Source organism: Tamandua tetradactyla, chromosome 11 (genome assembly GCF_023851605.1).
Source record: "Tamandua tetradactyla isolate mTamTet1 chromosome 11, mTamTet1.pri, whole genome shotgun sequence".
NCBI lineage: Eukaryota > Metazoa > Chordata > Mammalia > Pilosa > Myrmecophagidae > Tamandua > Tamandua tetradactyla.
Genome location: NC_135337.1, coordinates 81,796,611 through 81,915,445, shown reverse-complemented (window position 1 = coordinate 81,915,445; position 118,835 = coordinate 81,796,611). Strand labels below are relative to the sequence as shown.

Here is a 118,835-nt window from a genome sequence, read left to right as displayed (position 1 = left end):
TGTCTCACGTGACCGTAGGAATGCAGAGTCCAAAATCCACAGGGCAGGCTGCGAAGCCGATGACTCCAATGGATGGCCTGGATGAACTCCACAGGAGAGGCTCACCAGCCAAAGCAGGAATGGAACCTGTCTCCTCTGAGTCCTCCTTAAAAGGCTTCCCATGATTGCATTTAGCATCACTAATTGCAGAAGACACTCCCCTTTGGCTGATTACAAATGGAATCAGCTGTGGATGTAGCTGACGTGATAATGACCTAATCCTATGAAATGTCCTCATTGCAACAGACAGGCCGGCGCTTGCCCAATCAGATGAACAGGTACCACAACTTGGCCAAGTTGACACCTGTCCCTAACCATGACAAAGGGTCTTGACAAACTCTACCTGAGGAACTTGCTGGCTGAAAAAGCAGTGAAAAAGGCTCTCTTCCTTAACAGTCTTCAATGAATTGGATCATCTCATTTGTGGGAAACACACCCTTAGTTGATTGCAGATGTAATCAGCCACAGCTGCAATCAACTAATGAGTTAATACACCAGCTTTCCAATTTATCAACCAGCCACAAAATATCCTCACAGCAAAGGTCAGGCCAGTCCTTGCCTGATCATAAACTGGGCACATCGCCTGGCCAAGCTGACATCAGAACTTAACTGTCACACTATATATACAATAAAGGGTAATATCAAGAATATATAAGAATATCAATATCAAAAATATGTGTTGTACGATTCTTATACTATCTATAAAGTGCTATAATATTATTTTACAGTAAACTGGTATAAAAATAAAGCTGTATTTTGTAAACCATTGAGCAAATGCTAAAAAAAAAATCATAAATATGTATGCTAATAAGTTAAAAAATGGAGAGAAAATGGAACCCTAAAAAATACTCAATCCAAAAGAAAGTGGGAAAAGCAGCGTGGGGTAAGTGACTAAGAAACACAAAGGAGAAACAGAAGAAGAAAAAACTGAAATGGATGAGTTAAACTCAACCATGTCAATATTTACATTAAATGTAAAGAATTGGGTGGGCCATGGTGGCTCAGCAGGTGGAGTTCTCACCTGCCATGCTGGAGACTCGGGTTCGATTCCTGGTGCCTGCCCATGCAAAAAAAAAAAAAAAAAAACATGTAAAGAATCTAAACCTGGGTCAGTAGACTGTGGTGCAGGAGCTAAATCCTACCCACTAATTTTTTCCTTTTGTAAATAAAGTTTCATTAGAACATAACCATACCCACAGAGTTGAGCAGTTGCAAAAGTGACTATATAGTCACAAAAGCCTAAAATATTTACTATCTGGCCCTTTACAGAAAAAGTTTATTGGCGCCCGGTCTAAACACTCCGTTTAAGGCAGTGATAATAAAATTGGGTTTAAAAGAAAAAAGAAAAAAAAAAAGACTATATAGGGCACACCTACAACTTAACTAAAAGGCAAGCAACCCAATTAAAAAATGGGCCTAGGATCTGAATAGACATTTCTCCAAAGATGATATTCAAATGCCCAATAAGCGAAAGAAGGAAAGTCAGATATGATATATATAATACAAAAGGCAAAATGGTAGAGGAAAATATTATCCAAATAGTAATAACACTAAATGTTAATGGACTGAATTCCCCAATCAAAAGACATAGACTGGCAGAATGGATTAAAAAACAGGATCCTTCTATATGCTGTCTACAGGAAACACATCTTAGACCCAAAGATAAACATAGGTTGAAAGTAAAAGGTTGGGAAAAGATATTTCATGCAAATAACAACCAGATAAGAGCAGGAGTGGCTATACTAATATCCAACAAATTAGACTTCAAATGTAAAACAGTTAAAAGAGACAAAGAAGGACACTATATACTAATAAAAGGAACAATTAAACAAGAAGACATAACAATCATAAATATTTACGCACCGAACCAGAATGCCCCAAAATACGTGAGGAATACACTGCAAACACTGAAAAGGGAAATAGACACATATACCATAATAGTTGGAGACTTAAATTCCCCACTCTCATCAATGGACAGAACATCTAGACAGAAGATCAATAAAGAAATAGAGAATCTGAATATTACTATAAATGAGGTAGACTTAACAGACATTTATAGGACATTACATCCCACAACAGCAGGATACACCTTTTTCTCAAGTGCTCATGGATCATTCTCAAAGATAGACCATATGCTGGGTCACAAAGCAAGTCTTAACAAATTTAAAAAGATTGAAATCATACACAACACTTTCTCGGATCATAAAGGAATGAAGTTGGAAATCAATAATAGGTGGAGTGCCAGAAAATTCACAAATACGTGGAGGCTCAACAACACACTCTTAAACAACAAGTGGGTCAAAGAAGAAATTGCAAGAGAAATTAGTAAATACCTCGAGGCGAATGAAAATGAAAACACAACATATCAAAACTTATGGGACGCAGCAAAGGAAGTGCTAAGAGGGAAATTTATTGCCCTAAATGCCTATATCAGAAAAGAAGAAAAGGCAAAAATGCAGAAATTAACTGTCCACTTGGAAGAACTGGAGAAAGAAAAGCAAACTAATCCCAAAGCAAGCAAAAGGAAAGAAATAACAAAGATTAGAGCAGAAATAAATGAAATTGAAAACATGAAAACAATAGAGAAAACCAATAAGACCAGAAGTTGGTTCTGTGAGAAAATCAATAAGATTGATGGGCCCTTAGCAAGATTGACAAAAAGAAGAAGAGAGAGGATGCAAATAAATAAGATCAGAAATGGAAGAGGAGACATAACTACTGACCTCACAGAAATAAAGGAGGCAATAACAGGATACTATGAACAACTTTATGCTAATAAATACAACAATTTAGATGAAATGGACGGGTTCCTGGAAAGACATGAACAATCAACTTTGACTCAAGAAGAAATAGATGACCTCAACAAACCAATCACAAGTAAAGAAATTGAATTAGGCATTCAAAAGCTTCCTAAAAAGAAAAGTCCAGGACCAGACGGCTTCACATGTGAATTCTATCAAACATTCCAGAAAGAATTAGTACCAACTCTTCTCAAACTCTTCAAAAAAATCGAAGTGGAGGGAAAACTACCTAATTCATTCTATGAAGCCAACATCACCCTCATACCAAAACCAGGCAAAGATATTACAAAAAAAGAAAACTACAGAGAAAAGCAACTAAAGAAACAGAAACAATACGAAACAGCTCCCGGAGTCACGACAGAGACCAAAAAGACAGCGTACCCCATTCTGGAACAGCTGAACGGGCAGGGAGAATCTGCTGCGGTGAGCTACCCGAGGGGCGCGCGTTTTCCCGGCCGGGGCGGCTGGCGACTGGGGTCCCCTCCACGCACGTGGCTCCCCGGTCTGACTGGGAACGTTGGATAGCGGGGCCCTCCCGTCACGCTTGGCGTTTCGGGCCAGCTGGGCAATTAGGACCGGCACTCCCCCAAGCCAGGGCGGCTGGCGACACCCCCCGCCCTCCACGCGCGGTTTCCCGGGCCGACTGCCGTGCAGACAGACGAGCGCCACGAGCGCCACCTACTGGGCAGGAAAAGAAAAACAGAGCCCAGAGATTTCACAGAAAAAGCTTTCAACCAGCTGGGTCCCACACCCAGGGAAATCTGATCAAATGCCCAGACACCAGCAGAAAATAATGGATGACGCTCGGAAAATTGAAGATATGGCCCAGTCAAAGGAACAAACCAATAGTTCAAATGAGATACAGGAGCTGAGACAACTAATGCTGAATATACGAACAGAAATGGAAAAATTCTTCAAAAACCAAATCAATAAATTGAAGGAGGACATGAAGAAGACATGGGCTGAACAAAAAGAAGAAATAGAAAATCTGAAAAAACAAATCACAGAACGTATGGGAGTGAAGGACAAAGAAGAAAAAATGGAACAAACAATGGATACCTACAATGGTAGATCTAAAGAGACAGAAGCTACAATTAGTGAACTGGAGGATGGAACATCTGAATTCCAAAAAGAAACAGAAACTACAGGGAAAAGAATGGAAAAACTTGAGCAGGGGATCAGGGAACTGAATGACAATATGAAGCGCACAAATATACGTGTTATGGGTGTCCCAGAAGGAGAAGAGAAGGGAAAAGGAGGAGAAAAACTAATGGAAGAAATTATCACTGAAAATTTCCCAACTCTTATGAAAGACCTAAATTTACAGATCCAAGAAGTGCAGCGCACCCCAAAGAGAATAGACCCAAATAGGCGTTCTCCAAGACACTTACTAGTTAGAATGTCAGAGGTCAAAGAGAAAGAGAGGATCTTGAAAGCAGCAAGAGAAAAACAATCTGTCACATACAAGGGAAACCCAATAAGACTATGTGTAGATTTCTCAGCAGAAACCATGGAAGCTAGAAGACAGTGGGATGATATATTTAAATTACTAAAAGAGAAAAACTGCCAACCAAGACTCCTATATCCAGCAAAATTGTCCTTCAAAAATGAAGGCAAAATTAAAACATTTATAGACAAAAAGTCACTGAGAGAATTTGTGACCAAGAGACCAGCTCTGCAAGAAATACTAAAGGGAGCATTAGAGTCAGATACGAAAAGACAGAAGAGAGAGGTATGGAGTAAAGTGTAGAAAGAAGGAAAATCAGATATGATATATATAATACAAAAGCCAAAATGGTAGAGGAAAATATTATCCAAACAGTAATAATACTAAAAGTTAATGGACTGAATTTCCCAATCAAAAGACATAGAATGGCAGAATGGATTACGACCCAGCAATACCACTGCTAGGTATCTACTCAAGGGACTTAAGGGCAAAGACACAGACGGACATTTGCACACCAGTGTTTATAGCAGCATTATCTACAATTGCAAAGAGATGGAAACAGCCAAAATGTTCATCAACAGACGAGTGGCTAAACAAACTGTGGCATATACCTACGATGGAATATTATGCAGCTTTAAGACAGACTAAACTTATGAAGCATGTAATAACATGGATGGACCTAGAGAACATTATGCTGAGTGAGTCTAGCCCAAAACTAAAGGACAAATACTGTAAGGTCCCACTGATGTGAACCGACATTTGAGAATCAGCTTGGAATATATCATTGGTAACAGAGACCAGCAGGAGTTAGAAACAGGGTAAGATAATGGGTAATTGGAGCTGAAGGGATACAGACTGTGCAACAGGACTAGATACAAAAACTCAAAAATGGACAGCACAATAATACCTAAGTGTAATGTAACTATGTTGGAACACTGAATGAAGCTGCACCTGAAATATGGTTTTTTGTTTGTTTGTTTGTGTGTTTGTATCTTTTGTTTTTGTTTTTTTCTTTTTCCTTTATATATATATATATATATATATATATATATATATATTAGTAGTATTATTATTTTAATTCTCTTCTCTATATTAACATTCTATATTTTTTTCTGCTGTTTTGCTAGTTCTTTTCCTAAATCGATGCAAATGTACTAAGAAATGATGATCATACATCTATGTGATGATACTAAGAATTACTGAGTGCATTTGTAGAATGGAATGATTTCTAAATGTTGTGTTAATTTCTTTTCTTTTTTTTGATTAATAAAAAAATTAAAAAAAAAAAAAAGAAAACTACAATCTCTCTAATGAATATAGATGCAAAAATCCTCAATAAAATTCTAGCAAATCGTATCCAACAACACATTAAAAGAATTATACATCATGACCAAGTAGGATTCATCCCAGGTATGCAAGGATGGTTCAACATAAGAAAATCAATTAATGTAATACACCACATCAACAAATCAAAGCAGAAAAATCACATGATCATCTCAATTGATGCAGAGAAGGCATTTGACAAGATTCAACATCCTTTCCTGTTGAAAACACTTCAAAAGATAGGAATACAAGGGAACTTCCTTAAAATGATAGAGGGAATATATGAAAAACCCACAGCTAATATCATCCTCAATGGGGAAAAATTGAAAACTTTCCCCCTAAGATCAGGAACAAGACAAGGATGTCCACTATCACCACTATTATTCAACATTGTGTTGGAGGTTCTAGCCAGAGCAATTAGACAAGAAAAAGAAATACAAGGCATCAAAATTGGAAAGGAAAAAGTAAAACTATCACTGTTTGCAGATGATATGATACTATACGTCGAAAACCCAGAAAAATCCACAACAAAACTACTAGAGCTAATAAATGAGTACAGCAAAGTAGCAGGTTACAAGATCAACATTCAAAAATCTGTAGCATTTCTATACACTAGTAATAAATAAGCTGAGGGGGAAATCAAGAAACGAATCCCATTTACAATCGCAACTAAAAGAATAAAATACCTAGGAATAAATTTAATTAAAGAGACAAAAAATCTATATAAAGAAAACTATAAAAAACTGCTAAAAGAAATCACAGAAGACCTAAATAGATGGAAGGGCATACCGTGTTCATGGATTGGAAGACTAAATACAATTAAGATGTCAATCCTACCTAAATTGATCTACAGATTCAATGCAATACCAATCAAAATACCAACAACTTATTTTTCAGAAATAGAAAAATCAATAAGCAAATTTATCTGGAAGGGCAGGGTGCCCCGAATTGCTAAAAACATCTTGAGGAAAAAAAAACGAAGCTGGAGGTCTCGCGCTGCCGGACTTTAAGGCATATTATGAAGCCACAGTGGTCAAAACAGCATGGTATTGGCATAAAGATAGATATATTGACCAATGGAATCGAATAGAGTGCTCAGATATAGACCCTCTCATCTATGGACATTTGATCTTTGATAAGGCAGTCAAGCCAACTCACCTGGGACAGAACAGTCTCTTCAATAAATGGTGCCTAGAGAACTGGATATCCATATGCAAAAGAATGAAAGAAGACCCATATCTCACACCTTATACAAAAGTTAACTCAAAATGGATCAAAGATCTAAACATTAGGTCTAAGACCATAAAACAGTTAGAGGAAAATGTAGGGAGATATCTTATGAAACTTACAATTGGAGGTGGTTTTATGGACCTTAAACCTAAAGCAAGAGCACTGAAGAAGGAAATAAATAAACGGGAGCTCCTCAAAATTAAACACTTTTGTGCATCAAAGAACTTCATCAAGAAAGTAGAAAGACAGCCTACACAATGGGAGATAATATTTGGAAATGACATATCAGATAAAGGTCTAGTATCCAGAATTTATAAAAAGATTGTTCAACTCAACAACAAAAAGACAGCCAACCCAATTACAAAATGGAAAAAAGATTTGAACAGACACCTACCAGAAGAGGAAATACAAATGGCCAAAAAGCACATGAAGAGATGCTCAATGTCCCTGGCCATTAGAGAAATGCAAATCAAAACCACAATGAGATATCATCTCACACCCACCAGAATGGCCATTATCAACAAAACAGAAAATGACAAGTGCTGGAGAGGATGCAGAGAAAGAGGCACACTTATCCACTGTTGGTGGGAATGTCAAAGGGTGCAACCACTGTGGAAGGCAGTTTGGCGGTTCCTCAAAAAGCTGAATATAGAATTGCCATACGACCCAGCAATACCATTGCTAGGTATCTACTCAAAGGACTTAAGGGCAAAGACACAAACGGACATTTGCACACCAATGTTTATAGTGGCGTTATTTACAATTGCAAAGAGATGGAAACAGCCAAAATGTCCATCAACAGAAGAATGGCTAAACAAACTGTGGTATATACATATGATGGAATATTATGCAGCTTTAAGACAGGATAAACTTATGAACCATGTAATAACATGGATGGACCTAGAGAACATTATGCTGAGTGAGTCTAGCCAAAAACTAAAGGACAAATACTGTATGGTCCCACTGATGTGAACGGACATTCGAGAATAAACTTGGAATATGTCATTGGTAACAGAGTCCGGCAGGAGTTAGAAACAGGGTAAGATAATGGGTAATTGGAGCTGAAGGGATACAGACTGTGCAACAGGACTAGATACAAAAACTCAAAAATGGACAGCACAATAATACCTAATTGTAAAGTAATCATGTTAAAACACTGAATGAAGCTGCATCTGAGCTATAGGTTTTTTTTTTGTTGTTTTGTTTGTTTGTTTGTTTGTTTTTACTATTATTATTACTTTTATTTCTTTTCTCTATATTAACATTCTATATCTTTTTCAGTTGTGTTCCTAGTTCTTCTAAACCGATGCAAATGTACTAAGAAACGATGATCATGCATCTATGTGATGATGTTAAGAATTACTGATTGCATATGTAGAATGGTATGATTTCTAAATTTTGGGTTAATTTCTTTTTTCCGTTAATTAATAAAAAAAAATGCCCAATAGGTGCATGAAACCATGTCCAATATCATTATCATTAGAGAAATGCACATTACAACTGAAGTGAGAAAGAACTTCACACCCAGTAGCATGGCTATTATTAAAAAACTGAAAATAACAAGTGTTGACAAGGATGCCAAGAAATAGGAATCCTCATACACTAGGAATGTAAAATGGTGCAGCCACTGTGGAAATCAGTCTGGCAGTTCCTCAGAAAGTTAAACCTAGAATGACCAAATGACCTGGCAATTTCACTCTTAGGTATAGACTCAAAAGGACTGAAAGCAGGGACTTGGACAGATATTTGCACATCATATTCATAGAGGCATTGTTCACAATAAGCAAAATGCAGAGCAACTCAAGTGTCCATCAATGGATGAACGAATAAGCAAATTGGGGCTCCTCCACACAGTGGAGTATTCCCCAGCCCTAAGAAGGAGGGAAGTTCTGATACATGCGACAATGTGGATGAACCCTGAAGACACCATGCTGAGCGAAGTAAGAAGACACAAGAGCACAAATACTGTACGAGCTCACTTATACAGATAAATACACACTATTTGATCTGTATAAATGCAGAGGGTGCAGAAAGAATGGAGAGCTGGTGCTTTGAGGGGTGAAGATTTCTGTCTGGTGCGATGGCAGAGTGCCGACAGCGGATGGCAGGGCAACACAGTGACTGATTCCACTGAATGGCAGCCTGGAAGATTTGGGGATGGGAAATGTTATATATGTTATCACAAAGATCACCTTTTAAAAACTCTTTTTTATTGTGTAATATAACATATATACAAAGCAAAGAAAGAAAAAAGCAATAGTTTTCAAAGCAGTCTTCGACAAGTAGGACAGATGTCAGAGTTTATCATGGGCTACCATACCATTATCTCAGATTTTCCCTTCTAGCTGCTCCAGAACATTGCAGGCTAGAAGGAAAAAAAAAAACAAACATATATATATATATCAGCACAATCAACCTTTTAAAAATCTTTTTTTGTGAAAAATAACATATATACAAAAAAAGCAATATATTTCAAAGTACATTGCAACAACTAGTTGTAGAACAAATTTCACAGTTTGGTATAGGTTATAATTCCACAATCTTAGATCTTTACTTCTAGCTGCTCTAAGATATTGGAGACTAAAAGAAATATCAATATAATGATTCAGCAGTCATACTCATTTGTTAAACCCTACTTTCTCTGTATAACTCCATCATCACCTTTGATCTTTCTCCCACTCTTTAGGGGGATTGGGGCTATGTCCATTCTAATTTTTTCATGTTGGAAGAGGCTTTCGATAATAAGGGGTAGGGGGATGAAATTAGCTGATGTTCTGGAGAGGCTGGGCCCTCTAGATTACAGGACTTAACTGGTCCAGGGACCCATCTGGAGGTTGTAGGTTTCTGGAAAGTTACCCTAGTGCATGAAACCTTTGTAGAGTGTCCTGGTTTGAAATGATGTATGTACCCTAGAAAAACCATGTTTTAATCCTAATCCCATTTTGTAAAGGCAGCCGTTTCTTCTAATCCCTATTCAGTATTGAATGTTTGAAACTGTAGTTAGATCATCTCCCTGGAGATGTGATTTGGTCGAGAGTGGTTGTTAAGAAAAACGAAGCTGGAGGTCTCACGCTGCCTGACTTTAAAGCATATTATGAAGCCACAGTGGTCAAAACAGCATGGTACTGGCATAAAGATAGATATATTGACCAATGGAATCGAATAGAGTGCTTAGATATAGACCCTCTCATCTATGGACAATTGATCTTTGATAAGGCAGTCAAGCCAACTCACCTGGGACAGAACAGTCTCTTCAATAAATGGTGCCTAGAGAACTGGATATCCATATGTAAAAGAATGAAAGAGGACCCATATCTCACACCCTACATAAAAGTTAACTCAAAATGGATCAAAGATCTAAATATTAGGTCTAAGACCATAAAACAGTTAGAGCAAAATGTAGGGAGATATCTTATAAATCTTATAATTGGAAGTGGTTTTATAGACTTCACACCTAAAGCAAGAGCACTGAAGAAAGAAAGAAAGAAATGGGAGCTCCTCAAAATTAAACACTTTTGTGTATCAAAGAACTTCATCAAGAAAGTAAAAAGACAGCCTACACAATGGGAGATAATATTTGGAAACGACATATCACATAAAGGTCAAGTATCCAGAACTTATAAAGAGATTGTTCAACTCAACAACAAAAAGACAGCCAATCCAATTACAAAATGGGAAAAAGACTTGAACAGACACTTCTCAGAAGAGGAAATACAAATGGCCAAAAGACACATGAAGAGATGATCAACGTCCCTGGCCATTAGAGAAATGTAAATCAAAACCACAATGAGATATCATCTCATACCCACCAGAATGGCCATTATCAACAAAACAGAAAATGACAAGTGCTGGAGAGGATGTGGAGAAAGAAGCACACTTATTCACTGTTGGTGGGAATGTCAAATGGTGCAACCGCTGTGGAAGGCAGTTTGGCGGGTCCTCAAAAAGCTGAATATAGAATTGCCATATGACCCAGCAATACCACTGCTAGGTACCTACTCAGAGGACATGAGGGCAAAGACAAAAACGGACACTTGCACACCAATGTTTATAGCAGCATTATTTATGATTGCAAAGAGATGGAAACAGCCAAAATGTTCATCAATAGACGAGTGGCTAAACAAACTGTGGCATATACATACGATGGAATATTATGCACCTTTAAGACAGAATAAACTTATGAAGTATGTAACAACATGGATGGACCTTGAGAACATTATGCTGAGTGAGACTAGCCAAAAACTAAAGGACAAATACTGTATGGTCTCACTGATATGAACTGACATTAGTGAATACACTTGGAATATGTTGTTGGTAACCGAGACCATCAGGAGATAGAAATAGGGTAAGATATTGGGTAATTGGAGCTGAAGGGATACCGACTGTGCAACAGGACTGGATACTAAAACTCATAATTATATTAAAATTATGTTTTTAATTTTTAATTATGTTTTTACCTAACATAATTTTAATATAATTATGTTAAAACACTGAATGAAGCTGCATGTGAGAATGATAGAGGGAGGAGGGCTGGAGACATAATGAAATCAGAAAGAAAGATAGATGTTAAAGATTGAGATGGTGTAATCTAGGAATGCCTAGAGTGTATAATAATAGTGAAATGTACAATGTACAAATTAAAAAATTTTTCTTGCATGAGGAAGAACAAAGGAATGTCATTATTGCAGGGTGCTGAAAATAGATGGTAATTAATATTTTAAAATGTCACCTTATGTGTGAGACTAAAGCAAAAAATGTTTGTTACAAAATTTAGATTTTGACTAGAGCATTTCCTAATATAACTCATGTAGATAGTTTGATAGAAAGTCATAAGTACTTGGAATCTCAGGCAGGACATGAGATTTTGTTGGTTTGTCCAGAGTGATGCTCCGATGAATCCCAGAGTGACTCGATCAGTGAGTAGAAAAGTATCTGCAAAGCCCCCTTCGGGGAGTGGTGAGAACAGGGAGAAATTCAACTTCCCCAAGTTGAATTCTTGATATTCTCACAAGCAGTGTGGACAACCAAAGCTATAGGCTGAGCCTCCAGTCTTGAGGTTTGTTCATATGAAACTTAACCCCACAAAGGATAGGTCAAGCCTACTTAAAATTTAGGCCTAAGAGTCACCCCCAAGAGAGCCTGTTCTGTTGCTCAGATGTGGCCTCTCCCTCCAGCCAACACGATGAGCAGCCTCACCACCCTTCCCCTCTCTATGTGGGACATGACTCCCAGGGGTGTGGACCTTCCTGGCAACGTGGGACAGAGATCCTGGAATGAGCTGCGACTCAGCATCAAGGGACGAGAAAAACCCTAGAATGAGCTGAGAATTAACATCAAGGGATTGAGAGAACCTTCTCGACCAAAAGGGGGAAGAGTGAAATGAGACTAAGTGTCAATGGCTGAGAGATTCCAAACAGAGTCAAGAGGTTATTCTTACGTGTTAAGTAGATACCACCTTGTTGTTCAAGATATAGTGGAGAGGCTGGAGGGAACTGCCTCAAAATATAGAGCTGTGTTCCAGTAGCCATGTTTCTTGATGATGATTGAACAATGATATAGCTTTCAAAATGTGACTCTGTGAATGTGAAAACCTTGTGTCTGATGCTCCTTTTATCTACCATATCAACAGAAGAGTAGAACATATGGAATAAAAATAAATAATAGGGGGAGCAAATGTTAAAATAAATTTAGTTTGAAATGCTAGTGGTAAATGAAAGTGAGGGGTAAGGGGTATGGTATGTATAATCTTTTTTTTCTCTGTTATCGTTTTATTTCTTTTTCTGTTGTCTTTTTTTTTCTAAATCGATGCAAATGTTCTAAGAAATGATGAATATGCAACTATGTGATGATATTAAGAATTATTGATTATGTATGTAGAATGGAATATCTTAATGTTTTGTTTGTTGTTAATTTTTTTTTAATTAATAAAAAAAAAAGAATGGTTGTTAAGTCGGATTAGCTGGAGACGTGTCTCCACCCATTTGGGTGCGTCTTGATTAGTTTCTGGAGTCCTATGAAATAGGAAACATTTTGGAGAAAGAATGAGATTCAGAGAGAGCAAAGCAGAACGACATAGCCATGAGAAGCAGCCTCCACCAACCAGCGACCTTTGCAGATGGAGAAGGAAAATGCCTCCCGGGGAGCTTCATGAAACAGGAAGCCAGGAGAAGAAGCTAGCAGATGATGCCGTGTTCGCCATGTGCCCTTCCAGATGAGAAGGGAACCCTGACAGTATTCACTTTGTGCCTTTCCAGATGAGACAGAAACTCTGTGTTCACCATGTGCCCTTCTACTTGTGAGAAAAAACCTGAACTTCATCATCCTTCTTGAACCAAGGTATCTTTTTCTGGATACCTTAGATTGGACATTTCTATAGACCTGTTTTAATTGGGACACTTCCTTGGCCCTAGAACTGTAACCTAGCAACTTATTAAATTCCCCTTTTTAAAAGCCGTTCTGTTTCTGGTATATTGCATTCTGGCAGCTAGCACACTAAAACATAGTCTTATATATTGCCCTAGGTGTTCTTTAGGATTGGCAATAATGGTTTGGGTCACAAAGATAATTTAAAAAAACAAATGTTTAAAAGTTTGTATTGGGCGGGCCACGGTGGCTCAGCAGGTAAGAGTGCTTGCCTGCCATGCCTGAGGACCCAGGTTCGATTCCCAGTGCCTGCCCATGTTAAAAAAAAAAATTTTGTATTATTATATATTAAAAAAAAGTATTATGATTTCATTTACGTGAAATTGCCAGCATAGGCAAACCCACAGAGACAGGAAGTAGATTCATGGTTCAGGAGGGAACAGTGAATGACTCCAAAGGGTCACAGGACTTCCTTTTCAGGTGAGGAGAATGTTCCAGAACTAGACAGCATTGACGGTTGCACATAAAAGTGAATGCATTAAATGTAACCTAAGTAACTGCACCCTTAAATTTATGGTTAACTACATGCTATGTGAATTTCACCCCAACAGAAAAAAAAAACCTCCCTAAAGGAGTTCCTGGAAGATGGCGGCTTAGTAAGACGCGCGGATCTTAGTTTCTTCTCCAGGACACCTACTAGGGGAGTAGAAACGATACAGAAAGCGCCCAAAGCCACAACAGAGATAAAAAAGACAGCGTACCCCATCCTGGAACGGCTGGCTGGCTGAGAGAAGCAGCTCGGGTGAGATCGCCGAGGCGCGCGGGCCTTACCGGGCGGGGTGGCAAGCGGCCGGAGTTACTCCCTTCCCCTTTCCCGGGCCGGCTGGGAGAATTGGAGAGGTGGTCCCCTGAAACCGCCGCGGCTGGCGCCCACACCACGCGCAGCCCCCGGACCAACTGAGAGAATTGGATCGGAAACCCCCAGGCCACGGAGAACGGTGATGGGTGGGGGAGGCCCCTTCCAAACCCGTGACTCCCGGGGAACGTGCACTCTCCCGGGCGGGCTGCTGCCGCTGGCGCCCTCCCGCCACGCTTGTTGCCCAGGGCCGACTAGGAAATTCGGACGGGCTCTTTCCCTGGCTGCGGCGACCAGCAACCCTCCCTGCGTTCGGACGCCGGCCGGCTCAAGCCGCTTCGGCTAGCGAACCCCCAGGACGGCGAGAGTTTTCCAAAGTTTAAGGTCCCACAGCACCTTTTACTGGTGGGACCCGCAGACAAACGTGTGCCACGAGCGCCACCTACTGGGCAGGATAAGAAAAACAGAACCCAGAGATTTCACAGAAAAATATTACAACCTTGCTGGGTCCAACACCAAGAGAAATCTGAATAAATGCCCAGACGCCAGCAGCAGAAGATAACTGTCCACGCTCAAAAGATTGAGAATATGGCTCAGTCAAAGGAACAAACCAATAGCTCAAATGAGACACAAGAGCTGAGACAACTAATGCTGAATATACGAACAGAAATGGAAAACCTCTTCAAAAATGAAATCGATAAATTGAGGGAGGACATGAAGAGGACATGGGCTGAACATAAAGAAGAAATAGAAAAACTGAAAAAACAAATCGCAGAACTTATGGAAGTGAAGGATAAAGTAGCAAACATAGAAAAAATAATGGATAGCTACAATGATAGATTTAAAGAGACAGAAGATAGAATTAGTGATTTGGAGGATGGAACATCTGAATTCCAAAAAGAAACAGAAACTATAGGGAAAAGAATGGAAAAATTTGAACAGGGTATCAGGGAACTCAAGGACAATATGAACCGCACAAATATACGTGTTGTGGGTGTCCCAGAAGGAGAAGAGAAGGGAAAAGGAGGAGAAAAACTAATGGAAGAAATTATCACTGAAAATTTCCCAACTCTTATTAAAGACCTAAAATTACAGATCCAAGAAGTGCAGCGCACCCCAAAGAGATTAGACCCAAATAGGCGTTCTCCAAGACACTTACTAGTTAGAATGTCAGAGGTCAAAGAGAAAGAGAAGATCTTGAAAGCAGCAAGAGAAAAACAATCCATTACATACAAGGGAAACCCAATAAGACTTTGTGTAGATTTCTCAGCAGAAACCATGGAAGCTAGAAGACAGTGGGATGATATATTTAAAATACTAAAAGAGAAAAACTGCCAACCAAGACTCCTATATCCAGCAAAATTATCCTTCAAAAATGAGGGAGAAATTAAAACATTCTCAGACAAAAAGTCACTGAAAGAATTTGTGACCAAGACACCAGCTCTGCAAGAAATACTAAAGGGAGCACTAGAGTCAGATACAAAAAGACAGAAGAGAGAGATATGGAAAAGAGTGTAGAAAGAAGGAAAATCAGATATGATATATATAATACAAAAGGCAAAATGTTAGAGGAAAATATTATCCAAACAGTAATAACACTAAATGTCAATGGACTGAATTCCCCAATCAAAAGACATAGATTGGCAGAATGGATTAAAAAACAGGATCCTTCTATATGCTGTCTACAGGAAACACATCTTAGACCCAAAGTGAAAGGTTGGGAAAAGATATTTCATGCAAATAACAACCAGAAAAGAGCAGGAGTGGCTATACTAATATCCAACAAATTAGACTTCAAATGTAAAACAGTTAAAAGAGACAAAGAAGGACATTATATACTAATAAAAGGAACAATTAAACAAGAAGACATAACAATCATAAATATTTACGCACCGAATCAGAATGCCCCAAAATACGTGAGGAATATACTGCAAACACTGAAAAGGGAAATAGACTCATATACCATAATAGTTGGAGACTTCAACTCACCACTCTCATCAAGGGACAGAACATCTAGACAGAGGATCAACAAAGAAATAGAGAATCTGAATATTACTATAAATGAACTAGACTTAATAGACATTTATAGGACATTACATCCCACAACAGCAGGATACACCTTTTTCTCAAGTGCTCATGGATCATTCTCAAAGATAGACCATATGCTGGGTCACAAAGCAAGTCTTAACAAATTTAAAAAGATTGAAATCTTACACAACACTTTCTCGGACCATAAAGGAATGATGTTGGAAATCAATAATAGGCAGAGTGCCAGAAAATTCACAAATACGTGGAGGCTCAACAACACACTCCTAAACAACGACTGGGTCAAAGAAGAAATTGCAAGAGAAATTAGCAAATACCTCGAGGCGAATGAAAATGAAAACACAACATATCAAAACTTATGGGACGCAGCAAAGGCAGTGCTAAGAGGGAAATTTATTGCTCTAAATGCCTATATCAGAAAAGAAGAAAAGGCAAAAATTCAGGAATTAACTATCCATTTGGAAGAACTGGAGAAAGAACAGCAAGCTAACCCCAAAGCAAGCAAAAGGAAAGAAATAACAAAGATTAGAGCACAAATAAATGAAATTGAAAACATGAAAACAATAGAGAAAATCAATAAGGCCAGAAGTTGGTTCTATGAGAAAATCAATAAGATTGATGGGCCCTTAGCAAGATTAACAAAAAGAAGAAGAGAGAGGATGCAAATAAATAAGATCAGAAATGGAAGAGGAGACATAACTACTGACCTCACAGAAATAAAGGAGGTAATAACAGGATACTATGAACAACTTTACGCTAATAAATACAACAATTTAGATGAAATGGACGGGTTCCTGGAAAGACATGAACAACCAACTTTGACTCAAGAAGACACAGATGACCTCAACAAACCAATCACAAGTAAAGAAATTGAATTAGTCATTCAAAAGCTTCCTAAAAAGAAAAGTCCAGGACCAGATGGCTTCACATGTGAATTCTACCAAACGTTCCAGAAAGAATTAGTACCAATTCTCTTCAAACTCTTCAAAAAAATCGAAGTGGAGGGAAAACTACCTAATTCATTCTATGAAGCCAACATCACCCTCATACCAAAACCAGGCAAAGATATTACAAAAAAAGAAAACTACAGACCAATCTCTCTAATGAATACAGATGCAAAAATCCTCAATAAAATTCTAGCAAATCGTATCCAACAACACATTAAAAGAATTATACATCATGACCAAGTAGGATTCATCCCAGGTATGCAAGGATGGTTCAACATAAGAAAATCAATTAATGTAATACACCATATCAACAAATCAAAGCAGAAAAATCACATGATCATCTCAATTGATGCAGAGAAGGCATTCGACAAGATTCAACATCCTTTCCTGTTGAAAACACTTCAAAAGATAGGAATACAAGGGAACTTCCTTAAAATGATAGAGGGAATATATGAAAAACCCACAGCTAATATCATCCTCAATGGGGAAAAATTGAAAACTTTCACCCTAAGATCAGGAACAAGACAAGGATGTCCACTATCACCACTATTATTCAACATTGTGTTGGAGGTTCTAGCCAGAGCAATTAGACAAGAAAAAGAAATACAAGGCATCAAAATTGGAAAGGAAGAAGTAAAACTATCACTGTTTGCAGATGATATGATACTATACGTCGAAAACCCGGAAAAATCCACAACAAAACTACTAGAGCTAATAAATGAGTACAGCAAAGTAGCAGGTTACAAGATCAACATTCAAAAATCTGTAGCATTTCTATACACTAGTAATGAACAAGCTGAGGGGGAAATCAAGAAACGAATCCCATTTACAATTGCAACTAAAAGAATAAAATACCTAGGAATAAATTTAACTAAAGAGACAAAAAACCTATATAAAGAAAACTACAAAAAACTACTAAAAGAAATCACAGAAGACCTAAATAGATGGAAGGGCATACCGTGTTCATGGATTGGAAGACTAAATATAGTTAAGATGTCAATCCTACCTAAATTGATTTACAGATTCAATGCAATACCAATCAAAATCCCAACAACTTATTTTTCAGAAATAGAAAAACCAATAAGCAAATTTATCTGGAAGGGCAGGGTGCCCCGAATTGCTAAAAACATCTTGAGGAAAAAAAACGAAGCTGGAGGTCTCGCGCTGCCTGACTTTAAGGCATATTATGAAGCCACAGTGGTCAAAACAGCATGGTATTGGCATAAAGATAGATATATCGACCAATGGAATCGAATAGAGTGCTCAGATACAGACCCTCTCATCTATGGACATTTGATCTTTGATAAGGCAGTCAAGCCAACTCACCTGGGACAGAGCAGTCTCTTCAATAAATGGTGCCTAGAGAACTGGATATCCATATGCAAAAGAATGAAAGAAGACCCATGTCTCACACCCTATACAAAAGTTAACTCAAAATGGATCAAAGATCTAAACATTAGGTCTAAGACCATAAAACAGTTAGAGGAAAATGTTGGGAGATATCTTATGGATCTTACAACTGGAGGCGGTTTTATGGACCTTAAACCTAAAGCAAGAGCACTGAAGAAGGAAATAAATAAATGGGAACTCCTCAAAATTAAACACTTTTGTGCATCAAAGAACTTCATCAAGAAAGTAGAAAGACAGCCTTCACAATGGGAGACAATATTTGGAAATGATATATCAGATAAAGGTCTAGTATCCAGAATTTATAAAGAGATTGTTCATCTCAACAACAAAAAGACAGCCAACCCAATTACAAAATGGGAAAAAGACTTGAACAGACACCTCTCAGAAGAGGAAATACGGATGGCCAAGAGGCACATGAAGAGATGCTCAATGTCCTTGGCCATTAGAGAAATGCAAATCAAAACCACAATGAGATATCATCTCACACCCACCAGAATGGCCATTATCAACAAAACAGAAAATGACAAGTGCTGGAGAGGATGCGGAGAAAGAGGCACACTTATCCACTGTTGGTGGGAATGTCAAAGGGTGCAACCACTGTGGAAGGCAGTTTGGCGGTTCCTCAAAAAGCTGAATATAGAATTGCCATACGACCCAGCAATACCATTGCTAGGTATCTACTCAAAGGACTTAAGGGCAAAGACACAAACGGACATTTGCACACCAATGTTTATAGCAGCATTATTTACAATTGCAAAGAGATGGAAACAGCCAAAATCTCCATCAACAGAAGAGTGGCTAAACAAACTGTGGTATATACATACGATGGAATATTATGCAGCTTTAAGACAAGATAAACTTATGAACCATGTAATAACATGGATGGACCTAGAGAATATTATGCTGAGTGAATCCAGCCAAAAACTAAAGGACAAATACTGTATGGTCCCACTGATGTGAACGGTCATTCGAGAATAAACTTGAAATATGTCATTGGTAACAGAGTTCAGCAGGAGTTAGAAACAGGGTAAGACAATGGGTAATTGAAGCTGAAGGGATACAGACTGTGCAACAGGACTAGATACAAAAACTCAAAAATGGACAGCACAATAATACCTAATTGTAAAGTAATCATGTTAAAACACTGAATGAAGCTGCATCTGAGCTATAGGTTTTTGTTTTGTTTTGTTTTGTTTTGTTTTGATTTTACTATTATTACTTTTATTTTTTTCTCTATATTAACATTCTATATCTTTTTCGGTTATGTTGCTAGTTCTTCTAAACCAATGCAAATGTACTAAGAAATGATGATCATGCATCTATGTGATGATGTTAAGAATTAATGATTGCATGTGTAGAATGGTATGATCTCTAAATGTTGGGTTAATTTCTTTTTTTCCGTTAATTAAAAAAAAAAAAGAAAAAAGAGAAGGGATAATTGGAGCTGAAGGGATACAGACTGTACAACGGGACTGGATATAAAAACTCAGAAATGGACAGCACAATACTACCCAATTGTAATGCAATTATGTTAAAACACTGAATGAAGCTGCATGTGAGGTATAGGTTTTTTGTTTTTGTTTTTTTTTCTTTCTATTATTGTTTTAATTCTTATTCTGTTGTCTTTTTATTTCTTTTTCTAAATCGATGCAAATGTACTAAGAAATGATGAATATGCAACTATGTGATGTTATTAAGAATTACTGATTGTACATGTAGATTGGAATGATTTCTAATTGTTTTGTTAATTCTTTTTTTAATTAATAAAAAAAAAAAAAACTTAAAAAAAAAAACCTCCCTAAAATGTCTGCAAAGCAAAAACATGCCACAACTGAACATTCTAAATCTGTAACAATCATATTTGACTTGTCACCAATTTATATTCAATAGCATACACTCACATTTTTCTACTATCACCCCACCTTTTTTTTTATATTTATTAAATCTGATGGCTGTGCATTGTACACCCTGAGCCGTAGATATACCTCACTTTTTACACATTTGCATTTTAGCTCCTATAAAAAGTGGATTTACATACCAGACAATACAACATGATGGTACTAGCATTTACACTTGCCTCTACTAGAGGTCTTCATTTCTTTATGCCACTCTGAACCGCTGCCTCACATCCTTCCCTTTCACTCTGAAGAACTCCCTCGGCTTTGATTCATCCGGGAATGTCTTAACCTCTTCCTCATTTTTTGAAACAGCCTTGCCAGATGAAAAATTCTTGGCTGGCAACTGTTTCCTTCCAGATCTTTAAATATTTGGTCCCACTCCCTTCCTACCTCCATGATTTGTGATGAGAAATTGGCACTTAATGTTATTGGGATTCCCTTGTATGTAAGTTGTTGCTTTGCTTCTGCAGCTCTGAGAACTCGCTCCTTGTCTTTTGTGTTGAACAACATGACCATGCTGTGTTTGGGGGTGGCTCTCTTAGAGTATATCCTGTTTGGGGTTCATTTGGCTTTTTGAATATGCAACTCATCCTTTCATTATATCTGGGAAGTTTTCCACCATTGTTTCCTTGAATATTTCTTCTGCCCCCTTCTCTTTTCTCCTTCTGAGACTCACACAATGCATGTATTGGTGTGCCTGATCATGTCCCACAGATCCCTCAGACGCTGTTCGTTGGTTCTTATTCTTTTTTCTTTCTGATACTCAGCTTGATTCATTTCAGTTGTCTTGTCTTTGAGTTCACTGATTCTTACTTCTGCCAGCTCCAATCTGTTGTCAAAACCCTCTAGGGAGATTTTCATTTTAGGTTGTATGTTTATCAACTCTAGTATTTCTATTGGCTTTTCATTTTCTTCCTTCATTATTTTCCTCATATCCTTTTAGTTCTTTCTGTTTTTCCTTTATCTCTTTGAGCATACTGACGAAAATTTAAAAAAAAAAATCTTTGAACATTTTTTCCAAAATCTGATCCTCTTCTTTGATGATTTCTGTATTTTTATCCTGTTTCTTTGGATAGGTCATCATTTATTATTATTTTTCTTTCTCTTGCTCTTGTAATCTTTTGTTGCACACTGTTGCAAAGCTTTTTTTAAATGTTAATATCTTAAAGTGTTCACTCTGCAATTTAGTCCCTAAGCTGCCTTTCCTTAAGCTTGTATCCAGCTACTGAAAAAAGATCATCATCTGACTCATTTTATGAAGCTAATATCACTTTAATACTAACAGATAGAGATATTACAAGAAAGGAAAACTACATATCAACTTCCCTAATTAACAGATGTATTAGTTAGGGTTCTCTAGAGAAACAGAATCAACAGGGAACACTCGCAAATATAAAATTTATAAAAGTGTCTCACGTGACCGCGGGAATGCAGAGTCCAAAATTCGCAGGCAGGCTGTGAAGCTGACGATTTCAATGGAGGATCTGGACGAACTCCACAGGAGAGGCTTGCCAGCCAAAGAAGGAAGAGCCTGTCTCTTCTGAATCTTCCTTAAAAGGCTTCCAGGGATCAGATTAAGCATCACTCATTGCAGAAGACACGCCCCTTTCACTGATTACAAATGGAATCAGCTGTGGATGCAGCTGACATGATCATGATCTAATTCTATGAAATGTGCTCATCACAACAGACAGGCCAGCACCTGCCCAACCAGACAAACAGATCCCACCACTTGGCCAAGTTGACACATGAACCTGACCATGACAGTCCACCCCTTGTCAACTTGGCAGCTATACATACAACCTTAAACCATACCTAATTTCTAAATAAAAAACAATAAAGCACATATTTTTTTTCTTTCATCTAATAATACTCAGCTATCCTGCATGTAACTGGAAACACATTAAATCTTTCCAGAATAGAGTGCAAATCCTTGGGTAATATTTTTTCTTAAACTTGATATCTTACAACTTAAATAGTATAACAGGAACAAAACAGCATCACAGTCCTCGTTTCTGTAACTGATCACGTGGTTGTAGTTCATATTTTTCACTACCTTCTTCCACTACCCATTCCACATTCCCTTTACCCTCAGCAAGCACTTCAGTTGGCTGTGGTTCTTTGCCTGGTGGGATGACCCAAACCTTCATTCCTGAAGTTTCTGAGCCATTGGTAGTCCTGTCTGGATTGGGTTGTTGCAGTTTTCCACTGATTTTAATCACAGGGCATGGTAGTATCAAAAGACGCCCTAGGGGATCTCCTATATTCCAAGAAAACTCTTCTTTACCTTCATTATGTAGTTGCAGTCCTACTTCCCCTTGATAGTCAGGGTCAATCACCCCAGACAATAATGTAATCCCCTTCTTGGCCTGTTGATCCATGGGCATGAGTAGCCCAAAGTGACCAGGTGGCAGTCTTAGATTCCAGTTCAATGGAATCATTGTTGTTTCTCCTGGAGGAAGCACTCCCCGTTTGGGAACTAAGACCTGTAGACCAGCAGAGCTCAGGGTTGCAGGGACAGGAATCAAAAGCTTTCCTAGTGGATCACTAGGGGGAATAGTGAATGGTACCACTCCCATTTCCACCCCTTGGTTCCTGGACCCATGGGAGAAAAAGCACCATACAGCGGATGCTGATTCAGGGCATATACAGCTTCCTGGAGAACATTACCCCAGACTTTCAAGGTACTGCCACCTAGCTGGTAGCGTAATTGAGTTTTCAAAAGGCCATTCCACCGTTGTATCAATCCAGCTCCTTCTGAATGATGGGAAACATGGTAAGACCAGAGAATTCCATGAGCATGTGCCCATTCCCGCACTTCATTTGCTGTGAAGTGTGTTCCTTGATCAGAAGCAATGCTATGTGAAATACCATGACGATGGATAAGGCATTCTGTAAGCCCACAGATGGTAGTTTTGGCAGAAGCATTGCGTGCTGGGAAAACAAACCCATATTCAGAGTATGTGTCTATTCAAGTTAGAACAAATCGCTGCCCCTTCCATGAAGGGAGTGGTCCAATGTAATCAACCTGCCACCATGTAGCTGGCTGTCACCTCGGGGAATGGTGCCATATCTGGGGCTGAGTGTGGGTGCTGCTGCTGGCAGACTGGGCACTCAGCAGTGGCTGTAGCCAAGTCAGCCTTGGTGAGTGGGAGTCCATGTGCTGAGCCCATGCATAACCTCCATCCCTACCACCATGACCACTTTGTTCATGAGCCCGTTGGGCAGTGACAGGAGCTGCTGGGGAAAGAGGCTGACTGATATCCACTGAACAGGTGATCTTATCCACTTGATTATTAAAACCTTCCTCTGCTGAAGTCATCCTCTAGTGCGCATTCACATGGGACACAAATATGCTCATGTTTTTAGCCCACTCAGAAAGGTCTATCCACATACTTCTTCCCCAGACCCCTTTGTCACCAATTTTCCAATTAGGGTCTTTCCAAGTCCCTGACCATCCAGCCAAACCATTAGCAACACCCCATGAGTCAGTATACAAACGCACCTCTGGCCAGTTCTCCTTCCAAGAAAAATGAACAACCAGGTGCACTGCTCGAAGTTCCACCCACTGGGAGGATTTCCCCTCACCACTGTCCTTCAAGGACACCCCAGAAAGGGGTTGTAATGCTGCAGCTGTCCACTTTCAGGTGGTACCTGCATATCATGCTGAACAATCTGTAAACCAGGCCCGAGTTTCCTCTTCCTCAGTCAACTCACTGTAAGGAACTCCCCAAGAGGCCATAGCTCTGGTCTGGGAAAGAGAAGGTAATGTGGCAGGAATGGAGACCATGGGCATTTGGGTCACTTCTTCATGTAACTTACTTGTGCCTTCAGGACCTGCCCTGGCCCTATTTTGTATATACCATTTCCATTGTACAACAGAGTGTTGCTGCATATGCCCAACTTTATGGCTTGGTGGGTCAGACAACACCCAGCACATGATAGGCAACTCAAGTCTCATGGTTAAGCGCTCAGTCTCTACTAAGGCCCAGTAGCAGGCCAAAAGCTGTTTCTCAAAAGGAGAGTAGTTATCTGCAGCAGATGGTAAGGCTTTGCTCCAAAATCCTAAGGGTCTGCGTTGTGAGTCTCCTATAGGGGCCTGCCAAAGGCTCCGGACAGCATCTCTATTTGCCAGACACTTCCAGCACCATTGGATCTGCTGGATCATATGGCACAAGTGGCAGAGCAGCTTGCACAGCAGCCTGGACCTGTCGCAGAGCCTCCTCTTGTTCAGGTTCCCACTCAAAATTAGCAGCTTTTCTGGTCCCTCGATAAATGGGCTGGAGTAGCACACCCAAATGAGGAATATGTTGTCGCCAAAATCCAAAGAGACCAACTAGGCATTGTGCGTCTTTTTTGGTCATAGGAGGAGCCAGATGCAGCAACTTATACTTCATCTTAGAAGGGATATCTCAACATGCCCCATACCACTGGACACCTAGAAATTTCACTGAGGTGAAAGGCCTCTATATTTTTGTTGGATTTATCTCCCATCCTCTTGACATGCAAATGCCATACCAGTAAGTCTAGAGTAGTTGCTACTTCTTGCTCACTAGGTCCAATCAACATGATATCATCAATATAATGGACCAGTGTGATGTCTTGTGGGAGGGAGAAACGATCAAGGTCCCTGCAGACAAGATTATGGCATAGGGCTGGCAATAGCATTTCTATGAGAAATGCTATTGAGAAAAAAGCATTTGCCAGATCAACAGCTACATACCAGGTACCACGGGATGTACTGATTTGCTCAAGCAATGATGCCACATCTGGAACAGCAGCTGCAATTGGAGTTACCACCTGGTTGAGCTTACGATAATTGTCATCCTCCAAGACCCATCTGTTTTCTGCACAGGCCAAATAGGAGAGTTGAATGGGGATGTGGTGGGAATCACCACCCTGGCATCCTTCAAGTCCTTAAGAGTGGCAGTAATCTCTGCAATCCCTCCAGGAATCCGGTATTGCTTCTGGTTTACTATTTTGCTAGGTGGAGCAGTTCTGGTGGCTTTCACTTGGCTTTTCCCATCATAATAGCCCTTATTACACTAGTTAGAGAGCCAATGTGGGGATTCTGCCAGTTGCTCAGTATATCTATACCAATTATACATTCTGGAACTGGGGAAATAATTACAAAATGGGTCCAGGGGCCCACTGGACCCACCGAGAGATGGACCTGAGCTAAAACTATATTGATTACCTGGCCTCCACAAGCCCCCACTCTGACTGGTGGACCAGAGTGACATTTTGGGTCCCCTGGAATTAATGTCACTTCTGAACCAGTGTCTAATAATCCCCCAAATATCTGATCATTTCCTTTTCCCCAGTGCACAGTTACCCTGGTAAAAGTCCGTCGGTCTCCTTGCGTAAGGCTTGGAGGAAGATTCACAGTATAAATTTGTGGCAGTGTAACAGGGTTCTCCCCCAAAGGGACCTGGCCTCCCCTTCATTCAAGGGGCTCTGGGTCTGTAAACTATTTGAAGTCTGGAAATTGATTCATGGGTCGTGACTGTGTTTTTGTAATTCAGGTTAGACTTCTGTTCACTTGACTTAGAACTCTTCTGTTTATACAGCTCAAACAAGAATTTAGTAGACTACCCTTCTATTGTATTCTAGGTACCCCATGATTTACTAGCCAATGCCACAAAACTCTGCGAGTCATATAATTTTGACGCTTGCTTTGAGTTTGCTGTCTTATAGTAGCCACGTCTACCCTGTCTTTGGCAATTAAGTGCTGCCACCTGGCTTCTTCCAACTCGGGATCCTGTCATCCCCATTGTGTTTAAGGATTCCAGCTCAGTGACAGCAGTTCCTACAGTAATATCTGACCTACAGAGAAGTGCAAACACAGAGCTCTTCAGGGATGATGGTGCTAGTCTCACAAATTTATTTCTCACTGTTCTGGTAAAAGGTGCATCCTCTGGACATTCCTGGGGTGTAAGAGCAGGCTTTGCATGATAAATGCACTCTAATATTCCAATCTCTCTAAGCCTCTGGATCCCTTCATCTACATTATACCAGGACAGTTCTGGCATTTCAAACTCAGATAATGTAGGCCACCTTTTGATCCATGTTTCAACCAACCATCCAAACAAACTGTTAAAACCTTTTCTAACCCCTCGAGCTATAACATTGAATGCAGAATCTCTGCTTAGTGGGCCCATATCAATAAATTCAGCCTGATCCAGTCTTATATTCCTCCCACCATTATCCCACACCCTTAAAATCCATTGCCACACATACTCCCCTGATTTCTGTCTATATACATTGGAAAACTCACACAGTTCTTTTGGAGTATAACCTACCTCCTCATGTGTGATACTTTGTACCTCACTTTTAGAGGCCTATTGGGACTTTAGTCTAGTTATAGGTTTGGAAGAAATGAGGGGTGGTGGGGGTGGGTTATGAAAAGAATTAGAAATGTCTTCCAGGCCATTTGCTTCAGGGCCTTCATTTGCAGTTTCATCTGGTGAAACAGGATAAATCACTCTAGGGCTAATCCCTTCAGGAGGAGGTTGGGTGGCCAACTCCTCAAAGGCAGGCTGGAGGTGGGGCGGCTATGTCCTCAGGGCAGACTATTACAGGGTTATCTAGAGAAGACTTAGCATGACCTAGGGTTTCAACCTCACCCCCGACATCATTATTAATCCATATGTCACCATCCCATTTTTCAGGGTCCCACTTCTTTCCAATTAATGCCCTCACTTTAATGGCAGACACTACGTAACACTGAGATTTCAGTTTATGTTGTAAAGTTGCTACTCTAACAATAAGATTCTGAGTCTGATTTTCAGAGATCTCAAGTCTACGGCTACAGGAAATAAGATTTTCCTTCAGGATCCTCATAGAAACGTCTACGTCTGTCAGACCACACTTAAGCTTCTCGTTTGAAGCCTTAAGCCCATCCCTTTCACTCCTTAATGTAGCCAGTGTACCTAACAACAACCAGCCCACATCTCTATACCTCTTATTTCCACAAAACTCTGTAAAGGTGTCAAAAACATTATCCCCCAGAGCCTGGCTTCGTACAAGCAAAGCATTAGGAGAATCGTATGGTGATATTTTGACTATCTTTTTTTTTTTAATTTTTTATTAATTAACAAAAAATTTCAAGAAACACAAACATTCCCAACACATACACTCAGCAATTCACAATATCATCACATAGTTGCATATTCATCATCATGATAATTTCCCAGAACATTTGCATCAATTCAGAAAAAGAAATAAAAAGACAACAGAAAAATAAAACAAAAACAGAAAAAAAAAAAAAGTGTATACCATACCCCCTACCCCTCCCTTTCATTGTTCACTAGCATTTCAAACTAAATTTATTTTAACATTTGTTCCACCTATTACTTGACTGTCTTTTTTGCCAACTTACTCCATGGATTGGGAGTGTCATTCTGTTTATGGGAATCAGAGTCCTTAGTGCCTTTGAATCCAGACAGAGTAGAAAACCATTTATAAAAACCCATTTCTAAGATTCTGTTTCTTAAGAACCACTCCTGGTACCAAGATGTATTAGCTAGGGTTCTCTGGAGAAACAAAATCAACTGGGAACACTCGCAAATATAAAATTTATAAAAGTGTCTCACGTGACTGCAGGAACGCAGAGTCCAAAACCCACAGGACAGGCTGTGAAGCTGATGATTCCAATGGAGGGTCTGGACAAACTCCACAGGAGAGGCTCACCAGCTGAAACAGGAAGGGCCTGTCTCTTCTGAATCCTCCTTAAAAGGCTTCCAGGGATCAGATTAAGCATTACTCATTGCAGAAGACATTCCCTTTTGGGTGATTACAAATGGAATCAGCTGTGGATGCAGCTGACACGGTCATGATTTAATTCTATGAAATGTCCTCATCGCAACAGACAGGCCAGCACTTGCCCAACTAGACAAACAGGTACCACCACCTGGCCAAGTTGATACATGAACCTGACCATGACAAGAGATGCAAAAATTCACAATTAAGTTCTAGCAAATTGAATCCGATGATACATTGAAAGAATGATACATCACGACTGTTCTAGTTTGCTAGCTGCCAGAATGCAATATATCAGAAATTGAATGGCTTTTAAAAGGGGAATTTAGTAAGTTGCTAATTTACAGTTCTAAGGCCAAGAAAATGTCCCAATTAAAACAAGTCTATAGAAATGTGCAATCTAAGGCATCCAGGGAAAGATACCTTGGTTCAAGAGGGCTGATGAAGTTCAGGGTTTCTCTCTCAAGTGAGAAGGCACATAGCGAACACAGAGTTTCTCTCTCGGCTGGAAAGGCACATGGCAAACACGGCATCATGTGCTAGCTTTCTCTCCTGGCTTCTGGTTTCACGAAGCTCCCCAGGTGTCTTCCTTCTTCATCTCTAAAGGTCGAAGCTCCCCAGGTGTCTTCCTTCTTCATCTCTAAAGGTCGCTAGCTCATGGACTCTCTGCTTCCTGGTGCTGCAGCATTCTCTGCTCTCTCTGAATCTCTTATTCTCCACAATGTTTCCTCTTTTATAGGACTCCAGTAAACCAATCAAGACCCACCCAAATGAGTGGAGACATGCCTCTACCTAATCTAGTTTAACAATCACATCTCCAGGGAGATGATCTAATTACAGTTTCAAACATACAGTGCTGAATAGGGATTAGAAGAAGTGGCTGCCTTTACAAAATGGGATTAGGATTAAAACACGGCTTTTCTAGGGTACATATATCATTTCAAACCAGCATGACAATCAAGTGAGATTTATACCAGGAATGCAAGAGTAGTTTAGCATAAGAAAATAATTTAATACAGCATATTAATAAATTAAATGGGAAAAATCATATGACCATATTGATTGATACTGAAAAAGCCATTAGACAAAATTCAATGTTTTCTGGTAAAAACACTACTAAAGGCAGGAATTGTAGGAAACATCCTCAACATCATAAAGGGCATATATGAAAAACCCACAGCCAGCATCATACTTAACGGTGAGAGACTGAAAGTTTTACCCCTAAGATAGGGAACAAGACAAGATGCCCACTGTCACCACTATTATTCAACATTGTATTAGAAGTCCTAGCTAGAGTGATTATGTAGCAGAAAGATATAAAAATCATCCAAATAGGTTCAGAGATGACATGATCCTATACCTTGAAAATCCTGAGAAATCCATGACAAAGCTACTTGAGTTAATAAAAAAATTTAATATAGTGACATGAGATTAATGTACAAAATCTGAAATATTTCTATATACAAATAACGGCCTAAATATAGAGGCAATTAAGGAAAAAATTTCGTTTGAAATAGCCACTAAAAGGATCAAGTATTTAAGAATAAGCTTAACCAGGGAAGTAAAGGACCTGTATGCAGAAAACTACAAAATATTGTTTAAAGACATTAAAGATCTAAACAGATGGGAAGATGGTCTGTGCTCGTGGACAGGAAGACTGAATGTTAAGATGTCAATCCTACTTAAATTGATCTATAGATTCTATGCAATACCAGTCAAAATTCCAACAACCTATTTTGAAGATTTGAAAAAGCTAGTTATCAAATTCATTTGGAAGGAAAAGAAACCTCAAATAGCTAAAGATATTTTTAAAAAGAGTGAAGTAGATTAACACTTCCTGACTTGAAAGCTTATTTTAAAGCCACAGTATTCAAAACAGCATGGTATTGGCATAAAGACAGAAGTACTGATCAGTGGAACCCAATTGAGAATGTGACCAATCACCAAATTTATGGTCAACTGACCTTCAAGAAGGCTCCCAAATCTACTGAATTGGAAGAGAATAGTCTTTTCAATAAATGGGCTTGAGAAAACTGGATATCAATAGTCAAAAGAATGAAAGAGGACCCATATCTTACACCTTATACAAAAATTAACTCAAAATGGATAAAAAACCTAAATATAAGAGCCAGTGCTATAAAACTCCTGAAGAACACAGAGGGAAACATCTTCAAGACCTAGCATTAGGAGCTAGTTTCCAGAACTTTAGACCCAAAGCACAAGCAATGAAAAAAGACAGACAGGTGGGAGCTACTAGAATCAAAAGATTCTGTGCTTCAAAGTATTTTTCAAAAGGTGAAAAGGCAGCTAACGCAATGGGAGAAAATATTTGGAAACCATATATCAGATAAAGGCTTGATATCCCATGTACATAAAGAAATCCTACAATTAACAGCTAAAGCACAAACCAGAGGCTGGAGGGAACTGCCTGAAAATGCAGAGCTGTGTTCCAGTAGCCATGTTTCTTGATGGTATAAAGATATAGCTTTCGCAATGTGACTATATGATTGTGAAAACCTTGTGTCTGATGATTCTTTTATTTACCCTATGGACAGATGAGTAAAACATAGGGATTAAAAATAAATAAACAATGGGGGAGGGGGAAGCATAAACCACCCAATTATAACTGGCGCAAAGATATAAACAGACATTTTTCTGACGAGCAAATACCAATGGCTAAAAAAGCACATGAAGAGTTACTCATCTTCTTTAGCTATAAGGGAAATGCAAACTAAAACTATAATGAGAAATTATCTTATACTTGTAAGAATGGCTGCCATTAAAAAAAAACAACAGGAAACTACAAATGTTGGAGAGGACGTGGAGAAACTGGAAAGTTTATTCACAGCTGGCGGAACTTTATGAAGGTGCAGCCACTAGGGAAGACAGTTTGACAATTCCTCAGAAAACTAAATATTGAGTTACTCTATGACCTGGCAATAGTCGTACTATTCACAATTGCCAGAAGATGGAAACTATCAAAGTGCCCATCAACAGATGAGTGGATAAACAAAATGTGGTGTGTGTATATATATATATATATATACACACAATGGACTATTACATAGCAGTAAGATGAAATGAGATCCTGAGGCATACAACCTTGAGAACATAACACTTCATGTAAAAAGGCAGACACAAGAGGATACTGTATAATCTCGATATTATGACTCTGGTAATGCTGACAATGTCAAGTCCCAGGCAAGCCGATTGAGTTGCTCCAAATAACAGGCCAAGAAGTGATTAGCTCCCAGGCGGAAAGTCAATGCAGTTTCCTCTGCCACTTTGCTGTAGTGTGACCAAATGGGACATATGGGGTTCTCCTGTCCACATTACCCTCCCTCGTTCCCTTGTCTTCTCCCTCCTCTCTTCCTTCTCCTTTCCTCTTTTTCTTTCTTTCTTTCCCCATTCCTTCCCTAAAAATTGAAGTTAAAAAAATATATATACTTCTCATAGAACTTTTGAATCCTTCCCCCCCCCAAAAATGGAGCAGTTCTATATCCAGTGACATGAAATGAACTCTAATACATTAATGATGTATTTGGTACATAAATCCCAGAGGAGGTGGGTGGGTGCTGGTGGGTGAATCCCAGGGTACAGGCAACCTCGGGGCCAAGGGCTCCAGCCCCACACCCCAGTCGGTCTCTCCTGAGGTACCCAGCACACACAGCTCAGGCTGAAATACCCTCCAACCAATCCCAAGGTCTCTTTTGGTACATAAATGTACCAAATTGTATGCCTAAAGTACCATCATTATTGAGAAACTCTTCAAATACATAACATTGAAAAAGATTTTGAATGCCAGCAGCTAATGTAAACAAACCAAAGCAAAAGGCACCCTTCTCTGCCTGCCACTGGCTCCTCTCTGGCTGGTGCTCCCCTTTAGAGCTTGGCCCATCCATCAAGATAAGCCAGAGGCCCTGGTGCCGTGCAGGACCCCTCTGCTTCAACCCAGCCTGCATGGAACATGGAATCTGCTGCTTTTCCTGGGCTGCGCTTGCCATGAAATAATTAGACAATGTAAATTCATAGAGTCATAAACTAGAATATAGGTTACCAGCTGCCAGGTTAGGGGTGGGAATGGGAAGTTAGCACTTTAAATTGCAGTTTCTCTTTGGATGGATGGAAAATTTTACTAACGGACGGTGGTAATGGCAGCACAACATCGTGAACATAACCAACAGCACTGGACTATGTAGTTGAATGTGGTTAAAAGAGGAAATTCTAAGTTGTATACGTGTCTAGAGTAAGAACTAAGACATCAACAAGCCCGCGTGACTGTAAGGCACAACCAGTGAGCACTAACATAAACGAGATCACGATCATTAGTAACATCACAAAAACGTGCTCTCACAAACTGTGACAAACATCCCAAACCAAGACGAGCGCTTAATAACAGTATACAGGACCTCTAAATTTCACACGTGCTTGTTCTGTAAACGTACAACTTCTCCAAACATAGTTAGAAGAAACAAAATCAGACACGCCACAAAGTCAAAGGAGAAGCTGAAAAAAGGGTGTGCCAGGCCTCTCACAGAGAAGGACCCACGTCCCAGGTCCTCACAACGGACCGAAAGAGCCCAAACCCCAACAGGAAATGGTACAGAGGTGGACACAGGCAGTGAGCTGAGCGGCAGAGCTCTGCGGCCTCTTCACTGCACTCACTGAATACGTGAGCACATGCCACTCAAGGTGCAGGGTCCCACCCGCCGGGAGGTAGAAGTCCTGCAGCCATGGGCTACGCTGAGGGGATAGGGGTGGCCTTGCTGCACCGGGAGGGGGGGTGGGGAGTGGTGTCAATAGTGGTGCTTTGGGACAAATGCTGGCATTACCTCTGACCCACGGAGCCCATGACTGGTGGTGGCTGTGCAGAAGCCCCACCCCTACCCCAAGGACACGTGAATGAGCACGTTTGGTGACAGTACCTTGGATCAGGCTCAGGCCAGACCCAGACAGGGTACAGTCCAAAAACTACAGGCAGCCCACCCTGACCTGCCAGAGGGCCAGAGGGGAGACCCATCACCAACAGGAGCAGACCCAGTGCCACACACACAGGCGTGACCATGGGGCAAGAATGCAGAGGAAGAGGGACAGAAATGTGTTCATGTCTACTGAGGTCTGCACATAATGTGGCAGACTGCAGGGCCCCAGGCACCTGAGCAGGGCAGGGGATGAGACACCCCATGCTGGAACGAGGCCGCGCACTCTAAGGCTTGTTATTCCACTTTGATTTTTAAAACAAGGAGATGTTTTTACTCAAAATATTTTTAATATTTAAATATACTCAGCATGCAATAACAACTCAAAAAATCAAGCCTGTTTCCACTTGTTGACACAGAAGTCACAGACGGATAGGAAGGCAGAGGACAGCTGGGCCTAGGGGAAGCACAGCTCAGACCTTGCAGCTGCTGGAGTCAGGACCGGTGGGTTCTGTGCTTAGTGGCAGCTGAGGTGGGAGGAGTGGGGGCACTGCTGGGCATGTGTCAGGGCTGTCGTGAGGCCAGCTGGGGGAAACCAGGCCCTGGGAAGTTGTGTCCGGAAAGGCAAGTGGGGTAGACGAAGACCCCAAGCTCCTGTCTGAAGCAGGGGCAGTGGTCCCACCAAGGGAAAGCTGGCAGGATCACAGCGCCCTGAAGAAGGGACAACAGTCTAAGGGAGCAGGACACACCACCTGATACCTGGGATGCCCCATGGGGAAGCCACATGCAGGGGCTGGGGGAAAGGTAGAAGGGCCTCACCACCAGCCCCAGAGAGAGGCCAGCAGTCCCAGGTCCTTGTCTGAGTGAGTCCTGAGCACCAAGGATGAGAAGGCACCCAGGGGAGACCCTGCAGGTAGGCCACAGACCCAGGTACGGGGACGTCCATCTTGGGATGCTGGCAGTCAAATCCGTCCATCTCCGGGAGGCTGGACAAAAGGACAGAGAGCATTTATGCACACCTGAGTGATTCCGGGGCTTGTGTGCAGGTGGACGCACAGATGTCCTCATGGCCAGCAGAGACGAGACAGCCCGGGGCTAACAGGACCCCCCAATGAACCTGTGGAGTGGGGGGGCTCCATGCGTGCAGGAGGAACACAGTGTTTTGGATGTGGCTCAGCCTGGAAGAAACTCAGCCCAACAACTGTCAGGCCGGGAAGAGGGACCTGGACATCTGGGCATCGGCTGGGGCAGCCCCTAGGGGCCTCAGGACAATGAGGTGAAATGCTGACGGGGCATGGGGGGCATCCCAGAGGAGGTGGGTGGGTGCTGGTGGGTGAATTCCAGGGTAGAGGCAACCTCGGGGCCAAGGGCTCCAGCCCCACACCCCAGTCGGTCTCTCCTGAGGTACCCAACACACACAGCTCAGGCTGAAATACCCTCCAACCAATCCCAAGGTCTCTGGCCAGGGGTCGATGCCCTCTCTAAAAGATTCCACGTGTCACACAGAAACAGGAGACTGTCCCTCCCCAGTGCCCTGGCCCCTCGTACCTGTTGGGCCACCAGCTACTGCACCAGCCTGTAGGTGATGTACCTGCCTGCCGTCTCGCTGGGCCGGATAATCTTCACCACCTGCTAAGGCATGAAAGCGGCTGCAAGAGTGTCTCGTGAGAAGGGAGGGCCGAAGCCCATGGCAGCTGGGAGGCTGCCTCTCTGCCTGGAGGAGGGGGATGCTTCTCACCTGCCCTCGCTTTATGCCAAAGTAGCGAGCCACAGGGTCTCCTGCTTGGATCCTGGGCAGCTGGTTCTCGCGGAGTTTACTGGGAAGTGCGGTCAGGGAAAACGTTGCTCTGGGCCACATGGGGGAAAGTCCAAGAGGCCAGAAGGAGGAGGAGGGGAGAGGGGAAGGGATAGGGAGAGGGGAGAGAGGGCGAGGGGAGAGGTGGCACAGAGGGTACCAAGAAGGATACTAGCGTGCCAGCAGCTCTGTCACCTCCTCCTTGGTCATGACCACGTGCTCTGGGACCAGCTGCCGAGAGGAGAGCCACAGTTGGCACACAGCTGGAAAGGGTTACACTTCCAGGGTGGCCTCTGCCCCAAGGGGAACAGAGGCGGGTGGACCTGGGCATCCTGGCACCTCACCCAGACCCCAATTCCACATAGGATGAGTGGGGTTGGGCTGGGGGCAAATCATCTAGTTCAGAGGCTGTGCCATGTGCTGGGCACCAGGCTCCCGGGACACGTGGATTTTGCAGGCCCGGGACAGCCTGGGCACCTAAATTTCTAATCAGTTTGCATGGAGCCCCACCTAGAGAACCATAGTTGTGCTCTCTTCTGTCCACCCACTCTGGGAACACCCAGCCCTCAAGGACCATGTCCACCTGGCCCTCCTTCCCAGCACCTCTGAAGGCTGTCTCTTGTCTAAAAAGATAGGCGGCACTGTGCAGGGAAGGCCAGGCAGGAAGCTGGAGCTGTGTTGCTGCTCTGGATGGGGGTGAGGTCCCCTGTCCCTGTCCACTCCCAACTCCCTACACCCTCGGCTGCTACAGCCCCCACCTCATGCTCTGTGATGTTGATGAGAAGCTCTTGCTGCAGGAACTGCTCCAGGACGTACTTGGGAGCCATGTCAACCAAAGACTGGAAGAGAGAAAGAGCTGCTTCATGCGAAGCCAAGGTGGGAGCCACCTGGAGCTGTTTATGCCCTCAGAGTAGCTGGGCATACCCTGACAGGGGTTTCACTTTATAAACCAATGCTGGGCCAGAACGCGTCTCTCTCATGCCCCACCACCACCACCTCAAGTAGTGGTGAGGTCTGGGCAGCATCTCCTCCCTGGTGTAGACATGCTTTTATGTGAGCGTGCATGAGACCACAGTCCCACTGGGCGGGAGGAAAACCCTCGGCCACCTGCTCACACAGCACATCAGTCTGCATTCAATTCTGCCCAACGAGCAGACAAGAAACTACAAGACCCCAGACAGGGACATTGCCAGGGCCACTGGGAAGATACCACAAGAGGGCCCACCCTGACTTCTCTCCCCAATATGGGGTCCTCTCTGTGACGCCTACCCCCTATTCAGTGGGAGGGTGCCTCTCAGGCGGTAGACCCAGGCCTGCCTGAGCCCACAACAGGATGTGAAATCTCACACCCACATTGGCTGTGTAGGGATGGTGCAGTGCTCACCTTCCCAGCTGTCCTCCCAGAAGCCAGGGGTGGGATAGGAACCAGCATGGCATGGGGGGCCCTGGGGAAGAAACGCCTGCCTTGCTAGGGGTTCAGGCAGCAGGAAGGGGAAGAGAGGAGCCTGTGCTTGGCAGCAGAACAGGAAGTGTTTGAGGCCGTCACAAACACCCTGCCCACTTCCTGGATAGGTAGTACAAGGCCCACCCCCGTCCCAGGCCCACGGGACGTGTGGTGCCCACCTGCTTGGCGGAGGGCGTCATCCCCTGCTGCACCACGATAAGAGCCCGCGTGATGTTCTCCTCCTGCATCCGCTGGCAGTACACCTTGATGGTTTTGATCCCGACCTTCGGCTCCTCTGTGGACAGAGGGTTTGCTGGCCTGACTGCTAGCCACCATCTGCCTCCCTCCCTCCCAGGGGCACCTGCCCCACAAATACCACCCCAGACTAGCCCCTTTCTCTCGGGGGCCTCTTCTTCCCCAAGTAGGAAGACAAACCAAGTGGCTGTTTAACCAACTTGGGGGAACACACAGGAGCCTGTGATCCACCTGGACCTGAGTATCCCTCTCTGGAGGTTAGGCTGGGGACATAGGGGTCCAGTCATAAGCCCCAAGTGGTTCCAGTGTTTGGGGACCACCAGGTCAAACGACTGGGTAGTTAACAGAACGCTGGAAGCCCATAAGCAGTGCAGCTGGGAGATGAGGGAAGTCACTGGCTGACCCCGAGTGCATGGTCCAGCAGCAGCGCCCCCCAACACACAAGGGATGCTGGTCCCGGGGCTTACAGTGGCACTCAGGGCACAGGGCCTGGTCAACTGAGATCTTCCAAACGTGATGGACCTGCAGAAGGTCAGTGACTGGGTGCCTGCCAGCCATGAGGCTCAGGGCAGATTCCAAGCTAGGCCACATATGTGCAGGGGCATCTGCTCAGTGACAGACAGTGTCTCTGCCGGACCCCGCCCACCAGCAGGGCAGGAACATCAGTCCCATTCTGTCAGGTGTGAGGGGAGTGGTGACTAGAAACAAGAGGCAGAGCCAAGACCCCTGCTTCCAAATCCAGGCAGAGTCTGGGGAGGCTGCAAACAGCACCAGGCACCCACCCTCTCCTGTAAACATGCTTCACACATAGAGCGGGGGGGTGCTGCCACCTGGTCTGTTCTTCTAACATTTACAGCCCACTCACAGAATTCGAGGTGCTGAACTGGACCCCCAAAGTTCTTACAACATAGCACAATCCCCCAACCTATGAAGGTGTTACAGACAAACTGGCAGAAGGAAACACACAGGCAGCATCAATGTAGCAAATGCTAAAACAGAGCAACTGGGGGGTCCAGGAATGCAGACAGGGCTCTGAAGGGTTCCTACAAGAGGAGGCACTTGAACTCAGTCTCCAGGGATGATGAATGTCAGCTGAGCAGGCAGAGCCAGGAGGAAAGGGTGTAGAGATGAGAAGTGGCAGGGTGTGGGAGGTAGATGCAGGAACCAACAAAGAGCTGGGGGGGGGTGTGTGTCAGAAACAATGAGCTAGTCTGCTCTGGGCAGGGCCTGCTCACCAGGCCCAGACTGGACAGTGAACCCCTGGGGGGCAGAGGTGGGGGTGGGGACAGGAGGAAAGAGCTGAATCTGAGGTCAAAGGATGGGGACAAGAGGAGAGGGAGGGAATGCAGTCTCTGTGATGATGCTGGCAAGAGCAAACAGTTGAGGAAAAGAAAAGACCTACAAAAGGAGAAACTGAGAGATGCCTACTTCTGGAAGCCACTGTCAGAAAGGTCAGGGATCAACACCATCACCCCTTTGGGGTGACCTTGAGTTGCCATGCTCCCACAGGGCCTCACCTGGGAAGAAGACGAACATCTGGTCAGTGGGGTCATCGTTGTGGGCCACCAGTACAGTGAGGTCTGTGCGCCGTGGTCGCCCTTCACTGGGCTTGTCCCCGAACTGTGCTTTGAACTCTTCCAATGTCTGGTCCAGCTCATCCTGGGTCACCAGGTAGCCCCGGTCGTGGCACAGCTGCCAAGAGAGGAAGCACTGTGACCCCGGATGGAAGCAACAGGAGCTCAAGCTGGGCAGATATGCCCTCTGGGCTGTGTCCCGATTCACTTGATGTAGTTACTCAGGCTGGTCAGGGAGATGGCACTGAGCAACAGCAGCAATGGCCGAACACTCTCTGTGGGCCACGGGATTTGAGCTGCTGTCACCCTATAAGCCCACAGCCACCCTATGGGAGGAGACTACTGGGACCCCCAGACGCTCAAGGAGGCAACGGGCCTTGTGGGACTCACATCAGGATTGAGCCAAAGCAGCTGAACCCAGCCTTCCACCCACTTTGTAAAACAAATCAAAGTCAAAAACCAAAACAGATGTGACACCGGCTGAGACTCACAGGACCTGAGAGAAAAGCAAGGAGGGAACTCAGAAGAGAAAACCAAGCTGCGGGGGGCTTCCCAGAGAAAGGGAGTCAGGAGAAGATACAGTTCTCACTTTCCCGTTCTCCATCTTGGTCCTTTCCTAGGCCTACCCACTCGGAGAACCCCGATTTCTGAGGCAGAGACACAGAACTACTGGCCTTGAGGCCTTCACCTGACTTCTAAACCAGGCCCAAGTCAGCCCAGCAATACTCAGCCATCCCATCTAGTCTGTCTCCTTCAATACAAGCTGGAGACCTCACCAGCCCATTCTCGGGTCCCATCTCAGCCACTACTCCCAACCACAACCCCATCTCTCGTGAGCCACAGGTGATACCGAACCCTCCCACTCACCTCAGACTCAGGATAAAATGACAAAATATATGGTGTGATGGCTGAGACAGGACAGAGTCTCTTTAGGGCACAACCCCATTCTTTGCCCCACGTGCCCTCTCTGTCTTCCCGGGCACGACGCACCAGGCCACAATCTACACCCACGCTTGAGACCCGCACCCAGGGCCTCCACTGGCCATGGCCCTCTCAGAGCCCCTCACCCGGGTTCTGCCCTCTCCGAGCTCGGTGGCAGGCCTGGAGCGGGGAAAGCTGCGCCCTGAGGCAGACTCAGCGCCGGAGAGCCGGGGTGGCCTCGGGGAGTCCCGTCTTCCCATGACTCCTCCGCTCCGGCCACACCGGGACCAGGAGGGAGACCACTTTGTTCCCGCCTCCGAACCTGGGCACCCGTCCTTCGCTCCCCGAGACGCTGAGTGATCGACTCCCCGGAAGCAGGGAGGCCGCCCTGACCGCGTCTGCTAAGCAGGAACGTCCTTCTCACCTGCATGATGGTCTTGCGGATCTTCCAGAGCCGGTAGGTTTCCTCCTCGTCGTCCATGGCCGCGTAGCCCCTCGCCGAGGCGAGGACTCACTCCAGTAAGCGCGTCAGAACTCGCGCAGACTGCGCCTGCGCCAAGCTCTCGTCAGGGCCCCTTTATCAAGCCCCGTGCGGGGCTGTGCTCGGCGAACGCCTGAATACCGCGGCCTCCAAGTCAAGCAGTGACACGAACAGCCGAAGTCTTCCGCGGACTACCGTTGGTTGCTCGAGAGGCTTCGCGGACGTTCCCGTCAGTTCTCGCGTGGCTTTGACCCCAAAGGCTCCCGGTAGTTGTAGTTTCCGCTGAACCTCAGCCTCTGGGCGGCGGTTTAGACTCCTGGACAGAGCCGAGATACAGGCGGGGAAGCTGAGTCCCGGGCGGGGTCGAGGGTCTGCCCAGGTCTCAGGACCTGGGTGGTGCTCCGTAAACACGTGTGCACCAGTGTAGCGGGCTGGTTCTCTCTGGACCTTGCCTCTGGCCTCATGGGTCTTTATTATGCCTATGAGCCTCAGTTTCCCCCTCTGTGCAATTGGAATGTGTCCTTATTTTAGATTTAAAGAGATCTTCGGACCTGGGAGGGGCTTGGCACCATGCCTATTGCTTATTAAGCGCTCCTACCTCTGCCTTCAGCTTGGTCCTCCCCCTGACCCCCAGCCCAGCCCTGGCCCGAGTATCCCATGGGCCCCCAGACTCGCTGTGTCTTTGCGAACCTCCCCGTCTCTCCGCTGAGTTGCTGACAAACAGTCGCCGGGCCCAGCATCTCCTGCTTATTCAGTCAATTCAGTATTTACCGGGTAACCACAAGGACAGCAAACTAAACAGAACAAGAGCCCTTTGCTTTGCAGAAGGGTACAGAATACAGAGTGTGACACATATGGCATCTCCTACCTGACCGAGGACTGACCTGGCCTCTGCTACCCTACTCCACTACAGGGGTGCAACCCCCACCCCCAACACCTGGGAAGCATGCCCAGGTTTGGCAGCCATAATCTTGACCAAGGCCCACCCTGAGCACATCAGATGTTTTCCCAAAACTTGCATGCAAGCCACTGGCACGTGCCTACCTTTGTGTCCCAGCCCTTTGTTATCTGAAGACTGGCTGCCACGGGTGCCAGCATCCTCCAGTGACCTTCTTGTGACCTTGTTGTCTGGGGCAAGGTCACGGTAGCTCTCTGTAAGTTCCCAAGTAAAGGTCTGAGGACTTATCACCTGGTGTGCAGTGCTTCTTTCTTCCAAATCTCAACAGGCTCCACTGTGGAGTGGCTGGAGCAGTCCCGGCCAGGTCTCCCCCATTTCTCCTTTCAGCAAAAGGTGACACAGAGCCATAAACATAAATGAATGTACAATAGAAAGTGATGAGGCTGCAGAAAGAGAAGCAAGGCAGGGTCAGGGAGACTTGAGGGGGCTGCGGAGTCAAGTGGGGACCTCAAGGAAGGCCCTGAAGAAAGGTTTAAGCAAGTCCCTGAAACAGGACTGGGTGGGAGCAGCTTGGGGTCTAGGGACAGGGTGTCGGGCCAAGGGTACAGGCCAGCGTACCCAAGGCCGGGCCTTGCCCGGTGTGTTGGCAGCAAGAGGTGGGGGGCCACAAGGAGGGACGGTCGGGGCTGAGGGGGGCAGAGCCAGGGAGGTCTGCGGTTTGGTTGTCAAGTGCAGGTTTTCTGTTCAGCCACTGCAATGTTTGGAGCTGCTGTTTTGGGGACAGCGCTGGGGGCTGGGTGATAGTGGGAAGGGGCCACCGGCCAGATGTGGGGATAGGGACTGGGGGAACTGTAAGCTGAGGGCGACCTGGTGTCTCCTGAAGGCAGAGCCCATGGTATTTGCAGATGGATGGAGCGTGGGGTCATGCCGGGGAGAATGGAGGTGGCCCCGATGGAGATGGGATAATGGGGGGGGGGTAGGTGGGGACAGGGGTCTTGGGCAGTGGAATTTGAGGCTCCGTGGGACTTTGAGGGGAGGTGGAAGGAGGGAGGAGGATCTGTGGAGTTCACGGTGAAGATCATGGTGGCAACTGTCCTGAAGAGGACCCCTAGGGATTTCTGGAGATATCTGTGGGTGTCACGACTGGGGAGGGGGTGCCCAGAGACCCTGATAAGCACCCCCAATGCCCAGGATGCCCCAACATTAGCTGTGCCTTTGGCGACAGATCCTGGCCTGGCACCGGGAGCGGGGGCGGCAGAAGGCAGAGGGGCTGGCCAGACCCTGGGGCAGCTGCCTGCGCTCCAGCCCTAGCTGTGTGACTTCTTAACCTCTCTAGTGCCTGGGTGCTCCCGCCAGACAAAATAGGGACTGGACCAACACCTGCTTCCTTGGAGAGCCGGCCAATAACTGCGCTCAGTGCCCAGGACGCAGGCATGGCCGAGAGCTTCCTAAGTAGGATAAAGGTGGAGGGGAAGGAGGAGGCTGCCAGGTGTCCCAGAAAGCAGGGGAGGAGGGGGCGGCCACCAAGTCGAGACTTGCTTTGTGTCTTTGACCAGGCAGCTGCAGGGAGGGGCTGGGGCAGGTGTGCAGGGGTGAAGGGACTGGAGCTGCAGACAGAGCTGCTGGCAATGGGAGAAAGGGCACTCAGGAATGAGGGTAAATGCAGGTGACAAAGGCTAAGCCCAAGAAGCAGTGGCCTTGGCTAGAGAGTGCATGTTCCAGGTGGCCTCGGGGTTCCTTGGGGAAGCCAGGGGAGGGAAGGGGTGGAGACGGAGGAGGGGGGGCAAGCGGGCTCCTCAGAGGGTTGCACCCTGTGAGGCCCAGCAATCCCCGAGATAAATTAAAACCCATGTCCACGCACAGACTCGTGTTCACAGCAGGATGTCATGGCGGAAAAAGTGGAAACAACCCAATATCCACCAGCAGATGGACAAAATATGACTGATCCCTACAATGGGCTATTATTCGGCCATAAAAAGGACAAGTATCACCTTTTGTTCCCACTTGGACTCTGAAGACATTCTGCAGAGTGAAAGAAGCAAAGAACAAAGCACAAAGCTCGTCTGATTCCAACTGATAAGGAACGTCCTGGCCAGGCAAACCCACACGGACAGAAAGGAGATTTGAGGTCACTGGGGTCTGGAGTGGGGCTGGGGAGTGGCAGCCGACAGGCATGGGGTCCCCTTTTTCGGGTGATGAGAATGATCTGGAGCCAGACAGTGGTGAAGGTTGCACAACATTGTGAATATACTAAAATCCACAGAACTGGACATGTTATACGTAGTTAAAATGGCGAATTTTATTTCAAAACGAGAGGATTACAAAAAAACTAGGTCATAGGACAGGCCCTGTAGACTGGTGGCAACTCAGGACAGACCTCGACCCTCTGGCCAGAGTACAGCTGGGCTCCAACCCCTCCCACCCCCACCCCACAGCTTCCACCTCGCCCAGGCCCCTTGGGGAGGTGATGGCCTGCGGCCAGGGCTGGGTGCAGCGGTCTTTCTATCTTTCCTCTCTCCGCCCCTGGCTCTAGGAGGGCGGCGCCCTGTGTTTTTGACAACACTGAAAAAAAAATCAGCCTTTCGGGGAAGGTGTTTACAGATCCAAGCAAAACTGAGAACATCTGAGCCTTAGGGCAAGCCCAGTGTGGTCAGGGCACTGGGCACTTCCGAGGGCGGCGAGGACTGGGTGGGAGTTCCTAGGAAGTGAGGGGGGCCCCACGGAGCCCACGGCCACCATGCCAAGAGACTCAGAGAAGCAGGCCCCTACTGACCCCGCGGAGGAGGGCTGTGTTGAGAAATGGACCTTATGAGGTTCCACATTAGCGGGTGACCTGGTGACCCTCCCTTCTTTGCCTCTGCCACCAGACGGCAGAAAGCAGAAACTCTCCCAAGGGCCAGTCCCGTGACGCGGGGAGGGGAGTTGGGGGTGCTGCATAACTCACGGGACCCAAAAGGTGGTGGGTCTGCCGTGCCCCTGTGGTCCAACGGCCGGGCCTTGTTTGGACGCGCTAAAAGGAAGTTGCCCCGTGTTGGAAATATACGCAAACCACGTGGGGGATGGGAAGTCACATGCCTGGAGAACTCCGGCGTGTTTTTTTCTGGGCGCACACCTGCGTGACCGTGAGAGTATTCCCGGGAATTTGGGCGCGCTTCCTGGCGGTTTGGACGACCTTTCCCACCCCCCACCCCGTGCCCTCGGGGAGAGTGGGAGGCATTCTCTCCCTCCCGCCGCTCGCACAACCGCCCGCAATCCCGACGCGCGGCGGCGTGAACTCAACCACCCACCCAGGAGAGCATGCGCAGTGGCTACCGACAACAGAGCCGCAGACCGCCCCCGCCCCACCATTGGTCACCAGTTGCACGCATCCATGGCCCGCCAATGAGGGCGTAGGTGGGCGTGGCCGAAGGCGGGAAGGTGCGGGGCGCCGGCGCGTGGCCATTGGTCGGTCGGTCAAAGGGAGGAGCCGCCGCGCTCCGCGCCCCCACCGCCGCGATGAGCCTTAGCCGCCTGTGCCGTCTGCTTAAACCCGCGCTGCTGTGCGGGGCGCTGGCAGTTCCCGGCCTGGCCGGCACCATGGTGAGCAGGCACGCAGGGCCGGAGCCGGGAGCCGTTGGGCCGCTCGCGGGAGCCCGGGAGCCGGGGGTGCGGCGTCCCCCCGGGGGGGGGCTCCTGTCCGTTTCTCCCCTCCCACCAGCCCCGGGCCGGGGGCGCAGCGGGGGACCGTACCCATTCACTTTGTACGCGGCCGCCGGGCCTGTCTGGGGCGTTGGGCAGGTAGCCAGTGCGGGATCGGGGGTGGGGGAGGCCGGCTGGGGATGGGAAGGCACGGGTGCGGTGGGAGGGTCAGGTTCGTTTCCCTGGGCTTCGGGGATGGGCTGTGGGCTGGACACAGTGTCCCAGGGCTGGGTGGGAGTGTTGGCGTCGGTGTCCGGAAGCCTGGGGGGGTGTAGGCGGCTAGCGGGATCGGCTGGGCGGCCAGTCCTCTGCGCACCCGGGCTTTGGCCTCGAGGGCGGGGCCATCGAGCAGGGAAACTCGGGTCACGCGCCGCGTCTCAGCGCCCCTCCCCCCGGGGCCCAGGGCGACAACGTCACAGAGCGCTGGCCCCGGGCGCCCTGGCTACGGGCCCTTTTCCCGCCCCCCGCACAGCGCGCTGGGGCACAGGCGGGCGGAGAGGGGCGGGCATGGGCCGCGCAGCTGCCCGCTCCCGGGGCCGCCGCGGGAAGCGGTGCAGCCGCCGGGGCAGGTCGTTGGGCAGAGGCCCCAGGCGACAGCCCCGCAGGCGGAAGGCCGGCAGGCGGAAGACCCGGGCCTGTCGGCGCCGGAGACCGCGCCCCCGGAGGAAGAGATCCCCCTGCGAGAGCCCGGGACCGGCGGCGCCTGCCGGGATCCCGGAGCCTTGCGTGATTCCGGAGCCTTGCAGGGTCACGGACCCTCTTGCGGCCCCAGTTAATTCTGTAAAATGGACCCCGCTCCGCGGGCGGGGAGGGGGCGTGGCCGTTGGGGGCGGCACTTTCCTCTAGTCCTGGGCCGTGGCTTCCTTGGGGCGCGAAGGGCCGTTCTCTGGAGGTGCGCGGTGGGGTAGCTGCCCCGCGCCTGGCCCCCAGCGTGTCTTTGCCTCGCAGTGCGCGTCCCGGGACGACTGGCGCTGTGCCCGCTCCATGCATGAGTTCTCCGCCAAGGACATCGATGGGCACATGGTGTGCTTGGACAAGTACCGGTGCGTGCTTGCCGGCCAGCCCAGGGAGGGAAACGGGGCACCCCGAAGGGTAGCACCAGCGCCCCCTGACCACGCTTCCCTCGTCTCCAGGGGCTGCGTGTGCATCGTCACCAATGTGGCCTCTCAATGAGGCAAGACAGACGTAAACTACACTCAGCTCGTCGACCTGCACGCCCGATATGCTGAGTGTGGTTTACGTATCCTGGCCTTCCCCTGCAACCAGTTTGGGAAGCAGGTGCGTGGTCCCTGAGGACAGGACAGGAGGGGGAGGGCAACTGGGAGTGGGTAGAAGGTTTGGGACCCAGGTGCGGGTCAGGACTCAGGACAGCAGGACGATGGTGTGGGAGGGGTGGGGCAGGCCCTTGCCCCACTCCCAGTGCCCTGGCTGTCTGCAGGAGCCAGGAAGCAATGCGGAGATCAAAGAGTTTGCAGCCGGCTACAACGTCAAGTTCGATATGTTCAGCAAGATCTGCGTGAACGGGGACGATGCCCACCCGCTATGGAAGTGGATGAAAATCCAGCCAAAGGGGAGGGGCATCCTGGGAAAGTAAGTGCTCCCCACCCAGCTGCGGGGGTGGGGGTGGGGGGCTGAACCCCTCTAGGGAGCCCTCCTGACCTTGGGCCTCTTTTCTGCAGCGCCATAAAATGGAACTTCACTAAGGTAAGGAGGTCACCAGCTGGAAGAGGAGACTCCCACTTCTGCCCTCTACTTTCCCTTCTAATCCCCCCAATCCAGCCCAACTCCCCTGGGCTATCAGCCACAGCCTTCGTGCCTCACCCCCACTGGCCCATGGCCCCACCTTGGCACAAATAGGACAGCAGGTAGTGAGGGGCCTCGCAGGCAGGAATCTGCATCCCTGACTACCCCTCACAGTTCCTCATTGACAAGAATGGCTGTGTGGTGAAGCGATATGGTCCCATGGAAGAGCCCCTGGTAGGTGCCGTTTGAGGGAGCCGGGGGTGGGTAGGAGTGCTCCATCAGCTGTCCTGATCTCCCTCTTCTCCCACAGGTGATAGAGAAGGACCTGCCCTGTTATCTCTAGTTCTACAAGTGTGTGCCATCTTCGTGTCCCCCACCCGTGCCCCTGCCTGCAGTCCTGGAGCCTTCCACCCAGCACCCATGATGGCCTGCCTGCAAACCAGCCCACTGGTGGGGCAGACCTGAGAACCTGGCGTGCAACCTCTGCTGGAGGAAGGACCCGGCTGCCGGCGTGGCAGGGTGCCCCCACCCCTGGCTGCCTTGTGGGAATAAAATTTACAAACAGGCCTGCTTGGACCTCCTGCATCCACAGGGGGAGCCCCATGGCCATTCCTGCTGGGGCAGCTCGAATTGGGATTTCTGCAGCTCAGTCCTGGGTTGACATCAGGGCATGGCCAGTTCCTGGAAATTCCTCCCAACGGGCTGCTTGTCCAGGCACGAGGCCTTAACCCATTAGATGGCCAAGCTGGTCTAGGCAGTGAGCCAGGCTGCTCTACTTGCCAATCTCGTGGTGTAGGCATTAGCCCAGGGTACCCATGCCTACCCTCTGGGCTCCATCTAGTCCCATCCAGGGGAAAGTGAACTGTTGTAAAGGTACAGCTATCTCTGGGTCCCTCTTAGGAGGGGTAGGGATGGCCTGGGACCTGAAGAGCTGGCAGTCATGTTGAGGATCTGCCCTTGGGGGCTGTACAGAGTCCCCAAGAGGTGGTCTGTGCCTAAAGGAGGAGCTAAGGAAGAGGGTCCCAGGCAGAACTCCCTAGCCTGGATGCTGCTGGGGCACAGTACCTGAAGCCAAGGTGAATGGGCCCTGACACAGGCTGGCCAGTAGCAGCTGCCTTAAGAACTGGTACCACAACCACAGTAAACAATGGTCCCTCAGGTAGGCGTGAGCCAGGGGGTGTGATGTAGGCCAGGTCAAGGTGGGCTGGTTTCACCCCTAGGGGAGCCCATAACTCTCAGCCGCATTTCTAGGTGGGCCTTGTTCTAGCTGTGCTGGTCCCTGTCTTGCTTTGGAGCAAATACAAACCAGCAGGCAGGACGAGCAGACTTTGGGAAGTAGTCAAAAGGCACATATATTTAAAAAAAAGATCTGTTTACATATATACACAAGTTATAAATACACGTAGAAACCAGAGGACTGCTCCCTGCTGCCCCAGGTGGACTCCCAGGGTCCTGGGGCAGTGGCCGAGCAATAATTTAGGGAGCAAGGGAAGGAAGATGGAGGGTTGCATATATTAATGGGGAGGGGGGCTGCCCCATGAGCCACGCCAAGGCTGGGGGGATGGCTCTGAGCACCTGGGGTTTCCTGAGTTTCCAGCTCTTGGGACCACCCAGTTTCACGAAATTTGAGGCAGGGACCTCCAAAGGTGGGAGGAGGAGCAGAGCTAGGGGCTCTTGATCCTAAAGCAGCCTGCTCAGACCCCCTGTCCGAGGCCTGGGAGGATGGAGAGGCCAGAGGCACAGAGGTTGTGGACCCCTCAGCCCCTGCACCCCAAGTCGTGAGCTGGGCAGTGTCCCTACCAGGTGAGGCCTTGAGGGGTACTCCCCCCTGCAGGACCAGCCAGCGTCTGGGGGGCTGCTCAGGCACTGGACCCTGAGAACCCGGAGGATCAGGGCTTCTGGGAAGGCACTGCAGTGGCCGGCTGCCGGGGGGCTGGATGAGGGCACCGGACCTTTCCATCAGCGGCAGGCAGGGGAACTTAGCCCTGCCCACCACCTACAGAGGTGAACCATGATCCCTAAAGAAGTCCTGCTTGCCTGGGGCCTAGGAGTTGGCAAAGGGGGGGCTAAACTGGATGACACTCTGCCGCCCTGCCACCCCCGCACCCCCTAGTGGCCCTCCACCACCCCCCAGTGGCCCCGGCTGGGCAGTGGGGGGTGCTGCATGCAGAGAGCGCAGCATGTCCTCCAGCACCTCCTTGAAGTTAATGTCGCAGCCTTGCTGCAGGAGGTCAGTGGGGTCGGCCCGCACAGCGGGGGCCAGGGCACTGGGGGCGCCAAGCAGCAGGGAGCCGGGGGCTGCGGGCTCCAGGCCCAGCGGCGGGAAGGTGAAGTGCGCAGCGGGCGCCAGGGCCTCGGCTGGCGGGCTGTAGGTCAGGTCCAGCACCTCGCCCGGGCCGCGGGCCAGGGCGGGAGGGCACGTGGCAGGGGCGCCCAGGGCGCGGGCGCGCTTGCGCTTCACGTCGGCGTCCATCAGCTGCAGCTCTTGCAGCACGCGCCGCACGCAAGCCTCGGGGATCTTGATACCTGTGGGAGGGAGCCATCAGGGCCGGCAGGAGCCCCTCTGCCACCCGCCCACCCACGTGCCCGCAGCCCCTGCCTCGGCTCACCGACTTGCTTCTTCTTATCCTTGGTCTTGAGGCGCACGATCTGCAGGTGGCTGCTACTGGTGACGTCAGCCATGACGGCGGCGATGCGGCTCCAGACGCGCAGCAGCGCCCCGCAGAGCATGTAGTGGTGGCGCAGCCGCAGCCCCTGCGTGCACTCCTTGCCCTCCAACGCCAGGCGGCAGTGTCGGTTCCTGAGCAAGGAGGGGGCGCTCGGAGGGGGCGCTCAGAGGGGGGCGGCCCCCATCCGAACCCGCCTCCCAATCCTGCGTATCCGGCTGAGCTCAGCAGCACCGCTGCCCTCCCCACTGGCACTGGTCTCTGCGGGGCCTTGTGGGTTGGCCGCCCCTTATACAGCTGTCTGGGGAGGGCGGGGTGAGGAGCCTCCGTGCTAGGCCTGTCCATCCCGTGTCCCCTCACCAAGCGGCGTGGCTGCAGTGCGTCAGCGAGAAGGCGTAGCTGCTTTCCCAGTGCTCCTTGGCCTCCTCTGCTGTGACCTGGGGACACATGGCCATGTGAGCCTCCGGGTGCCATAGACCCCCATGTCCAGGAGTTCTACTGCCCAACCAGGAAACTGAGACCCTAGAGACCTGGACCTCATGGCAGTCACATGTGCCACCTGAGGGACAAGGAGCAACAGTAGCCCAGTGGGGTGGGGTATGGAATAGAGAAGGGGATGTGGTCGGTGACTGGGGGACCTGGGAGCTTGGTGGCCTAGGGAGATGGAAGCCAAATCCCGCCCACCCTCCAGCGGTGCGTGTAGCCCATCTGCCAGCCTACCTGGTGGAAGCGGCGGCACAGGCTGTCCAGGGTCTCCAGCTGGCTCTGCTTGCCAATGTTGGGCTTGTACACGGTGAAGTGCTTGCCCCGGCTCTGCTCGGCCAGGAGGCAGCTCGGCTGGTTGCCACGGACCTGGGGGGATAGAGGATGGGGCGCGGTAGGGCCAAGCAGGGCCCCACAGGTGCCCGCCATGACCCAGGCCCTCCATGCTCCCGAGTCCGAGGGGCTGGGGCCTCGGTCCCATCGCATTTCTGCCAGTGCCCAGGGTGAGAACCCACCTTGTAGGAGAGGTAGAAGCCCTCGTGGACACCTGTCAGCTCCAGCGACCTGGTATAGGCTTCCTCCCACTTGAGGCCGCGGTCCACGCTGATCTGCCACAAGCACATGGGGGCATTATTGGTGGGTGGGTGCCATTGGGTGGGAAGGGGAGGGGCTCTCACTCACCTTGTAGAAGACGACCTGCCCATCCTGGGGGTGCCCGGGGGCCAGGAACACCTGCTGGCTCTCCTCATAGATCTCATCGATGCCAGGGGCCAGGTCTGAGGGGGGCAAGGCCACAAGGTGAGAGGATCCCGGCAGGAGCCATAGAACACCAGGAGCAAGGGGGGCCTGGAGCTCCTGTCTCAGTCTGGCCTGACACTGTCTGCCCATTCTAATTTAGCTCAGCTGGTTCTGAGTCTGGGTTTTGGGGAGCTGTCAGTTAAAGGCCTTATGGGCACCCCAGAAGTGACCCCAAGACAGTGCAGTGGAGGGCTGCCCTTCCAGCTCAGTACCATGGACAGGAGGCAGCTGGGGACCTGGTGGGCTGGGACCTGGATCCCACCCGGCTTCCTGTACCACATGGGGCCCAGGCAAATCCCCGAATGTAAAGGAAGCTGTGCAGGAGGGTGGTGAAGTCAAGGTCACAAGCTGGAATTGGTGTAAGTAAAGCTCTGCTCCCAGTTGTACCATCAACTGCATGTGGCAAATCCCTGCCACATGCAGTTGAGGAGTGAGGCCCAGACCACACTCCCTGGCCCTTCATGACAAGGGTTTGCCCCCAGCTGACCTGTGCCTGTGGGTGGACAGCTGGGTGTTTTGGGTCTGGGACTTGGTGGGACTCCCTTGAGGCCCAGATGAGGGGACTCGTGGGCATGAGGCGAGGGCAGCTGAGCCCTCCATGCCCTGTGACGCTTCTCCATGGCCCAGAAATGACAGCTCTGAGGCCATGGAAAGTTAGGGTTAGGGCCTGCTCTCCCTAGGACCCTCCCTCTGCTCTCCCCTCGCAGATGGTGCCTTCCTCTCCTGGACTTGGGGCCTGTGTGTCCCAAATGGTGACCCTTGGGCTCCGAGTTTGGTGGTGGGAGATAGAAGACTCAGGACTGGGAATCCTCTATGGTTCTGGGGGGGCTTCTGGCTTGACCTTAGCTCCTGGCCCACCCATGCTGGTTGGGGATGCCAAGGTGGGAGGGTATGCCTTGGCTTCCCTGCCCAACAGGAGGGGCTGCCCTGGGGCCTTGCTGGGACTTGGTCCCTGTCATCCCCTGCCCTCAGAACTCCCCTTCCTGAGAGCCTCAGGGTTCAGCCCTGAGGTGCTGCCTCCACGGATGCCCTGAGCACCCTGCCCCCAGCTACAACATGCTGCTCTTGTGCGCCTCCTATCTGTAGTCCCATTCCTTCTCAAGGGAGGGATGGGCGGGAGGCCCTGGGTCGACCCGTAGTGAGCACACAGAAATACCCGCCTCCGGGCCTCTTCCTAAACTGCTGTGATGTTCTCAGTTCCTAGCGGCACCCACATGCCGTCCTCATCTGACCCATCAGCCTGGCCCCAGACTGGCAGATAGGGCATGAACAGGCTGCCCTCTGACCCCACGGCTGGGGGCACTCACCCAAGATGCCCAGGTCATATTTGCCCTCCTTCTTGTCTGTCTCAACGAGGTGGTCGAACGTGGCGGAAAAGTACTGGAACAGGGCGTTCTGCTTGGGCACCTCGAGGCCCAGCATGCGATTCAGGAACTTGGTGATGGAGCAGTCTGTGCGGGGGAGGCAAGCTCAGGTCGTGGCGTGGCCCCCTCCCCAGCCCACCCCAGACGTGGGCCACTAGGTGGGGAGCAGGTGGCCTTACCCTTCTCCACGTCCAGGCAGCCAGATCTGGACTCCCGCCCCCCGATGCCAACCGACAGCAGGCCCTGCTTCATGTCTGCGGGGAGGGGGAATCAGAATAGGGGGCTCACACCTCTGTCCGTGGTCCCGCTCCCCCTTCCCTCCAGACCCTGGCTCTATCCTGTGCTGCAGAGGGAGGGGGCAAAGCACAGTTCTGTCCATGCCTGAGTTCCCCCAACCACAGAACAGGGTCCCAGGGAGGGGGCACTGGTCCCCCCAGCCCCAGCAGCGGGAACCTTTCCTAGCAGGGCAAGGGCACGTTCCTCAGGGGGAACCTGACTCCTGTTTTTTCCTTTATTCTGACTTGCAGGTGAGAGACAGGAACTTGTTCTCAGGGAACCAAGGCAGACCAGGTAGGAAGGTGGGGCACCTCTCAACCCCTCCAGTGAGCAGGTCATGGGGCCTGGGGGACACCTGCAGACCCCTGAGGGCTTCTCCCTTTCCCAACAACGTCCCTTACATTAAGCGTAGGAGGGCCTTTCAACATAAAACCAGTTTCCAAGATCCTAGCCCTTTTAGGGCTCTGAGCCCTGCTGCTCAGCTACCCGCACCCAAGTAGCCCAGCACGTACCCCGGAAGAAGGAGGTGGCCCCTCCGGGGTAGCCCTGGGGCAGGGGCACCTTGTTTTCAGTTTGGCTCAGGATGGTGGTAAGGACACAGTGCAGGGCCCGTGCGCCGTACTGAAGAGGGAGAGGGGAGAGGGGACTCTAGTCAGAGACGCCCCAGCCAGCCTGCCCCCACCCAGCAGGTGCAAAGTCACAGGTACCTTGTTCTCAAAGTTGTACTTGCTCAGATCCCGGGACTCGGTAGCGCGGCGGTCCCCGTGGGTCAGGGCTCCCTGCCGGGGAAGGTGAGGCCATCTGCACTGGTGTACACCTGCTGCCCCAACCCCAGCTCTGGCGAGCGGCGCCCAGCACCCTCTTCCAGGAAGCCCACCCTGACTGGACCCTGCCGCCCTTACCAGGCTCTCCAGGCGCTTGGCCACAATGGAGGCGAACCTCCGCTCCCCGGCTAGTTCCGAGATAAGGAAGACATACTCAGGCGCCGAGACCTGGTTTGACCGGTGGGTGCGGCCTGCAGCACAAGGGGGTCTCAGGGGCTGCATGACACAGGTGGGGAGGGGACAGCGGCGGGAAGCAGGAGTGGAGCAGATTGGGCATCTGGGTCAGGCAGAGCTAGCAGAGCTAGCAGAGCTAGGGTGGGGCTGAGGCATCCAGGCCAGGAGCTGCTAGCAGGTGGGTGTTGTGGTGTGGGGAAGCTAGGGGAGGGGCCCACCGAACTGCTGGATGGCGCGGTCCGCACTCCAGGGCAGCTCCAGTGTCATATGCACCCGTCGCTTCTGGTTGCGTACCCGGCGGTCGGCTTGGAGCGAGACGCCAGAGCTGGACGCCTCTGAGATGATGGCCACGAGCTGGGGGGCGAGAGCAGGTTCAGCTGGCGGGAGACTTGAAGCACAGGGATGGGGTGCCCCAGCTGGATGGCCCAGGGAAGGGAAGCCTTGGAAATGGAGAGTGGGGACGGTGGCCCAGCACAGGAAACATTCCCAGTGGCTCCAGTGACAACGACACTGAACAACCCAACTAACGATCCCGTCTTACTTAAAAACCCAAAACACCAGGCAAGACCTGCACGCTGGTAGGACTCCAGGTGTGTTTAAAATAAAAGTGCACCCAAGCCAATTCGAAGAGAGCACCAGGAATGGGCAGGGAGAGGTCGCTGGCAGGTGTCACCCGGCACCCTCCTCTGCAGCCCTGGCAGGTGGGGGCACAAGCAACATGGGCGCAGGTGCCGGACCCTGGGCAGACCTCTTGCAATCCTGCGGCAACTCCGTGGACCAGGGAACAGCAAGCTCTTCCTCCCAGCAGGGCACCAGGATGCCAGACCCAGGCCCAGAGCAGGGGCACAGGGTAGCTCCCAGCTACCCCAGCCCACCTCCCCAGGGCCCACCTCCCGGGGCCCCACAGTGCCCACCTTCTCCCCGCTCATGAAGCGCTCCTTCTCCCTGAGATTCACATGATCGATGGACAGACCCTGCTCCGCACGTGACTCAAAGGCCACCGTCCCATCAGGCCTGGACACCACACGGCCTTTCCTGCCTGTCATCTGGGGTTGGAGGGGAGCAAGGGGGGGCAGGCATTCAGCTGGGTTCACCGCCTAGAGACTTGGGGCCGCAGGTTCCCCACCTCCCTTGCTCTGCCAACACCAGATGGGTAGGCATCACATGGGCATGGCCAGGTGGGGGTCCTAGGCTCCTGGGTCTGGTGGGGAGCAGGCGGATTTGGCCTTCTTAGTGGGCCTTGGCACCTCCACCTAACAAACACCAAAAAGCCTTTAATCGTGACCCACCTGATGCCATAACACACCTGTGATAGTATTCAAAATATTCTCAAGGTATAAAGTAAGAGAGGGCAGCAGCCAGGACAGAGCAAGGAAGATGGGGAGTGTTTGGGGGTCCAGGCATTCACACCCTGGCTCTGAGAGGCTGCTGAGTGAGCAGGCAGTGCCCGGGTGGGGGGCTTTGCATGGAAGGGTGTGGGGGCTGTACCACCCAAGGCAGGCATGGAGGTGGGGGCGGGTCCGAGGAAAGGCCTGGGAGTTGTACACGCCCTCACCGGCACCCCAAACCACCCCAGAGAACAACATGGGCTGGGACGCAGGCAGCCAGCAGGGGGCACATAGGTAAGCCTGCAGCCTGCGGAATGGGGGAGCTGCTTGCTCACCTCGGCAACTCGCTCCGGCCCCCCCAGCTGGTCGATGAGCTCGTCCAGGGTGTTGGCTGGCAGCTCCCGGCCCAGGGCCCGCACCTTGCCCAGCAGGTCTTGCTTCAGCCCCTCTACCCGCTCCAGCAGGCCGGGGCCGTGTGGGTCTCGCTGGGAGGTGCTCAGGGGGCCTGGGGGAGGGTGGCGAGAGTCAGAGCTGGTGTAGGGCGCTGCACAGGTGGGGGTCAGGGTGGGACAGGGAGGACAGGCAGAGGCGGGTGTGGGCTCAGGCACCGAGGGAACCACTTCTTGGGCCTTGACCCCCATTTGTAACATGGGTGTGTGAGGCCGCAAGGCAGGGCCAGAGGTGGGGGTGCCCTCACCCCGGTCATCGGCCTCCACGATGACCACGTCATCATCCAGCAGCGACTCTGGGGAGGAGTGGAAGTCGCTGTCCAGACCGGCGTCTGACTCGGTGCTGCTGTCGTCACTGATGTGGATGACGCCCGGCACCTCACAGGCTAGCCTGGGCCCCTTGGCCCCTCGGCCCCGTGGCCGCCCTGTGGGGGGAAGGGGTCAGAATGCACAGGGACTGTGGGGCAGGGACCTGGGGGGCTCAGCAGGGCAGGCGGGCAGGCAGTATGCAGAGGTGGCAGCGGAAGGAGAAGCAGCAGCCAGAGAGAGAAGTAGCGCCCATCTCCCGGGCCTCCCCGGTGGGTCTGGCCTGGCTGTGCCCCTGTGCCCTGTACAGGCCCAAGGAGTACCGGCCCTCTCCTAGAAACCAGACCAGGCCAGGACACAGGCGCAGGCCTTCAGCATCATTACTTGCCTATCCAGATCTGCACAGAATGGCTGAACCAAGAGGCTCCTGGGGGAGGGGTGTCAGGGGTGTGCCCGCAGCCAGTGCCCTCAGCAGGGAGGGGTGCCGCCTCTGGGCCTGGTGCTGTGTGGTCACAGGTAAGTGTCTGGCCTCTCTGAGCCTTCACCTGAGTGGTCAGCAGGTCAGGCCCCCAGCACTGGCCAGGACTACGGTCCCACTGTGGGGTTCTCCTAACATGAGCCCCTCCCCTGCTTGACTGATAAGATTTCAGCTGAGAGGGGGCCGCGTTCACCCAAAGCCAAGTTCCCTGCCCCTGGAATGAGCCTTCCAGCCAGCCCCAGGAAGTCTAGAGACTCTGCAGCTAGGTAAGGGTCCCTGGGGAATGCCCTGTTAAGTGACCTGCAGTGTATTTAGTGGCTTCTCACTGACACAGACCCTGCCCTGATCCTCTGTGGGCGCCTGGGACCACGTCCCCTGGGGCTACACAGGAAGGCAGGGTGGGTACAGACCTGTCTCTGCTGTGAGCCCAGGGCCTGCTGGGCACTGACGCCTACATGGCTCCACTCGAGGTGGAGGGAGGCAAGAAGCCAGTGCTGGTGCAGCTGGGGGCGATGCTCAGAGAGGAAGGGGCTGGCGGCAGAGCGGGTACAGGTGGGCAGGTGAGAAGCGGGCCCCAGAGAGGCTGCAGTCTGGGTCAGAGGCGGAGGGGACATGAGCTCTTACGTTTTCGCTTACTGCCCGCTCCTTTGTCACGCTTTCTTTTGGTTGAAGGAAAGTGCTTCTGAATTAGCGATAGGAAGACGCCTCTGCAAGTGAGAGGCACAGCTTACTTCGGATGTGAGGCTGGGGGCCTTGGCTTCAGGGGGCACTGGGGGCCTGGGGTTCGGGGGCACTGAAGGCCTGGGACACTGGAGGCCTGGCACTGGGGCATGTTCCTGGTGGGGATCCTATTTGGACAGGGGGCATGGAAAGCCTCTCCAGGCTTGGAGGATGGGCAGGTCAAAGATCTGAGGGAGTCAGGGAGCTGTCAGGGAGATGTCAACAGAAGGGTGGGCATGGTGACTGAGGTGGATTCTTGTCTAAGCCCCCTCGTGCCCCACCACTAAAGGTGGATGCTGTCTCCATGGCTCTGCTGGCCTGGCTGACCACCTCCATGGAGCAGCCATATGTAGCAGCTCCCCAAAGCAGGAGAGGGCTGGGGAGAGCCTTCCTCACCATGGCCAGGCACCAGGCAACTCCTACACCCACAAATCTCGGGGACCTGTGGCTACCACATTCCTATTCCCAGCTGGAGACCACCCTGGACACATGGCCTCCAAGGGCAGAATGCTGAGCTCCCACCCGGCTCCCACCCTCCCTGGGGCCTACGAGGTCCCACCCCCACAGACGTGTTACCAGCTGCAGGGCTGGGAGGGTGGGGTGAGGTGCTGTAAAGGCACCAGTCACAGGGACAAAACAGGGGGCCCAGAGAGCTGAGTGGCTGTTTGGGCAACAGGGAGGGGGGACACCCAGAACCCACAAGGATGGAGCCCACCTATTCCAGCGAGGCCAGGCCAATCCCATCTTCATGGCTGTGGGGCGTCTCCCACCCCCGCCCCAGGAGTCACTCACCTGGCCTTCCCCTACCTCCGCCCAGTGAATCTTTCCCAGCCTTCCCTTCAACCCAGCATCTCTCCTCCACCCTGGTGTCCCTTCTCTTGTTCTGCCTCCACCTGGTGCCCCCACTCGCTGTTCCCACCCTACATCCAACCTTAGTCAGCTATCCCCCCCATCCCCTGGTGTCTGCAACCCCCAGTGTCACTCACTCAGCAGCAGACACGAAGCAGTCAAGGCGCCCATCCCTCTCATCCAGCACCTCGCGGGTCCGTGCCTCACCCGTGGACTGTAGCCCGATGACCACACACTGTGGGGTGGGAGTGAGCTCAGGGACCCTCCCTGCCAGTCCTGAAGGCAAGCCCCAGCACCCCTCCAGCACCAACTTGCTGCCTCCTCTCCCCTGGGCAGGAGCACCCCAAGGCTTGGCGTCAGCCTTCCCAGGCCCCCATCCAGCGGCCCCTGCCTTTTCTGTTCCGTGGGACCTTGCCCCATGCCTCCTGGGACCCACAGCTCTGGACAGGCACTGGACTTCCTCGCGCTGGGGGCTGCTTGTGCCTGACCCCAGCAACCACGGATTGCTACTGCTCCTCACACCCTGCCTCCATGGGGACCCTGCAAAGTTGTGGATAGGTGTGTCTGTCCTGTTCTTAGCCATGTGCCCCAGACCCAGGAGGCGAAACACAATTTGGATGTGACAGGGTCAGCGGTCAAACCCACCCCGGGACACCCAGCCCCAGCAGGCACGACTGTGCTGCCCTTGGGCTGGCCCTCCCCTTCCCCAGGGGCAACTGGCCCTGACCCTCTGGACTTGTCAGGCACCCCAGCCACCCTTGGGCAAGATTCTCGATTGTCAAACGGGCATCAGGGTGCCAGTTTCCTCCCACCCTCCTCTGGCCCCTCCTGGGACAGAGAATCATGCTTACCCTTAGAGACCCAGGGAACTGGGCTGCAGCCAAGGCAGCCTCCCAAACCCCTACCTGCCTCTTGGGGAGGGTGCAGAGCTCGTGGAAGAGATTTAGGCAGCATGCTTGGTCCAGAGCTGCCTTCCACAGGGTGCAGGAGGACAGATGGGCCAGTGTGGCCCAGGGCCCCTGCAGGCCTGTGACCACTCACCTTGTCCCGGGCCAGCTCCTCACGGGCCAGTGCCACCAGGCGGCGCACCTTGGCAGCGATGCACAAGTACTTGAAGAAGCGCTGGTGGGCCGACCAGAACTGGCCCCACAGTGACTTGCGTGACTCCAGCCCAATCCAGTCGGCCGCCTGCTGGAACACGCCCAGGGCCTCCGCCCACTGCAAGGACAGGGTGGCTGAGCATACTGGCCAGTCCAAGGGCAAATGCAATCTGGCAGCCAATGGGCACAGCCTTCTGGAAAGTACTGGGACATCCTGAGGCTTGGCCTCTGAATACTCACACTGTTCTTGCTGTATCAGAGACCCACCTCAGATGGCACTGCCCCTTGGGGACACTGGGTGATATTGGGGACATTTTTGATTGTCACTACTTAGGAGAAAGGAGATGCTAGTATCGGGCGGGAGGAGCTCAGGGAGGCTGCTACCTCCAGTGCCCAAGACAGCCCCAGCCCAGGGAATAACCTGGCCCTGAAGACATTATCTCTGCTGATGGGGATATCCCACCCTATTCTGACCTGAAAAGGGCACCCCAAGGCAGGCAGACCTGCGCCAAGAGGAACTGTCAGAGCAGGGAGGGGAAGGGAGACATGGGAGAGGCAGTCCTGCACCCTGAACCCTCAGCGGGCACAAGGTAGGCGCCACGGGGAAAGTGCTCCTGAGAGTGGGAGGTGGGTTTGGCTTTCTGTCCCCATGTAAGGGACAGCTCGGCAGAGGAAAACATGGAGTGAAGGCCACAGTCGGGGTGGGGGGAGCCAGCTGCTGCCCGTGGCCCTGAGGGCTGGGGGGGCAGGGGCCAGGGCAGGGGACTACCAGGGCCACAGGGCCCAAGTACATGCACCATCCGGTGGCCAAAGGCCCCGGTGCTGCCAGACGCACCAACAGGGCTGCCCGGTTGTAGACACGCTCGAAGGCCGGGGTCAGCGGGATCTCCTCGACGCGGAAGGTGACGCCCGAGAAACTGAGTTGGCGCGCGATGTACATGCCACTGACCTTCATGTCCATGGCCACGATCTCCATGGCACCCACGCCCCTGCGGACACACGGGGCGCTGAGCACCTGACCCACCTCTGCTTCTCTAACACTCCCAGGCCTCAGCACACCTGTCCCACCCCCGAGCACACCCACCCCTTGCACACACCCAGGCCTGAGCACACCCGCCCTGCCCAAGGCAGCACAGCCCCGGGGAGGTGCTGAGACCTGGAGGGTGAGGAAGGGCCAGCCACACGAGAGGTGGCAGGGATGGCATGTGCCATGGCCTGTGGCCACTGAGAGCTGAGAGTTCTGGGAGCCAGCAACAAACATGTGTGGCTGAGCAGGGGTGGGAAGGCCACACAGCCGCGGGACCTGCCAGGACAGCCCTTCCCTGAGGGAGCCGGCAGGTACCAAGTGAGGAAGGTGCCACGTGTTGCGGCCCCTGTGTGTGGAGTGCGGCAGCAACGCAAGGCGGAGAGTCCCGGGCTCTGGGCAGTGGCAAGCAGAAGGCTGTGGGCGCAGGGGCACTCACCTCTTCTCAATGGCGTGCAGGAACTCGTCGAAGGCTCGGAAAGGCGTGCCCTCGCCCCAGATGCCCAGGCGGCTCATGTAGACCATGTTCCGGGGTTCGGAGGCTCCTGGTGGGGCATGAGAAGGGGCTGTCAGCTCCTCCTCAGCTGGAGGTCTAGACAGGGGCTCAGGTCCCCGAGGGTCGAGGGTAGGGACAGGCCAGCAGAGGGGAGAGCCCCGGAAGGGGTGAATTCTGCCCTTGGCCCAGCTTGCGAGCAGCCTACCCAGGACCAGAGCTGGGAAGGAGCTGAGCAAAGGCCAGCACGGTGAAACCCACACATTGCTAATGGGCCATGGCATGTGCGACCCAGCCCTCTGCTCTCCTTGGAACCCCACCTTGTCTACTTGCTTCCTTCCTGCCCCAGCAGCTGCCCCAAACCTGGCCGCTCACCGGTGGCGCTGGCATAGACGACCCGAGCCAAAGGCAGCTTGTTCTGCAGGTCCAAGACGGCCTTGCCCATCTTGGTGGAGCTGGCGTTCTTGGCTTTGTGGCACTCATCAAACACGATCTGGGCAGGTGCAGGTTAAGGACCATCCAGGACCCCCAGGCAACCCCAGAGAGCTCAGTGGCCGTAGCTTCTGGGCCACCCCACCCCGGGCCCATTGAACATGGCGAGGGAGGGCTTCGTGCAGACTTTACAGACAGCCCTAGCATACGCACGGAGGCTATAGGCACAGAGGAGCTACCCACGTTTGCTTCCTGGCGGCAAGACTGTCCCAGGGTTTTACAAGAGGTGACTCTTGGGGAAAACTAGGGGAAGGGGGCCTGGGGTCTCTCTGTCCTATTTATCATAATTGGTGTGAATCTACAGGGATCTAAATTAAAAATATATATGACATTTTAAAAAAAGCTTAAAACTGCGAGGCCTGCTCTGGGCAAGATGGAAGGAGCTACTTTGGGGCTCCATCCCCCCCAGAAAGAAGCTTTGAACAACCATCAAGAACGAGCAGAAACATCTTTCCCAAAGCTCCAGAAAAGAGTTCAAGGGCTGCAGGAACAGTGTACAATCAAGAAAAAGGCCACAAGAAGTAGGAGGACATCCTGGCACCTGGGCTGCCAACCAAAAGTCCTGTACTAGGCGACCAAGAATTCTCTATCTGCCTTTCAAAGATGAGGGAGAGAGTGAGACATTCCCAGATGAACAGAAGCTGAGGACATTTGTCCCCACTGGGGCAGCCCCACCCGAGATGCTAAAGGGAGCTCTGCAGGTTGAAAGAAAGGCCACCAGACAAGACACCACAGCCATGAGAAGAAACAAGGCTCGCCGTGAGGGCGGCACTGGTGACTACAAAGGCCTAGGTTACGGCACTTTTTATTCCTACAAGGCCCAAAATGCAGATGCATAAAAAGCACTGACAGAGGGTACAAGGGTGGCTCAGTAGGAGAATTCTCGCCTGCCATGCGGGAGACCCGGATTCAAATCCCAGTCCTTGCAGTTACCAAAACAAACAAACAAACAAACAAAAACCAAGCAAACAAAAATTCAACAAATGGTGCTGCGATAACAGGATGCTCCCATGGAAAAAAAAACGAGATGTGACCCTGCCATACAGCATAGAAAATTTTAAAAAAAGGTAATGACAACCCAGTGCTGGTGGAGTCATAAAGTTATCATTTATGACAAGAACTACATAAAGGTGGGGGCTGGAGGGCTACAGGAGCATAGTTTGCATAAACTATTGAGGTTAAGCTGGGATTGAAACAAAGGAAACCATTACAGATTTGGGATGTTACATTTAGGCCCCATGTAACTACAAAGAAAATATCGGAGAATAAGCAAGTTCAGAGCAAGGCTGTGAGGGGATGAGCCCGTGTCCGCCCAGAGAGATATTCTGGATCCTGGGCACATGTCTCTGTATTTTGCAACTTTTCTGCAGTTTCACAGACAGAGCTTCTCTTAGAGACTGTGAAGTTTTTGAGAGAGGGAAAAGGAGGAGGGTAGAAAACAACCCGCCCCTCGCTGAGCTGTCTGTCCCACGTCAGAGGCACCTGCCCAGACCAGGATACAACACCATCGAAGGCCTCCCCGCACCACTCGAGGATCTGGCGCAGGCGGGTGCGGTGCTGGCCGCCCGCCTGGCTCTCCCCGATCAGGGCTGAGTAGGTGGCAAAGAGGACGCCCTCTGAGGTAGCGCTGTCACCGTACTTGATCTGCGTAGGGGAGGAGAACGTGGAGGTGCGTGTTGGGGCACGAAGGACAGTCAGCCCCCAAGCCACCATATCCCCCAACAGACCACCCAGGCCACGCCGGGCCGATGTCCCCTGGGCCACCAGGAGATGCAGACGGGCAGAGCAGCAGCCAATGGGAAGGCACAGCCCCAGCACCTCCACGCCTGGCCCTGGACTGGCTTCGTGGGGCCAGACATAACTCTACACTGGCTGGAGCTGACTGTGGGGTCCAGGAGTACAGATGAGCTGAAGCAGCCTCAGTGCCCCTGAGTCACCCATTGACCACCGAGCTCCTGACACCCACACCCAACTTCCCCAGCAGTCTGCCTACCGGGTGGCATATCGTGTTACACCCTCCACGACCACTGGTCCCTCCCTCCTCACCTTTTACCCCACCAGTCCCAGTCTCAACGGCCCTCCTGAAGCCCCCATGCCTAGGCGCCTGGTCCTTGCTCTGGTTCACCACTGCACAGGTGAGGCTAGGAGGGAAGGAGTCCAGCCCCCCACACCCCAGTTTCCCAAAGACCATGCCCCCACCTTGCTCAGTGCGTGCACAGCGATGCCGGAGGCCTCGATATCCCGCAGATCGCGCTCCGCATCATACTTGAGATCATTGGAGACGCTGAACCTGGGCAGGGGCATAGGGTCGGTGCGTGCCAGGTGGGGGCAGCGGAGTGGTGGGGGCCGGGTGGGGGGCCACATGGGGTGCTCACCACAGGGCCTTCTTTCTGCCCTTCAGGTAGTTCTCGAAGATGATGCCGGCCACTGTGCGGCCCTTGCCCACGCCGGCCCCGTCTCCGATCAGGAAGCCAGCCCGCTGCCCGCTGGGGAGCAGCACCTCATGTTGCTGCCAGGGAGTAAGGGGCGGGAGGTCAGGCCAGGGGCAGGGCCGATGCCCCGGTAGGGGTGGGGCCGGGGCAGAGCGGGACTCACCTGGCAGGCGTAGGTGATAGCCTCCAGCTGCAGGGCGGACAGCACCCCACTGTCCCAGGCAGTGGCTGGTAGTGCGAGGGCATAAGTGATGTCAGGGGGCGGGACGCTGGACAACGTGCTCGTCTCCACCACGCGGTCAGGATGGTGCTTTCCAATCTTGGCTGGGGGTACAGAGGGGCAAGGTCAGGGCCCCCCAGGGCTTCCCTGGCCCCAAAAGGGCTCCCCGTGGCCTTTGTGGCCTCATGGGGCAGTAGGCCGGGGTCATGGCGCTCACACTTGGATGGTGCATAGTCGGCGTAGGTCTCTGCGTGGCCCAGTTCCTCAGCCTCCTCCTCCTCAGCCTCATCCTCTTCCTCAGCCTGCGCCTGCGGTAGGCGGGGGCATGTGGCAGTATCAGGGCAGGCTGGCCTGGAGCCAGGGTGGGGGAGAGGTCCCCATCTGGAAAATGGGGGCTCTCCCTATGTCTGAGCCAGCCCAGAGCGTGGTATACAGGAGGTGCCCACAATGGAGGTCCCCAGGTTCCCCCAGCCTCAGGGTCTCAGGGCAGGGCTAAGGGAGGAGGGGGAGCCTAGCTGGCTCACCTGGTAGCTGACAAGAAGTGGGGTGGTGGGGAGAGAAGACACGGCGTCCTCAAGGCCCGTGAACTGGTTGTTGGGCAGAAACAGCTGGAGAAGAGAGCAGGAGTTAGCCCACAGCTGTGGGGAGAAGAAGAGACCCAGCGAGACACCCCATGCCACTCAGGCTCCTGTGTACCAGGGCCAGCCCCCAGGGCCCCTCCCAGAACTGCCAGGCCCCTGGACACCCCAGTGTCCGAGCTCAGGGCTCCTGAAGGCCAACCTGCCAGCCCCAAAGCATTGCAGCCCGACCTCCCAGCCCCTAGCCCCCCAGAACCCAGCCTGGCAGCCCCCGGCTACCCAGCTCTCCAGCCTCCGAGTGGCAGCCCACCTCATTAGCCCCTGGAATAGCTGCCTTTTCTCCAGAAGCAACTGCTGCCTGCTGGCCACACTAGCCCCTCTCAGGCCAATGTCCTTCCTTCCCCATAGCCCCCGCCTTGGGGCATGTGCCCACTAGGGCTAATGCATAAGCAGGGCCCTCTTTGTGGTTCCAACTGGGGGGAGACCTGCATGCCAGGCCCCAGCCTGGGTACAAAGGCAGGGTGGGGGGAGAACAAGTTGGGGGGCAACAGAACAAAAGCCCATGGAAGGGTGGGCTGGGCCTGGGAGTCCCATCCCCAGTGAGAATGGGCAGCCGGGGAGCTGCCTCCAAGTCACAGGATTCTCATGCTGCCCTGGCCTTGACCCTGAGGCTGGGGGCCGGCCTGCCTGAGGGCACCCAGCCAGGACCCGCACACTCTGGGGTCCCCCCATGATTCTAGACCATTCTCACTCTTCAAAAACAAATGTCACAAAAGCAACACGAGGTCCCATCGCAAAGCACCATGAAAATGAAAAAATGAAAGAAAAAAGAAGAAAAAAAAAATCTCCTGGTCTCCCCAGAGCCCCCAAGCCTCCCTGGCGCCCATGGCCTTTCCAGTGTCTCTGGACCTCCCAACATCCTCGGCCTCCAGCCCCCTACCCCGACTTCCCCACCTCCCCAGGGTCTCCAGCATCCACAATTTCCCCAGCCCCCCTAGACCCACTTCCCCTGCCTCCCCACCCTCCCAAGGTCCGAGGCCCAGCCTGAGGAGTTGGATTTCACCCCAGGGTCATTTCCAGTTATTCCTGTGTACACAGTGCATGAGGCCCCCACGGCCCCGAGCGGTACCCAGGTGAGTGGACTGAGAGCTCCCCTGTTCTCTGTTTCTTCGGAGGATAAACACAGACAGCAATCGTAAAAGAGAATACAAAATAGAAGTGTAATAGAGCAAGGCCAGGAACCTGTACTTAAATCCCCTCCTTTTTTAAAAAAAACACACAGTGGCGGCGATTCCTGGAAGGCTGAGTCACGGTTACCGGCCTCCTGGCAGCAGAGTGGGCGCTGCCAGGGGAGAAGATCCTGGAGGGCCGAGGAGCTGCCATGGGCTGAGTTCCTTGTGCACCTGCCAGGACCCGATGTGCCCGCCTCCGATGGGAGGGGCCCCAGAGGCCCCAGGCCCACGTGGGTCTTGCCTCAGCATCCCCTCGCAGCTTTGGGAGCCCCAGACCTGACACTCCCCAGCTCGCCCCCCCCCCCCCCCACCACCACCTGGCCAGGGCACAGCCCACCCACATCCTTGGAGCCAGCAGGTGACCTCCCACCATGGGCTTTGCACCTGCTGTCCCTCCCACTGAATATATTCCCTGTGAATGCCCCGCCCTCAGCACTTGGCCAGGCTCCGCCCACTGCACTTGTCCCCTTTTCTCTAGACCTGGAGGCATGGCTGACAAGGAGCCAGAATGTTCTCCGGGGTGGGGGCAAAGTGGGCACTGTGTAGGCTAAGCAGCCCCCCTGGACCCACCACTCGATGCCGGAGAAACCCCCTCCCCAGTGTGACAACCACAAATGTCACTAGACATCACCCAGTGTCCCCTGATGGAGACCTCCTGGGCTGAGGGAGTTCACTGACCACCAATAGACCCTGTATCCCATAGCCACCCGATCTACTGACATCCCAGAAGGCTGCACCCATTTAAGTCATGAATTGACTGAGGGGATGGGGAAGTGAATCCCAGGAGCTGAGGGGTGCCCTGGTTTATACCGTCTCACCCCTTGGGAATGGAATCTGGGGTAGGGTGTGAGCAGACACTGAAATCCTGTTTTCTTCCCAAATAATTAATGCAGGGTCTCCCTTGCTTCACCCCCAGCACAGCCAATATCGGGGTCGGGTCATCCTCTGGGGTTGGGGCGTTCTAGGTGCTCCCTGCCCCTACTCAATGCCAGCAGCACCCCCTCCCCAGCCGTGATGACCATAGATGTCCTCAAAAACGGCCTATGACCCTGGGTACAGACTTGCGAGTCAACCAGTATCAGAAACTGCTCGTCACTGGTCAAGCTGGCCGGTATGCATCTCCCTAGCAGGGTCAGGCACTGTGCTAGCTGTCTCCCTGCTGGGGCTCCCACACAGACCCGGGTGTGGCGAAGGTGTTGCTGTCCATCAGAGAGGGCAGGAGAGGGGGCCCATCAGGTGAAGCTGGCTCCAGGGACGGCCAGTGGCTGAGCCTTGGGCTCCCACAGTCCAGCCGGGCCTCCTTGCCAACAGCTGGGCCCGGCTCCCTGACCTGTGCAGGTGCCAGCAGGTGGATGGTCCCAGCCCCTGGGGGTCCCGCTGGCACCTGAGGTACTGACCTTGTCGTGGGTGGCTGAGGCACTACCCACGTCCCAGATGGTAGACACCTGGCTCAGGCTGTCGGCAGGCAGGAAGTCGGGCGTATCCACGATATCTGACAGGGAGTCCACAGATGAGGAGAAGAGGGAGGCGGTGGAGAGGTCGTCGAGGTACAAGGAGTCCTGGAAGACAAGCATGGTGAGGGGTGTGGCCTCTGGGTCACGGTCAACACAGCCACAGGTGGGGCAGACTAAGGCCCAGCTGTGCAAGTCCCAACCGGGAGCTGCAGGCTGCTCGCCCCAATGAAGAGTCCTGCAGATGGACTTGGAGAAAGGTTCAGGTGGGGTGTTCCTGAACACCAGGGGCCCCGATGCCATCCCAGGGTCCTTACGGGAGGGTCAAAAAAGATGCTTCTTGCTGGCTGTGCAGATGGAGGGGTGGGGCCCTGGTACCTAGGAGCATGGAGCCTCCAGAAGCCGAGAATGGGGAGAAGTGGGGGTCTCCTCAGAGCCCAGGGAGGAACCAGCCTTGCAGTGCCTCAATTAAGCCCAGGGTGGCCCAGATCAGGTTTTTAAGATGAGAGCCAGGTCTAAGCCACTCCACCTAGGTGACAGGTGATGGCAGCTAGTGAAGCCCCCAGGACTGCCCCTCCATGTGGGACCTGGAAAGCTGCAGATATGACTGCTAGGGCCAGGGGAGTGGGCAGCAGTGAGGGTCAGGGGCACAGAACGGGCTACCTGGACTCAAACCCGCTCTGCCTCCCCTCGGCGGGGTGCCTGGCCCCCAGCATGCGGGGTCAGTGGGATGGATCCAGGAAGAGCACCAGGCTGCTGAGGGGGGGGTCTGCGGGCTGCAGGCATTCCAAACCGAGCACAGCATCCCACCCCTCCCAGCCCCCAGGGCTGCCTGCCCATGCCCGTGAAGTCTAACCTGTCCTTCAGAGCAGAGCTCACGTACCTTCCAGAACCTTCCCTGATCTGCTAGGCTGGAATCCCCAAGCCCCCAGCCTGCTCCCTGGCCTCAACCCCAGGCTTCAGGTCCAGGAGGGCAGGTCCCACTCCTGGAGCAAACAGCCAGGGGCAGGGTCTTGCCAGCAGGAGGAGGCATCTAGAAACCAGCAGGGCAACGGGAGTGAGCCCTGGAAGCACCACTCAGTGGGAGAAACCAGATATAAAGATGTGAAACGTCTGGACAGGCAGATCCACAGGGACAGGGAGTACATCCGTGGTTGCCCAGGGCTGGGGGTGGACAAGAGAATGGGGAGCAACAGATGAAGGGTTTCTCTCAGGGCTGAGGAAAACACCCTAGAGTCAGATTGAGGCAGTGGTCACAGAGCAATGAAAATGTGCCAGAACCCTGAGTAGTCCACCGCAAATGGGGCACTGGGTGGTGGGTGAGATATACCTCGCTAAACTGTTAAAAACCAAATTAAAAAAAAAAAACGAGCCAGCAGAGAGGTGAGTGAGAACCAGGTCCCCAAGGCTGTGTGTGTGCCAGCGGTCCCGTGAAGGGGGCATGCTGCGGGATTGGGGGCCAGCCACTGGCTGGGGGGTGGCTAACAGGCCAGGGGGTGAAGGAGCTGCTGGTCCTTTCATGGTGGAGGTCTGGGAGTACCAGTGCTGCCCTCCTGTGCCCTAAATCCACCCAGCTCACTTCCCTGAGCCCCCATGGGCCCTCCAGGAGATGGGAAGGGCCCAGGGGCCTCTGGAAGCTGCCAGATCAGAGGTCTGACCCATGTGGCCACAGAGGACCCTGCTGCCTGCCAGACAGGGCACTCCCTGAGAGGGCAGGCAGAACGTGGGGCAGCCTGAGCTGGTCAGGGGCTACTGCGTGGACAGCGTGAGAAGTGACCCCACCCTCCCACCCCGGGAGCCCCAGAAGACCAGGAGCAGCTCTAGATCTGTCACTTGGCCTCAACTAGGGATGCTGGGTTTGGGGAAGCTGGTGGGACCCCGGTGCGAGGTGGCTGTGGGCACCGTCAGGCAGTGGCCCTTCTTCCCTGCCCACGCCTGCAGGACACACTGCCCCAGCACTGCCTTCAAGGTCTATTTTGGCATCTCACTGGCCTCCGGGTTCAGCTGGGGTGGTGGCTCAGGACAGGGTTTCCCACATTCTCCAGGTCTCCTGGGGCCTTCAGGGAGCTTAGGGCTCGGTGACAGTCACAGAGCGGCAGCTGGTGGCAGTATGTGGGGGGATGCAGTGCCCTGAGAGTTGGACGGGCAGACTCAGGAGGAAAGGGACGGGGGCCGAGCCTTGAGTGCCTTCCCCACCTGTGCTCTCAGGGCCATGAGGCTGTAGCTTCTCAGCTGGGGGTGGGGTCTGCCACGGCAGTTGGCCACTCTCGGGTGAAATCACTCTGACCACTGTTTAGTGCCAGAGAGCCCCCACCCACAGGCGGGTCCTGGTCCTGAAGGGAGGGTGGCCCAGCCTAGCCAAGTTCCCAGGTCTGTCCCACGCTCTGTGCTGAGGCCTTGCCACCGAGCCCGCCTCCCAAAGGGCCACTGCCTGCATCACCCCAGGACAAGGCAGAGGTCAGTCCTGGCATACCTATTAGACCACAAAGGAAAGGGTATCCAGTGGGAAGGGCTATGTGAGGCTGATCTGGGGCGCTGAGACCCCCTTGCCTCCCACGTGGTGGTGGGAGTGGGCTGCAGCCCCCAAGGCCACCCAAGGCCAGTGGGGGTGAAGGCTGCTGTGACGGCAGGACATGATCGAACCCCAGCTCTGTAGCAACTCGCCACCGCGTCTCTGCGTGTTGGTGCGCTGCTGCATGGGAGGGGCGGCCCTGGGGCCCCCTTAGGGGAGAGCCGGCTCCAGCACCTGAAGCAGCCACCCCCGGGGGCCTGGGGGAGGTGACGGCCTCATCAGAGGGCCGAGGCACTGAGCACACCCCACTGGGGCTCCAGGGTGGACAGAGAGACTTCCGACAGTGCTTGCTGTGCAAAACTCCTCCTCACCCCCTGCCCCTGGGCCGCCTACAGGCTGGACCCTCATGGGGAGGCAAACCTAAGCCCCCACAGTCCCAACAGGCATGCATGACCTGCACGTGCCAACCCCTCCCAGCTGCCGGTAGGAATGGGGGGTCAGAGGTGCAGGGGCAGCTGGAGCCCCTCTAGGACTGCTCCAGGTATGGGTGGGGTTTGGCAAAGTTGGCTAAAAGCCACAAAGCCACCAGGAAAGGGGGGAGGACGCCAGCACCAGGGCAGCACTCCCAGGCTTAGGATCCTGGCTAAGGGCCTCGGGGCCACCTCGGGAGAGGCTGCTGCCCATGTTGGCAGACCCCAGGTCCAGCTCCAACTGCTCCCCCAGGACACTGGGGGGTGGGGGCCCCCCACAGCTCTGGTCCCACTTTCAGAAGATCAGGAGCTCTTGGGCAAACGACAGGAGGGCGGGGCCAGCTGGGAAGGGGGCTCCCATGGCTCCCCACCTCACACGGCGATGCCCTCCCTAGGAGCAGAGTGAGCAGAGCCTACCCCACGCACGACGACAAGAAGACATGGCACAGCGCGGGGACTGTGCCCAGCACCTCCCCCATACCAGGCACCCAGCTAACTGCAAGAACCCAACAAACCCTGATCCATGACACCCCACAGCACCTGGTCAGCGCCCCCACAGCCCTAGGAAGACAGCAGCGAGATGTGGCATGGAGTCCATGAGCTGGACATCAGCGGGTGCCAGCTCATGTGCCCAGGCTGGCGGACGATGGAGGTGGCTGGGGGTGTGGGAGAGAGGGGCTGCACAGACCCTCTGGACCACCTGAGTTACTTTCCACCAACCCAGAAAGAGTAGTCTGCAAAAGGGGGTCCGCTCCCACAGCCCCTGATGTCACCTCAGCTCACAGCCCCCACCCCAGCCAGCGCCCAGAGGCTGCAGACCCCTGGCCACTGGCTCAGGCTGCCCAGGCCGGGGGCACCCCAGACTCTACCTGCTGTTGGGACCAGCCAGACGACCCCTTCCCACCGAGCCCCAGTCTCCTGTTGCGGCAGGGACTTCACTTCTCCAAGAAGCTGGGACCCCAAGTCTTCTGTCCCTCTCCCACCCCCCCAGGCCAAGACCAGGGGCTCCTCCACAAATGCCCACCCATCCCTTAAGCCTCACCACCTGCCACTCACCTGGACCTGCTTCCCACTGTTCCCACTTCTGAGGTGTGTGGCCCGTACTAGAAAACCTGAGCCTCTGTGGTCTACGGTAAAGACCAAGCAACAAGCCTGTCCAAGACATGGGGCAGGCCCCAACCCCCACCCCAAATCCCCAACACCCACGACCTGGCCCCCTAGCCCCCACCCCCACCCCAAACTCCCAAACCCTACCCCTATCCCCAACCCAACCCCCAACCTTGGCCCCTTAAACCCCCAAGCCCCATCTCGCCCCTACATCTCAGCCCCACCTCCCCTCTCCAGCCCCCAGTCGGGGAGGGAGACAGGCTGGCCACCTCTGGAGTCATCTAGAGGAGCCCTGACTGGTGGGGAGTGGCAGGACTGGGGGCAGGGGCTGCCTGGCCATGAAGTTGCCTGAGCAGAGCACCCCACCACCACCCCTGCCCCTGGGTGTGGCTGCCGGGGCTCCAGAGCAGCTAGCAGACACGCCCCCATCACCTGTGGTGATTGACACCTCTCTAGGACCCACGGGGCAGGCACGGTCCCAGGACTCAGGGAAGAGCCTAGGAAGGCCCTGGGGAGCTGACCTGGGGAGATGCCCCCTGGAGCTGGTTCTGGGGAGCACAAGGGACACACTGCCCGGCCGCTGCCCCTTGTCTCAGCCACACACGGCCAAGGATGCCCAGGACCTGTGGACATGGCAGGACCCCAAGGTCGGTGGCCAGGCCAGCTTGAGAGGGCCACAGCTTCGGGGCACCCCGACATGGGGAGGAGAGAGCCTACCCCCAGCCACAGCCCTCCTGGGCTCCTGGATCCCAGCCTCTGACCCCAATACTCTCTGATGTCCCGCTGCCAAGTGGGGAGGGGGAGCCATGGCCCGTGCACACTCAAGCGCCAGCGGGAGTTTCCTGGGAGTTCCCATGGGGAGCCCCAAGCCCTCCGGTCCTCTTCCCCTCCTGTCCCGGGGGTTACCTTGCGAGGTGAAGCGAGCCGCAGCCAGCACTGCAGCTGGGACATGGCCCCGGCAGGCGGGCTGCACGGGCTCGGGGCGGTGCGCGCTCAGCCGGCCCGGGGCTGCCTCCTGGGCTCGCCTACTTCCTCTCGGGCCGGCTGACTTTCAGGAAACGCCGCCTGCCTAGTAAGTCACGGCGATTCCTGGCAGCGAGCAGAATTACTGTACGGGGCGTCACGCGGCCTCGGGCGCTGTCAGCAGGCGGGCTGGCCCCAGTCACGCCCAGGGTGGGGCCCGGCTGCCTGCCTGCTGCCCCTGCCGGCCGCTCCCTGCCAGACCTCAGTTTCCCCAGACCGCATATGTGCTGCACTCTCTGTCCCACCGACCCCATGGCTCAGCAACTGCACCTGGCGTGACCTCAGCAGCGACCTCAACAGACACAAGTGGGGAGACACGACACGGGGCTGCCTGCTCTGGAAGGGCATGGCTACTAGACCTTGTGGCTCAGCCCAGGGCTCAATCGCCTCTAAGAGGGATGGGGCACCCATACCTGGGCAGGCGGAAGGCAGGGGTGACGGGGGGGCGGGGCTGGGGGACCCCTGCCCACTCTGGAATATCCCTCTCTGTCCCACCACCCCACATACTGGGGAAGCAGCACAGAACCCCCGGGGGAGTGAGGGGTGCTGCCCACCGTGTTCACTGCAGATGGCAGAGGAAGACACACAAGCAGCCAAGAAGCACGTGGAAAGCGCCAGGCGGCACAGGGCACCAGGAGACGCAGTCAGACCACGGAGAGGACCCCGCACCCCCAAAAGAGGGGTCAGAAAGACGGACGGGAGCAGGTGCTGGCAAGGATGGGGGTGCCTGGAGCTTGCACTCTATGCTGGGATGTGAACTGGAGCAGCCACTGTGAGAAATACTGTGGTGCTTCCACAAGAAGTTTGATAGGGGGCCACCACATGACCCACAACTTGGCACCCAGGGATATACCCAAGAAATGAAGACCTGTCTACACACAAATACACGCACACTTGTTTACAGCAACATGATGCATAACCGCCAAAGGCTCCCCCAACGGATAAATGGAGAAACAGAACATGCAGCCTTCCTCTGGGGGAGCATGACCCAGTCCTAAAAAGAATGGGCTCTGGTCCACGCTAAATACTGATGGACCTGGAAGACGTCACACTCTTGTCATCTCGGTGAGGTGAGAGGAGCCAGACGCGAGAGGACCAGTACTTCATGCCCCCACTGATATGAAATGTCCAGAACAGGCAAATCCCCAAAGACAGGAAGTGGATTCGCGGTTGCCAGGGCTGGGGGAGGGCCCGGGGCGGGCGGCCAGTGGGTGCAGGGCTTCTTTATGGGGCGATGGGAATGTTCTGGAAGTAATGAGAGAGGCTGGTTGCACAACTCTGTGAACAAACTAAAAACCACTGAACCGTACACTTTAAAGGGGCAGATTCCACGGGGTGTGAATTATACCTCAACTTAAAAATAGATCTACTAGGAAGCTACAATGAAAGGCAGATGCACTGAACACGAACAGAAAACTTCTACTATTAGATTTAACCAGTGAAAGACGACTCTGTCCGACTGCCAGTGAAGTTTCTAAGTGTTACTGTCTGAGCCTCCCCAGCCTCATCCCTGGCACCTCAGGGACAGGCAGAGCAGCCCTGAGTGGAAGGGGAGAGGGGTCCCTAAGAGGAGACAGGTCCTAGGGACGTGGAGCCTGCAGGGAGGGCTGTCCTGGGGTCCTGAGCATTCCCTGGGGTCCTCTGCCTGGGAAGCTCGCTGCCCACCTGTGCCCACCCTCAGCCACAAGGCCTGGCCCTGGACTCCTGAGCCCTGAGCTGCACAAAGCCCTCCCCTCCGAGGCCATGGGCTTGGGTGTCATTTGTGGCAGCTGCCTGCCTCCCGGATCCAGCTAGATGCACTGTCGCAGGGCCAAGACTGCCTCAGGGGACCAGGAAGCTGGCAAGAGTGATATGGGCACACTCACCTGAGAGGTAGGTCACCTGAGAACGGCCCAGTGGACTTGTCACCGTGGTGAGGACTCAGCCCCGAGATGACAAAGCTCCACCCAGCCATGCCATCCCCCATGCTGGGCCACTTCCCCCGGAGACCCCTGGGCGCTTGCTGGCCACTTGGGAGTAGGATCCTCGATCACATGGACGAGGCCGGGCAGGGACAGGAATGGTGGCATGTACCCGGACAGCACTCGGGCCCCAGGACCCGACCTAAGCCAGGCCTGGCCGGGCTTCCCCACTCCCCCGTGGCTCCCCAGCAACAGGTGGACTGGGCCACATGGCAACTCTGTGCTCCGTCACTGCCCACTGATAGGGTCAGACAACAGCGGCCCCCTTGCGGTGACGTCTCCCACGAATCTGCCGGTGCCAGGGCTCACTGGCGTCACAGCGCACATTAACACTTCACCCTTGCCACCCATCTGTACCATCTGCCAACGGCGCCGGAAGTTTTCACCTTTTGGCGATGGTCAGTCACGCTGCTGTGAACACTGGGGTGCAAATGCCTGCCCAAGTCCTGTGTCCAGTTCTTCCGAGAACACACGCCGGGGAGGGGAACTGCTGGGCACATAGCAGCCCCATGTGTAGCTTGCTAAGAAACCACCAGTTTGCCACCAGCAGAGCATGAGGGCGTCTATTCCTCCATGTCCTCGTTTGTCATTTCCAGGTTCTTTTTTTGTTTTTAATGGCAGTTATTCTACTGGGTATGAGGTGGTGTCTCACTGTGGTTTGGATTTGCATTTTCCCAATGGCTAATGATGTTGAGCACCCTTTCATGTACTTTTTATCTTTTTTTTTTAATTTTAAATAGTGCCCTCATAATAGCCTTCTTTTTTTTTTTTAACATGGCAGGCACTGAGAATCAAACCCAGGTCCTCTGGCATGGCAAGCGAGAACTCTGCCACTGAGCCACTGTAGCCCCCCTTTCATGCACTTTTTGGCCATTGTTATATCATCTTTGGAGAAATACCTATTCCAATCCGTGACCCATTTTTAAACTGCAACATTTGTCTTTTGGGTACCGAGGGGTAGGAGTTCTTTATATATCCGCACATTAAACTGTCATTAAATATATGGTTTCCAAATATTTTTTCCCATTCTGTGGGTTGCCTTTTCATTTTCTTGACAATGTCCTTCAATGCACAAGAGTTTTCATGTTTGGTGAAGTCCCATTTATCTGCCTTGCATTTTTTTGCTCATGCTTTGGGAATGAAATCTAAGAAACCATGGCCTAACACAATGTTCTGAAGATGCCTTCCTATGGTTTCTTCTAGGAGCGTTAGTTTTGGTTGTTACCTTTAGGTAGTTGGTTCACTCAGAGTTCATTTTTGTATGGGGTGTGAGGTTGGGATTCCCTTTCATTCTTTTGCATGTGGATTTCCTCAGCAGCATTTATTAAAGAGACTCTTCTTTTCCCAATGATCGGACTTGCCTCTCTTGCCAAAATCAAGCATCCACAGAAGTGAGGGTTGACTTCTCAGTTCTCCTCCATTAGTCTGAAGGTCTGTCCTTATGCCGGCACCCTCATGCTGTTTTGATTACTGTTACCTAATAGTGAGTTTTAAAATTGGGAAGTGTGGGTCCTCCATATTTCTTCTTCCTTTTCATTTCAAGGTTTTAGCTATTTGTGGCCTCTCACCCCTCCTTGTGAATTTCATGACTGGTTTTTCCATTTCTGCTGCAGAGGCTGAAGAGATTTTGACCAAGATTATGCCGAATCTATAAATTGCATTGGGTAGAAATGATATTTTTTTAAACATTTTTTTATTAATTAAAAAAATTAACAAACAAAACATTTAGATATCATTCCATTCTACATATACAATCAGTAATTCTTAATATCATCACATAGTTGCATATTCATCATTTCTTAGTACATTTGCATCGATTTAGAAAAAGAAATAAAAGGACAACAAAAAAGAAATAAAATGATAGTAGAGAAAAAAAAAACTATACGTACCATACCCCTTACCCCTCGCTTTCATTAACTATTGCAAACTGAATTTATTTTAACATTTTTCCCCCTATTATTTATTTTTATTCCATATGTTCTACTTTTCTGTTGATATAGTAGCTAAAAGGAGCATCAGATATAAGGTTTTCACATTCACAGAGTCTCACTGTGAAAGCTATATCATTGTTCAATCATCATTAAGAAACATGGCTACTGGAACTACATTTTCAGGCAATTCCCTCCAGCCTCTCCACTACATCTTGAACAACAAGGTGATATCTACTTAATGCATAAGAATAACCTCCAGGATAACCTCTCGACTCTGTTTGGAATCTCTCAGCCATTGACATTTAGTCTCATTTCACTCTTCCCCCTTTTGGTCGAGAAGGTTCTCTCAATCCCTTGATGTTAATTCTCAGCTCATTCTAGGGTTTTTCTCAGTCCTTTGATGCTGAGTCTCAGCTCATTCCAGGATCTTTGTCCCAGGTTGCCAGGAAGGTCCACACCCCTGGGAGTCATGTCCCACGCAGAGATGGGGAGGGTGGTGAGTCATGTCCCACGCAGAGATGGGCTCGTCGTGTTGGCTGGAGGGAGAGGCCACATCTGAGCAACAAAAGAGGCTCTCTTGGGGGTGACTCTTAGGCCTAAATTTTAAGTAGACTTGACCTATCCTTTGTGGGGTTAAGTTTCATATAAACAAACCCCAAGACTGGGGGCTCAGCCTATAGCTTTGGTTGTCCACACTGCTTGTGAGAATATCAAGAATTCAACTTGGGGAAGTTGAATTTCTCCCCGCTCTCACCATTCCCCGAAGGGGGCTTGCAAATACTTTTCCAGTCACTGATCAAATCACTCTGGGATTCATCGGGGCATCACCCCTGGACAAACCAACAAAATCTCACGTCCTGAGATTCCAAGTACTTATGATGTTCAATCATACTATCTACATGAGTTATATTAGGAAATGCTCTAGTCAAAATATAAATTTTGTAACAAATAAACATTTTTTGCTTTAGTCTCACACATAAAGTGACATTTTAAAGTATTAATTATCATCTATTTTCAGCACCCTGCACTAATGACATTCCTTTGTTCTTCCTCATGCCAAAACATTTTAAAAATTTGTACATTGTACATTTCACTATTATTATACACTCTAGGTATTCCTAGATTATACCATCTCGATCTTTAACATCTATTAGAAATGACATCTTAATGATATTTAGTATTCCAATACATGAAAATGTATGTCCTTCCATTTATTTAATAAGTCTTCTTTGATTCTTTTCACCAATGTTTTGTAGTTTTCTGACTACAGGTCCTTTATAACTTTAATTAGATTTATTCCTAGATATTTGATTCTTTTAGTTGCTATTGTAAATAGAATTTTTTTTTCTTGATTTCCATTTCAGATTGTTCTTTACTGGTGTATAGAATCAGCACTAATTTTCACGGTTGATCTCGCATCTTGACACTTAGCTGAATTAGGTGATTAGTTATAGTAGCTCTGTTGGGGGTTTTTCAGGATTTTCTACATACAGGATCACATCATCTGCACACAGGTAATGTTTTACACCTTCCTTTCCAATTGTATTTCTTTGTCTTTCCTGTTTCACAAGTGAAGAAAACTGAAGTGAGGTGGGGCATGGTACATCCCCCTTGGAGGACAAGGCCCCTGGGGCTCAGCAGGCTGAAAGCACCCACCAGGCAGAGCCCAAAGACGCCGGTGCACAGGAATGGGGAGAGGCTGGGGCTGTGGGTGGCTGGGAGAAGGCCCTTCTCTGTCCCACGGTTCCTCGGCCCAGATGCCTTGGTCAGCAGGCTGCACGGGCCAGAGGTGTGCACTGTTTGTGGGCAGCCCTGGCCTCCCAGCCCCTCCCACACCAGTTCTGTCCCCAGGTGTCCCTGATTTCCTTGGCAGAGCCCGTTTTGATATGCCTGTGCTTTTTGTCCCATGGGCGCTTGTGGCTTCAACGCAAACCAGGGTGCAGAGTGGGCTTCCTGGCGTGAATCAAATGGCTTCCTGTAAGAAGAAATCTTTCTTTCTCTTTTTTTTTTTTTTTTTGCTTAGTGCCAGTAACTGTTCTGAACCCCGTGGAGCGGGGCTGCCGAAACCTCTGATCCCTGCTGAAATCCATTTGCAGAACAATCGATGCTCCCTGATGCCGCCTGCCCCTCCATGTAGGGAGCAGAGCTGCCTTTGCAAAGCACTTTCCTGAGCTGTGATCTCATCCCGGTTCCCAGCAGCCCCCAGGCTGGCAGGGTGGAATGTGTCCTTCCTTAGTGGTGGGGAGGAGGACCAAGGTGGCCCTCTGGGTCCCCACAGCCCCACAGAAACTGGCTGGATGAAGCCCATGGCCCACTCCCAGGCAGGTGGTTTTGAGCTGGGTCAGGAGTGGGAAGCGGGAGCCAGGCACGGCCTAGGGGCCATCAGCCCTGCAAGGGTGAGCCCCTGTCAGGCTCCAGGGCTGACCCCACCCCTGCGAGCTGGGACCTGTTGGAATTGCACAGATCACCCCTCGGCCCCCAGTGCCTCTGTGTTGGCTCCCTCTCGGGCACATTTCACACGAGCCAGAAGGTGTTGCTGGGGGACAAGGAAGGTTTTGGAGGTCTGTGAAGGTGTATGGGGAGGAGAGAAGGGTAGGCAGCTCAAGGCAGGGGGTCTGTATCCATGGGAATTAAGGCTGCAGGTGAGAGTAGTGGGGTGAGGGTGTCGGTGGAGAGGAGGGACTCAAGGCAGCAGCAGGGGCACTGAACACTGAGGGCAACGGGCAGGGGCCCAGAGGCAGTACCAGAGCTTCCCAGGAAGGAGTCGGCTGGCGGGAGAAATGGCAAGGAGCATAGGGGTGGAGGAGGGCTGGAGAAGAGGGTCTGGAGACCTAAAAGCCCCTCACCCTACCCTACCCAGGTAGTCTCTAGCCATATCTGATGACACATTGCCCTGCCTACCTGGCAGGTCTATGACCACATCTGAGGCCTGGCCCTGGCTTCTGGAAGCTGGCCTTCACAGGGGGTGAGCTGCTTCACTGGCATTGTGAGGGTCTGGGGGCTGCGGGGCACCGACAGACAGACAGGTCCAACTCAGCCACCAGCCCACCCTCCCAGAGGCTCTCAGCTCACCCACCTGTGGGACACCAGGCAAGGGACGCAGGGTAGGGGGTATGACGTCTCTACAGGACCTCACCCAGGGACAGCCTTGGCTCAGCTCAGCCACAGGGGCCGGGGTCAGGCCAGGTCACCTCCCATCAGCTTCCTGTGCAGCCACCAGGTCAGGGCAGCAGTCTGGGCAAACAGAGACACACTGTGCAGATGGACAGACAGACAGATGGAGATGCATGGTGTGGACAGAGACACACAGTGTGGACAGAGATACATGGAGTGGACAGACAGAAGGAGACATGCAGAGTGCACAGACAGATGTGCTCAGTAGACAGACACCCATGGACTGAACAAACAGCTGGAGACAAGTAGAGTGGACAGACAGATACAAAATGTAGATAGACAAGTAGACAAAGACGTGTGTCATGGACAAACAGGCAGACGGAACTGTGTGGTATGGACAGACAGACAGAGATGCATGGTATGGACAGGCACATAAAGCCACGTGGTGCCGGGCACCCGCCACGGACCTCCCACCCCGTAAACAGGAAAGACGTGGTGACACACGCCGGCGTGCAGGGAACATGAGGACCACAGAGGCTCAGTGAAGGTAGCAGGGCGCCAAAGACCCGCACCTCCACAGACAGGAAGTGCTCAGAACAGGCACAAAGAGGGATCGGGAGCGGCTGCCAGTGGCTCAGGGCTGCTCCTGGGTAATGAGAATGTTTCGGAACTAGACAGCAAGGGCCCAGGCCTGGCAATGTGCGCCTCTGAATGGCAATCCCAAGGACATGAACTGCACCTGAGTGTGAGGTGCCCAGGCCCCTGCACAGGCCCCAGCCCTGCATCCACCCAATGGGGTCCCCAGGCTCCGGGTAGGAGCCATGCAGAAGAGAGAGGCCTGCCAAGGACACAGCTTCCTTCTGGGCAAAGTGGCTGTCTTGAAGGCCTGCCCCACCTGAAGGTAGGGAGGAAGGGAGGAGGGGAGGAGGGGCTCGATGTGGTGGGGGTGGCAGGGCAGGGGCTGGTGCAGGGACCAACAACATGAGGCCACAGAGGCCGCTGGTGCCAGACGATGGCCATGCAGCCGACCAGACACGGGGGCAGGGGCCGCACTGCGCACAGAAGCACTGACCCACCTACACGCAAGTGATGTCCAGACAAAAAAACACCATTCAGACAATGCCGCAGTAAAGAGCAGTGGGTGGGAAGACAGTGGGCAGAGATGGAGACCCAGGGTCACCTCACAGCCTCGGGGTCTCCCAGAAGATAGAGGGAATGTGTTCATTTGGTGCTGGAGTAAGTCCCAGCTCTGTCTGCACTAGCAGTCAAGGTCACCCACCACGGGGAGACACGGCCCCCACCTGTGGGGAGCCCCCCCCAAAGCACCACCTCCAGCTCGTCATGAGGAGGCACCAGGGGACACCAAATGAGGGGCTGTCTCAAGACCTGGCCAGGTCACTCCAAAGGTGTCCAGGTGGAGAAAGACAAGGAAAGGCTCCGGGGCAGTCCCAGGCTGGGGTCAGCCCAGGAGATGGGACAATGAAGGCACCAAGGGGTCCCAGACCAGAAAATGGCCATCAGGGGGAAGACGGAGTAGGGGTGGGGGACAGGGAGCAGTGGGTTCAGAGAAGGTAGCTGCATGCAAGAATATCCCTTAGCTGTAGAAGGGGATGGCATAGGGAAGCCACACTCTTCCGTAAATACTTCTTATGCTGAAAACACTAAAAAACACAGCAAAGCTGAAAGACTGTCAGATCCAAGCTAATACAAGAACCCCTGGCATTCAAGCTGCCGGGCCGAAACGCTTGCTGCAGTGTTTGGGGCTGAGGACCCCAGGGTTGGAACACGAGGTCCCCAAGCCACTGCCCCCTACGCGGCAGGAGTGGCAAGTTGGCAGGTGTGGGGGTCTTGGCGCCTGCCTCCAAAGTTCCCAGCAGTATCCCCCGACAGTCTGATGCCAGCGCCCCAGGTCCACTCTCACCCTTGGGGTTCATTCACCCTGCAGGCCACGGCCCGCTGCTCACGTGGCGCCTGAGGGGTCAAACTTTCTGCACGCCCCCAGGGACTGTGGGGTGGGAGCGCTGGGAGCGGACTCTTCCCAGACTACCAGGCCCCTCCCCCCAAATCACCCCAGAGAAAGCCGGAAGCGGAGCCCAGCCCGGCTGGCGGGCACAGAGGGCGGGGCAGCGTGGGGTCCTACCTGAGGGAAGTCACTGCTCTTTGGTAGGAAGCTGGAGGCCGCGGCCGTGGGGGCATAGCTGGTGTCCGCGCAGGGCTGGCCACCGCCGGCCGCGCACAGGTAGGAGGCAGAGCTCACAAAAGGGCTGGCAGGAGGAAGAGAGGAGCAGTGAGCTGCCAGCAAGACAGGCCTTGGACCCCAGGGAGACCTGCCCCCTGGCTTGGTTCACTCCACCCCACCCCACCCTGGGCATAGACCAAGGCGGTAGTTGCCAAAGCACCCACTAAGCCCCCCAGGAAGATGCTCACAGCCCCCTCGCTTCTACTGTCTCCACCCTGGTCAGAATTACCCACACTGTCTGGCCTCAAGCCAGAGTCACTCCATCCTGGCCTGAGAGGCTCTGGGGGGCATAGACAGCCTTGCCTTGCCCCGACTGAGACCACAAGTTCTTTCTCACTCCACTGCCCTCCCCTGCCCTCCCCCCAGTTCTGCTTCCCACCCCCACCTCAGAGCTCACTCAAGCTCTGTCCTCCCCTCAGCTGTGACCCTCCCTCCCAGCTATGCCCTCTCCCCTGCTCTATCACCCCACCAGCTCTAATCTCACCCCAACTCTATCCTACTTTGTGTTTCACCCCAGCTCTGTCCTGTTCCCCTGCTCTGTTCCTCCCAAGTTCTGTCATCCCCCAGTGTTCCTTCTATTTAGGCATCCAGAGAAGGCCTCTGTGGGGCCAGGAGGGGAACAGGACTGATGGGGCGGGGGCAAGGCAAGCTGGGCTAGGATTAGGGTTAGGGTGAGATGCCCCTGGGACTACCACCCGCCCCCTGGGGACTGTGGAGGAGCAGTACAGCCCCGTCTGAGTCAGCAGGACTGGGCGCAGGGATGCCTCCCACCAAGAGGGGCTCAGGTGTCTTGGACTGACCTCCAGGTAGTACCCAGCGCCAGGACCAGGGTGATGAACCCCGGCAGTGCCCTCAGTCTGTCTCCCCAACTGTGCCCAGGGAACGCAGCCCCCCAGGGTAGAAAGGGGACAGCATGGTAGCCCTTCCTTACCCTATGTGCCCAGGGCCCTGAAAGGCCATCCAGAGCCCAGAAAAAGCTGGGGTCAGCCACAAGGCACCAGAAGGAAGTCAGTGGGTCCACCTTGATCCATGCTGGATGAGGGGAGCCAAACGCCCCCAGCTCTGCAGAACTCCCCGATTACACAGCCTGCCCCCTCAGCCTCAGCAGTACCCTCAAGGCCCAGCTCACAAGACAGGGATGCAGATGCCTACCCCAGGCACCCCACCCCCACTACCTCCCCCAGAGGCCTCCTCACTACCAGGCCCAGGGGGGCTCTGCACAGTGGGCAGCAGGGACCATGAGCAGCCCCTGTGGGAAGTAGCCCCGGGGGGGACACATGGGGAGCCCCCCCAACCCTCCCACTGATGCTCTCCTCACAAAAACTCACGGGAGTGAACAACTGCTCCTTCCCAGCCTGCGACTGCTTTTGGAGTACAGACACTAGACCCCAACGCGCCTGCCAGTCAGACAAGAGGCCCACAAGGCCCCACTATGCCTGCTGTGGGACCCCGTGTGGCAGTGCCCTCAGCCTGGGACATGCCGGCTGGGCTCGCTCCCCCTGGCAGACTCGCCCCTCAGAACCTAACTCCCTGTGTTGTCCCACATGGAGCCAGCTGGCCTGACCCCGGGCCCTGAGCCAGGCGGAGAACAGTCTCCTGGCCCACGAGTGTCCAGGGCCCAACCCACAGCGCCCAGCGCCCTCGGCAGGACTCCAAGTCCCTCACCACGTGGGCTGCCTCTAACCTGGGACGTCCGAGTGGGACAAGCACACGCAGACCACATGCTGCCTCTCAGGCGGAGGCCTCCCCAGCTTCCCCCAGGATCCAGGGCAGGACCCAGGGCTCGGCAGCCAAAGGCCCATCCAGGACTCAGGCCAGGGCACTTACTGGCTTTCGCTGGAGAAAGCTGGGTACAACGCTGGCGAGAAGGCGTAGCTGGTCCAGCAGGGGTAGTGCAGCATGGCGTTCTGGAACACAGCGAGAGTGGGCATCAAGCTGGGGGACCCTGGTCAGCCCCAACCCCACCTAGCCCCGAACCCTCCCCACTGAGCCAAGGGAACTATGGGGCCATCTCCTCGCTAGGGGGCGTGTGGGGCCATCTAGCAGAGCCTCCCCTTACACCCTCACTGCCTAGGGTCTCAGAGCTGGAGTTCAGCCTGGACAGGGCACTCCCCCAGGGTTTGCACGGTACCAGTGATACCCCTCTGTGAGAGCAGGTTCTGGGCCCAAGTGAGCCGGGTCCACCACATCCTCTGCAACCCCAGGACTACTGCTGGGGCCTCCTCCATGAATGGGAGGAAAATGCGGAGGCCTCATTTATAAGGAGAGAAAACTGGACTGGCTCAGGGAGCTCAATAGTGGTGAAACAAGGAAGCAAATGCCGGCTGCAGAGACCACGGGGTCCTGAGAGGTTGGTGGAGTTACCCAGAGCCACCAAAAGAGTGCACGGAACGTAGGCCATGCATGTCTGGCTGCCATGGGGCAAGGCCCAGGGCAGGAGGTGCCAAGGGGGTGCTGGGCGGGCAACCACTAGGGCCTGAGGCTGCCCCCACCCCCATTCCTGAGGCAGCCCCACACTTCAGGTGCACCACGTGGGCCCGCAGTAGAGATAGCTGTATGAGCCCCCCTAGTTCCTCCTAGGCTTGTTCAACCCTTCACCCACCAGCCTGGGGGACCATTTACCTTCGCCCACCCACCATGCTCTCTGGAACAATCTCCATGTTGGGGGCCCTTCTGAACCCCCATTATCAGATGAGGAAGCAGCTAGAAGTTTGTGACAGCCGAGCTGGGTGCTGCCACCCCAGCTGTGGCTGCTGCCCGCCCCCCGTGGCCCCCAATGTGCTCCTATCCTGTAGCTGTGGGTGTTCAGGAAAGTTTCCAGACAGGCTGGGGGTTTCTGAACCCTTCTGTGGCCTGGGCCATGGTGCCAGCCGTAAAGAGGGTGACAGGTTAGAGCACAGCTCACTTCACTCCATCCCAACAGCTGCACATGACCCCGCAGGGTGGCAAGTCTGGCACCGCACCACAGGGCATAGCTGGCCCTAAAGAACCTTCACGGCTTATGCTAGAGGAACTTGGAGCTCCAAGGGGTGGAAACCCCTGGGACCCTTGCTGAGAAATTGGGGGCTATGAACATGTGGCTCTGAGCACATTCCTCTCAGGCCTCTGGCGAGTGCTCACAGGGCTCACCTCCATGCTGGACCCACAGAGGGGGGTCTGCAGGGGGGGCCCATGTTGAGGGTACTCCCCGTCCATGGCAGGTCCCACTGTGAGCATCAGGTGGGGACGGGCTCTGTCTTCAGGGGCAGCGGCGGGGGCCACGACCCAGGCCGTGGGGGCTGCTATCTGGGCTTCTCACTGGGTGGTGGCATCACGTCCTAGGAGAGAGAGACATCCCAGTCCTGAGGTGTCCTGAGCCGCTTGACCCCGACACTAACCCCCACCAGCTCTCACCTGGCCACCTCCCTGGGCACTCAGGCCCCAGACTCCTGGCCCCTGTCCACCTAAGGGCCCAACTGCATGCTTGGCCCTCACCCCCCTCCCTGCCCTTATCCAGCAGGCAGCGGGCCACTGGGCCCACAATGATCAGGGGAGCTGAGCAGCAGGTTCTGGCTCCCCCATTACCCAAAACCCCCAACCTGCCATCCGCTCAGGCCCCTGGCTGACCCTGAGCTGGCCCCAGCTTGTGCTCTAAACTCATTGCACTTCCCCAAGACGCTTGGCCCAGCCTGCAGCCACAGTGTCCAGAGGGCCACTGGACAAGCCACTCTCAGGCACAGCTGTGAGCAGGGGGCCCCAGACCCTACCCGAGATCCCACCTGAGATCTCATCTAGGACGTGGCCCTGGAACCCCCACCTTGACCCCACCCCAGACCCACTCCAGAGCCCACCACAGACCCCACCCCCACATCCCATCCCTGATTCCACAAATGACTCAACCCTGGACCCCACCCCAAACACCATCTCAGATCCCACCCACGACCTGGACCCTACTCCAGACCCCATCCCAGACCCCATCCAGGACCCTACCAAGATCCCCCCCACACCCCACCCCAGATCCCACCCATGACCCAGACCCCACCCACAACCTGAACCCAGACCTCACCCCAGACCCCACCCATGACTCAGTCCTGGACCCCACTCCAGACCCCACCCCACACCTAGACCCAGATCACGCCTCAGATCCCACCTCAGACCCTCAAAGCGTAGACAGTGACCAGATACATCACAGGCTACTGGGGGGAGGGGGTGGCTGACGGGGGCCCCTCCAAGCCGCAAGTGTCTGTGGCGCCCCCAATCCAGCCCTGTCCCCAGACGCCAGGCCAGGATTGGCCTGAAGGTCTCCAGGGTAGGCGGGGCTGGGCCAGGGGGAAGGAACCTGGCCCCTCGCTGTCACATGCCCAGGATGATCCTCTGCCTGAAGACCCCTCACACCAGGAGCCCCGGCCCCTGTGTCCAGCAAGAGTTCCATGGTCCCTGCCCTAGTCGGACGGGTGGTCCCGAAGCAGGCAGGAGGGGTGAGGCTGCTGGGGCCCAGCCCCGCGTGAAGAAATCGGGCCTTCCAGGAATGGGACAGCTTGCGCAAGCCCGGGCGGGCCAGGGCCGGCCTAAAGCACACCCGCTCCAGGCCCCAGACAGTCCAGCCCCTGGGCACGGCCACGGGGAGCAGCAGCTGCGACTTGTGTCCAGGTCCTCCTCAGTCCACTGGCCTCAGCCGGGCACTCTCATTCCTTTCCCTGGGCTGGGCACCTCTTAGTTGGAATAGGGGGGAGGTAGATGATGAGGGGAGGGGGGCCTCCCACAGCCAAGGCTCAGCCCCTTGGTTCTCACTTGGGAAGTGGGAGTTAGGACAGAGGGGGCTAGGTGATGCTGGGGTCCTGCTCCAAAGGCCCCGTCCTCGAACACAGTGTGACAGCTGCTAAGGTGTCCTCAGCCATTTGATCCCGACACTGACCCCCACCAGCTCTCACCTGACCACCTCCCTGGGCACTTGGGTCCCAGACTCCTGACCCCCAGGCAGGACCCCCTCACACTGAATCACCAAAGCTGGGCCGTTTGGGTGAGGGTCCTCCAGCTGGGCAGCTGGGGGTATCTGTCCGTACACTTCCCGGTCTTCCTGCTGCTGCCCCTCCACAAGAGAGGGGCCTGGGCCATCACTAAGGACGCCGCCCCAGGTGACCCCAGACAGGCCAGGCTCCTGGGGCCACGGGCGCAGGTAGCAGCACAGCCACCGCGGGTAAGAGCAGACAGCAGCCTGCCAGGTGATTCCCAGCTGGCCCCACCTCCCCTCTGAGGCACCCACCTGACAGAAAGGGGACCGCTTCCCGTGGCAGCACAATTCCCCAGAGCCAGCATTTGGTGACAGATTGGAGAGTTGGCAGAACATGGGTGTGCCATGTCCTCTTCCCTCTGGTCCAGACTGAGCCCCTGAGGCCAGTGCTCCTGGGCCACCTCATTCCCTCCTCTCCCCGAGTCCCTGCCACCCACCAACCCCCCGCCTTCGTACACACAGCCTCCTGGGCTCACGGCAGCTGGAGGGCCTGCTCTCCTTCCAGACTGGGCCGGGTACCGACCCCCACCCACAATGCCCCCTCACTCCCCACAGCAGGGACCCACTGCCCAGCCCACTTGGGGGTCAGAACCAGCTCGACAGGGCAGGGGCTGCAGCTGGGCAGGCATTAACCAATGGTGCCCCAGGACGTGGATCAGAGTATCTAGGGGAGCAACGAGGGCCTCCCCCCTCCCCTGAGGAGCTAATCAGGCAACACAGGGTGGCCAACGCTGGTCGTTGTTGTCTGGGGGGCTGTCTCAATGTCCCTCCTGGAAGAGGCCAGGAGCTCCTGCACCTTCAGGGAGCCTATGGAGAGGCGTTTGTGGATACGGCCATGCCCCCCAGGATGTACTCGCTGGGGAAGGTCCTCTGGGTCCTGCCAGCCAATAAACCATGGGTCATCCCATGGAGCAGTTGCAGAGGCAGCCCAGACTCCCCCACACTGTGCCCCGTGGGGGTCCCACAACCTCACATGGCCGCCCAGACTCCAGCTCTCCTGGGCCCAAGGTACCCTCCCGCGGGGGGACTCTGGCTTGGTGCAGGATCCTGATGAAACCACAGCAGGTTCCAGAACAAGTAAGGAGTCTGGCCCTACCCCCCAAATCTCACAGAGGATCAGGGGTCTCCACTCTCACCACTCATTTCTGCCACAGCCCTCACTGGACAAGTAGGACTGGAGGCCCCGCTTACCACAGGTTCAGGAAAAGGGGGTGCCGGGCCCACATGGGCCCTAAAAGGCAACAGGAGACCGAGTGGTAGCCAAAGTACCCAGGGACCCCTGCTGACACTCCCCAAGACCAGGGAGTGAGGGTTGAGGGGGGCTGATAGGGCCACTGGAGAGGGTTTGAGTCTGGTGGAGGGGTTGGCTGTGGTGTAGTCATAAGTTTTGGTGGGTCATTTTTGGGGTTCCCACCTGGGGGGCCTCAGCGCCTCACCCACCAAGCCTGGTCCAGCCCTGTGTGCTGGCTCATCTGTGGTTTGCGCCTCAAACGCGCATCCTGGCTCCAAGCACTGCTGGGTGACTCCAGACCCTGGGCCTGGCCAGTGGGTGGCAACCCAACTACAAATGGGGCCCAGGAGATGGGGCCGGCATAACAGGAGACCCACAGGCAGAGGAGACCTAAGGGGATGGAGACAGTCTGGGGAGAGAAGGGGCTGGGGCCAGGGGTAAGCCTCGTTCCCACCCAGCCGACACCTTGAGAGGAAGAACCCGTGAGTTAAGCCCCAGTTTGGGGAACCTTGTCTCAGTAGCCCTGGGGAGCTCACACAGGAGCCCCTCCCCATGAGCCTAACCCTTGGCCCAGCTCGCCTTGTCCCCCAAGTGGCGGGGGGGGGGGGGTGTGTGGTGGGGGTGGGGGAGCGCTGAGCAGAGCCGGAGTTCTCGGCCCCAGGGGGCATGGATGCAGCTTTTCCAGAGCCCAGTCGGGCAGCAAGACAGAGCAAGGCTGAGGTCCTAGAAGGGTCAGGCTGGGGCTCCGCCCAGGCTGGGCAATCAGAAGCCCCTTCAGTAAGGAAACACTGGCAGGGACGCTCCGAGCCCACCCTGAGGCCGCCTGACCTCTCTCTGACACTGCCCCTGGCTGGGGGTCTGAGACGTGTTTCTTTCCTGCATGTCCAGTTCCTGTGGGCATCCCAGCCCTCATCCCCAACACTGCAGGGTTACAGCTCTCTGCACAACCATGAGCCCCTCTGCAGGAGGGATTTGAAGGATCACAGCCACAGAACTCATATGCAGGTGGACTTGGATCTTGGTGGCCAACTGCAGGCACCCCGTGCTCTGAGTATCTGGGGATGAGGCTGAGGGGGCGGGGATCCAGGCACGGGCCCAGTGGGGGCAGGAGGGATCTGAGCGAACACACATAGGCCGTCTCCTGCAAACCTGGGCTGCTGGCTCCTGCATGAAGGTGTGCCCAAGAAAGGGGCATACAATGGGGTAGGTGGGAGGTGGACACACAGGACAGAGGAGGGGCATCTCTCCAGGAATCATGCCTCTGGCCGGCCTGCAGAGGGCAAAGTGGGGGGCTAGAGGAGGCCAGGCAGGGGGTTTCCAGCCTCTGCAGGGCAGACAGCCCAGCTCTGCCTGCTGGGGGATGGCTGGCAGGAGAACCAACGGAGGGGAGCCTGGCAGCCTCCAGATGGGGACACTGCAGGGGAAGACCACGGTACACAGCCGCCACATGCCACCCAAGTCTCAGGGGCAGTTACTCCAAGGCTGAGCAATGAGAGGCAGGTTGGGGATGTCCACAGAGGAGGCCCTGGGGCCCCGTGCTGACCATATTTTCCATCGTCTGCCCCACCTGTACTTTCGCAGGGGCCAGTGAAGGGTAAGGGGTGAGGGTGGCCTGGGGTGATGGGGGCGGGCAAAGTGCAGGACAGCGAGCAGCCACTGGGAAGGAAAGGCTGACTCCGCCTTGGAGGAAACCGCATCTGGTGAGGTGCAGCTGGGAGCCAGGTTAGTGCACCAAAAAAAGGTGGAAAAGCCATATCCAGCCCCGCAGAGCTGCAGCTGGGCCTGGGGCATGTGCAGCTGGCTTGCTGGGAGGTAAGCAGCCACCCCTACTGCCTCTTTGGCCTACTGGTCCACGACAGGTGGCAAGGAGGAAGCAGGACCACAGCTTAGACCCTGAGAGCAGGACCCCAGGTACCAGAGTCCCTGATTTGCCCCATCAGCCCTGAGGGCACTACAGTCAGGAGGTCAGCCCCTTCGCAGCCCACCTCGAAGGCCCACTGGGAAAAGCCAGCAGGGAGCAGGACTGGGAGCCTCCTGGGTCACAGCCCAAAACAGAGCCTGAGTCTCATGGGGTGTCCTGGACCCCTGGCCCACCCACTCACAGCATAGTTCAGCCTTACCAGGAAGAGAAAATTGTTTCCCAAAGGGGTGGCCTCCACTCACCCCCACCGAACCAACCACCCACAGTACACAAAGTGCATGCTGCCATCTAGCGTGACAATGCCAGCCCACTCAGACAGGTGTGGGAGGCGTCCTGCACCTGCCCAGAATCAGCCCTGCAGTTTCCCCTACTGGGAAGTGCCCACATGTATCTTCAAATGATTTTCAACATGCTGAGCTTGTGGTCCTCTCTGACCCCCGTGTCGTCTTCTCCTGAGATGATGGCTATTATGCCAAATGCACCCACCCCTCTCTTCCTGGTCCTTGGTCCTCTGGAACTGATTTACCCTGGTTTGTCCACAGTCCATGCAGCAAGCTAACTCCCCCTCCCCACACTTGCTGCTGTTCCAGCGTAATGTTGGGTACACTCTTGACCAGGTGGCCTGCCTGACCCTATGCAGCTGGCCTCTCTGAGAGCCCCAAGCAGGACTGTCCCAGCACTGCCCACAGCTGGGTTTCACCGGTTCCTGCTGAGTGGCTTGTCCAGTCACCAGCCCCTCAGGATCCTTCACTCCAGTCCTCATGCTATCAGCATCACAGGGGGCTTGGTCCCCCACCCGGTGGCATTAGGCATCTGAGAGAGGACACAGCGCTGGGGCACAGCCCTTTTCAGGGCAGGGGGTGAAGCCCTGGTCTGTGTGAAAGCAGCCCCAAGCCTGGCTTCCCGTGGCGCAAATCCCCACCCCCACCCCAGAGCTGGCTGTGTTCCAGAGTCCAACCACCACCCTCTTCCCTCCATGCCAGGCCAAGGAGAGCCTGTGGTGGCCGCCAGACAAGCACCCCAGCATGCTCGTTTCACTCTGGGAGCCCCAGGACCTCAGAGAAAAGGGACAGAGGATTGGGAAATCTGGTCTCTGGCTGGGGTGGCATGCCTGGCCTCGGTTTACCTCCCATGCTGAGGGAGAGGCCTCTGAAGGCCTCGGACTGCAGGTCAGGAGGGTGCCCCCACACCCAGCAGCGGCACCCATCCACCCGCCAGCTCCCTGCCCAGTGGCGGTGACTCAGGCCCATAAAGCTTTACTGCAGGAGGCAGGCCCACAGCCGGGACCCGCGCCGCCCCCACCCCCCCAGGACGCCCAGCTCACTGTGCTGACAGCCTTTGACCCTGCTGGTCAGTGAAACCGCCCTGCTTCGTGGGTGGGGGATGGACTCCAAGCCAAGGGAGGGACCCACCTTCCAGCATAGGCTGCCAGCAGCGCTTTCAAAAAGCAGCGAGTCCAGAGCGCCTTCTGGTTTCCCTGACCAGCTCGCTCCTCTGCATGTCCTCAAGCTGGGAGCCTCCACACCGTTCCCCGGCTATGACCCCAACGGGGGCACCGGGAAAACAGCATGCCCCGAGTGCCCCAAGGATGGCCGTAGTCTGACCGCCCTCCACCCCACACACCCAGCACTCAGTGGTATCCTGCATACATTAGGGGCCTAATAAGTGCCTTCCTGCTATGGGTACCTCATTGGACCCTCTGGACTATGGGAGAGGCCCACAGAGGTCCCAGCAGACCCTCTGCCCCTGCCAGCAGCCTGAGCACAGGACAAGTCCCACACCTCTGCCCGCTGCGCCCCTGCTCCCACCTGGTCAATGGTGCACTGAGATGGCAGCCCACCACACTCCCCAAGGCTCCAGCCTTGACCACAGAGGGGGAGCGGTGCCAGTCAGGGGCTCCATGGCCAGTCCACCTGTACACCAAAAAACTGCAGAACCTTTGGGGTGCTCCCCTGCCCCACTCTCACAGCGTCCACACGGGAGGTTCGGGAGGATGCAAACAGGTTTTTTTTTAATAAACTTTTTATGGAGGTTCAATTCACCCATCTAGAACACACAACTGGGTGGCCTTTAGTGTATTCACAGATTCCCAGTTACGCAACAGCCTCCACCACCCAATTCCAGTGCATTTCCTCACCCCAGAAGCACCCTACGCCCGCCCCTGGCCATCACGAAGCCACTTCCTGTCTGCGGACTTCCCTCCGTTGGGCTTTTCACATCAATGGGAACAGATGGCATGTGGCCTCCTGGCCTGGCCCCCTTCCTTGAGGGACGATGTTGGGTCCCTCTGTGGGGTGGCAGCTGACAGACTCCAAGGGCCCTAAACCCCATAGCCTCAGCTGTAGCCCAGCCCGCCGCTCCCCCATGGAGTCCAGCCCCGACCCTCCCAGACTACACCCCATGGGCCACGTGCACACAGGCACACAAGTACATGCACGCACACCTATACACAAACAGACACACTCACAAACATGCATACAGCGCACACCCACATACCTGCAGATGCACACACACACACTACAGACACTGCCCTCCGAGAAGGCCAGTGAGCTAGGCCACCAATGTGGGCCCAGCTGTAGGACCCATAGTGATAAGAAGGAATGAGGGCTCTTCTCCCTGTCTGACCAGCCCTCAAGTATCAGACGGGGTCCTCCCGCCCACAGGGAAGGGGGCACCAGGCAGGCGAGAGTCCACCACACCTAACACCCCTGTGATTGCCTTCAACCTCCCTCTTCCCTGGGAAGGCAGGTGTCCCTCAGCCAGGGGAACTCAACCCTGCACCCCGAGAGGGGAGAAGGGGTGGGAGGGCAGGAAGAGCGGCCTCACACCCCAGCTACACTCAGAGGTGGCTGGGCCCCCGGCCCTCCCCGCATAGCCACCTAACACAGTCCTCAGGAGCAGAAAAAGTAACTGGAGGCCACTTGCCCCAATCATTCAAACACACATGCACACATGTGCACACGCACACACACACTCAACACACACACAAACACACCTGTACATGCACACACACACGTGCATCTGCACACACACACGTGTGCCTATACAGGGGGACTGCATTTAGGCTGTGGGGAGGGGGCGAGCGGCCCCTGCCCACTCTGCTACAACAAACATCTCTGGGGTACTGACAGTCTTAGGTTATCTTATCCTCCCCCCCAAAAAAAAGACGGCAAAAAACGACTTATTTTTAGGTGGTTGGGAGGTGGGGGGGGGGCCTCCCTGAGGACTGGGAGATCCCTGGGACCTGACGGCCCTCTATTCCCAGAGGCCTGGCAGTTGGGCCTGTGGGGGTGCCCCTGGCTCTGCAGAGAGCTGGCTGGGTGGCCCTTGCTCTGGAGAGGACCACAGCCGACCCCAAGCTCGGGCACCCTTCCCCAGCTGCATGCCCACACTCCTCCTTGTCCAGCCTCTAAAGCCAGCTGCCAGTGCAGACACTCCCCTGGGAACCCAGACCCCTCCCCATCCCCACAGTCCTCCCGGGAGACACTCCCCCACTTGTAGTAATGACACCTTGGGGTCCTCAACCCCCATGTGGCCATGGGCAGGTATGCATGAACCCCCCCAAGGCCCCCTCTAGGAAGGCCAGTGCTAGGCACCTCCAGGCCACAAACAGGAGGAACATTTACTGTGGGGTACTGGGGCTGCTGTCTGTCCTCTGCATCTCACACCCCCAGTCCCCAAATCTCCCACTCGGGTTCCCTCCACCAGGACATTGCAGTGACTGCACAGCTCAGAGAAACCAAACCCCCCTCCTCCCCACAGGAAATCCGGGGGGGGCAGGAAGCCTGCAGGAAGGAGCGCCAGGCCAGGGGGCTTGGGGAAGGGGCTGGGGCTACCAGCACTTGCCCCCAGCCCTCCACCAGGATCCTGTCCTCAATCGCAGGGCAGCCAAAGCCCCTCTGCCCAGGGGAGGTGGTGCGGGAGGCGCCCACAGCAGCCCAGCACCTCCTCTACTGCACCAGCAGGAGAAACAGCTGGAATGCGGTGGCTAGTCAAGGGTTCAGGTGCCGGCCCCAGGGATGGGTTTCAGGGCTGGATGAAAACTCTCGTGGCCTTTCCCAGCCCCACACTATACCCTCGGCCAGCCATGACAGGCTGCAGAGTTTCTTTGAAGGTGAGGGGGGGACAGCTGGCGAGGGAAAGCATGCAAGACTTCCCTAGGGGGTCTTCAGACCCTGGGGCCCTTTGCTCCTCCCAGGAGCAGCCAGGAAGCACCTATGGTGCGGCAGACACCACTGTGAAAGGCTCCGGGGACCTGGCTGCCCTACCTGACCCAGCTCCTCACCAGGCTGTGAGACCCTTGCCACCTCCAAAACTTTCAGCAAGTTTCCACTAGGGAAGGATCCAGGCACCTCCTGTGAGAGGGCGGCGCACAAATGGCACCACACCCAGCTGCCTCTCAGAGTCGGAGGGCAAGCAGTGTTTTAGGGGTAACACTGGCACCAACCGGCCAGGGGAAGCCAAAGCCAAGGGGTGCCCAGGCTGTTCATTTCAGGAACTCCATTCTTTCCAGAACATTAATAACTTCAACCAGGGAGACATCCCATAGAGCCCCTGGGCTGTACTTGCCTGGGGCACAGAGACTCGAGAGAGGAGGGTCCATCGCCCCTCTAGCCCCCCTCCACCCACTGACCACTCCGCAGCCAGCTCCCGGCGCCTGCTGCTCCCTCCACCACTAGCTGTTCCGTGGGCACTGCCCACAGCCTCCATCCTGCCACTCAAACGCCCCCACGGTCCAGCCCCAAGCTGCACTCCCACCCAACACACTCTGCAGACCCTAAGCTGACCTTTCTGGGCTGCGCTGACACCAACAGGACTGTCACCCCACGGCCCCTACCTTGTAAGTGGGAGGGTGGGGGGTGGGACGAGTCCCAGTGGCTGGAAAGTGGGGCAAGGTTTGCTACTAATCTGTTGGAGGGGGTGGGGGTAAGAGCACCCCCAAGTTTAGGAAGCTGGAAGAGAGTGTCTGTGCCAAGAGGCCGAGAAAGGAGGGGGATCCTGGGTCAGAATCAATAAATAAGCTGGGGGGACCACCAAGAAGAGAGGGGCAGTGGACCCCAAGGATCCTAGGACCAGGGATCATGGAGATGGGAGAGGGGAGAGGTCAGGGATCACCCAGAAGGGAGGGGTTGGGATCACGGAGGTGCACTGGGTCGAGGGTCACAAAAAGGGAGGGGTCAAGGATTCAGCGACTGCCGAGTGGGGGCCACCAAGGGTCAGGGGTTACCGAAAAGGGAGGAGTCAGGGGGTTCACCGATGAGCAGGGCAGGGGGGTCACCGAGAAACGCGGAGCAAGGAGTCGCCGAAGTAGGAAAGTTTAAGGGGGTCGCCGCGGCGGCAGGATCAAGGTTCAAGGCGGCGGGCGGCGGTAGGGGGCGCCGAGGAGGGCGGGGTCAAGGCCCAGGGTGGAGGGCGAGGGGGGGCCAGGGGCGCCGAGCAGCGCGGAGGTGTGGGGTCGTGAGGAAGGCGGGGTGACACCGCCGCGGCCCCCGGAACTCGGGCCCAGGGTGCGGGCGTTGGTGGGGAGCAGCGGGCAGCAAGGAGCCGGACCGGGGGTGGCGGGGGCAGGGCAGGGGTCGCGCCAGACGCGCCTCACCTCGGACCCGGGTCCGGCCGGGCGCGGAGCCCGCGGCGCCTCGGCTTCTCCGAGCTCCTCAGAGGCCTCCACTCACTTCCGGGTTTCGGCCGCCATCTTGGGGGCCCCGCGCACTTCCGGTCACGCCGCGGGGGCGGGGCCTTGGGCGGGGCCGCTGGGTCGCGGAGGCTGCGTGTCCGCGGCGGACAACTCCGCAGAACCCCCATCGGCGCCTAGAGCGTCCCGGGTTCGAACCCCAGCCCTGCCTGTTCCCAGCCGCGCTCCCAGGCCATGTGGCTTGCTCTCTTGAGCCTCAGTGTCCCCGTGGTAGCCTGAGGATAAAATCCGAACCTATTTTAGGGGCGTTGCGCTCCCTGCGCACCCTCCCCTGTGGCTGGGTCCCACCTTCCCTTTTGGGCCGGCCGGAACCCCTCCTGCAGCACCGTCGCCCCAGACCCGCGGAAAACTCAGCTTTGACTCCCACCTAGCAACCAGATGAAATGTTCCCCAGCCCCCCATGTCCCCCAGCTCCCCACCATGCTCTCTCTTTACTGCCTCCCCAGCTATAGTTCTCTGTTCATTCATCTATCTCCCTATCCAAATAAAAGCTCTGGGGCCCTCCCCCCAATGCGGTGCCTGGCGTATGCGGCCCGGGAATGTTCTCAAGAACACGAGAGGGCAGGATTCCTGCGGGCAGGGCCACGGCAGTGGGGGCTGTGGCTCCGCTGGGCCTGCCCCAGAAAGGTTTCCAGGAGCCTGATGCAAACAATGCCGGGATTTGCCCCACTAGCGGGAAGAGGGTGGGACTGGGCCTTGGCACTGGTGGCCCAAGCCCCAGGCAGCTACCTTTGAGCCCATTGGATCCACCATGGGGCGGGCCAAGCCCGTTCAGGCAGATCCAGTATGGGAGGTGCCACCCCCTCCCCAGCCGGGTCCTCAGCAGCAAGAAATGACCTCACCCACTAGCCAGAAGCCTCCTGTACCCATTCCAACCTCTTAAATTAGAGCCTGCTTGTCCACATGCTTGTTCATTCATCTGTTAACTCATGACTGCTGCCCTGTGCCTGGCCCTGAGCTTGGCAAAGGGGGAGTCGGGAAGAAGCCTCAAAACCCATTCAAAGCTTGCACCAGACACTTCCACCTGCAAGAACAGGCCCAGGGCTCAGGGAGGGGTGAAGTCTCTGCCTAGGGCATCACTGAGGACTGCATGAAGCAGAGGACATTGAAGGTGGGGCTTTGAAGTTCAAGTAGGGGGTTACCAGAAAAACATTGGAAGGACAGTCTGGGCAGACTAAAATCTCTGCAAAGATGGGGTCTGGTGGGAGAGATGGGCGTATTTAAATCCTGTTTGCCCAACCAAATTTCAGGCCAAGAAGCCCCTGTACCCAATCCACAGTCACAAGTAAGAAGACGAGGAAACTGTGGCCCAGGAAACTTAACTGAGGTTGTAACCTCGACTTAGAAACTGCTTTTCATAACTAATGAAAAAAATCCAATTGAGCAATAGACACTTAAGATTCAGAAGGGTGAACAAGCCCATTTGGGAATGGATGGCATCTGGTTGCATTTTTTCATTTCCTCCCACACAGGACCGGCCATGCGATTTATGGGGTCCAGTGAAAAGTGAAGATGCGGGGCCCCTTGTTCAAAAATAATTAAGAATCTCAAGACAGCAACAGCAGAGCCATGGACCCCACATGGGTCCCTTTGGAGCCTGAGGTCCTGGGCAGCTGCCCATACCACATACCCACAAAGCCAGCCCTGTTCCCACTCAGTGTCCTCTGAAATAGGTACTGGTGTTTCCTGCATGTCATAGATGGGGAAACCAAGGCAGGAACCGAAGTTCACCAGGTGGGGGGAGGGGCAAAAGTGACCTCTGCCAGGCCAGCCTCGGGAAAGCACTCAGTCCCTAAGGGTAATTTTGCCTGAAATGGGGCAGTTTGCCTGGGCCTGGCTGGGTCCTGCCATCTCAGCATGGAGGAATCTGCCAAGTTTGGGGATTTCAAGGGAATTAGTCAGATTTGGGGATTTCCAGGGAGGGAATCACAGGAGACAGCCAGGGAGGCGGTTAGGGGCCCCGCTTTTGGAGTCACAACCTGGTTTTGGGCATGGCTCCACTGATGAGCTGGGCAACCCCAGAAAAGTGATTTAGCCTCTCTGTGCCTCAGTTTCCTCGCCCGTAAGATGGAGGTGGGGAGGGCGTGATAATAATACGAGCTATCACCTAGATTGTTCAGAGTCTCAAATGAGCACTTGGTTATCCTGGAGGTTATTCTTACGCATTAAGCAGATATCACCTTGTTAGTTAAGATGTAATGGAAAGGCTGGAGGGAACTGCCTGAAAATGTGGAGCTGTGTTCAAGTAGCCATGTTTCTTGATGATGATTGTATAATGATATAGCTTTCACAATGTGACTGTGTGATTGTGAAAACCTTGTGTCTGATGCTCCTTTTATCTACCTTATCAACAGACGAGTAAAACATGTGGAATAAAAATCAATAATAGGGGGAACAAATGTTAAAATAAACTTAGATTGAAACGCTAGTGATCAATGAGAGGGAGGGGTAAGGGGTATGGTATGTATGAATTTTTTTCTGTGGTCTTTTTATTTCTTTGTCTGAATTGATGAAAATGTTCTAAGAAATGATCATGATGATGAATATGCAACTATATGACGATATTGTGAATTACTGATTATGTATGTAGAGCAGAATGACCATATGTTAAGAATGTTTGTGTTTCTTTCTTGTCATATTTTTTAAAAATTTAAAAATAAAAAAAATTTTTAATTAAACACACAGAAATAAAAAAAAATAAGGAACACGTGGACACTTTGGACATTTCTAGGGGTGCTTCTAGATCTTTCCTCAACCACGAACACTGTGTCCTATGAGTGAGTGCTTAGTTTAACAAGAATAACAACAAAACCCAAGATGAGAGGCTCAGAGCAGAGAGGAGGGGTTATGGGTGGTGCAGTCCCAGCTCTCCTGGATCAGGCTGTGGATGGAATCTGAAGGCCCCCTGGGGATTTCCCATCAGTCAGGGGTGCACTTAGCCCTCCAAGCTCTGGCCCCAGTCCAGAGAGAGCACCCCGGGTGGACAGAGAGGGTTCCTGGGGCACCAGGGTGAGGAAGGCAAGATGTCTATCTGGTGAGACTTTCTGTAGCCCCTCCTCCAGCCCCCCCATCCCTGTCCTCTGTCCCCTCCTATGTGTCTCCTGGGGCCCCCTGACCAGCTCACAAATATAGGGTTGCCAGATGGAAGATAGGATGCCCCATTAAATTTGAATTTCAGGCACACAACATATGATTTCTTAGTATAAGTACATCCCAGGCATATTTATTCCATGCTCATGGGTTGGAGGGCTTAATATTATTACAATGTCAATTCTATGCAAAGCAGAATATGTAGAGAATGCCGACAACTTAACAACCAGAAGACAAACAACCCAACTTAAAAAATGGTCCAAGGATTTGAATAGACATTTCTCCAAAGAAAATATAAAATAATCAATCAGTATAGAAAAAGATGCTCAACAAAATTAGATAAACGCAAATCAAAATCACAATGAGATACCACTCTATGTCCAGTAGAATATCTATTATTAAAAAGAAAATAACAAGTGTTGGCAAGGAAGTCTTGTACATTAGTGGTGGAAATGTAAAAAGAGTGTAGCCACTGTGGAAAACAGTTTGGCAGTTCCTCAAAATGTTACACACAAAACTACTATAGGAGCCAGCAATCCCACTCTTAAGTATGTACCCCCGAAGAATTGAATGCAGGGACTCGGACAGATATTTATACATCAGTGTTCATAGCAGCATTATTCACAATAGCCAAAAGGTAGAAGCAACCCAAGTATGTATCAACAGATGAATGGAGAAGTAAAATGGGGCCCATCCACGCAACGGAGTATTACTCAGCTGTAAAAAGGAATGAAGCTGTGATGCACGTGACAACACGGGGGAACCTTGGAAACGTGCTGAGTGAAAGAAGCCAGACACAAAAGGACACATATTATATGATCTCACGCGAAATAATGAGAATATGCAAATTTATAGAGTCAGAAGGTAGTATAGAGGTTACCAGGGTCCCAGGGTGGGGATGGGGAGTTAATTCCTAGTGGGTACCGGGTTAGTTTGGTGTGATGGAAAGTTCTGGTAATGGATAGTGGAGATGGGGGCATGCTACAGTGAAAGCGATGAATCCTACTGGAAGGTGAGCTTGGAAGGGGTGAGGTGGGAAATTTTATGCTGTGCGTATGTGTCCACAATTATAAAAAAAAAAAAAGAAAGAGACTAAAGGGACAATGGTAATTAAATGTAATCCGTCACCCTGGATTGAAGCAAATCACGGAGGAGAAAATGTCCAAGAGGACATTATTACGACAACTGGAAAAAATGGAATTGAGACTGTTAGTTTTCTATCAACGTTAGAATCCTTAAACTTGATAAATGTAGCTAATGAAGGTTACGGAAGCAGGTAACCTTGATCTTAGAAAACAGGAAGTATTAAGTGCTAAAAAAAGAAAGAAAGACAGGTCCATCATGATATATCTGAACTTCAAATTCCATGGGGTGTCCTATATTATTATTTTTTTTTTTGCATGGGCAGGCACTGGGAATCGAACCTGGGTCTCCTGCATGGCAGGCAAGAATTCTGCCACTGAGCCACCATCACACCATCCAGTGCTCTGTACTTTTTTTTTTTTTTTTAACATGGGCAGGCACTGGGAATCAAACCCGGGTCCTCTGGCATGGCAGGTGAGAACTCTGCCTGCTGAGCCACCATGGCCCGCCCTGTACTTTTAGTTGTGAAATCTGGCCACCTAGACATGGGGAAACCACAGGGAGAAATGGGGTCCCAGAGCCCAGCCTGACAGTAGCTGGACACGTTCCCCAGCAGAGGGGGTGTTAGCAGGTGGCCAGCACAGGGCGGCTCTGGTGGGAGCCAGCCTTGGAATTATTTAGAAAAGCAGAAAAACTTCAGGCTCATCTGAGTGGTTCAACTTCAGGCTGCACTGGGCTTTGAGGAGGGGATGCTTGGGCTGTGCCTCAGTTTCCCTGCTGGGAAAGCACCACCTGGAGTCCCTTTTGCCCCTCAGCCTTAGTCCACCTCCCAGGAGGTGGTACCTGGAGCCTCTCTCCCCGCTGCCTTAGCTTCAGTTTCCCTGTTAGGGACATACCATCTAGAGCCCCTCTCCCCCCTGCCCCAGCCTCAGTTTCCCTGCTGGGGAGGTGCCACTTGGAGTCCCTTTCCCCACCTCAGCCTCGGTCTGGTCTGCGTCCTGGGAGGTGCCACCTGGAGCCCCACCCAGCCTCAGTTTCCCTGCTGGAAAGGTACCATCTAGAGTGCCTCTTCCCTTCTCCCAGCCTCAGCTTCCCTGTTGGAAAGGTGCCACTTGGAGCCCCTTTCCCCACATCAGCCTCAGTCTGGTCTGCCTCCTGGGAGGTACCGCCTGGAGCCCCTCTCCTCCCGGCCCAGCCTCAGTTTCCCTATTAGGGAGGTACCATAAGGGCCCCTCTTCCCCCCCATTCCCAGCCTCAGTTTCCCTCTTGGGGAGGTGTTGTCTGGAGCCCCTCTCCCCCTCCCCCCTGCCTCAGTCCCCCTCTTGGGAGGTGCCACCTGGGGGGAGGGCAGGACGGGGGTTCTGCCCAGTGTGCAGGGTGGGAGGCTGAGGGGCCGGGGGGGGGGGGGGGTGCGGGGGTGGTCCACAGGGTTCTCTGGCCTGGGCGCGGGGCAGGTGAGGTGGGGCAGGTGGGCCCGGCCTGGCCCAGCACGAGCGGGGGCGGGGACGGAGCCACTTCCTGTTTCCCCACATTCTGGAAAGCCCCAGCCTTCCCTGGGCAAAGGGAGCAGCTCGCTGCCGGGTCCCTGGCTGCCTCCCGGGTCTGGTCCCTGGCCACTTCTCCTTTCCACAGCCACTTCCCCTCCCCAGCAGAGAGCCCCTCCCCCTCCCTTGCTCCCTGCCCCTCCTCCTGCCCCCCCTTCTGCCCCCTCCCTCCCAAGCCCCGACCAGGCCCTTCCCTTGGTGCAAATCAGGAAACTGAGGCAGGAACAGGGGCAGGGGCGAGATGAGGACCACCCGGTCACTCTCCCGCTCCTTTCCCTCGGCCTCCTTGCCTCTTTCACTCTGACTTTGAGGTCCCCTGGCCCTCTTCCTGGCTCTGTGCCACCTTGCGGCTCTGTCTCCCTCCCCAGGGCCTACCAGCTGCCCTCCTGGAGCCACCCTGCCCCCCGCAGCCCACCCACCTGCAGCTGGTCCTGGTGGCCCCCCATGCATCCAGGGCTGCCTCCTGTGCGGGGACTGCAGGGAGCAGCAAACCTGCTCAACAGGTTTGAGATGGTTCTTGGAAGGCCCAGGACAAGCCTCCCGGCCTCTGCAGTGAAGCAGGGGTGCTGGGGCTGAAGGGGTTAAAGGGGGCAGCCCCCAGACCTGGCCAGGGTGGGGTGCGGGCGGGTCCTCTGGGAGGGGCCTCAGGGTAGGTGAGCAGACACAACACGTGCAAAGGCTCCCGGGAGGGAAAGCAAGGGAGGAGGGTGGCCGGCTGGGGAGGGTGAGGGGGGCATGGTGGAGGGTCCGGATAGGATAGCCAGGGCGAGGCCTTTATCCTGGGGGCAATAGGGAGCTATGGAAGGTTCTAGAGAGGAGTGGCTGCCACCATGTGCTCCACAGAGTGGGGTCAGAGGGGCCTCCTCAGCCAGAGAAAGCCAAGCTGTTTCCTTAAAGCCAGAGGAAGGAGCTGAATGTGGAGCTGTGGGGAGCCCCAAATGAGCTGGACAGCAGCTGCCCTTCTCCCCTCTCCTGCCCTCTGCGCCCACCTGCATGGCAGAGGGTGGCAGGGGCCGGCAAGGCTTAGAAGTCTACAGAAGATTTACAGCAGTGAGGGAAGTCAGGCGAGGGCCAGAGGGCTGGAAAGGGTGAGAGTGAGGGGGGCGCTGTAAGGCCAGGGAGGGGGCAGGGTGGTGTGCAGGAGGGAGAGAGTAGGCTGCAGCGGTGGGAGGTGCAGGAGGGAGAGAGTGGGTGCAGAGGTGGGAGGTGCAGGAGGAAGAGAGTGGGCTGTGGGGGTGGGGAGGAAGCAGGGTGTTCAGTGACCAGAGAGTGGGCTGCAGGCTGGGGACACAGGTTCATCTGAGAAGCCCCCCGTGGGTGCTCCGGGGTCAGCAGGATGGAGAACAGCAGGACCCGACAGTCTCCCAGGCAAATTTGGGGGGGAGGGGGCTGGGCGTGAGGAAGCAGGAAATCCGGGCAGCACAGGGCAGGGCAGTGCCAGGGTGGGCCCTGCCACCTGGCCAGGGGCGTGGCCAGCAGGCGAGGTCCCCTTCCCCCACCACGCCAGGACTCCTGGGTTCCTTGCTGATGTCACCTGTGGGGGGAGTTTTCTGAACCTTCACCTTGATGTGCCCAGCCCAGGAGGGAAATTCCAGAGAACAGGAGGCTGGCTGGCTGACTCATGTCTATGCCAGGGCCCGGCTCATGTGGGGCACTGGGGGCATGTGGGCAGCTTCACATTGCCGGACCAACCCTCCCCCCGCCGCATGAGTGGGGGTCGGAGAGACCCCTGATTCCCAACAGAACCCCAAGAGCGTGGCGGGCATCTGGGTTCCAACCGGTGAGCAGTTTGGGAAGGGGGTGGAGCTGGATTGGGGGAATCTACCTCCCCAGCTGGCTAAGCCACCCCGCCCCACACCGCCCAGGGCTGCAGGACCACGGGTCCTGGTTTCAAATCCACACTTCAGCTGTGTGTCCTCAGGCAAAGTGTGGCCCTCTCTGTGCCACAGCTTTCCCATCTATAAAAGGGATGCGCGTGGGAGCTGCTTGGCGGGCTCTGGGGAGAGTATGTGTTAAGCGTTTCGAACAGGGCCTGGGACGTAGTAGGGACATTATGGTAAAGAAGTTTAGAACACAGTCGGTTCCCAGCAGTGTTATTCACAGGCCCCACCATGTCCCCTGGGGAGCGGGTGCCTGTTTGGCCCAGCGAGGAGTGTGACGCACAATCGGCACTGCCTCTGGGACAGAGGGACTGGGAAATACCAGGCACAGACAGACAGATCTCCTCTGGGCCGACTGATGGGCAGTACCCAGGTCCAGGAAGTCTGCAGAGAGGAAGGAGATCGTGGCAGGGCTGGATGTTCTGAGAACGGGAAGCAGCTGCAGGCGGGTCTGGGCTTTCTTGGGGATTAGGCAGGGATGGGGGTGTGTGGGGTCATAGGTTGCAGAGCCCTGTGACGTGTGCACTGTGCCAGGGCGAGTTGTACGTATGCAAGTTACAGCTCAGTGAAACTGTTTAATAAAGAAACCTCTGAGGCGTGGGGGTCTCCCTGGCAACGTGGGACAGGACTCCTGGGATGAGTCAGGACCCGGCATCAAGGGATTGAGAAAGCTTTCTTGACCAGAAGAGGGAAGAGAGAAATGAGACAAAATAAAGCTTCAGTGGCTGAGAGATTTCAGACAGAATCGGGAGGTTATCCTGGAGGTTATTCTTGTGCATTATATAGATATATCCCTTTTTAGTTAATGGTGTATTCGAGTGGCTGGAAGGAAGTACCTGAAACTGTTGAACTGTGTTCCAGTAGCCTTGATTGTTTTTTTTTTGCGGCCCAATAGTCTTTATGAATACAGATGCAAAAATTATGAACAAAATCCTAGCAAAGCAAATCCTATAACATAGTAAAATAATTACACATTATGATCAAGTGAGATGTAGATCAGGTGTACAAGGGTGGTTCAACAAAGAAAATCAACTAATGTAAATACACCAGATTGTCTCAATTGATGCAGAAAAGGCATATGACAAAAATCTAGCCCCTCTTATTTTTAAAAACACTTGGAAAATTAAGAATAGAAGGAAATTCCAGCCACATGATGAGAGGCATATATGAAAATCCACAGCTATCAAATACTCAGTGGTGGATGACAGAAAGTTTTCCTTCTAATATCAGGAACAACGCAAGGATGCCTGCTGTCACATCTGTTATTCAACATTTTACTGGAAGTTCTTGCGAGACCAATTAGACTCTGAAAAAGTTAGGCAAGAAAAAGAAATAAAAGGCATCCATCCAAATTGGAAAAGAAAAAGTAAAGCCTTCCCTGCTTGCCGATGACATGATCCTATATTTAGAAAGTCCTGAGAAGTCCATAAAGAATAATAACCTCGATTCTTAAAGAAGATTGTAATAATCCTACAGCTTTTACAGTGTCACCATGTGATTGTGAAAACCTTGTGTCTGATGTTCCTTTTATCCAGGGTATGGTCAGATGGGTGAAAACAAAAGGACAAAAATAAATAGGTAATGGAGGGGGGATAAGGGGGTTTAAAAAATGGGTAGATGGAAATACTAGCAGTCAGTGAGGTGGAGGGGTAAGCAATATGGGATGTATGGGTTTTTTGTTATTCTTTTTATTCCTTTTTCTGGAGTGATACAAATGTTCTAAAAATGATCCTGGTGATGAATACACAACAAAATGTGATGCTTTTGTGAGCCATTGACTGTGTACTATGGATAGACTGTATATGCTTGAAGATATCGCAACAAAAATAAAATAAAACAAAAAGAAATCTCTGAGAGAGGGAGGAAGACATGAGAGGGGCTCTGAACGTCTGGTTACGGGCTGTGGCCCCAAACAGGGGGCTCCCCCATTGGGTAGAGCATCTGGAAAATAAGGGGTGGGCCCCAAAAGGTGAGGTCCTTCCATCTTGGGAAGAAGTAGACGTGGCATAACCCAGCAAACATACCAGATGCTTCTGAGCCGGCCACTTAAAAACAGTTAACTTTATGTCATGTGGATTTTGCCTCAATCACAAAAAAACAAAAAACAAGAAAATCTGATCTAAAGGGGATCAGCGTGGTAACAGGGGCCGCAGCAGTGACTTTCAACGTTCTAAAGTTAAGCTACCAACGTGCTCCCAGCATAACGGGGAGTTTTGTTGTTGACCCCCTGTAGCTTCTCCCAGAAATCTCATCAAGAGAAACCTTCTGACAAACCCGTAACGAGGGGCAGTCTTCACACCAAGTCCTCCTCCACTTGCCCAGAGCGCCCCAAACATGGGGAATCCGAAAAACTCCCCCAGCCCAGAGGAGCCTCAGGAGACCATCGAGAAAGAGGTCTGGGAACAACTGAAGAATCTAAATAAATGGAGGACATTATGAATAAGCACGTGTTGTCGGTTCTTTAGTCTGAATCTGGCAGTATTAACAGGGAAAATGGTGCTGGGTTTTGGGAATTCTCTGTACTGTCGTTGCAGCTTTTCTCATGCCTCTAAAACTAAGTTATTAAAAACATAATCTGCCCCCACCCCCCACCCCCGTCTACGCGGGACATGACTCCCAGGGGTGTGGACCTTCCTGGCAACGTGGGACAGAAATCCTAGAATGAGCTGAGACTTCAGCATCAAGGAATTGAGAAAACCTTCTGGACCAAAAGGGGGAAGAGCGAAATGAGACAAAGTGTCAATGGCTGAAAGATTCCAAACAGAGTCGAGAGGTTATCCTGGAGGTTATTCTTAATGCATTAAGTAGATATCACCTTGTTATTCATGAGGTAATGGAGAGGCTGGAGGGAACTGCCTGAAAGTGTAGAGCTGTGTTCCAGTAGCCATGTATGTTTCTTGAAGATGACTGTATAATGATATGATATAGCTTTCACAGTGTGACTGTGTGATTATGAAAACCTTGTGTCTAATACTCCTTTTATCTACCTTGTCAACAGATGAGTAGAACATATGGAATAAAAATAAATAATAGGGGGAACAAATGTTAAAATAGATTTAGTTTGAAATGCTAGTGATTAATGAAAGGAAGGGATAAGGGGTATGGTATGTATAATTTTTTTTCTGTTTTTGTTTTATTTCTTTTTCTGTTGTCTTTATTTCTTTTTCCGAACTGATGCAAATGTTCTAAGAAATGATCATGATGATAAATATTCAACTATGTGATGATATTGTGAATGACTGATTTTATATGTAGAACGGAATGATCATATGTTAAGAGTGTTTGTATTTCTTTCTTGTCTTTTTTTTAATTTAAAAATTAATTTAAAAATTTTTTTTAAAAACATAATCATGTGGTTCAGTGGTAGAATTCTCACCTTTCATGTGGGAGACCCGGGTTCAATTACCAGACCATGCACCCCCCCCCCAAAAAAAAACAAAAGAACCCCATATAATCATAATCAAAGTAAAGGGTCTGATACATATCACCCCACCCCCCATTCCAGCAGGGAGTCTTGCCTTTGCGGGGATGGAAGCCCCAGCCAACCATCCACGGGTTTACAAAGCTTCGACTTCCAGCCCCAAAATTTCCTGCCTGTTTTATTTTCTGCCTGGGTGTCATAGTCAGGGTTCTCTAGAGAAACAGAACCAATAGGAGACAAAGTAAATATGAGATTTATAAAATATCTCATGGAACTGTGGAGACACAAGAGTCCCAAATCTGTAGGGCAGGCCATGAGATTGGCAACTCCGATGAAGGGTCTCGACCAACTCCACAGGAGAGGCTGGCTGGCTGAAGAAGCAGTGAAAATTCTCTCCTCTACTTAAAAGTCTTCAACTGATTGGATCAAATCCAACTGATTGGATTCCATCATGTGCAGGAGACATGCTCTTGGTTGATCATAGATGGAATCAGCCATACCTGCAGTTAGATGACTGATGATTTAATAAGTCAGCCTTCTGGTTTATCAACCACCATGAAAAATCCTTGTAGCAATGGTCAGGCCAGTGCTTGCCTGACCAGACCACTGGGAACTATCACCTGACCAAACTGACACCAGAACGTAACCAACACAGTCCACCCCTTATCCACCTGACCACCATACACATCACCTTAGACCATACTTAACCTCTAAATAGAAACAATGACAGACATATGTTTCGCTTAACAGTACTCAACTGTCCTGAAAACTACCGGAAATGGACTACATCTCTCCAGAATAGGGTGCAAGTCCTTCAGTAACATTTGCTCCTAAACTGATATCCTATAACTTAAACACTATAACATGAACAATACAACTTATGTCACATGATAAGAAGAAAAGATAATTTGCTTATGTACAAACACAAACATACTCATAACAAAACAAAGAGGAAGTATTCATGAAATCACAGTTCTTGTTTCTACAACTGGTCGCGTGATCATGGTTCATATTTATATCACTATTTCTTCCACTACCCATTCCACATTCCCTTTACCCTCAGCAAGCACTTCAGCTGGTCGTGGTTCTTTGCCTCATAGGGTGACCCAAACCCTCATTCCTGAAGTTTCTGTGCCACTGGTAGTCCTGCCTGGATGGGGTTGTTGCAGTTTTCCATTAACTTTAATCACAGGGCATGGTAGTACTAAGAGATGCCCTAGGGGATCTCCTGTATTCCAGGAAAACTCTTCTTTACCTCCATTGTGTAGTTGCAGTCCTATTTCCCCTTGATAGTCAGGGTCAATCACCCCAGACGTACAGTAATCCCCTTCTTTTCCGGTTGATTCAGAAGCATGAGAAAGTCAAAGTGGCCAGGTGGCAGCCTTAGCTTTCAGTTCAACTAAGTCATTATTGTGTCTCCTGGTAGAAGCATTCCTCCTTCTGGAACTAAGACCTGTAGACCAGCAGAAGTCAAGGTTATAAGGAAAGGAAGCAAACATTTTCTGTTGACTCATGGCTGGTAATAGTGAGTGGTGCCACTTCCAGTTCCAACCCTTGATTCCTGGACCCATAGATCCTGGCTAGGGAAGAAACAGCACCATACGGTGGATGCTGATTTAGAGCATATACAGCCTTCTAGAGAATACTGCCCCAGCCCTGCAAGCTATTCCACCTACTTGGTGCCATAATTGGGTCTTCAAAAGGCCATTCCAATAAATTTCCCTCTCAGCACAGCCTTTGCCACATCCCATAAGTTCTGATAAGTTGTATTCTCGTTTTCATTCATCTCCAGATAGCTACTGATTTCTCTAGCAATTTCTTCTTTGACCCACTGGTTGTTTAAGAGTGAGTTATTTAATCTCCATATATTTGGGAATGTTCTCGTTCTTTGGTGGCTATTGAGATCCAGCTTCATCTCACTGTGATCAGAGAAAGTGCTTTGAATAGTTTCAGTGTTCTAAAATTTATGAAGACCTGTCTTGTGCCCCAGCATATGATCTATCCTGGAGAATGTTCCATGAGTACTAGAGAAGAATGTATATCCTTGTTCCTTGGGGTGCAATGACCTATGTATGTCTGTTAGGTCTACTTCATTTATCAAGTTATTTAACTTCTCTGTTTCCTTGTTGATCTTCTGTCTGGTTGTTCTATCTACAGAGGAGAGTGGTGTATTGAAGTTTCCTACTATTATTGTTGAATCATCTATCACTCCCTTCAGTTTTGCCAATGTCTGTCTCAGGTACTTTGGAGCTCCTTGATTGGGAGCATAAACATTTATAATTGTTACATCTTCTTGGTGAATTGACCCTTTAATTAGTATAAAGTGTCCTTCTTTGTCTCTTATGATGTCTTTACATTTAAAGTCTATTTTGTCCAATATTAATATAGCTACTCCTGCTTTCTTCTGGTTCAACTTGCGTGGAAAATCTTTTTCCATCCTTTCACTTTCAATCTATTTGTATCCTTGTGTCTAAGATGAGTCTCTTGTAAGCAGCATACAGTTGGGTTATGTTTCTTAATCCATTCTGCCAATTTTTATCTTTTCATTGGTAAGTTTAGTCCATTAACATTCAAAGTTATTACTGAAAAGGTGTTTCTTGAATCCAATATGAAAAATTTAGAACGGCCATAGACCAAACACCCCTAAAGAGTGGGATGGAAAGATTAAATGTGGTGGTGGAGTTACACAGTGAAGATAGGATTTAACAAATGAATATGAATGATGAATCATTAAATTATCTCTTTTAGTCTCCAGTATCTTAGAGCAACTAGAAGTAAAAACCTTAAATTGTGAAGTTGTAACCCATGTCAAACTCTGAAATATGTTCTACAACTAATTGTGGTGCTTTACTTTGACATTTATTGCTTTTTTGTATCTATGTTATTTTTCACAAAAAAAGAAGGAAAAACAGCTGATTGTGATGATAAAAAAATATTTAAGCCTTCTAGCTCCCTATATTCTCGAGCAGCTAGAAGGAAAAAAGTCTGAGAGGATGTTATGGTAGCCCATGACAAACTCTGGGATCTGTCCTGTAACTATTTGTTGAAGAGTGATTTGAAAACTATTGCTTTTTTATTTCTTTGCTTTGTATATATGGTACACTATACAATTAAAAAGTTAAAAAAAAATGTACTGCGAACAACAACAACAACAAAAAAGGCCATTCCACCATTCTATCAACCCAGCCGCTTCTGGATGACGGGGAATGTGGTAAGACCAGAGAATCCCATGAGCAGGTGCCCATTCTTACGCATTATTTGCTGTGAAGTGGGTTTCTTGATCAGAAGCAATGCTGTGTGGGATACCATGATGGTGGATAAGGCATTCTGTAAGCCCAGGGATGGTTGTTTCGGCAGAAAAAAAACTTGTGTGTAGGGAAGGCAAACCCATATCTGGAGTATGTGCCTATTCCAGTTACAACTCATTGCTGCCCCTTCCATGATGGAAGTGGTCCAGTGTAATCAACCTACCACCAGGTAGCAGGCTGGTCACCTCAGGGAATGGTACCATATTGGGAGCTGAGTGTGGGTCTCTGCTGCTGACAGATTGGGTACTCGCAGTGTCCGTAGCCAGGTTGGCCTTTGTCAGTGGAAGTCCATGTTGCTGAGCCCATGCATAACCTCCATCCCTCCCACCGTGACCACTTTGTTCATGAGCCCATTGGGCAACGGCAGGAGGGGCTGGGGAAAGAGGATGACTTGTATCTGCAGGACGGGTCATCTTCTTATCCACTTGATTATTACAACCTTCCTCTGCTGAGGTCACCCTCTGCTGAGTATTCACATGGGACACAAATAGCTTCATGTTCTTTCCCCACTCAGAAGGGTCTATCCACATACTTCTTCCCCAGACCTCTTTGTTGCCAGTTTCCCAATCATGTTCCTTCCAAGTCCCTGACTATCCAGGCAAACCATGAGCAACATCCCATGAGTCAGTAAACAAATGAACCTCTGGCCAGTTCTCTTTCCAAGTTAAATGAACAGCCAGGGGCATTGCTCAAAGTTCTGCTCACTGGGAGGATTTCCCCTCACCGCTGTCCTTTAAGGACATCCCAGAAAGGAGCTGCAGTGCTGCAGCTGTCCACTTTCGGGTGGTACCCACATATCGTGCAGAACCATCTGTAAACCAAGCCTGAGTTTTCTCTTCCTCAACTGACTGTAAGGAACTCCCCAAGAGGCCATAGCTCTGGTCTGGGGAAGAGAAGGTAATGTGGTGAGAATGGGGACCATGGGCATTTGGGCCACTTCCTCGTGTAACTTACTTGTGCCTTCAGGACTTGCCCTGGCCCTATCTCATATATACCATTTCCATTTTATGATGGAGTGCTGCTGTGCAAGCCCAGCGTTATAGCTTGGTGGGTCAGACAACACCCAGCTCATGATAGGCAACTGGGTCTCATGGTAACTTGGTGGCCCATGGTTAAGCATTCAGTCTCCGCTAAGGCCCAGGAACATGCTCAAAGCTGTTTCCCAAAAGGAGAGTAGTTATCTGCAGTGGATAGCAAGGCCTTACTCTAAATCCCTAAGGGTCTGCGTTGTGATTCTCCTATAGGGACCTGCCAGAGGCTCCAGACAACATCTCTATTTGCCACTGACACTTCCAGCACCATTGGATCTGCTGGATTGTATGGTCCAAGTGGCAGAGCAGCTTGTACAGCTGCCTGGGCTTGTCGCAGAGCCTCCTCTTGTTCCAGTCCCCACACAAAACTAGCTGCTTTTCTGGTCACTTTGTAAATGGACTGTAGCAGCACACCCAAATGAGGAATATGTTGTCTCCAAAATCCAAAGAGGCCAACCAGGCATTGTGCCTCTTTTTTTAGTCGTGGAGGGTAGCCAGATGCAACAGTTTATTCTTCACCTTGGAATGGATATCTCAACATGTCCCACACCACTGGACACCTAGTCCTCAGGGCAGACGGAGGTTGTGAAGGCTGGAGATGGGGTGGCTGTTTCCTCAGGACAGTCATTACAGGTCTATCTAGGAAAGCCGCAGCAGAATCCAGGGTTTCCTTGTCTCCACTGCCATCATTATCAAGCCATACGTCACCATCCGAAGTTTCAGGATCCCGTTATTTTCCGATCAAAGCCTTTACTTTAACAGCAGACACCCTGCAAGGACGAGATGTTCCTTTATGTTGTAAATCTGCTACTCACACAATGAGGCTCTGTGTCTGGTTCTCAGAGATTTCAAGTCTGTGACCGCAGGATGTAAGACTTTCTTTCAGGGCACACATGGAAACTTTTACATTTTTCATACAGTGCTTATGTTGCAAATTTGAAGCCTTCAGGTCATCCCTTTCCCTCATCACTGTATCTAGCATATCAAACAACAACCAGCCAACAACATTGTACCTCTTAATTCCACAAAGCTCTGTAAAGGTGTCAAAAACACTGTCACCCAGGGTGGACCACGGTGGCTCAGCAGGCCAAGAATGCTTGCCTGCCGTGCCAGAGCACCCGGGTTTGATTCCCGGTGCCTGCCCATGTACCAAAAAAAAAAAAAAGAAAGACACTGTCACCCAGAGCCTTGCCTCGTATAAGTTTACAATTAGCAGAATCAAACGGAGATATTTTGTGTATCTCTATTGCCAACTCACCCTACGGACTGTCAGTGCCATCTTGATTATTGGAAACAGAGTCATTAGTGTCTTTGAATCTAATCAGAGTAAAAAACCAAATGCAAACATCCATTTTCAAGATAATGTTTCTCACCTATAGATATGTCTAAAAGTTACTTCCAGAGGACCTCTTTTGTTGCTCAGATATGGCCTCTTTCTTTCTAAGCCCAACTCTGCAAGTGAAACCATTGCCCTCCCTGCTATGTAGGACAAGACATCTAGGGTGAAAGTCTCCCTGTAACATGGGAGAGGACTCTCAGGGATGAGCCTGGCTCTGGCACCATGGGATCAACACATGCCATCCTGACCGAAAGGGGGAAAAGAAGTGTAACAAATAAGGTATCAGTGGCTGAGAAAATTCAAATAGAGTCTAGAGGCTACTCTGGAGGCCACTCTTATGCATGCTTCAGTTAGACATTGCTGCCTACCATACCTTGCCAAAGCCAACAAAAACCATTCCTGCCAATCCTGAAGAACACCCAGGGCTCTATCTGAGATTCTACAAAGGTTCCATGCACTAGGGTAACTTTCCAGAAACCTACAACCTCCAGATAGGTCCCTGAACCAGATAAATCCTGAAATCTGAAGGGCCCAGCCTCTCCAGAATATCAACTAGTTCCATACCCCCATTCCATATTAACAACAGCCCCTTCTAACATGAAAAATTTAGAATGGCCATAGTCCAAATACTCCTAAAGATTGGGAGAAAGATCAAAGGTGGTGGTAAAGTTATACAGAAAAAGTAGGGTTTAATAAACGAGTATGAGTGCTGAATTATTATAATGATATTTCTTTTAGTCCCCAGTATCTTAGAGCAGCTAGAAGTAAAAATCTAAAATGGTGGAAGTGTAACCCATACAAACTCTGAAATCTGTTCTCCAACTACTTGTTGTGCTTTGAAATTAATTGCTTTTTTGTATATGTGTTATTTTTCATAAAAAGGAAAATAAAGTCAATTATGATAATGCATGTGCAACTTTATGATGATATTGTGAACAATTGATTGTACACTTTGGATGATTACATGGTATATGAATATGTAATATATATCAATTAAAAAAAAAATGAACGTTTCTGTTTCTCTGGGTACCAAACTGTGTAAGTTACGATTCTCTAGGGAAACAGAACCAACAGGAGATATCTATAAATATGAGATTTATAAAAGTGTCTCATGCAATCGTGGGGACACAAGAATTCAAACTGTCAGGCAGACTGTCAAGCAAGCGACTCTGATGAAGGAGAGGGTGGCTGGCTGAAGAAGCAGTGACAATTCTTTCTTTTCCCTCAAAAGTCTTCAAATAGATCAAATCCAGCCGATTGGATTCCTTCATTTGCAGTGAACACACCCTTAGTTGATCACAGGTGTAATCAGCCGCAGCCGCAATGAACTGACTCATGATTTAATAAATCAGCTTTCTGGTTTATCAACCAGCCATGAACTGTCCTGGTAGTAACGGTTAGGCCAGTGCTCGCTGGCCAGACAACTGGGCACCATCACCTGGCCAAACTCACACATGAACCCAACCATCACCCTGGGTTAGAATCTTTTGGTTGCAAGTGACAGAAAACCCAACTGAAACCAGCTTTAAAAGAAATGGGAATTTTTTGCTCCTGGAACTGAAAGATTCAGGGATAGGTTGGACTTGGGGTTTCCCACTACAGCCCGGCTGACATAGGGCCGGGTTGTTCTCTGGGGTGGGGGGTGTCCTGGGCACTATGGGGGTGTTAAGCAGCCTTCCTGGCTCCCCCACTCAATGCCACAGACAGCACCCCCCACCCCTAAGTCATGACGACCACAAAGGTCTCGGATGATGTTGATTGTCCCCTGGAGGCAGACCTGCTCCCCAGAACTGCTGGTCTGGCTGGTTTTAGGCTCAGCTGGATCCAGGGTCTCTCCAGAGGGTCATGGCATTTGCCCGTCTCTCCATCCCCTGACCCCGCTGTCCTCTTTCTGGGCTTTTCTCTCAGTCACACTACACCCTTCATGGTATCAGAGATGGCACCAGCACCCCCAAGGGACCCCAAGGTCAGCACCTTGTCCCCCACAGCTGCCACAAAAGTCCCAAGGAGGGCTTTGAGTGTCCTCTCACCCCATCGTGTGGCTGTGTGATTGGCTAAGCCAGGCTCACGTGGCCAAGTGAGCAGTCGTGACCAGCAGCGGGGGTGGGGGGAGTGGGCTGGCAGCTTCACACACACACACACACACACACACACACACACACACACACAGTGTGAGGTTTGGGGAAGCCAGCACCAGTACTGTCAGAGAATGCCTGGGGGGTGTACCGTAGTGACCAATAAATGAATGTTGGATGGATGCGTGGGCAAGGCTGGGATGGGCACCACCGCCAGCTTGTAGCAGCTACCAACGGCTGCCTAACAAGTGACCTCAATCCGGGTAGCTGGAAACAACATGCATTTACAGTGTTAATGCTTTCAATGGGTGGGAATCCAGACAGGGCACAGCCGGGGCCCCGCAAGGAACACGGAGCAGGGAGGCTTGAGTGGGAAAGGAGCAGCTTCCCAGCTCCACTGGGTATCTGCAGAATTCATTTTCCCTACACTCGTAGGGCTGAGGGGCTCGCTGAGGCCCTCACCAACCCAGGCCAATCCCCCGAGCCTCAGTTTCTCCAATTGTAGAATGAGGACTCACTTCCACCGATCCTGGGTGTCTCAGGTCTGTGCTGGACAGCCGTGTGCCTGAAGTCTGGTCCTGCAGCTCTCTGGTCCTCAAGGCCTGTCCGAACAATAGGCCAGACTGTCCTAGGGGACAGGAGTCCGCAGGCCTGGCTGCCCCCTCCCAGGATGGAAGCTGCCCATGCACACCTCCCACACACCCTGTGAGCCAAGGTTGTGGATGTGACCTGGGGTCTCAGGAAAGGATACTGGCTGTCTGCCCTACCCCCTCCAGAATGTTCCTCAGCCTTCCCAAGACGCTGAGTTGGAGAGAGCTGACCATTTCCAAGATGGGTCCACCGAGCCCAAGGGGCTGCAGGCTCTCGGACCCAGGATGGGCATCCAGGAGTCCTGGGGAGATCCTAACACAGTGCGATCATGTTGGGAATATCTGCCTGCCTGTGACTGATCCCCCCCCTGAACACTCATCTATTCATCCACCCATCCTTCCTTCCTTCCATCCATCCATCCATCTACAAATCCATCCATTTATACACGAATCCATCCACCCATCCCTCCATCCTTCCCTTCCTCCCTCCATTCCTCCATCCATCCATCCATCCATCCATCCATCCATCCATCCCTCCATTTCTACTGTCCATAGTGTGCCCATAGGAGATGCAGGACAGATATGTCCCAAGACCCCCGGCTGGTGAGAAACCCAGGCCCCCATCAACCTTCCTTCACCAGCTGACGGTTGCTAAGAAGACACCAGGGTCCCACCTCCTCGGTGGAGGTGATGAAGGACCCTGAGAGCTGAGTTGAACAGAGACAGCAAGGTGGGAGGCGGAGCAAGGGCAGGTTAAGGTACAGACCTGGCATATGCAAAGGCCCTGGGGTGGGATCGCTGAGGTGAGAGGGAGGCCAGGAAGGAATTGGGCAGAGCCACAGAACAGTCTCATCCTCTTTTGTTTTCACCTTAATTCCTAAAAACTTTGTACCATGGACAAATTCAGACGAAAACAAAACTATGTGAAGGCCTGGCCTTGGCCTGTCCGTCACTCAGTTCCAGCTCCTCACAGCTGATCTGGTTTCTTCTCTTTTTCTTTTTAATAAGCTACTTATTTTTAGCTGTGGTAAAATACGTATAACATAAAATCATCCTAACCATTTTAAGTGGACAATTCTTCAACTATTAAATACATTGACAAGACCATGAACCTTTCGCCTCTATTTACTTTTAGACTCTTTTCATTGTCCCAAACCAACTCATGCTCATTTAGCAATGACCCCCGCCCCCCATTCTCCCTCCCAGCAGCCCTGACCCTCGCTATCCTGCTCTCTGTGAATCGGTCTGGTTTCATCTTGATCCTCCTTTCCCCCAACCCCTGTTGGGTTGCTTTAAACCAAAGCCTGGACCTCATCTCGTGGCATCTGTCAACATTTTGGGAGGTGTCGTCAAGGCAGCAGCACTCAAACTCTTCGGTTTCAGGAGTACTTTGCACTCCGAAAAGTTTCTGAGCACCTGAAAGTGTTTTAGCTTATGTGGATTGGAGCTGCCTCAGTTTACCATGTTCGACACTGTGGTGGTTTGCGGTCATAGACCCCAGAAAAACAAGTTCCTAATGGTCACCCATTCCAGTGGATGTGGCCCTGCTGCAGGCAGGACCTTTTGATGAGGCGACTTCGGTGAAGGTGTAGCCCTGCCGGTTGGGACAGGTGTTCGGCCTGCCGCTGGAGGCTTAGGGAGAAGGGAACAGGGAGGAGGGGACAGGAATCTCCGGAAAGAGGCTGCCACGTGCGTTGCCAAGGGCGGGAAAGCCAAGCATGGAGGCTCGCTGGTGGCAAGCCCTGAGAATGTCGCCGGGTTTGGGGAGAAAGCGCCGCCTTCCTTACGCCTCGATTTTGGACTCCTCCTGGCCAATAAATTCCTGCTGTTTAAGCCGATCCACTGAGCTGCAATCGGTTTAGCAGCCGGGAAACAAAAAGAGATGCAGAAACTGAGAATTTTTTGAGATAAAGAGTGTGTGAGCACTGGTTATAATAAAAGAGACAGACAATTGCAAATGTTGGCAGGGTGCTGGTGGAAATGTAAAATGGGAATGTAAAAAGTCTGGCAGTTCCTAAAAAAATGCTAAATAGGGTGGGCCATGGTGGCTTAGAGGCAGAGTTTTTGCCTGCCATGCCAGAGTCCTGGGTTCGATTCTCAGTACCTGCCTATGCCAAAAAAAAAAAAAAAGGTAAACACAGAGTTATCACACATGATCCCTGGTTGCCAGGGGCTGGAGGTGGGTGACCCCTAACAGATGTGGGGTTTCTTTTTTGAGGTGATGAAAATGTTCTGGAATCAGTGGGGTTGGCCACACCACTCCGTCAACGTCCTAAAAGCCACTGAGTTGTATACTTTTAAGGGGTGACAAGCATGGGCTGTGAATTATACCTCAACAGAGCTGCTTACAAAAGGGTACCTGGGCACATGGCCCCTGTGCCTTCCAAGCAATGACTTCATCCTGTGTCCAGAAGCTTCCAGATAATTCCACCGGTCAATTGGATGAGAAGGTATGAAAAGGCCAATGATGCCTTTGTGACCTTATGAAAGTGGCCTTGATTCCTTGGATCTTTTGAAGGGTGCCTGGCACCACCATGCCTGTGACTCACCTGAGGAGTCACACAACCATTCTGTAATGTCACATTGACTGGCCGGCCAGCGGCCACACGTCCTCAGGGGTCTTTCACGGGTTTTGAATTTAGGGCTGTACAATTGAGCTGCATCTTAAGAAAATACAGACATCTTCAAGGTTTCACTTCTAATGGATTTCAAGTGGAGCTCATCACGCTCACCGCTTTGTGCCCCCGTCCCTGACATCCGACACCAAAACTTTTTGATGCCCCAAAGGGAAACTCTCAGTGAAATCCTATGGTATTTGTCCTTTCAGCTTCTCGTCCCTGACACTCCCCTTCTCTTCTTTTTGTAGAAACCAGGTTGCTTTTCCTGTAAAGGTCCCCACGGCCTGGAATTCATGCATGGGATTCCCTGTTTTTGAACAGGTGCTGGGTCCCCTTGTTCAAAAGCTGAGGGATTGAAAGGGCACCTGGAGTCAAAGCCCCCTGTCCCCGGGGCGGGTGCAGTGAGCCAAGACGGTGCCTTACAGAAGAATCTCTGCACCACAGGGAAACACGACCCCCCCCCCCCCACCACCCTTCATGCAGGCGGCGGCACAGTCTACGCTTGGGGTGTCCCACATGGAGGGGATCCCTTCTTCTGGGGGTTTGCAAGGCTCTTGCAACCAGGATGGGCTGCGGTTGGCTCCTCCACTCTAAGTGCCCCCAATTTTGGGGACCACACCCACCTCCCACGTGTGCCAGCGGGTCCTCGAGCATGCTTCCTGGGTGCCCCCACCAAGACTTCTTAAAAATATTTTTTTATTGAGAAATATCCATACACATACGGTCCATACATGGTGTACAAACAATGGCTCACAATATCATCACATAGCTGTGTATTCATCACCAGGATCACTTTTAGAACATTTGCCTCACTCCAGAAAAGAAAAAGAAAAAGAAGAAACTCATATATCCCCTATCCCTTATCCACATTGACCCAGAGTATTTCAACCTACCCAATTTTTACTTTATCTCATCCTATTATTTATTTATTTATTATCCATATTATTACTATTTTTTACTCATCTGTCCATACCCTGGATAAAGAGAACATGAGACACAAGGTTTTCACAATCTCACGGTCACATTGCAAAAGCTATGTAGTTATACAATCATCTTCAAGAATCAAGGCTACTGGAACACAGTTTAAGTTTCAGGTACTTCCCTCTAGCCACTCCAGTACACCGTAAACTAAAAAGGAATATCTATATAATGCAGAAGAATAACCTCCAGGATAACCTCTCAAATCTGTTTGAAATCTCTCAGCCACTGAAACTTTATTTTGTCTGATTTCTCTCTTCCTCCTTTTGGTCAAGAAGGCATTCTCAATTTCTTGATGCCAAATCCCAGCTCATCCCGGGAGTCCTGTCCCATGTTGCCAGGGAGATTTACACCCCTAAGAGTCATGTCCCATGTTGGGGGGGGGGGGCCTGCAGTGAGCTCACCTGCTAAGTTGCATACTTTCAAAATTTTTTATATGTTGTATGGTGGGGTCATATTTCATTATTTTTCTATGTGAGTATTCCATTATTGCAGCATCATTTGTTGAATTTTTGTTTGTTTGTTTTTGCTCATTTGTTTGTTTCTTTGGGGGAAGTACATGGGCCCGGCATTGAACCCGGGTCTCCCGCATGGTAGGCGAGAATTCTACCACTGAACCACCCTGGCGCCTTCCCACCTTGACTTTTAATTACAGAATATTTCCCACGTATCTAAACGTTAGAAAGTGGAATGAACCCTCTGGGACCCCTTACCCAGCCCCCAAATTTCTCCACGCCTGGCCGATGTTGTTTCGTCTTTACCGCCCTCCCATTACTTTCTCCAACATTTTATCATGAATATTTTCAAATATGCAGGAAAGGTGAAAGGACTTTATGGTGAAGACTCAGCATGCAGCGCCCAAATGAACATGCCACCATCCTTGCTCGTCACACATCTAGCTGCCTGCCTCACTCCCTCCTCCTATTGGTCCATTTTAGTGAGATGTGGGTGCATTTAAAAGTGAGGTGCCCCCTCTTTGAATGGCATAAGCCAGAACCCCCAAACGGACAAAACCAGGACCGGGGAGAGCACAGTGCAACCTGGCCTGCAGCCCCCTGCTGCGGGGGGAGCAGCCCCCGTGTAAGGCCGCTGGGGGCTTTCCTGAAAGGCTAAATCGAAACCCTGCCTGGCCGCTTCTGGGTGATCCCAGAGAAACAAAAACTTCTGACCCCACAAAAAAAGCCCGCCGGCGGCAGCGTGAGTCATCACTGCTGAAACCTGAAAACAGCCCAAATGCCCCTCGGCTGGCGCGTGGGAACAGAGCGGGGCTGGGCCTGGGTGACACAGGCGGCACAGCCCTGGGGGGGCGGGGGGAGGGGGTGGGGGCGGCTCCTCCCGGACCGCATCGGAGAGGCCGTCTCAAAAATACCAATGGGACGAAAATTAGACCCGTGGGCAGAGGGCACGAGGGGACGACTGTCCGGGGGTGGGTACTCTATACCTTGATTATGGGTGCATTGCATGATGCGTACATTTGTCAAAATTCTCAGTGGGGGAGCCAGGGAGGGGCCCCACCCCAAGGGGGATGGAGAGGCTGGGCGCTCAGGCGAGCGTCTGAGGTCCCCGGGGGCGGCCACCCTGACCCCGCGGGAGGGTCACCCCCACCGGGGGCGTGGGGATGCAGAACCCGTGACCTGGCCAACCCACAGACTCACTCCACAGGCTCACGCGCACACACGCGCTCACCTGCACACCACTCACACATATACATGTATTTGCACACTCACACCCTCAGACACATAGGCACACATGTTCACATATACCTGTACTCACACATATGCTTCCACTCATGCATTCGCACAAAGTCTCGTGTGCTCACACTCACTCCCAGATAGCCTTACACACGCTCACGCTCGGACGGGGAGAAGGGGGTGGAGGGGATTCTCCTAGGCCGCGGCTCACGCACGCCCCCTAGTGGCCGCAGTGCGCATACCCGGCCGTCTGCGCTTAACGCAGGAGCGAGCATGAGGCCCCCGCGGCTGCTGCGGGCCCGGGCAGGGTCTGACCCACCATCACGGGGACAGAACCGGGCTACTGGAAGGTGGGCTGGTCCTGGGATCAAGAATCCAGCACTGAGGGAGCAGCTGACCCGTGTGGGGAGAAGACCAGGGACCCAGGGGT

General features: G+C 52.1%; 3 protein-coding genes across 9 annotated transcripts; 1 reads left to right on the top strand and 2 right to left on the bottom strand.

The window, feature by feature from the left end:
* Positions 1 to 33,370: 33,370 nt before the first annotated feature.
* POLR2E (RNA polymerase II, I and III subunit E) lies at positions 33,371 to 43,658 on the bottom strand. Of its 4 annotated transcripts, none has more exons than XM_077121380.1 (10): positions 43,484 to 43,658; positions 40,555 to 40,851; positions 39,454 to 39,826; positions 38,052 to 38,226; positions 36,459 to 36,574; positions 35,594 to 35,674; positions 35,008 to 35,066; positions 34,779 to 34,857; positions 34,589 to 34,672; positions 33,371 to 34,026 (listed from the first exon to the last, which is right to left on the bottom strand). In XM_077121380.1, exons 3-9 carry the CDS (start codon positions 39,508 to 39,510, stop codon positions 34,604 to 34,606), a joined length of 636 nt encoding a protein of 211 aa, XP_076977495.1. In that variant the 5' UTR covers positions 39,511 to 39,826; positions 40,555 to 40,851; positions 43,484 to 43,658; the 3' UTR covers positions 33,371 to 34,026; positions 34,589 to 34,603. The 4 variants fall into 4 exon arrangements, with proteins under 4 accessions (XP_076977495.1, XP_076977496.1, XP_076977498.1 ...); XM_077121381.1 differs by having other exon boundaries at positions 40,555 to 40,788; XM_077121383.1 differs by having other exon boundaries at positions 34,589 to 34,669; positions 43,484 to 43,655.
* Positions 43,659 to 43,851: 193 nt separating this feature from the next.
* On the top strand, positions 43,852 to 46,395 carry GPX4 (glutathione peroxidase 4). Of its 3 annotated transcripts, none has more exons than XM_077121379.1 (7): positions 43,852 to 43,987; positions 45,035 to 45,129; positions 45,220 to 45,364; positions 45,525 to 45,676; positions 45,766 to 45,790; positions 46,004 to 46,063; positions 46,140 to 46,395. In XM_077121379.1, exons 1-7 carry the CDS (start codon positions 43,904 to 43,906, stop codon positions 46,170 to 46,172), a joined length of 594 nt encoding a protein of 197 aa, XP_076977494.1. In that variant the 5' UTR covers positions 43,852 to 43,903; the 3' UTR covers positions 46,173 to 46,395. The 3 variants fall into 3 exon arrangements, with proteins under 3 accessions (XP_076977494.1, XP_076977493.1, XP_076977492.1); XM_077121378.1 differs by lacking the exon at positions 43,852 to 43,987 and adding an exon at positions 44,579 to 44,857; XM_077121377.1 differs by lacking the exon at positions 43,852 to 43,987 and adding an exon at positions 44,579 to 44,866.
* A 761-nt stretch (positions 46,396 to 47,156) lies between these two features.
* SBNO2 (strawberry notch homolog 2) lies at positions 47,157 to 93,775 on the bottom strand. Of its 2 annotated transcripts, XM_077121374.1 has the most exons (32): positions 93,662 to 93,775; positions 83,053 to 83,240; positions 81,751 to 81,830; positions 79,825 to 79,948; positions 65,513 to 65,674; positions 62,830 to 62,913; positions 62,523 to 62,613; positions 62,249 to 62,409; positions 62,029 to 62,162; positions 61,853 to 61,943; positions 61,154 to 61,297; positions 59,537 to 59,654; positions 59,108 to 59,213; positions 58,480 to 58,633; positions 57,586 to 57,762; positions 56,682 to 56,779; positions 55,600 to 55,682; positions 54,440 to 54,616; positions 54,078 to 54,247; positions 53,329 to 53,460; positions 52,633 to 52,768; positions 52,319 to 52,431; positions 52,124 to 52,195; positions 51,929 to 52,037; positions 51,320 to 51,394; positions 51,084 to 51,227; positions 49,660 to 49,754; positions 49,494 to 49,586; positions 49,216 to 49,347; positions 48,856 to 48,932; positions 48,439 to 48,629; positions 47,157 to 48,355 (listed from the first exon to the last, which is right to left on the bottom strand). In XM_077121374.1, exons 2-32 carry the CDS (start codon positions 83,137 to 83,139, stop codon positions 47,874 to 47,876), a joined length of 4,092 nt encoding a protein of 1,363 aa, XP_076977489.1. In that variant the 5' UTR covers positions 83,140 to 83,240; positions 93,662 to 93,775; the 3' UTR covers positions 47,157 to 47,873. The 2 variants fall into 2 exon arrangements, with proteins under 2 accessions (XP_076977489.1, XP_076977491.1); XM_077121376.1 differs by lacking the exons at positions 79,825 to 79,948; positions 81,751 to 81,830; positions 83,053 to 83,240; positions 93,662 to 93,775 and adding an exon at positions 70,562 to 74,202.
* Between the last annotated feature and the right edge of the window lie 25,060 nt (positions 93,776 to 118,835).

Excerpts from the sequence above, each read along its gene's own strand:
- POLR2E (XM_077121380.1), bottom strand. The coding sequence starts at position 39,510 with ATGGACGACGAGGAGGAAACCTACCGGCTCTGGAAGATCCGCAAGACC. Across the intron at positions 35,675-36,458 it reads TGACGCCCTCCGCCAAGCAG|TCTTTGGTTGACATGGCTCC; the intron begins GTGGGCACCACA and ends TCTCTCTTCCAG. Across the intron at positions 34,673-34,778 it reads TTGGCATAAAGCGAGGGCAG|CAGGTGGTGAAGATTATCCG; the intron begins GTGAGAAGCATC and ends TTCATGCCTTAG.
- SBNO2 (XM_077121374.1), bottom strand. The coding sequence starts at position 83,139 with ATGCTCACAGTGGGACCTGCCATGGACGGGGAGTACCCTCAACATGGG. Across the intron at positions 52,038-52,123 it reads AGTACAACTTTGAGAACAAG|TACGGCGCACGGGCCCTGCA; the intron begins GTACCTGTGACT and ends CTCCCTCTTCAG. Across the intron at positions 51,228-51,319 it reads CTGCCTGGACGTGGAGAAGG|ACTGCTCCATCACCAAGTTC; the intron begins GTAAGGCCACCT and ends TCCCCCGCACAG.